Source organism: Oreochromis niloticus, linkage group LG5 (assembly GCF_001858045.2).
Source record: "Oreochromis niloticus isolate F11D_XX linkage group LG5, O_niloticus_UMD_NMBU, whole genome shotgun sequence".
NCBI classification, from domain to species: Eukaryota; Metazoa; Chordata; class Actinopteri; order Cichliformes; family Cichlidae; genus Oreochromis; species Oreochromis niloticus.
In genome coordinates this window covers 33907666-34051844 of record NC_031970.2, presented here as the reverse complement: position 1 = coordinate 34051844, position 144179 = coordinate 33907666, and the positions used below count along the sequence as shown (strand labels likewise).

Here is a 144179-nt window from a genome sequence, read left to right as displayed (position 1 = left end):
CGTCTGTCACCTGCCTGTCCTCCTGCTCGACTAGATCTCTCAGTACATCACCTGGCTCTTCCACTAGCTCCACAAGACTTCCTGCACACGGACTGCCACTCTACCCTCCCGAGCTCCCACGGTCCCGCTCTATCGTAAGCCCGCGACTCCCCGCTAAGTTCTGATGTGTTTTCCTGCTTCCCGGCTTCCCAGTAATCTTCTCCCCTTTTTCTTGCAGCCTCCCACGGTCCCAATTCCGGCTTCCTCGTGTCGTTTCCTCCCCGGGTTTTTCAGTTCCTCGTTTGCTCTCTAGGTTTCCCGGGTCGCCTTTCGTTATTGTAATAAAGTGCCTTTTCTGTTAGCGCTGAGTCTGCACTTGGATCCTTTTTGTGCACACGCGCCGTGGCGCATCACAACACCTTACATCAGCGGTCCCCAACGGACCGGTTTAATGTCAAACAATATTTTCACGAACCAGCCTTTAAGGTGTCGCGGATAAATACAACCAAATAAAATGATACGACCAAGACAAAAATTGTGGTATTTTGTAAATATAATAATAAACATGAATTCACTGTGTAATTGTGTAACTTTATTGGCAGTGTCATCCTTAAATGCGACAACAACATTGAGAGTAACATCCTCCTCTCTGCCCCTTAATGCTCTCTGGTCACTATGGTAACGCGTAATATTACTTTCAAAATAAGACACAACTACAACACGGGAATAGACCCAGGGAAACTGAGTTAAAGGTAATAACCCTGAAAACCATAAATATCACCCCCGGGCCTGGGGGCTGGGGACTGCTGTCTTACACAGTCTGATGGGGTGTTTGCCTCTTATTTTAAAGACACATATTAATAACAATGGTTTTATTTAGACACACTTTAACATCCGCGCTTCCAACAGTTACCTGCAGATCCTGTAAGAAAATTTGGGGCTTCTTGGAGAATTCTTTTTGCTAGAAGTCATTAACATTCACATTATTTGCGCATGATTTTTATCACTACAGAAGGATTTTTGTTTCAAATAATTAGGAGATCTTATTTCAAATTCCTCATCAGACATAAGATATACTCAGCATTTACTTTAAAATCCCTACAGAGCTTTTCAAATGTTTGCACATTTGCATAGCTCAGAAAAGACCAGACTCTAGATGTCACCATGGTTAGAATGATTATAATGGGTACATGAAGCTGTGTGTCACGGTTCAGGTGTGTGGAAGAAGAAAGAGAACCCAAATGCAGGACTGCTGAGGATTTATCATGAAAACAGGGTGAACAGACAATGACAGGCTGAACTGGACTGAAGCAAACAACTGGACTAAACTGAACTGAACTGAAAACACACGTGAGGTATTGACAATGATGAGACCAGGAACTGAGAGAAACTAAGGGCTTAAGTACATTAGATACTGACAACAAAAGGAAACGGGTGAGAACACGGCTGAACTGAATCTGACTAATGACACAAAGGAAGTAGAACTGAACATAGTGCACACAGACAGATGACTAACTCAATAAAACAGGAAACAGGCAATATACATGTGAACGCTAAACAGTGACCAAGTCCAGCTGAAAACACCGGGTCAACGGCCCAGGAACCCTGACACTGAGGATCAGGAGTATTTGTGTTTTTTCCCTGTCATATGATTGTATTTATCTCTGTCCACTGGGGACATTAACTGTTATTGAGGGGGAAAGGGTTCATGCTCATCCTCCATCTTTGCTCTGCTAATGTTTTTATCCTAACCATAGCTCTGTAGCTAGTCACCAGGTTGCACACCGTTATTTGCTAGCCCAACATCAATAGCCATGCAAAAATTGCTACTGTTTAGTTTTCTGTCTCCATTTATGTCCAAAGTGATAGCAGGGCTGTACATTTCAGAATTTTTTTTTAGAAATCCCTCAGTCAGAACATGATGTACCATCTTTACATGGAAAGTAGCGAGCTAACTTCCTGCAAACTTCAAAATTCTGTAAATCCTCTTTTTCATGGATACCCAGATATTAAATTTTATTGTAACACCAGGAGAGCAGCCACACCTAACATTTTATTGGAGATGAAAGAATTTAAGTGTCAGTGATACCACCATGTTAGTTTGACTTTCTGAACCACAGAAGAGTTTGGACCCAGAAATGGCTAATGATGTCAGTCTCAAGAATGAATGTCAACAAGCCCGTGAGTCAGCTGCTTTTAAAACATTGATCATGTACTGATTTTTATCTAAATCTTCCCTCTGACATGTGCCCTCCATACACTAATAATGAAAACGCCTGAAACTAACACTGAAACTTTTTGTTTTAAAAATGTAACTAAAACTAAACATTTTCAAACTAATAAAAACTAAACTGAACTTAGAGTGAAGCCAAAAGTCAAAATGAAATAAAAGAACTCATAGAGTCATCACCAATGATCACTTAGACCTTACAGGATTTAAAGACAATTAGACTACAGCCAAAGTACCCCCGGTGTACAGTGATACATCTCTGAGGTCCCTTTGCTATTGTTGCTTTAGTGTCTGATCAGAAATCTGAGGCCTTAATTAGCCTATCGCTGATTAAGCTAGTGAACCTGATAGCAGATGTACACAGCATCCAGATATGAATATGATGTAAGAAGCAGCATGTTGTAAAACATGATAATTAATGAGACTTGTCATCTGTGGACAACATGGTATTCAAAAGTATTAGTAGGTACTGATGAGCAAGGACACAACCTGATAATTAATGTGTCATCAATGAGTATTTACTGAATGCAATGTCAAGCTGGTCAAACTGTGCATCCCGATGATTAGTGGCAACTGACTTTCCCATTTACCGCACCTCCTAAATTTGCTTGAAGAAAATAAAACTGGACCCAGAATGAAATTACTTATCAAAATTCATGGCACATTTATTATCAAGATCCCAGAAAGCACCTGCTGCATGTATATTTACACTTTATTATGTTAGCAGTTATTGCATTATGGATGTGTTGTTTTGTGCTGGCTCCTCAGTGCACTTCTTGTCGCTGACTTATGATGAATGCAAAGTCCCTTGGTAGTACCAAGTGACAGTAAGACATGAGTTATTGGTCTCATTTCAGGAGTGGGTGAGTGGGTGTTTGTGTGTGCATCCTGAACCTGACTCACTAAGACAAATGACCTGACGTCATCTCAGAGGTCTGAGGAGTGTCAGTTTGTCTGGTTCACATTCATCTTTTACAAGGTGAAAATGGAAACTTGTTTTCTGAGAAACAGACACACTTGTTTAAATAATGATGTCTGAACACTCTGGTGTCAGCTGCAATGACTCTGTTCAGCAATTTAGAAAATGCTTCATCGGTTGTCTTCCTTAAACCCAGTGAAGTGGAATGAAAAAGAGCCTGCTGCACTTTTTAATATATTCTGACAAGGCTTGCTTAATATCTTTTGTTCTGGCACCCAAACCTTTTTTCCAGACCTCGTCCAATAAAGGCTTCATCTCAAAGAGCCACAACAAAATGCCCACAATGATTTGTACTTTGCTGTCACTGCTGACATTGTACTTCAGCAAAGCATGAGGTCTGCATTACGCTGCATCCTCTCTTGTAATTATCAAGAAGGACAAAAAACAAAACAAAGGCTCCTTTTGGGCTTTTTTCTGTTCCTTATAAGATTTATATAATCTATCAGACCAGGTCAAATATCAGATTATCTGTTATGACTTTAATTTTTAGTGCTTGGGCTACCCCAACTGCTCATTTTCAATACGGTATCATTACTAGTTCACACTAAATCAAGTGTTGAGTCCAAAAACACCTAAAACACCAATAGGCCACCGTTACATATAGACTGTATGATGATGTTGTCGATCATCTCATTTTTCTTTTGGTAAATTTGGACTTAACTAGAGCAGCATGAAACACAGTGTTTATTTGCTTTAGTCCCTCAGATCAACCACTGTTTAAAACAATCTTCTGAATTGGTCATCCCTCAGAAACAGAATGTTTCTTCTTTGCTAATTTCCATCAATAATGGTGGACATTTAAATGTTGATGCACATAAACCAGTGCATACAGATCAGTATTTAGGTTTCATTCTCATCATCCACTGGAACACAAACTAGGTGTCATCAGGATGCCACAACACAAAGCGAACACAGGCACAACGGCCAGGGAAGCATCATATCAGGATTAGGGTTGGTGTGATTTATACATCGGGGAAACAAAAGAACCTCTGGCTAAGCAGATTCATCAACACAGAGGTGATAGGTTGTCAGGAGAAGACTCTGCAGTCTATTTACACCTACAGGCCAGTGGATGCTCTTTCAGTGCATGGGGAGGAATCCTGGTTTGAGCGAGGAGTCAAGGAGGTCATTTAGAGAAGGAAATAGCATCTTTCAACTGAGAACGGGGAACTTGGCATGTCTTGGCATAAACTGGGCGAATGGAGCACAGAGGAAGAAATGGCAGGCAGATGAACAGGGAAAGGTTGCTGCCAAGAAGCTATTCTTAAGGAACGGAGTTAAAGGCTGAGATATGCCATATACACAAGACCTGGACTGGAAATCAGAAGAAAACTGAAAGGCAGCTCTAGTTTTGAGTTAGTTCAACTGTGAGTAACAATGTTCTAGACTGCGTGTGATACATTTTAATATGCTACTTACTGGCTTCATGGCTCACGGGTATTGCAGTATTCAAAGCTGTCTGCCAAGTCGAAATGTGCAACAAAATGTTTTCAGAAATAAAAGCAGTGATTAGAGCTAGTGGCCATAACTGAGGTGATCTATAAAGACAGTTTTTCCTTAGGAAAATACAAATAAGTAAGTTAAAAAAGAATGAATAGGTGCAGACTTAACAACAGTAAAAGCACATAAAACACAAAATTTCAGTTTCTACAATACTTTGACACAAACGTTACATCTGTTGAACATTTGCTTGATACCACTGTTCTTTTGAAGATATAAGCATGCTAAACTCACTAAATGTGTAGAAATGGCACATTGCATAATAATGAGTGATGTGTTTCTATGCTCTGTCAGGCACACACAAGAAGGATGTGAAAGTTGTTGCAACTTATCCCCTACTATGGCTAAAACAGAGTTCTGCTTTGTTTCTTTAAATTCAGATGAAATGCACTATAAATAAAATGGCCAAGTTTTTAAATTTAAACATGTCGCACAAGGAGTTCATGCAAGGAAACAAGATGTCACCAAAATAGAGCTGAAGGGATTCACTCTGAGGGGCTCAGTGGAACGTGTTGCTGAACATGATGTGGTGTGGAGGAATCTCATTTCCACTGTAAAGCATAAATACCTCAGCATACCACGGTTCACCAAGGCTGTTTGCTTGGCAGTGGGACAAGTGTTTATGTGTATGTGTGTGCAGAGGGTCAACACTACAAGCAGAGAAAATGGGGACTCTGTTATGACACTCGGTTCATGTTCGACTTCATTTCAAGAATGCCAAATTCACAGCAAACTAACACATGTGAAACCTAGTGCATAATTTCTTCCATATATTGAGCACATCCACACACACCAAACCAGACTGAGGGCAAAGCTGAGTGGTTCATTCATGAGGCTGTCCTGTGGGAGAGAGGTTGTGCCCTGTTACCTTATAAAGGAGGGTTTATAGAGTGGCCTGTAGCCTGTCTCACTCCCCTCTGACAGCACACGACCCGTCTTATATGTTTTGTCTATCTCTTTATCTCAACTCTAAATATCAGAGAGAATAACTATTACTTGAAATACTGTATTTTAGAGCAATGTGCCCAACAGAAAGCCCTAACTTTTTTTCTTTCTAAACAGACTTGGTTCAGCATCTATTATATATGTTGCACGTTTGATTTTTAATAACTCTGACTGCTGTTTGACAGCAAATTGCTTCAGTCCCCTTTAAAAGTTTCACTTATCAGCCATGCTTCCTTTAATAATATCGGTACATTTTGATTTCTTAAAGAGAAATTGGTCATTCAAATTTTTAATGGAGACATAGAAAAAAAATTAACATTTGGCAAATCTCTGTGGCAAAGCAGGAAACGATAAAGAGTCATTTAAGTAGCTCGACCATTTTAAGCAAGTACATCAAGCTGGGTACGCTGCACACAGGTACAATGAGCTCTTGTCTAGCCAGTAGGCAATGCTGATCAGGGCTGAAAGCTTTGCAGAGATGTGGCCAACTTCTTGTTTGTGTCTCTACTGCCAACTTCTTGACAGCCAAATGTTCTGCAGTAACTTTAATAAGTGTTTCAGGGAGAAGTGCAGGAATGTTAAAACTCCTCAGTCACCATGATGCTATCACTGATAAGCTTCTTCTTTTTTTTTTTTACTGTAGTTGCCTTATGCTTAGACTCAAGAACAGATAGATTAGTAACATTTTACCTCTGTTGAGCCTGTGTTCTAATAATAATAATAAAAATTTTCAAAGCCAGACCTGTAACCTCTTTGTAAGTTGCTAACCCCAAAACTAAGCTGAACCATCATCATCAACTTTTTAGTGACTCATGTTTTGCTGTTAGGATAGGTCCTGAGGCCTTTGCAAAGTTAGATTGGATCAATGTTGAAAATGTAGAAAAATAGGCTTCATTTACAGTAACTATAATTTAAGCTACATGCTACCTGTTAGTATACAAAATTTTATAAAAAACAAAAACAAAACCCTGATTTACAATTATGTTTTCAAATATGTTGGGATACTGTATCAACCATTAATAAAAACAGAGAGCATTGATTTTTTTAAGTAACACATTTTTACATAAAGGCCACCAGACTGCCGAACAGTGACACTTCATAGACACCTCACGCTCACCAACACTATGCACTCCATATTGTACATATATGCTATTCCTTTTGTACAATATTCAAACTGCTGACCTCTGTATATTGTACATGCACACATACACATATATGCATATATATACATATATTTGCCATATATATGAGTAATGTGCATACATTCTTATAATTGTAATTGTACATATATTTATTCTTATAATTCTCACATTCCTGCTCTTATATTGTGCTTGTTTCTTATGTTCTTGTATTTTTGCACATCGCTGTTGCTTGTGAAACTTGCACACAAGTATCTCACTCACATGTGCTGTACCAGTGGTATATGACATGACAATAAAAGTGATGTGGTTTGATTTGATGTAACCAGATTTTTTTAATGTTCATTTGAAATGAGATTCATGAAACATGTTTCAAAAGAACTAGGATAAGGCACACTGTTAAAATCACTTTTATTTTAATAGCCTTTGCAGTTAGCAGTTAGGAACTGAGTGGACATGCTTAGATGTCTTTGTAAATATTGTAAACAATGCACTTTGTTTTATAAGAGTTTGTGTGATCAGAGAATTTTGTAATCAATCAAACTGATTACAAAAATGTCAGTGGCCTGATCAAGGGAAGAGACAGTGACATATAAAATAGTGTCATCTGCAAAAAGAGGTACATCACAATTTTAAGTGGCAGAGATAACACTGTTTATGTACAGAGTGATTAAGAGAGGTTCAAATATAGAACCCGAGGAATATCCATACAAACAGATTTGACCTGCAAACTTTCAAAACTACTGACCATAAGAAAGGACATTCATCCAAACCAACTGAGATTTTTTTTTTTTAATTAAATGCCATTCTGCTGAATTAAATACTTTTAATAGATCTATGAAAACTGCAGCACAATGCTGATAATTATTAAGGGCTTATATATCATTACTGAATACAGATACTGCAGCTGTTGTTGTGATGTGACATTAACTATAATGTGACTGCGCTGCCTGTAAACTCAGGCAAGACAGTTTTGAAATAATCACCAGAATTGTTAGACAGTGTTGCCAGTTTTGGTCATCATGCGAATGTAAGGTTGGGGAAACCTGCAGTCTGCTGAGAATGAAGAAGTTACATTATAGGTGACAAACGTTTCTCATACTGGAAAAACAATAGAATAGAATAGAATGCCTTTATTGTCACTATACAGTTGTACAATGACATACAGGGCATCTCCTACTCAGTGCAAACATGCTGGGGGGGTGGGGGGGGGTACAGTTCTGCAGCGCTATATACATATGGACAGTATTAACAGAGGGGAAAAGATATATATATATAAAATGTACAAATATACAAGCTGGTTTTAAAAAAAAGTAATATGTAATAAATAGTGTTGTGTATATATGTTGTGTATTGCACAGTGGTGGTCCATAGAGGAAGTGGGAAGAAAAAAATTGAAGGGGGGGGGGGGGGCTGTGTTATCGGTGCATGTTTGAGTTCAGGGTGGTTATGGCTTTGGGGAAGAAACTGTTTTTGAGTCTGTGAGTTTTTGTGCTGATGCACCTGTAGCGCTTCCCTGAGGGAAGCAGGCTGAACATGTTGAAACCAGGGTGGGAACTGTCCAGGTTGTTTTCTGAACACCATGCTGCCAGCTTCAGGACTTCCTCTCTGTAGTCTGCCTCGTCTCCCTTTGAGATGAGTCCGACTACCGTGGTGTCATCAGCAAACTTGATGATGAGAGTGTTGTTGTGGGTCGAACTGCAGTCGTGGGTGGGTGTAATACAGGAGGGGGCTCAGCACACAGCCCTGTGGGGAGCCTGTACAATTGAGAATGTATCATGAGACTTGTAGGTGCAGTGATCAGATTAGCTCTGTGTTGAAGGAGTGATGGGTCTAAACTGTCCACACCCTTAGATTTCTTTGGGTTTAAGGTCATTTTAGTTTAAGGGTAACTATAGACCTCCCCACACGTCTATAGTTACCCTACAGACCTAATAAGTAATAAATGAGAGTTTGCTTTTACATATTTCATTGAAAATTTATAGAATTAGGGATACTATGTTGATCAGATAACAAATTTTCAAGTCCAAGTCAAAATGAAGTGATGATTGAAAGTCGCACAGACATCTGACTTACTAGTTGTTTTTCCATTTTCAAAGCAGATTTTTTAAGGAAGTGATGCATATTTGTAACTTTATCATATAAATATAATAGTTACCACTAAACCACTTTTTATTGTAAAGGAGAGACCCTCCAATAATACAGAGGAAACTCCAACACTCAGTTGGGCCTCTATGAGCAAGCACTTGGCAACAGTGGGAAGGAAAAACTCCCTTTTGCTATTTCTGCATTTAACAAAAGAAGCCCCAAAAAGGCATGTTATGCAAGAAGGTTGACAAGATAAAATTCAATAAAACATTGATTTTAATCAAAACTGAAAAAATATGCAAATAAAAATATTAAAAATAATAATTAATAATAATAAAATAAAACCATTAGCACCAGAGCATATAATAAGGGCGCTATTTTGTCTTTGGTGCCTGGGCACGTAATAAGAAAAGAGTTCTTTCTTTAACACCAGCCTACTGCAGCCTGCTGTCATTACGGCATACTTATCAAAATGACACAGATTCATTACAGTGAGCAGAGACATGATGACTGATCAGCATGTGTTTGGGTCTGCATCTGTGTGCCAGTGGTCAGGTGAAAGAGGTCGCTGTGACCAACGCACACTTATTATGGCACTACCTGAAAGTGTGTGTGTGTGTGTGTGTGTGTGTGTGTGTGTGTGTGTGTGTGTGTGTGTGTGTGTGTAGATGTAAGGTCACAAGCACAAGGTCATGGTCTGAGTCCTGTCCTAACAACATAGCGTCTGTGTCCTCCACCTTCAATAAATAGAGACAGTCATTCATACATACCACCCATCCATCAGAGCTCTCAACATATCACCACAGAAAAAGGGAGCACTTATTGAATGAGACTGAGACCCCTAAATGAAGAAAATGCATGTCCTATTAATAAAAACTGGTTTTAACCCCAAGTAATTCTTTTCAAAGCCAACAGAGGTTAACAGACATAAAGAATTTTAAAAAGTTATAAACCTTTGTAGATCACTGTGATCACACAAGAATGTGACATAGCGTCTGACTCAGACTTTTACAAGAGTCAAGACGTAAACCAAAAACTGTGTATACAGAGATAAAAACAATTTCAGATGAGGTCAGTGTAATCTGCCTGCCTGTAATGTGTCAGGATACCGCTGTTAACAAGACTGTAAGACAGATTGATTGTGATACCAATGTGCAGCCTATAAATCACTGCATGGGAGACGAGGGAGGAGTGGACTGAGTCAAAATGAAAGACAATTAAAAATGGGAGAAGGAGAGCAGAATCACATGTTTCTGTGAATGTGCTCGTGAACATGATGTTCACCTCACTTGGACATCTGGCCAGTGTTTTAACCCTCTGGGGTTTAACTTGTCATCAGCAAACACCTTGAGGAAACTATTGCTGTGAATTGGCACTATTTAAAGAAAACTGAATTGAACTGAAATAAATGGAACTGAACTGATGATCCCAACCCTAACCCTAATTAATGCAACTACTGTAATTGCAAACCTCAACTAATTCTGTCAACAAGACTGAGAAGTTACTCGATTAAGGATTCAAAGGCAAGTTAGAAGTTCAGAAGTACATACTATATTATTAAATGAAAAGTACAGAAGAGTAATATCAGTACATAAGCCTCAAACACTTGTATATATGAAGTCAAATTAAGTGTAGGTAACTGTGGGAGCTTAATTCGTATCCTTGCCACTAATGCTGCCAGCTGGTCAGTGGTAGTTGTCCATAGGACATTGCTCAAGAAGTCTTGTTGTTCCAATGCAACTTTCCAAAGCAAAGCTCTGCAGCAATTTTTTTCAAAGAAAAATCTTTCTCCTGACCATTCGCAAACTGCCAAATTGAATCTGCTTTTATAGCTGTGCTCACACTTGCTGCTAATCAGTTAAACAAGTGCATTTAATTACCGGCACCTGGCTGTTACTTACCCTCTTAATTCCTGTGGAAGCGGTAACAGTGTGCTCGTTTTTTCACAGAACTGTTAACTGTAGCTCCTAGCTAAACCCCTGCACGCACTGCCATTAACCATATTACCTTAAAAAATTTTGATATGAAACTGAAAACGTCTTGTGGTTATAAACTGTGCACTAGGCACTCTCTATTAAACTCTTGGAAACAGCCACACACCGTTGCATTCACACACATGCACTCGCACAGCAGATACACACTCGGCATCTAGCAGACGGGTCATAATTCAAAAGGCTAATGTTTTGTCATGGCTGCCTGCTTAGTTTAGATATATTGAGACCTGATCCCCCCTGGGATGCAACAGTAAAGATACACACAGGGACACTCACACACACACACACACACACACGTGCCCACACACATTTGTGACGTAGCAGTGATGGAATCGATTCTTCACGACTCGAGACAGATGAATTGAAATGATCCACATGAACACCTCTGTGCTTTCTGCCCTGCTCACACACAAGGTGAAGCTTATTGGAAGTGAAGGAGAATGAGAAAGGCTGAGAGAGAGCTGTTCCAAGATTGTGTGTGTGTGTAGGTGTGCATGTGTGTGCGTGAGTAACTCCTCCAGGAGTCCCACTTTAAATCAGGGCTTATTAAAGCCGCCTTATTTCAGCCACACTGAACCACTGCTGGACTCCCAGGTTATCACAATAACAATAAATCCCATTCACTCTGGCTCTACAGGCCGCTGTGTGTGTGGGCGTGTGTGTGTGTGTGCATGTGTGTAAGTGATATAGTGTTTCTGGCTTTGGAAACTCATTAGGAGTTTCCCAATGCTGTCCACTGGAGGGAGGAGACTGGGGTTGTCACGGAAACATGTCAGCCGGTTAACTCTCCCATCAACAGAGTTCCCCACCCCCCACTGTACGTGCATGTGTGTGTGTCTTTAAAACTGATCATCTGAGAAGAATTAGGCCTCATAACAGTGACAAGCTTCTGTGATCGGAACCGATCCTTTAGGGCTGAATGCAATAGAAAATCTTTAATAAGACGCACATTGTTAATATGTTCCCCATCGTGTAATAATTTCCACCTGAACTCCAACACAGGCACGCTAACAGGTTAATACACACTTATAAGAAAAAGCAGAGTACCTGTTTGTAAGAATATTGATTTGATTACATTCATCTTGAACCGGATGAAAGGATGACGGTATCTTTTGAAACCTGCATGCAAAACGTTAACACTGATGTTTGTTTGCCAGCACTCTTCTTCACTTTTCTTGGACTGATTGCTACAACTATCCCTCATTAGAAAAGCAAGAACTGAACTTATCTGGATACACTATATATTTAAAAAATAAAGTTGGTTAGATAACTTTAGTTTAGTTTTAGAAACATTTGGAATAAATGCCATCTATTCTTAGCTGTATTTTCAGGACAGGATGAAAAAGTCTGTCTAGACTTTCTCTTGCCACTGAGTCATGGCTGTGATTGCCATGCCTTAAAAGAAATGAGAGGAGCTGATTTGATTGGAAGTGATTGATAACCCTTGCACATTCCCTGATAATGTATTCTGCCTGATTTATCCCCTTTCAAAACACCAGTCCCAGTGTATCAGAACCGTGCCAACACCTCTTGTCGTTACTAACTTAAAGACTGTTGGACATTGTCCACTTTATTTTCTTCTGGCACCTGCAGCATGCTAACCAATTTTTCTTGTCCCAAATGATTAATGTAGACTCATGGCTCAGGCAGCATGGCTCAGTAGCCCTCGCCACATATGTCATATGTCAGCTGGTTGAAAGGTGATTTTGAGATAAAGATGAATTCATTATCTTAGCATCAAACATGCCAAAATGGCTTAACACATGCACGTGTGCCCTGTAAAATCTGGCAAGCCCAGAAGAGCCATATAATTCTTAGTTTTTATGAGTGCCTTGAGATTACAAATTCCTCATAGCTCTGCTTACATCACTCTGCCATATATTAGCTTGCTTTGATAACAGCAAGTCTGGTTGGCCACAAGACTTTTCATCGTGTACAGAACTTTCAGTTCAAAAAGCGAGGGAGCTCTTTTTTTAGTCTTTTTTTAACCTCTGTGCCCATTTGAAGCCTTTCATATAATGAACAGAAGTCTCTCAATGGAACTATTTTAAAGCGTGGACTAAAGCTTTACTGGAGAATAACAAACACAAAATCTTGAAAAAAAATCGCAAAAAAAAAGAAACAAGAAAGAGTGACAAATGACCATTGACACTGTAGCTATTAGATAGCGACAGTGCATTTTCATGTCCTATTCTCCTTTCTTAGGCAATAAGGTGGAGGAGTTTGGGGAGCTAAGAGGAAACACCCCGGCTGTAGCATGATGTGTCTCATGAAGACATTGCTACATCCACACTTCCTGGTCCACAGTGTTACCACCATGCTTGGCTTCGGGATTTTTTCTAGTTGGACAGACAAATATGCCAAGTGATTGCACTAGCTGTGATCGAAAACTAATGCAATCGCAGACATTACTGCAAAGAACAAATTTCGTGGCCTGAATGTTGAAAGTTGAGCTGTGGACCACATCAGTACCATCAGCTGAGGGATTCTCTTTAATTATTGATGTTTCTGATCAGTTTGAATTCAGTTTGAATCAATGCAATCAATGCTTGTATTCCTCTATCAGCTGACATAGAAGTGATTAGGGTGACCAACCATGCTCTTTTCCCCAGACATGTCTACTTTTCACATTCTGTCTGGGGCGTCTGGGAGGATTTTCGAGATAGATAAAAATGTCTGGGTTTTCCTGTAGTCCTACAGAGGACAGATACGTGTGACATAATGCCCAAATTGCTGCTTTGTGAGTGGTTGTTCTGCGCTCACAGACGGTGATGCCTGATGATGTTTAAAAGATGCCAAAGCGCAAGTGCGTCTTTTCAGACGAAAAGAAATTTCCCTCGGTACTGGTAATTTTTCTTATATAAATGAGTCATTATTTCTGTACCATTATTTAATTCCAGAGGCTTTTAAGTTTTTTTTTTGGACTTGTTGACTTGTAAAATCCTATTTGGCATTTTGTATTTCACAATTCATTAACTGCACAGAGAAGGCATCGTTTAAATATGTTAAATATGTTTATTTAAGCAAACAGTGTTATTAATGTTCTTCATGACTGGGCCAAGTGTCCTCTTTTTTGGAAATCAATATAGGGTATTCATGATGATCATAGCTATTCAATTTTATTTCATTTTATTTATATATTGCCAAATCACAATAACAGTTGCCTCAAGGCATTTTATATTATTAGGTAAGGATCCTTCGATAAAAGCGAGAAAACCCAAACAGTCAAACAACTCCTTATGAGCAAGGGCTTGGTGACACTGGGAAAGAAAAATTCACTTTGAACAGGAAGAAACCAGCAATCGGCACCTCGGGAGCAATCTGCCACAACCAGTTGGGGGGGTGAGGGGAGGGGGGAGACAGGACAAAGACACACCGTGGAAGAGAGCCAGAGGTTAATAGTAACTAATGATTAAATGCAGAGGGGTGTATAAACATGTGAAAATTAAACGCTCAGTTAAGCCATAGAAATTAAAGTTACTGCACTGCAGTGGTTTGATTCATATCTAAGACTCCAGTTAGTTCATGTAAATGGGGAGTCATTTTTACACTCCACGCTTTAATTCCACAGGGTTCTATGCTAGGACCAATTCTCTTTACATTATATATTTAAGCTGCGATGTATCGAGCTCTTCATATTTTCTATTTTATATTTTGCTGACCTGTTTTTGTGTAATATACCTTCTTGTGCTATTTTTTTTTTGTGACATTGTGTTCATTTTATTAAGCTAGGTTGTTTTCAAGTTTTAGCTACCGTGACACAATCCTTTCCCATCTTTGGGATAAACAAAGTATATCTTATGCCAAGAGCCTACTGAGCAGACTGTATCTATGGCAACATGCCACTCAGGCACCTTCACATAAACATTGTGTAGCCTATTAGAATTCTCTGTGGCCCCCCCATTCAGTTGTGTTTGGGCTGGTTTTGTGATATACACATAACGGCCCTGACTGTGTGAGGAGAAAAGTAAATGTAAGAGACTTTTAACTTTCTGAGTGATCATTTTGCATCCAAATCACAGCACAGCCATTATCTCAAATGTGTGTGTGATTGGATCAGACACAGCTTTAGATTATTCTTGAGATTGGATTATATTTACGGATTATTAGCTGCTATTTATGTTGGTGATGTTGTAGCTGTTCATTGGAGTTTTTGATCTACATATATAAACTTAATTAAATATTTTCGTACAAGTTTTTCCACCTTAGCATACTTTGTAAAGTATTAATTGCAATGTGAGCTCTTAGCTTGCTGCATGCAGACTTCTGCCTTTTTCTGTCATATTCACAACACTTGCAATTTTAGAGATGATTTGATAAATGATTTTTCCTAAACAGTTACAGAAAGTATTACAACATGTGTATGTTTATATGTATGTTTATGTGTATGACATGTAGTAGTTTACTTTTACAGTATGCATGTGATGAATATGCACGTTTACATGTTTTTCTTTATATGTGTGGGCGTCGATGTGTTTGATCAAGTGATTTTGCATACAATATTGTGTGTGCGCGTTGTGCCAGTTGAAACCATCAGATCTATTTTCAGAAGAGACATTCATTTTTTCCATCTGGAGCCAATTAGATAACCTGAAAGCAGCACAGACGCTGTGTTTTGATACAGTGATGCTCCATCTTTTTGGTTTCACTGACGAGATTGCTGAAGAATGTTCACACACACACAGACACACACACCCACACACAAAGGCAAATGATCGCAAATTCCTCATAACTTTGTCTCTATCATTCTGTCATGTGTTAGCCCTTTTTGTCCTGTTCCACCCATCCAACCATCTGCGCACACACAAACATAGAGTTATAAATGTGCTGTTGGCAATATCACTGGTGATGTTATTTGACAGAGTTCTGATCAGTGTGTGCCGCACACAAATGTCATGGTCCAAATCAAGTAATGTATCAAACATGTGTCCTTTACACAAATCACATCAGAGAACAAGCCACCTCTCTCTCTCTCACACACACACACACACACACACACCGGAGTCTTCAGCATAGATGATATCAATCACTTCATTGGCATTCATACTCAGTAACATGCTCTCCCACAGTAAAACTGTGTGTGCGGCTGACCACAGATTCTGTTGGCCAGCGACTCAGTGGAATGTGACAATATCCCAGAGAAATACATTCAGCACTGAAACTCTTAGTCAGCCAGCAACACCAGTTAACCCCTCTATTATGATAAGGGCCGTGTCTGCTGTTTTGCGCTGTCTGAATACTGCATCTCTTTTTCTTTCTCATTTTATTTTACATAATGCATGTTAATTTAAGTCTATTAAAATATCCTAAATCAGTGCAAAATGTGAACTTGTGCTGTGTCTGATATATAAAGATGGTGAAAGTACCACTCCATGTGTGAAAAAAAAGTGTATAAAAACCTTGCTAGGTTCTAAAGAACTGTGTGAAATCTGTTAGTACTTGGATCACTGTCATTTGGAGGAGGAGGTCTGAAAAAGTTGGAATCAAGTTAGCTTTGCACCACCTTAGGGCCAATTTATTGTTTCTGTAACCACAAGGGGCCACGTGGAAACTTTGATAAGCTCCTTTGTTTTTACCCAGAATTGTAGACGTCATAATGTTTCCTAGCATTCCTAGCATATAAAGTTGCTTGCTGAAACTATAATCTGATCTTTTCAAGGACCAATAACACAGAACCAGTTACATGTTTAGAAAATCTGAAGAGTTTCTAAGATTGGTAAATAGATGTTTCGATAAACACTCCAAGTCTTTATTTTTATACTGGGGTTCATTTTAGCTTCTTCAGTAAGTGTGTGGCATAATATATTCATCCATCAAAATTCAACTGTCAATTACAGAGAAAGGCCCAATTAAGTTATTACAATTGTTTAAGCCTGAAGCCTATCCGAATACATCCTGCTACTTTTTGAGCGTTACACAACAAAGCAATTTTTTTTACTTCTCTAAAGGGTTTGCGGGTGAGCAGGATTGATTTTGTGGGTATTTCTTCATTTTTTCTTTCTTTTAGTGTTTTCAGGATTTTTGCATAAACAGTCATGTGAAAATGAAACATAAACATATCTTTACTGCTTTCATAGCAATTAAAATGTTCAATAGCAGCCAGGTGCTACTAATTAAAAAGAAATTGATCAATTGATCATCAGCAAGTGTGAGCACTTCAATGAAAGCAGAAGTACGCTAACAATGAAAACTCAGCTTGATTCAACATGACTCAGGTAGATCGTTGCAGTTCTATATTGTACAGCTAGTGACACTACAAGTAGAAAAAGATCGCTTGTTCTCTTTACTGAAACATGTCAACAAAGCTTAGGTTTGTTAAATTTCATCTGAACAAACCTCAAGACTTCTGGAACAATGTCCTTCGAACAGGCGGGACCAAAGTAGAGATACGTGGCCATAATACACAGAGACACCATAGAGTCATCTGAAAAACTAATTACAGCTCATGCACATAGTTCATATAGTGACACATTTCAGGTCTGGTCACACACTTAAGGACACACAACTTACAGTTTTATATTTAAAAAATCCAGAGCTTGAATGCAGTTCCAAAGATCTTTCTTTTTTTTTTCTTAAATTTAAAATCAGTGTGATGTTTTTCGTTGTGCATGCAGATAACTATATATAGGATGTAGATAACTCTATATGATGTTACTTGTATAATCATAAAAGTAAACAGGAAAAGTAACCTTGCAGCAATGATGATGCTTTTATTTCATTATACATGTACAGATTTTTCGGCTTTCCAAAATCTTAAATAAACTGATATTATAATTTCTTAACAATAACTGATATGGATGATAATCATCTTACCTAAATCCTTATCTTATGTGAGGCCAACAAAATGGCTCGATCCGTCCCTGGGCATGTAGAAATAAAACTGAAGGGAATAAAAGCAACCATATGTCTGGCTCTGTTCCATCTTTTTTTTAATCTTTTTTAGTCCATCGTGGGTTACTTTTATAGGAGGGCAGTGCTGTATGGGTGGAGTGTTTTTAATAAAATTGCCATTGCAACCAAAACCATAATCTTTCCCTAATCATTTCCCAAGATTGTTTTTGTGTATAAAGTTACCTAACTTTAACCAGCATTAACTAAATCATTCACGTGTCAGTACTACATGTTTTAAAAACCATCTCTTATTCTTTTGAATGACTTTTTGAATCATTTTTTTAATCAAATGTCCTGTTACATGAGAATCAAATAACATTATGTTGAAAAGCTAAGTTATCAGTAATTATAATCATGTCTGTCATAAGTCTACAGAAGCTCGTAATCTGAAGTTAATATCCTGTGATTACTCCATTACCCTCCTCTCAAACCACTCGTATGCACATACATACACGTGTAATCCCACTCACACAGATACCAGCATTTACCTCGCAGGAAAACTGTAGCTGCTTATTACGTCAGAGGTGTTTATGCTGGCATGATGGGTGCCCACAGAGCCACAAGCCCTTACTGCTGTTTCTCCACCCAATAAAACACAAATCTGTTGACAAGGATCCGGGACTTAAGTACCTCAATGGAATGTATACAAATCCTCTCTATACGGATTACTCTTGGAAATCATAGAGGAGTTCCTGTTAATGTTGTTCCACATATGAACACACTGCAGAAACTGACAGAGAGGAAAAACAATGATAGGTCATATATTGATTGATATTAAAAATCTTGCTCAAAATGTGAAAAGCTTTTGTTAAGGTTTCTATGGGCACCTCACTCCATTGCTTCCAGCACTTTCTACTTGTGCTTCTGAAACTTCATTATGGACCTCAGTCAGCTTTAATTCTGATGACAAGAGGTGTGTCTTCAGCTGTGACTAAACAGTGCACTGTCCAAACCTCACACTGTAATATCAGGTCAGGTGTTATCAGCAATATGTTTGTTGCTTTTTCTTCCACATTTACAAGGTTTACACTGTGAAGTGGACTCACCAGTCAGGCTAAAATAGTCCATGCAAAGTGGTGCCAGTGGGGCCATGCAGTGATCTAGACAAAGGAGGAGCAGTGGAAGCAGTCCAGGGGTGCACAAGGGGATGACCTTGTTTAAGCTGAAATGGTTTTTGCTTTTTATGTTTGCTGTTACTGTAAATGTATCTGTTTTGTCTAAATAACCACATTAATTTGTTACTGTAATAAGACATCTCTGCATTTTGAGAAAGAAAACCTGTTTTTAAGTGCTCTTCATGTGAGCTTGCTTTCTTGAAATATTAAAGGCATTTAAATGTTTATTCCTAACTTGACTGCAACTGTGATCTTTGAGATAAATATGCATTTCAAAGATCATGTAATCAGGAAGGCATGTTTTTTGTTTGTTTTTTGGGAGGGGTGGCGGGAGGGTGGGATTTATTGGATAGTGGCGTAGGGGACTGCACATCAGTGCACAAAGCAAGGTCCTTAAAGACAGTCCTAACCTCAACCCGACAGAACACCTTTGAGATGAATTAGAGTGGAGATTGCAAACCAGACTTTTTGTTCAACATCACAAATGCATTGCTGGAAGAATGGTCAACATTTCCCTTTAATTTCCCTGTTTAATTACACTTAAACGCACTGTTAAACCTTGTGGAAAGGCTTCTCAGAAGACTTGAAGCTGTCATAGCAGCAAAGGGTGAGCTGACGTCATATTAAACCCTATGGATTAAGAATGGTATGTCAAGTTCACAAGCGTGTGAAGGCAGATGAGCGAATACTTTTGGCAAGTGTAAGTCAAATACACTGTGCATCAGCAGGGGCAAGAACTAAAGCTGTCTGCAGTCTTAACTGATGCAAGTTAATTGCTGTCTGTCTCCAGTTTCTTCAAATACAAGTTATGAGCTCCAACACTAAGGACAAGTAAGCTGAATACACTTTTAACCGGCCACTGAACCTGGAGATAAGCCTTCAGAAAGTGGCAAAGTGACTGGTTTTTCCTCTTAAAACCATGAGTTATGCTTAGAGCTTACATCTTGGTTGCTCCCATTCACCAGAGGATCAGTCGTTTAAACAAAGACTGTCACTGCTGCTGCCTCCATTGTCCTGCTGTGTTTATACACTTTGAGGTGTTCCAGAACTCTCTAATATCCTACTCTTAGGGAGGCACTGGGCTCCATGCCATACAGGCATTATCCTTATTCCTCACACACGCCCTAAGAGTTAGTTTTATTAGCACTGGGTGAAGAAGGTAAAGCCTTCCATTTCAAACTTGAAAGACTGAGGAAACAAGATGAAGACGATTTCAGAATTTTAGGTTGTATGCTAATAAAGACGTTAGGAAGCTGCAAACACTCAACTGTCACGATGGATTATGCAGGAATTTTGGGCTAATGTGGTTTTAAAAAAGCAAATAGAAGCTGCCCTTTTATGAATAATCAGCATGGAGACATCACATTTTCCCTCCAAACCACCTCTGCAATGTTTCTGTTCTGGACCTCATGACTTCACTTTGAGTTCAAGGCTAACTGCACGGCTCATTGCAGTGACTGATTCATCTGTTTGTAAAAATGAAAATGAACAAAACATACAAAAAAGAAAATATAATATTAGATTTAACATGCTCAAATGAATGTATGCTTGTTTTGTTTTGGTTGTTTTTTTAAAGGACCCTAGCCTTTGCACTACTAGTCAGTAAGAATCAAGATAACTCATTAGCTTGTTGGATTATTCCTATGAAGAAATGGGTTCAACTCCACTTGACGAACATCATTATCAACATTACTGATACAGCAAAGCATTCGATAATATGTTTCTTACTAACACTTAGCTTGTGCTGCAACTTGAGCATCAAACTTCATCCAAACCGTAGTTGAAGCAAACAGTTTGAAGGGATATTAAGAATACCTGTTACATCCTGCTTCATTTTGGAGATCAGTTCCTTACAGTTTTATGTTTCAACTTTCCTCCTTTGTTGTTGTTCTTTCCTCCATTATTATCTGATTGAGTTCCTTGTTAGCCGTCTGTACCTGCTGTTCCTACCTTAGTCTTACTCATTTTTGAGCTCACCTACTTTGTCTGCCTGTATTATTTTCTGTCTCCATGTAACCAGGTAATAGCAAACCCAATGATCACTTCTGTGGGAATGGGCAAATTCTAGAGGGTATCAGACATTGATGTAGCATTGGGGGCAGGGGGTGGGGGGGTGGTATCAGTGGAGAACTTTGTTCAGACTCTTTGAAAAAAAAACAATCCACTTTAGGATGAGTCAAAGTCAAAGCAAAAAGTGTGAAAACTTGAAGGCTCTGTAAACTTTATGAATTCACTATTTGTAAAGTATTACCTAAATGGCACAACCTTATCATTTGTACTGACTTATATTCATTATTCAAAACATCTGTTCTTGTTTCCCTTTTTTCTCTGTCAGAAGTTCAGCTTGAGTGCTCAAATCCATTACAAACATCAGTGGTTCTGCTGACTATTTACTTAAATTTGTGCAATGTAAATGGAAGCTAAAATGGTCTGAAAGAAATCATTTTGCCGTGTTGTTGTGTTTTCCAGGCACTGCAAAGCAGATGGGAAGTAAGGAAAGAATACGAGATACAAAAACAAGCGACGAGAGGATGGATGTTGAGAGATGCTGTGTGCGTGTCGCGGTCCCAAAGCGTGATGAATTTAACCCAGCAGGGAGACCAAATGCTGGCTTTGGAGTACTTTGAAGGAACAGAACCAGATGTTGCAAAAGAGACATGAAGAAATTAGATTTTTTTAAAAGAACCTACTGTACAGATCTGAGGGTTACAGAGGTAAATTTAAGAGTTTCAAAGACAAATATCTGCAAAGCTACATAACCTCTTCAAGGCCACAAACAGACAGCACCAAATACTGTGTGTTCTATATTTACATCTCAGTGTGTTACATCAGTGTGTTTTTGTATGTGTGTGACATTCACAGCCCATTAAGCCTGTCCCCCATCCCACCTCTATCGACATATAGACGTGCAAATCTTTCTCTCTGCAGCACGACCTGCTGTCACCATGGTTTGAGCAGCGTGATTGGACACAGACCAGGAAGTACTCAGAAAGGCCATTAGCATAACATCATTCATGGGAACACTTAAAAATGAGCATGGTGTCGTGAGATCGGCAAAACCTCACTGGAACCGGTTTCCTCCCGTCTGCACGAGTGTTCCCAGTTAGTATTCATAATTTGTTATTCATCCTAAATCTCTGTTGCCTTCAGTGATGACAAGAAAAGCCACAGTAAGAATAAATAATCCCAGGCGACTAGAAACACACACAAAGGCGACATGTACACACACGTGCATACATACTAAAACAGTATCTGATATTTTGGGAAAGAGAATGAGTCACTTTTTTGCCAAGAGTTTAGTCAGAAGATCCGTTCAGCTCTCATATCTGATAATTAAACAAAAGTACTACTTTAAAACATAGATTGGCTCCCTGAAGCTAACTTCCAACAAACTGATGGTTAGATTGCATGAAATAATTTCAGTTGAACAATTGTGCAACATGTTGGATTTACATTTTAAAGACTAATAACGTGTGTGTGTGTGTGTCTGGGGGGGCACAGCAGTTCAACACACCATTAAGAAAGATTATGTGCAAACATGGGTGATTCTGCTAGATAGAACTGTTATAACACAAATAACTGCTGAAGTGAAGCTATGAAGTCCGCTATGACAACTTACTGAAGGAGCAAATGAGCTGCAGGGTGGCGATCTATCACAGTACCCACAGCTGACTGCAAGCTGCAGAGAGCTCTTTATCACAGCCCAGCTGTGCAGTTGAGATGTTTTATAAACTAATAATCCTCTTATCTGGGTCATCTACTGTGCTGCTCTGCTCTCTCCACGCTACATCACACCTAGGATATACACACATCTCACCTGGGTATAACCGTGCACGGTCCAGCACCTTTGTTATCTGATGCTTCTGTGCTCTCTCTCTGCCAGCAGCAGGACCATCACAGGAGAAGCCCATATGGAGCACTCTGCCAAAATACCAAAATCTTCTGCTTTATGACTGTATTTAAAATGCAAAGCAAAGATCAAGCCTGATACCTACAAAGATTGTAGTGGAATTGTGATGGAAACTAACAGGAATAAAAGTCGTTTTTCCCCCTGTAGTCTGCACACATGTTGGGCAGGTGTATAGTGTTTGTTGCAATTTACCCAACAGTACCAAAACCACTGTAACCAGTACTTGGTGCAATATTGTACCAGTATCAGCTGATCATTCAAAGAAATATAATTTTGGAAACTAGCATTCAGAGCACCATCAAGGCTTCACTTTTGACTCATAGGGACTACCTCTGCCTCATTATTTAGCTGTTATGAACATTTGGTGTAATATTAAACGGTATATATGGCAGAAAAAAAAGTATAACTGAGCCAAAAAAAAAAGTTGTGGGGTGATGTGCATGAACACAGTCTGGTTAGTCATGTGACTAGTAAGCGAAACTTAAGACTCGAGATGGGGATATCAGATTTTCTGGGAACAATGAATTTCCAAAGCTGACTCACTCTTACGGAAAAGATTAAAAAACAATGAACATACAGTATTGGGTCATGACACTTTATGGTGGAAAGCTATGATAAAGAAATGTCTAGGACAACTTGGAGACACAGTGTTACTTCTGTGTTACAGATGGTCTTCTTCTGTAACAAACTAGTGGAGAGAGCTGCAATAACATTGATGCATTCCATGTCTTACCTCAGTGTGCTGCTCTTAACCTGACCTGGAAGAAAATGACTGGTGAAAGGAAAGGTGGAAAAGGCCTGAAGCTCTGTACATTATCACACTCATCAAGATTCTCTGTGATTTGTAGTGGACCTGCACATGAGGTACGTGGCCCTTATGCTGAATATCACCTTACTGTAAACTACATGATAAATGCACAGAAGTGCAGAGGAGGTTGTGTTATTCAGAACAGGTTGCCATGCGTGCTAAGGCCAAAATGACAAACAGCTGTGGTGCTGTGCTCGTGCCAGCGCCCACGTGCACTCCCACTGTTTCTCTGTACTTTTGAATTGATTAATGTGAGCCCTTTAAGCTATAACCAGTAAGGCTGACTAGTAGCAATTGGAGGACAAGTGGAAATGACATTTGAAGGTACTAGAAAAAATGTTGACATATTGAATAGCTAAAAAATTATCTTTAATTATCAGTAATTCTTTTTCACTAGTGAGGCTAACAATAACAGGTCTACCCAAAAGGATTTTCATGTGTTGCAAAATGATTGAGACTAATGAAAATGCAAAAAATCATTCACATTAATGCCATGACCCAGTGTTTATTGTAATGTATATTATTATGATCAATAACATTAATTTTTCTGATACTCGTTTTAAAGTTGTTGTTGATTTGTTTATGTGGAGTCAAAAAAAACGCCCATTGGGCTGCGCTAGGCACAGCCTGAAGAGTTGACCTGGACACACCCTCCTGTGGGTGCACGACCCACAAGAAGTCTCGTAGCGACTTCTTGAGTATTTTGTCCACATCATCCTCTTCATGCATGTTGTCTTACTCCAAGCTGTATAGGCTCGAAAGCCTACTACCAATTAAGCATATTAGGTGATGTGCATCTCTGTAATGAGAAGGGGTGTGGTCTAATGACATCAACACCCTATATCAGGTGTGCATAATTATTAGGCAACTTCCTTTCCTTTGGTAAAATGGGTCAAAAGAAGAACTTGACAGGCTCAGAAAAGTCAAAAATAGTGAGATATCTTGCAGAGGGATGCAGCAGTCTTAAAATTGCAAAGCTTCTGAAGCGTGATCATCGAACAATCAAGCGTTTCATTCAAAATAGTCAACAGGGTCGCAAGAAGCGTGTGGAAAAACCAAGGCGCAAAATAACTGCCCATGAACTGAGAAAAGTCAAGCGTGCAGCTGCCAAGATGCCACTTGCCACCAGTTTGGCCATATTTCAGAGCTGCAACATCACTGGAGTGCCCAAAAGCACAAGGTGTGCAATACTCAGAGACATGGCCAAGGTAAGAAAGGCTGAAAGACGACCACCACTGAACAAGACACACAAGCTGAAACATCAAGACTGGGCCAAGAAATATCTCAAGACTGATTTTTCTAAGGTTTTATGGACTGATGAAGTGAGAGTGAGTCTTGATGGGCCAGATGGATGGGCCCGTGGCTGGATTGGTAAAGGGCAGAGAGCTCCAGTCCGACTCAGACGCCAGCAAGGTGGAGGTGGAGTACTGGTTTGGGCTGGTATCATCAAAGATGAGCTTGTGGGGCCTTTTCGGGTTGAGGATGGAGTCAAGCTCAACTCCCAGTCCTACTGCCAGTTTCTGGAAGACACCTTCAAGCAGTGGTACAGGAAGAAGTCTGCATCCTTCAAGAAAAACATGATTTTCATGCAGGACAATGCTCCATCACACACGTCCAAGTACTCCACAGCGTGGCTGGCAAGAAAGGGTATAAAAGAAGAAAAACTAATGACATGGCCTCCTTGTTCACCTGATCTGAACCCCATTGAGAACCTGTGGTCCATCATCAAATGTGAGATTTACAAGGAGGGAAAACAGTACACCTCTCTGAACAGTGTCTGGGAGGCTGTGGTTGCTGCTGCACGCAATGTTGATGGTGAACAGATCAAAACACTGACAGAATCCATGGATGGCAGGCTTTTGAGTGTCCTTGCAAAGAAAGGTGGCTATATTGGTCGCTGATTTGTTTTTGTTTTGTTTTTGAATGTCAGAAATGTATATTTGTGAATGTGGAGATGTTATATTGGTTTCACTGGTAAAAATAAATGATTGAAATGGGTATATATTTGTTTTTTGTTAAGTTGCCTAATAATTATGCACAGTAATAGTCACCTGCACACACCGATATCCCCCTAAAATAGCTAAAACTAAAAACAAACTAAAAACTGCTTCCAAAAACATTCAGCTTTGATATTAATGAGTTTTTTGGGTTCATTGAGAACATGGTTGTTGTTCAATAATAAAATTATTCCTCAAAAATACAACTTGCCTAATAATTCTGCACTCCCTGTAGGGACATGGAACATCACCTCTTGGGTGGGATGGGGAGCAATGCCGTTTTAGTCCTGGTGTTGGAATGCTGGACAGGTCTTTGTCCTCTTAAGGATATTCAAGTGTGCATGGGAATTTGCCCAATCAGTCTGCATTTGCTTTATGGGCTCTGAGCAGGTATTTGACCTCATTCCTTGGGGAATCCTGTGGGAGGTGCTTCAGGAGCATGGGGAATTTAGCAAATTGTTATGTTCTTGTACATCTGCAACAAGAGCTTGGGTCACTTTACCAGCAATAAATCTGACTTGTTCCCAGTGGGTGGTGGACTTTACCGGGGAAAAGATACAGAGCTATTGAGTTAATAAGATGCTTATTGTAACATATCACACAAATCTCAATGATAGTTTAGAAAATGAAAATGTATACTAAAAGAACGTTGTTTTTATGGAGAGCTGGTGTCTTCTTCTAAAGTTTCTGTTAACCATATCCTTCTTTCTAAGTAAATAAACTATGAGTGCTCTGGCACCTTTCACTGGTGTTTATGTTTATCTTCTCTTTATCTTCCTGGTATGTATTTTATAAATCTATTAGGGAATGCTTGTATAATTTGTCTCTTAAGTGACTGACATCCCCTACTGTGAGCTAAGTAGTCATGTTGCAGTCACCTATGGTTTTTGGAGATCTGAGGGGTGTTATCTATAATGCAGCTAGAGCATGGCACTAGGGGCTAAGGGCACACATTGATGCCAAGTCGCTTTCTCTTGTGCCAAGTCTCTGAAGGTGTATGAGTGTTTATGATGTTCACACTGGATGAGAGGCATGCCCTCTTGCATGAAGGACCTCTGAGTGCCAGTTTCACGCTAAAGACTTTTCCAATGTCAGTTCACTTTGTCACTCAGTTTGCTTAATGGGCCTCCTAACCTTTCATGTTGAGCTTTTTATTTGGCTTTCATCCAATCAGCTCTATTGTTCTGTTTTTATCATTGTTCACAGAGCAGCAGGCTTTTTCGCCTTTATTTAGACAGGACAGAGGAGATGAGCAGGGGGAAACATGCAGCAAATGACCTCAAAAGCTTGTGCTGTACCTTTAGAGCATATAGATCACCTCTGCAAGCTAGCAAACTATGCCAACATCCCTTATTTGTATTTCAAATGAAGTTGTTATTGGTACTGAAACTGAAACAACAGGTACAAAAACTCAGCATCTGGAAGTAAACCATTCCATGGAGTGATTGAATATGTATGTAGTAAAGTAGAAACAAATAAGCCATCAGTTTTATGAATGCATGTCCAAAGACTTGATATCCGGCTGGCGTCCTAAGCATCCACTCAGGTCCCAGCTGAAGCTGGGCCAAGAGTAACTCTCTGAGGCTGCTCTGAAGGAGCCAAGCCGTGACTAACATGAACCACCGTCACCAATGCTGAGCTGCCAGCCAGGAAATAAATACAGCTGGAGAAGCCTTGGACCAACATGCCTTCCAGTCATGTTTGGTCCCAGGTGAGCCTCCACAGAACAGAGAGCTAGTAGATGGGCATAAAAAACTCATCACAGGCTTTTTGAGCAACACATTATGTCAATCAGTGACAATGTTAACATAACATTAAAAATTAGCATGCTGTGCTAAGATAAACTGGAGCAAATGTATATACAGGTTTTGACTGTATGACAGTTTGGAGCTGCCACATGTAATCAGTCAAAATCACAGGTTCCAATTATACTGTGATAGAGTATAATTGGAACCTGTCCATCCCAAAATACCCCACACGCTGTTTTATGAGAATTAGCAGAAACAGAAGGCCTAACAAAAAATGCAAGTCAACTGCAGTGCAGTATCATAAGCAAAGTTTTTACCCAGATTACAGTCATGGTAAAAAGAAAGCACAGCCTCTTTCGGTTCTAGAGTTTTATGTATTGGGGCATAATACAAATAATCTGTATGATTAAAAAAAGATAGAACAAGTATGACTTGTTTGTAAGGATTGCCAGGGGAAGAACAGTTTAGCATTGCAAAGTTGTATTTGAACCACCTACAAGATTTCCTTTGGACAGATGAGACCAAAGTGTAGATATTTGGCCAAAACCATGCATGGTGGTGGAGGGGTAATAATTTGGGCTTGTTTTGCAGCCACGGGATATGGGCACCTTGAAGTCACTGAATTGAACACAAACTCTTCTTTATCCCAAAGTATGGTAGAGTCAAACGTAAGGCCATCTGTCCAACAACTAAAGTTTTACTAAAAAGAGTCCTGCAATGGCTGAAAAAGAAAAGAATCAAGGTGTTGCAGTGGCTCCAGAGTCCAGATCTCAACCCGATTGAAATGCTGTGGTAGGACCTTAATGGAGCTTTTCAAAAATGAATGTCCACAACTTAAAGTGAGAGACTAAATGATGCAGAAAAGGATTACTTCACATTATTTCTGCTAAAGGTGGTTTTACACGCTGTGTTGTTGTTCATCTCAGGTTATATTTATAGAACTTTAAGGACGTGATCATTTTTTATTTTGTCCTAATATGTAAAACCACTGAAGTGACAGAGGGTTTGCTTTCTTTTTACCTTGACTCTATATTACAAAGTTTAGCACTTGATTGTGTTGAACATGCATCTGTTGTTCTTTCCTGCCATCAGTTTACCCATTAAGGGATAAATGAAGTAGTTTTAGCAAGCAGATTCATGGTCTGAATGCCTTGTTGTGCCAGACACATTTGCTTTGCCTGCAGGAGCACTATAGACTCTCTGTCTCCTCTTGTTAGTCTTTTTGTTTTGTTTTTTTTTTAGTATATTTTATTATTCACATTGTTATCAGAGTGGGTTTTATGCTGTAGCGGACATGGGGTGAAGGCCACAAACAAACATACAGTTTTGCTGTGATGTGTCTCAGTGTGTGTGTGTGTGTGTGTGTGTGTGTGTGTGTGTGTGTGTGTGTGTGTGTGTGAGTGAGAGAGAGAGAGAGAGAGAGAGAGAGAGGGAGAGAGAATTTGAGTGTCTATGTCTGAGCGTTTGTCATGAAACTTACTTGATAATGAGGGTGAGAGATTGAAACAACGCCCCCTGGGAGCCAGGGGCAGATCGGGAAAGACCCCAGGCTGTCCAAGGATGCTGAAGAACCAAAGCCACACATCTCCATCCCATCAGAGGGAACAGGAAGGCCCCGGACAAGGCACCAACAACCAAAGCCCCCACTACGCAATGAAGAGGTCCAAGCAACTCCGAACCACAGCTTCAAAGGAGCGCCCAAGCAACCACACCAAAATGCCCAGCCAGGCACCAACAAGTACCCATGTCCCAGGGATGGCAGCAACAACCAGTGGGGAGTGGCAGGGAGGGGAACCCCCCACCCACAAGCACAATGTCCCACAGAGGCCATGGCTTAGCGAGCCCCCGACCCAGGCCTAGCCATACACATACCCACACATACACTCACACAGAGAAATTGCATGAAAACAGACATCCATCCACATCCACCCCACACTCCGAAGTGCAGAAGAACAGATGCCCCCCAAAGCCAGCGACTTAGAAATAAGGTATCCAACCAGATATGAACTCTAGATGGCAGTACTGGCCTCCAGTAATATTGTGAGAAATCTCATTTTTGACCAGTTCATGCATTTATTACTTCTAGGCTAGACTACTGTAATTCATTATTATCAGGATGTCCTAAAAACTCCCTGAAAAGCTTTCAGTTAATCCAAAATGCTGCAGCAAGAGTACTGACAGGGACTAGAAAGAGAGAGCATATCTCTCCTGTATTGGCTTCCCTTCATTGGCTTCCTGTTAAATCCAGAATTGAATTCAAAATCCTGATCCTCACATACAAGGTCTTAAATAATCAGGCCCCATCTTATCTTAATGACTTTGTAGTACCATATCACCCTATTAGAGCACTTCGCTCTCGCACTGCAGGCTTACTTGTTGTTCCTAGAGTATTTAAAAGTAGAACGGGAGGCAGAGCCTTCAGTTTTCAGGCTCCTCTTCTGTGGAACCAGCTTCCAGTTTGGATTTGGGAGACAGACACTATCTCTACTTTTAAGATTAGGCTTAAAACTTTCCTTTTTGCTAAAGCATATAGTTAGGGCTGGACCAGGTGAGCCTGAATCCTCCCTTAGTTATGCTGCAATAGGTGTAGGCTGCTGGGGGATTCCCATGATGCATTGAGTATTTTTTCTTCAGTCACCTTTCTCACTCACTATGTGTTAATATCCTCTCTGCATTGAATCATTAGTTATTATTAATCTCCGTCTCTCTTCCACAGCATGTCTTTATCCTGTCTTCCTTCTCTCACCCCAACCGGTCGCGGCAAATGGCCCCGCCCCTCCCTGAGCCTGGATCAGCCGGAGGTTTCTTCCTGTCAGAAGGGAGTTTTTCCTTCCCACTGTTGGTAAAGCGCTCGATCATAGAGGGTCACATGATTATTGGCATTTTCTCTGTTGGATTATTGTAGGGTCTGCCTTACAATACAAAGTTCCCTGAGGCGACTGTTGTTGTGATTTGTATATATGTATCTGTATAAATGAAATTGAATTTAATTGAAAGTTTCTATTGCAACATTTTTTTATTCTAAGCAGAATTAGCCATTAACATGAAAAGCTTTGCCATTAAGTCTATTTCCAGTCCACTTTGTGTCTCTATATATGACTATATCCAAGTAATTTTTCGTTTTGCAATATAATATTGCAATATCCAATATTTCTACTTTTAATTATGTTCCCCTAAGCCTTTATTTCACAGACCTTTCAAGTGTACATACAAACAGATGGAGGAAACTGTTTACTTCAACTAATATTTCAGTGGGAAATTTTTGTTCCCCAAAGTACAAATTATTAATGCCCAAAAGCGACAGGCATCTAACAATAGCATTATTGAACATTCTTTCTTGGAGAACAGTCAGAGAATGAAATCAAAGAATGTTTATTTAGAAAACCTGCAAAAAACGTGTAAAAGTTAAGGACAGATGTAAACGTTCTGCAGGACATTTACAATATACAATCCATGGCAGCATCTGTAGTTGGGAAGGAGCCCCTCTGATCCACGGCCCATTAGACCTGCCTGGTGGAACTGTGCTGCCTGGGCCTGTGTAGTCATAGTGTTGGTGTGACCCATGTCCTGTTCTCTGTGGGCAGAGCGCTGGCATTCCAGCAGCTGTCACGCTCCCATCCCTAAGTAAACCCTGCTGGCGTAATCGTCCAAGGGAAGCAGCCAGAGGAGTTGCTAAAACACTGGAATCACGCACTAACTTAACAGTGCCCGTATTGAACATGGCTGGGAGAGCGAGGCAGCCCAGAGTAGAACTGCAACACCTGCAGCACCTGCCCCGTTTAATGCACCATTCGTGTCATGTGGGAGAGTCGGCAGGTATTGTAGAGTTCGGCTTGTAGGAGCTGTTCACATCAGATTATAGCCAAGAAAAATCTTTGAAGTCCATTTTCTGTTTGTGACTACTGCAAGTTGGATTTGGCAACGGGCCCAGACCACTTTGATTTTACTGAATGTGACAAGACTTAGTGAAAACATGTAAGGAAATATTCAGTTTAAAAAAGGAAATCGTATGCTTGTTTCAAATAAGAGCAACAAAAATGGAGATCTTTCACATATGTATTATTATAGCAAGATTTTATTGGGGTTCTCAAAGTAATGTTTAATTTGCTGTGGAATATATGAGCATGCAATGTGCACCCCACTTTTCAGTTATTTATTTGTAAAAAAAAATGTTTGGAATCATGTATGATTTTTGTTCCACTTCTCACATGTACACCACTTTATATTGGTCTTTCACATGGAATTCCAATAAAACTGATTCATGTTTGTGGCTGTAATGTGACAAAATGTGGAAAAGTTCAAGGGGGCCGAATACTTTTGCAAGCCACTGTAGAGTCTGATGACCCATCATAGCATAATGGAATTTCAAGCTAGGAGACGGAAAGGCAGAATTACAGAAGAGTACAGGGTTTCGAAGTACATAGGACGGCAAGCAAGAAGATGATTGGACTAGAGCAATGATGCCAGCATTGAGGTTGACAGCATGGGAAAGTGGATGCAACTATAAAAAAAGACTAGTAGCTGAACACCCATGAAACTATGCAGACGTGTGATCACAGATCTTGGTTTTTCAATGTTTACATGAGATTCTAAGTCTATAGTTGTTATAATTCATTGCAGAAAAATGTAGCTGCAATGATCCAGGTAGTTTGGTCACGTTTGTATCCTTCTTTTTTTATACTCTCAGTCTATGCAATAGAGTGGGTGTATACAACAATAAAGTTGTATAGACAAGGTTTACTGCAGTTAGCTAAACAGACCAGGAAAGCAAAATCAGTTTTACCTTGTTGGTGGTATACACATACAACTAGAATCATGAAGCAAAGGAAACATATGGGCAGATATTATAAATTATAAATCAAGTCGACTAGTCAGGCAGCAATACACCTTACTTACTTTGCTTATTTGTTGGAGAAGAATACTGAATCCAACTTTACTCCAACACAACAGGATGTTGGGTCAATCAATCTGTCTGCTTGACATGCAAGTCCACACAACACATTATAGAGTGTTGAGAGGCTTTTCTGTTCGTCTGTGTGCCTCTACAACAGATAGATGTAGCCAGATTGCTAGTGACCTATGTAAGAGTTAGAGGTATGGTTAGCTTGGCATCAACCCATTTATACAGAAAACTGCCTGAAGAATACCAGTTTAATCTCTAAGACCAAAATGGATGTAAGAGATTCGATTTGAAAGGTTTATAATTTTGGACAATATGCTATGCACGTGGTTCACCCTAATTCTTCTCTAAGTGGCTCGGGTGAATGTTATGATGTTAACATATATTTATGTCTTCATGAATCTCTGCAGAATCATGATTCTAGCTTAAACGGGGTCAGACAGCAAATGGGGATAGGTGAGAACAAACGAGTCATTTGCGCTTGGATTTTCATTCTAAACCTTTGGGAGAAATAAGAAAAGCTTGTTTCAGGCTCAGGACTTGGAGCTGAGATTTGACTGAAAGGTTTATATATAATAAGCAGACATCCAAGTTGAGAATGCTTTGCTGCATAAATGAAGACACACACACACATATTCATTTAAATGTCAGTAAATTTGTGATACAACGTCATCTGGAGGCTGTCATCAAGAACACTGGATACACACAGCTCATTTGGCTACTAGACATCAGCACATTGTCAACCAAAGGGCAGAAAGGGCCACTGACACATTTGCCCCTGCCTTATTTACCACAGCAAGACTCCTGTGTTCTTGTCATTCCATACTTTCTTGTCTAACTCTCCAACACACACACACAGAGGAGGGCCTGTAAGCGTCGTCCTCAATTAGGCGTGTTTAGTTTTAACAGTGTGCCGGCGTCGGCTAAGCCACTGCTCCCTCGGGACCCAGCCGCCAATCTCACTGAGTAAACACATGTATACATGGAGTACCCTGACTGCCCCACAAAATGAGTCAGACACAATCTTACACACAATTTGCAGGCCACTGCAGTAGGTTTACCTTGTAGTGGGTACCTTAACACACAGTGGCTCCTCTAGAGGCATTTCTCCATGCATAATACTGCTCTGACATACAGAACTGAAGTACAGTTCAGGTAATCAGTCTCCTCTGTGTGACCTGTGGTTATATGCTCAATTAGGGTGATAGAGTGAGATAGTGTTGTGCAGGTGGGAGACACTACACTTATTCATACTAAAACACCTGGTTGCTGTGTGTGTGCATGTGCATGTGTGTGTGTGTGTGTGTGTGTGTGTGTGTGTGCATACATGTTTAGACAGCTGTTATCCCCAAGAAACCTTAACCCTCTGACCCACCACCTTTGTTGTCACCATGCAGATACAGTCAAGTTCAGGTTCACAGTTTCCTGATTAAACATAATGTGATGATCATTTTATAAATGATAAACTAGCTGATATAGGAGGGCATGCTTGGCTACCTTGTGACTTACATGTAGTTACCATATAGTTATGGTAAGGTGTAATTCAAAGTCCAAGCTAATCAGGGTGCTGTTTTAAACAACGATGATAACCAAAGTGCTAAATACAAGGCTTTAAACTCTACAAACACAGTGATTTCATCCATCTTTTGTTCAGTGTGCGAGCTTACTTTTACAGTAGCATTATCTTATTTAAAGATTTGTGTGTTTCTTAATTATTTTTAATTTGAATCGAGTGTCTTGAGTTGGCTTTTCTAATTTTTCACTGTACCACTCTTAGCTTTTTATCAGAAGCAGACACTGTTGATTAAACTGAACAGGACTTAAATAACTGATGTTCCATTACACTTACACTTTAGGACCTCAATTATTCCAATAAAGAGAGATCACATGGAGAAACTGAACGTGATTTATTGAGATGGAGAAATTAATTAATGTATTTGGGCTCCAGTAACACATCCTAGCAGTTTTTATTGTGACATGATTCGTGATGATGTCAAGTTGTTACTATTCTTACTGTTCTTACTGTTCTCTTATGCGTGACTTGCATAAATGCTGCGTTTGCCCACAGTTTTGGTTTTTTTAACACAGTGTAAGATGGGGGGGGGGGGGGGGGTTCATAGAATGATTGTGAATACTGGCTCAAATCCAACATCATTTAGTAACATCTTGACCACGCGGCTGTAGTGCGTCTGGACCGTAGTGGGAACCACTGTGTGCTGGAGAAGCCTCACTGATTTGGGTGTGTGGTCATAGTTCAGCTGTGTGTGTGAGACAAAGAGAGAGACCATGACGTTTTTATGTCTGTTCAATAGTTTCGTAATACCAGACACATATGTCTGTGTGTGTGTAAGAGTGAGAGAGAGCGAGAACATATATGTGCCATACTGCATGGATGTCTGCCTGCACATGTGTGCGTGTGCCAGGTCCTAAGAATGCTTGTATTGTTTATCATATTCCTGCAGTGTGTAGGGAAAGCTTAACCTAACAGTGCTTGCTGCTCTCCACAGCCTGTCTACAGCCTGTCCCAGACAGAAAATTGGGAGGGTTGGGGTCCAAATTATACTTGGTGAGAGAAGAGAACGCTGCGTTTGTTTCCTGCACTATGTGTGCAGCGTGTGTACAGTGTGTTGTGGAGGGTAATAGCTGTGTATCATATGTTTTTCTCTGGTTTGGCCAGAGGGCATAAAGCAATAGCAGCCTCACTGTGACAGGCTCTTTAAGGGGTATTATCAGCTCTATCTAAATTAAACCAGTGTCAGTGTTCTACACAACATAAACACAAGAAACACTGGCACTGTGTGGATAAAACCCACAATTCTTTCCAATGTATATGCTATATGGGTTAAATATAACTAAAATCTCTGCTGTTTAATGCTCGATCATCACTGGAACAGAACTATGCCTTACAGTTTTAGCTCTCAGCCTTCATCTTGTTTTAGTACAGGGCTCAAAATAAACCTCTTAAGCAAAACTCAGTTGGCACAGGGGTGCAAAGTGCTTGAAATTTAATCGATCACCTCACCACATTTTAGACAGAAATGTTTAGACCTGTCCTGTGCAGCCACACTTCAGGTGAAAAGCATCTTTCTGGTCTCTTCACACTGCATTTTAAGGCTAAACCACACCACAGATATGACTTTAGACTCAAATTACAGTCTCCAGTGTGAGTCTCAAACAATTCTGTAAATAAAGTTTTGGATATGTATTTAGTCAAATGGGTTAAATAAAGACAATGCATGAAAAAAGTACAGTGATTTTCTGATAGACATATTAGTTGTTTCAAGGTCAGTATTATAGTATGTAAATAACTCAATGAAAGGACAGAATAAATGTTAAATAACTAAAACCTTAATTTCTGTAATACATTTGTACAACGGGGAGTGTGTGTGTGTGTGGGTCCATACTCTGCAAAAATAAACATGATGGTGTGTTCGGCTGATCACTGGTGTTTAGAGGCTCTACTAAGTGGCACCTGGCCACTGCCAAAACAAACAAAACTGCGCGTGCATGTGTTCATGAGGTGCACGTGTGTTTGTGCGCACACACGTGGGTGAGCGTGTTGCTGCTAAGTGCCACTATGTGTCAGCCAAAACAAACAGGCTTAATGAGAAGCAGCTCCTGGGAGAGAGAGCAAGAGAGTTGTAGAAAGAGTGAGAGAGAGAGAGAGAGAGAGAGAGAGAGAGAGGGCGATAGAGGAGACCCGGCCAGGCCAAACACACTGACCCCGCTGTCTTTCTCGCATGGACAAGGATCCACTGTTTCCCTCTGTCCTCCTATAGCACGACCATCACCTCCATCAGCCCCACCCCTCTCCCTACTCCACGCTCCTTCCTGCACCCGGCTCTCGTCACTACATTTACCAGTGAGGTGTAAGGGTGAAAGGAGTGGAGAGGGTGTATGAGGTGAGTGATGGCAATTAGAGGTACATTTGTAGCTGTGTGTGGGAAATGCAGGGTAGTTATGCCAAAAAGTTTGTCCACATAAATACACTGGCATAGCATCTGTGAGAAGGAAAAAATGCAGATCAGATTAAACCCTCACACACCCTTAAATAAACATTGATATTGTTATTGTTAATTTATTTCAAACATGTAAACAATATACAGGTAGATTTAGTAAAGAAAATAAGAGAGGAAAAAAATACTATACAAAAGTCAATACATTTCAATATTGTTACCATTCTGATTCATTTACATGTTTCACAATTAACTGTCAGCCTCTCTGATCTCTCATCTCATTAGACAGGCAGATTATTCCACACACGTTTTTTGAATCCTTCCAAATTTGAGGTTGTAATTCAATTCAATTCAATTCAATTCAATTCAGTTCAATTCAATTCAATTCAATTCAGTTCAATTCAGTTCAGTTCAATTACATTCAGTCCAGTTCAATTCAATTTAATTCAATTCAATTCAGTTCAGTTCATTTACATTCAATTACATTCAATTACATTCAGTCCAATTCAATTCAATTCAGTTCATTTCAGTTCAATTCAGTTCAATTCAGTTCAATTCAGTTCAATTCAATTCAGTTCAATTACATTCAGTACAGTTCAATTCAATTTAATTCAATTCAATTCAGTTCAGTTCATTTACATTCAATTACATTCAATTACATTCAGTCCAATTCAATTCAATTCAGTTCATTTCAGTTCAATTCAGTTCAATTCAGTCCAGTTCAATTCAATTTAATTCAGTTCAATTCAGTCCAGTTCAATTCAGTTCAATTCAATTCAATTCAATTCAATTCAGTTCAAATACACCTGGTGGAAGACTAAGAAGACCCATCTTGGATGAATTGTAAAGCTTCTGAAATGACAACAAAAACTTTTTAGCTTTTAACAAACTGGAAATGTCTAACAAATTACTGTTTGACCATGTGCTCATCGTCAACAGTGCCTCCAAACTCAGAGTACATGTACATGTACATAATGTCAAGCTAAGCTAAATATTATTTTCATTTAAAGACTTTTCCTTGTTATTTAGTAGTTTATATTGTACTAGTATTTTTTTTATTTTTTTTTACTTGAGTAAAGAAGTATTTTACCCACCATCCACTTACTCCAGTTTGAAATGGACTGATATCTACAGTCTTGGGGAGTAATGGAATACATGTACCGCCCTTACAAATTTAAAATACAAAATATGAGTAACTGTATTCCTTTACAGTTACCGTTTAAAAGGGTGGTATTCAGAATACAGTTACTTTGTTGAAATAAATGGATTACATGGCGGTCTTTTCCTGTTTCATATGTTAGGCTATGCCCTCTCTATTTTTGGTAATTCCACGCTGGTGGAAACCCAAACAAAACACGCATTAAGAGGCTCTAATGCCTGTGTCTCAATCTCGCGTCTCATAATGACATGAAGAAATATTTTTAAAAATTATTATTCAAAAAATGATTTAATATGAAGGCAATAGGCAGAGCCCAGTTGTAAGTAAAGCTAGTTTTCGACTACGAGCCCGACACGAACCCGACGTATTAGCCAGAGGTCCCTTTACTACGGTTCAGAGCCGCGGACCTGTTTTATATACGCATGGAATAGTTTTCTACACGAGATCACTGCAAAAAGTGCAGCCTTACCTCATGTCCACCCTACTGTTACTCATTTTAATAACCTTCAGTAATAGTAATAAATGACACAGCAATAGTACATTTATGTAGTATATATTATCATGTAAAAAACATGATAATATATTTTAAGTAATCCAAAGTATTCAGAATACATTACTCTCATTGAGTAGCATAATGGAATACATTACAAAATACATGTTGGGGCATGTATTCTGTAATCTGTAGTGGAATACATTTTAAAAGTAACCTTCCCAACACTGGATATCTACATAATACTTATCTACTCTTACTACTCTTACCTTCAACCATGCACGCACTTTCTTGTAGGATTTTCTGTTTTACGTTTAACCACTTTGTAAATAGTGCAGCCAAACTCCCTCTCCAGTGCTTCAGGTACAAGTAATACGGTGTTTACTTGTATTGCCCAAGGACAATTTGACACATGCAGGAATCGGGGATCCAGCCAGCCAGATAGAGGCTGAGAGGGATATTTGGAGATAAATATGCATTTGTACATTTGAAAGAGAAAAAAGAAGCCATTCGAATAAATATAATGCAGTTTTGCTTGCATGGGAACACATGCAGGACAAACACAAAACAGAGTCTGTTTTGATATTTGAGAGTCTAGGAGAGGAGACAGGAGATTAAGATTTAGTCTCTCAGTCTACAGGAGGATCGGGTCAGGTCGGGGGTCGGGGTCAGTTTTTCCCCACAGATGTTTTTTGGGCGGTTTAACATCAGTGTTTGCTAAGTGTTATCTTATTTATGTTATTCAATATACCAAAGCACCAATGACCTTTGTAAAGTCCTCAATCTGATCACTTTTGATCAGTTTTGTTTTAAAAAAATCTCATCCTATTTATAACGATGCATTGAGTAAGACTGTGGTTAAAATGTTTGCCAATCACAGCTTGGCAAACATCGCCATTGCATCCATATCACATGGATGCAATGGCAAGGTCTTACCATCAAGGACTTTAGAAATGCTTTGGGGTTTGCTCTGGCCAGTTTGAGACTTGATCTGAAAGGATTTTGATGTATGACTAGGACTGAGGTTCAAGGTCTTAAAACTTGACTTGGCTTTGACCTCAGACATGGTTAGTCCACTTGATGTCCTATTTACTCTGATATGCTGAAGAACTGACTGAACAAAAATTCACCTGAGATTTGATATGGATCAGATTTTGTGGATCTTACTGTGCAATGTGACAGGTTCTTGCAGTTAAGTTCAAGTAATGTTCAAGTCAAGTCTCCACCTACCCCTAACCTTGCAACACAACTCTGCAGACAACTTTTAAAGTGCTCATAAGCAAGTTACTCACCTTTCCGGCCTTTCTGCTGCACACAGAGCTAGACCTCTAGCTGTGAAAGTGATGCAGAGCGGCGTTAAGAAGCATGAAATCTGAAAACCTTTCCTGGCTTCAGAAAAGTAACCTCAAATACTAACGGACAGGAGTGTGCGCATATTGTCATGTTTGTGTGTCTGCCCAAGTGTGCGTGTGTGTGTGCTCCATCATTTAACTGACCCCTGCTTGTCAGGTCACATCCTGTTCATATCTTTTTTGCTGGTTACCACTTGCTGTTTGCTTTGGCGGCTTTAGGTCTGTTGGGGTTCAGGTGTAAAGAGAGCAACGGAGTATGTTCGCACATTTGTGTGTAGCATGGCGCGAAGGCCTTTGTGTATGTGTGTACAATAACTGTATGTATGTGTGTGCTCCCAGTTATTTTAGGCACAGTCACCATGGCCGTTTATTTTTAGGCCTGAAAGACTGTGTGTATGCATATGTGCATGTCGACAGGGATTTTTACACACTGTGCTAAGGTGTGTGTGTGTGTGTGTGTGTGTGTGTGTGTGTGTGTGTGTGTGTGTGTGTGTGTGTGTGTGTGTGTGTGTTTTGGCAGGGGACTGGTGAGCAGGGTTAGGAGGTTGTGGTGAGTTTGTGTGTTCAGGGCCGCTGGTGTGAAAGAGCAGTCAGAGCAGCGCTTCCCCCTGGAGAGAGGGTTTAATTTAGAAGAACAAGGCTCCTAACACACTCTTGTGCAGTTGCCGTCTCCTTGGCCTATCACTCCACACCTCATCCCTCCCCTTCCCCAGCTCTCTCTGCCACTCCATAAACCTTTAAGCATCTCTCCATCTTTTCTTCCCTTACTTGTTAACCTTTTTATAGATTTTGTTTCACATCTGTTTCTTTGATTGTATAATCACACATTACTGGGTAAAAGGTTGCCAATAGTAGGTCAGCAACCTCTCCATTACTTTATTGTTTGCTATGATTTTGATTAATGCTATAAAGTTTTCTCTGGGTTTTTTTTTTTTTTCAAGCATTTGCATGTCTGGTTTCTTAGTAATAAATCACAAGTCTGGATGCTCATCAGGCAGGACTGTCAGAAATCCTGAAGCAGAGCAGGAAGACTCAGACCAGGGTCATCACTCAAAAAAATAATCTAACACTAAAGGCCAGTACGGTGTTTACTTGTGCTCTGACTCAGTGCAAGAATAACTCTACAGACAGTATGGAACATAATAAGTAAGCAAGCAAAACTTTACAGATATAGCACAATTAGTTCCAGGTGAGAACACAATGCACTGCAGAAAGCATGAGCTACCACAGCCTGTTATGATCCTGGGTTTTCATCCAGGACTTTAAATTTCTGTCCGTTCCCTGTTTGTCATGGTTTGTGGTAGCTTTGCAGTTTAAAGTTTGGTCTAATATTGTGTTTTTGTCTAGGCTGTGTTCTTGTTCATATTAGGTATTTCTGGTTTTCCCTGGGAGTTTAATTCAATTCAGTTTTATTTATACAGCGCCAAATCACAATCACTATTGTAAGGTAGACCCTACAATAATACATAACAATCTCTATTCCTAATATCATGATTAGCTGGATTATGTTCTTAACTTTTGTTGCTTTCTATTAGCTCCCTTATTTTCAGTTATCTACCTTTTCCTGTGTTCCCTGTTGCTTGCTGCTTGCTATTTTATTTTATTAGTATTCGTCTTGTGTGGTGTGTGATTAGTTTTGATTCCCACGTCTTGTGTCCCTTGATTTTTGTCAGCTTTTTTCCCACCTGCTGCCCATCCCATCTTTATCCTGTGCATGCGTATGTTGTCTCTGTCTCCGACTGTGCTTTGTTGTGTCGTACTGTTTGTCTGCCAGTGTGATCCATCCATCTATTCCTGTTTGGTTTGTTTTATTGAGTTTATTAGATTTACCAGCTCAGTCAAATAAAGTTGTTTTTTGTTGTTTTTCATTTATTCTAATATGTTTCAGAGTCTGCATTTTAGGACTCCACACAGCATTGCACATTGATGTTTAAGCTATATATAGATATGTATATATATACATCAACAACTTGGTCAATAATATAGTTAATTACAGACATAACTAGTAGATACAAATAAAAAGGCAACAGTGGGATAGGAAACAATGATAAAACTGCTAAATCAATAAAATTGATTAAGAATGTTATGAAATAGTAATGAAGATCAGCAGCAGCCCAGTATAACTGTAAAAAAAAAAATAAAAAAAAAATGAAATGGATAAAACAAGCAGCTGTTTGATAAAACCAAGTGATTATTAACATCAGACTGAGATCACCGATCATGACTGCTGATATCTGGGTTTTTAGTTTGGTTTTAAATATGGATGATCTTGGAGAATGCCAGATAGAAATTGGCAGATTTTTCTAGTGTCTTCCAGGGAAGAAATCAGGCAGTCTGATCTGCTTGACCTGAAGGGCCAAGCCTGTTCATAGCTTCCTAGCATTTCTTGATGTCGTAGTCCATGAAGGGCCTTCAAAAATAAGCATTTAAATTTGAAAATTAATGCTAAAAATAAGAAAGTTTTCACTGATTTCATACAAAAGTTCATATTAAATATAGCCAAAGTGTCACATGAATGTAATAATATTTCATAATTCTTTACCATAAAGCAAAGATGGAGCAAATGAAGATAAAACAAGAGAAGATCATAATATCTGATTATGTTGTCCCTACCTAAAAGTCAAAGTGATGATAATGACTTGTTTTTGTTAGATCAAGAATTATCACCACTTGTTTACTCCCCTCTTGTTTATAAACTTATATAAATATAATATAGAATATATATATATATAATATATTATATTCTGTTAAAGCTCCTTCCAAGCAAACCTAGCAGCTGCACAATATGAAGGATTTCTCAGCACGTTATTTAGGGTACCATGCAGCTACTAACCAACCCTGCACCACCTTTTCCTTCTGATATTTTGCTAAGTCTGGTCCCGTCATCGCTGTGGGTGTTTGTGCTTGGCTCTTCCCTGAAATCACCTGTCCATCAAATAGCGTGGTCAGCTCTGTGACGTCTTTCCCCTTGCATTTTCTGTAGGCGGCAGACATGATGACTGTCCTAACTGCCCAGTTTGTCTGTGTTGTCAGTTAAATGACCATTGCTACACAAGACACATCCCATACCGAGGATTTTTCCCCCAGCTCTTCCAAACCAGCCCAGGTTCCTGCACACAGGAGCAAAGCAGGCAAAAAAGTTTAACATTTACACTTCAGCTGCTTTAAATGAACTCTTAGTTGTACTATATGACCAAAGTCCAGAAACTACTTTTTAACCCCTGCAGTTGATTGCCAAGCTTCATGTGAGTGTTTTTCATTTGCACTGCTGTGCATATGGAGCAGCCGGTCTGGCCGTCGTCTGCAGCTTTGAGCTGAAGTTGTTCTTGGCAGGATATTATTCTGAGGGAGAGCGCTCTCCCGTAGTTGGAGGATAAATCCAGGTAAACCATTGGTATGCCGTGCGATAAATCTCTGTGGCATATAGCACTGCCAGAGGGCACACATGCGCACAATCAGACATCAAGTTCACAACAGCAGAGACCTGCAGTGCTGTCAGGTATATTTGGTGTGAGGAGACGGTTTCCTTGCTTCATATGTGAGAGTGTTTAGTAATTCTGTCGCTTCGTAATGACTATTTTTGTTTCTGCTGTGATGAATGTGTTGTGGACCACCCTTTGGCCGGTGTCAGCCTCACTCCTCACCTAGCTGATTTATGCACTGAAGAGGTGCCCCGAGGGGAGTCTGCTCAGTATGTGTATGGTGTGTGCAGTGCTTATCAGTTACAGTGGAAAACACTTAAAAACTGTTTATCTAAAGATTCCTTTTTTGGCCACATATGCAGGTGTAAGATGATGAGGTTCCAACGGGGACAATTTGATGAAGTTTCTCTTGTGAGACGTCTATATTTCTAATGTCACACACTCCAATGATCTTTGCTAATGTAAGCTGACAGACATGTACAGCTGGACTGTGGCGACATCTGGTGGCCAGACCTGACTAGAGAACAGGCAGCGCTACACACCATGCACTTCCACTTTCTCCTGTTGCTGTCTTTATTAGAAACCTCTTAAAATTAGCCTCGACTTAGTTGATACACAGCACATATTAAAGCTACATGTGTAGCAAACCGGGCCTGGTGGTTTAGGAAAGTCCCCGGGAAGAGGTGGTTCTCATATAGTTTGATTCCATGTATGTCCTTACAGGGAACGGTTACTGCAAATAATAATAAGTTGTTCTGGTGATGAAATATTTTGATCCCGATGGGTTTGGTCTTTTCCAGGATTTCACACAACATTAGAGATCACTGATGGCAGTTAAATCCAGGGACCTTTGTTGTGACCAAATGTCGGTCTCTCTGAGGACCTATAAGAGATTTGTGACTAACTTCTTGCTCTTGTCCCAGTCATTTCTCAATGAGGTCATAAATTAAGCAATTCTTTTACTTTTATATTTTTCTTTTTTAACCATAAACAACACAGGTTTAAACAATTTCTGCATTGGCTACATGTATCTTTTTATGTAATCTATGAACTATTAAAGATCGTTACTGATTATTCACTGAAAGGACCAACAAGGTGTTACCCAAAGCGCTATTAGCTGAGAACTTGGTATACCTTGGCATGGTGTGCAGTGTGTGCTTAAAAAATTGGAGGGAACTGCTTGAGTGAAGGAAAAAGAACTGATAAGCCTAAAAAGAAAAATCCAGTAAAGACCTGACACAGGACCTGAGAGATGCATCTGGACCATCTACTGTTCACTGAAGCCTCGACAGAAATGGACTCAGAAGAAAGGTGGCTGTCAGGAAGTTATTCTTAAGGAAAGGGAACACGGAAAACACCTCGTGTAAGCCAAATTACAGAAATTAAATCTAAAAACTGATTAAAAATCAGTGTAAATAGATCTTATGGAGTTGTGAACCTAAATTTTTAATTGTTGCTCCAAATCAACATCAATATGTATAAAGGAGGTGAGTGGAGAGGTACAACAGTGTCTATAGCCATCTGTAAAACATGGTGGAGGCTCTGTCATGGTGTGGGGCTTCATTTCAGCCAGTTTTGTTGGCAACCTTGTCAGAATTGATGGAATTATGAACACAGAACAGTGCTGATGATTGGCAATGGTTTCATTTTTTAAGTTTGAGTTGGAAGCTTGTATTGTTGGAAGATGAGCCTTCACCCCATTCCATAGTGCTTCTGATGCAGGTTATCATGAAGGATGTTCTGTACATTGCTGCATTCATCTTTCCCTTGACACTGACTAATCTCCCAGTTCCTGCTGCTGAAAAACAGCCCCACAGCATGAAGCTGATAGCCCCATGCTTCACTGTAGGACTCATATTGGCCTTGTGATGAGTGGTGCCTGGTTTCCTCCAGATATAACTCTTGGTGGTTAGGACAAAGAGGTCAATCTTGTTTTATCAAAGACTGAACAAAAATACCATAAAATAAAAATTGATAGAAGCAGCGTTGTGTTAACGAATCTTGAGGCAAGTATCTGCAACAAGTCTGTACTGCTGTTCCACTCATTGCCAGCAGAGGGAGCACAATTGATTTGTGTCTGCAAACTTTTTCTCTGTGTAAAACTACAGGTTACAGATCACAGCTGATGGGAAACCTCTGTCCTTTGGACTTAGCATCAGACATGACCCCAGTCAAAGAAAAACTTTAAAACCTATTAGGTTAAATGCCACAGCATCATTTATGAGTATCTTCTTCTTCTTTCGTCACGCTTCCTTTTTGGATCACCACAGTGGATCATCTGGCTCCATCTCACACCGTCCCTATCATCCTCTATCATAACAACCATCTGCATGTCCTTATGAATCCCATGTTTGCATATGATTTTACACCAAATGCCCTTCCTACCACACCCTCACTCTCTCCATGGCTGGGTTCATTTATAAATATCTAACAGTTATAATTCATTCTCAAAGATAGAGTCACACTAATAAATGTAAAGTATTCATACACTGAAACAGCATTTTCTCAGTAAATATTTGCCTAAATTTGACAGTTTGGTGCAGGTCTGTAAAACAGAACAGAAAATTACTTGGGTTAAGTCATATTCATGAATCTGAACATGTATATATTTATACATCTATCAGTGAATATTTTCTTCTTTTTTTCATTAATACAGACACGTACTCTAATGATAAACATGTCACAGTACACATGCAAGCAAAAAAAGATCAGCATTTTATCAGGGGGTTTTTTTTATGATGCAGACATATTCTGAAACAATTTGCCAAATCTACCAGAATTCCTGGAGTTTGCTTTAATGTGTGATCCAGAATTATTGGTTTAGTATCTTTTTTTATTAGTTTTTATTTTATTTTATTTTAACTTTTTATTTTTAATTCAGTTTAGTTTCAGTTAGTTTCCAAAATGTGTTTTCTCATTTCAGTTTAGTTTTTGTTATTTGAATATGCTTGATTTTAGTTTAGCTTTCAGTAGTTTCAATGTTAGTTTTAGGTTTGTTTTTTTGTTTTTTTTAATTATTACACCAGAGAAAAGATTTAGGAAAATCAGTATATTTTATTATATTTCAACATAAACAGTTGAAAGCGATTGACTCAGTCTTGTAGACATACAAAGTATCAATAAACATGTCCATGAAAGCCTTATCAGGGAGTTTGTGACAAATACAAAACTAAGACTATTTTCTCCACATTTTTTTTTTTGTTGTTGTTGTTTGATTTTGGTGGGGGGGGGGGGGGGGGGGGGGGGGGGGGGGGGTAGTTTTCCCAAGTTCACAAAATACATAACACCTGTCGAGGGCACCAATGTCGTTTTGTTGCCTCTAGCTGACCGCAAATTTGAAAAAGAGGGGAAAATAGCCGGAACCTTCCACAAATGCCCGCAGACGAAACACGGACTTGTTTGTTGGTAGCACTAGTAGGTAGCTGCAGTCAGTTTACTAGCTGATTAAGGGTGGTCATAGCACGTTATATCGCCTTTTCTACTTGTTGTCTTTACTTTGTCAGCTGTAGGGTAAGTGTACCATTATCAGAATCTAAAATGCTGCTGGCGATTGAAATGTTACTCTATTAAAACCAAACTGTTAGCTCGCTAATATTAGCTACACGGACAGAGATGATCTTGGCGATAAAGGATTAGAGCTGCACATTTAGCACGTTTAGTTTTCTCATGTTTAGTTTTCTCTTTTTGTGGTGCACTTGACTTGTGTCGGCACAGTTGCTTTCGCTCTTATTGCTGTTGCAGCTTTACACGGACAGCCAAAGCTAACCTTCATTTATCATCCATTAACTCCATTAATGGTTTTTGTTAGAAAATAAGGGGGAAAGATCGTTAAAACTTCCCGCAGTCCAGGGAAAGAAAATGTAAGGTCCTAACTAAACTCATAAAACTGTATAAATGTGGAACGCATTCATCACAAAGCTGGTTATGGCACTGCCTAAAATACTTGTTTAATTTCCTGAACAGTCATACAGATGAGAGAGGGGGGGAAATCACAAGTTATAAAAGGCATACATATACAAACACACACTGGATAATTGGAGGGAAAGAGGGAGGGATGGGTGTGATGCATTTAAATATGTATTTAAATGTGTAAAATCCACAATTAGTTAAGTAAACTTGACATATTCCTCATTTTGTGGGTCATTTTTGTTAAAAGTTGCACTTTTTGTGTCTTAATCTTCTACATCAAAGGGTTTAGTTCCCTTGATTCCTTTTTTATTTAAATGTTCTGTTCTCAAATTTCTGTATTCTAAATAGTTGCCACCTTGATGTCAAGGCTGTATAATTGGGCAGATATGGTAGTGGATTGTAAACCTTGAAACTACAGCTTCTCTCACCCACTCATTTCTTTTTGTTGTTTTCCTCATTTGTTTGTTTCACTAGCTGTTCATTGGGTTTAGGTAGTTAAGTGTTACTGAACTCTTCTTGATCACATTAGACAATCCATCATGATTTGCTCTCATATTGACTCTATTTTTAGTTACAATATATGGTTTTCTTTATAATGTTTTGTCACCATGAGACCATTTGACGGTCATCTCTTGTTAAACTTCTAGTCGACCATCACCATGGAGCCTGCGTGTCGTAAAGACAAACCAAAGCTGAACTCAACCCCGACCAGAGGAGACAGAGCCAAGCAGAAGTCTGCACAGCAAGAGCTCAAACAGCGGCAGAGAGCAGAGGTGGCCATCATCCCTTTTTTTGGTTGTTGTTGTTATTAAACCTAGCACACATAACCCAACCTAAAATCATAAACAGACCATTAAGACAAGATTGCTTTCTTTCATTTGCAGATCTATGCTTTGAACAAGGTGATGACAGAGTTGGAGCAGCAGCAGTTTGAGGCCTTTTGTAAACAGATGCAGTCACAAGGAGAATGATGCTCTGTCCTCCCTGTTTTACACACCCTCCAAAAACACCATGGAGAGAGAGAGAGACACACACACACACACACACACAGAGACTGCTCTCTTATATTCAGCTGCATCTCTGTTGCTGCCACCTGCTGGAAACGATTTCAAAAGTATTTGTTTCTGGTGTTGAATCAGGCAACATGTGACATTTAACAGACTCCAGTTCCTGGCCCTGCAGCATGCTTGAAAATGCCACACATTAGTTGTTGTAAGCTGATGTTGAGGCGCATAAGGTTACTGATATTTCCTTTCCCTGAGGTGTGCATGTGAAAGGTGTCCAGGTCAAACATACATAGTGATATTTTTACAGCATTTCAGAGTTAAAATCGATTTTTCAGCGGAAAAGTTTGACAGTTCAACTAGCAGGTCGAGTGTGTGTATGTAGGGTCCCATACATAACCTGTATTTCAGGTCTCAGAACAAGGAACTACAAATACTGCAAATATTTTACCTGCTTTCTTAACCCAGGAAGTCTCTCAGCCAACTCAGTCTCTCAGGAAATGGGTTTAAGGCTGATATCCCTGAGAGGAGAGGTGTTTTTGGACCTCTCCTCTAACAACTCATTGTCACTTTGCAACAGTGAGTTGTTAAAGAGCCTGTTTTGACAGAGTGCTTTATTTTTAACTTCTTAATATTTAAAGCTTGCTGCAGGCATTAAAATACCATAATAATGAGGAAAAATCACAGCTTTGCTGAAGAAATCATCAGTTTTGGAACAGCTCCAGTCATAAACATTGCTAGTCTCTATATTATGCTCTCCTGACTTGTTGTCACCTGCCTACGTTTTTATTAGGAGTATTTTAATATCCTGACACCTGGGCCCTGTGCTTCTGTTTGGTTTTGCTGCATCATGTTGGGTTGAACTCTGCACTGTCTTTCTTTATTAATTAGTTTAAAATGCTATTGTGTAAACACGAATTCTGGTCCATCAAATGGGCGACATGAGGTTACAGCAGAGACTGATCCAGAATGCTATCACTCCTCCACTCCACTGTGTTTTTCAGCCAGTACCTTACAGTGATGTCTCATTCTGACCCAATCACAGACTGTGGAATGTCACATTTTTATGTCCGACTGCAAGTGAAGTCTGTTCTATCTGTCAGTGTGATTTCCAGTCTGTCCATTAGTTATCAGGATGAATGCTATGGATGAATTTGCCATTGTATGTGAATTTTGGCCCAGCTTTGAGATGAAGAACTGTTTCAGCTGATGTGGATTCACGTACCTTTGGAAGCCTTCTTTACCATTACTACATGTGTAGTGTCATACATTCTTAAATATATAGCCTGTTGTATAAGAACAGCTGTCCTGGTGTTCTGAAGAGAATATCACAAACTAATTCAGATGCACACATCCTTCTGGATTCAGGGACTTCTAGGTGGAGGTAGCGGAGGTGCAGACTGGTGGAAGTCTTGGAGAAACCAAGTTTTTCGGTCCATGTTAGCACTTCAGATTTTGTCTGAAAGTTTTCATTCTCTTACCAGCATAATGCAGCACTACACTCCGCTCTGGCCATGAGGCTGTTTTTCAGTGATTCATGAACACAAACTAATAGTAACTTTAAAATCCATTGTCCTTAATATCTGTGTGTTACCAGAGCTCATATAGACTCGTCTGAGTCTCACTGATCTGTACATGAGCTACTCCTGCATGTTTTTGCCACAGTCACTAATTTTGTAACCTGTAAATATTTGTATTGTTTGTTACCCTATGGCATCTACTCTGACCTGAGTATGATATATAAAAAATAAAAAAGTGAGTTTTTTTGATTATGTGCTTTCATTTGTTTGTGTTTTGACAAAACTTTATCTGTCAGATGAATTAACACCTCCACCCAGCACAAAAAGCCATCAACAGCAGCTACTTCCTGAGGTCCTCATCTCCAAAGACACCAACAGATCAGCAGCTCTTATATTTAACACCCCAGCTTTTTGGGGTGGTGGTAGGATTATCCCTCCTTTGTAGCAGAACAGAAGTATTAAAAGAAAAATATTTGAATAAATTACCCAACATTTGTATATGATGTATTGATTCATGGTCCATCAAGAAAGCCCTTTTGACCACATCTAATCGGCGGCAGCAGAGCAAGTACATCCATCTTGATATTCTCAACTCCCACAAGCAGTCTTCTTATAAATGAGGACAAGTCATAATCCATTAAATTCTTTATTAACTTTTTGGTTTATATCCTAATTATAATTCTAGGTTAACTGTTAAAATGTGATCACTTTCAGAACCCCACTCATCAAGTCAGTCCCTTAGTTTAACCCACAGTGTAGTTCCACAGAGGTAGTAGTTAACAGATTATGTAGTAGATAATAACGGGTGCAGGCAGCAGTTTAAGGATTTTCAGGTTAGTAAAGCCAAGATGACACCATGGTAGGGTTGTGTTGTGTCATTTTACAAATATGTAAGTGAAATCCTCAATGAAGCAGTGTTTTCACAGCATGAACAGCAAAATGCAGGATAAGGCAAAGCTGGCCATCAATCTAAAGCCCTGACAATAATATTCTAGTTCTTTATTCTCCACCTTTCACTATTATTTGGTTCCCTTTTTCCTGTTGTCAGTGCTGCTTAGACCTCGATAGTAACGGAGCTTCCAGTGACACGGACTCCAAACCAGCCATCCCAGAACTTAGTGTCTTGTCCTCCATGTTCAAAGGAAATGAAACGCATCCCAGGGCCATAGTCAGAAAACGTGTGGCTAACCTGCAGTACAGACAGAAAACCACTGTGAGCTGTAATGCAGGATACAGAGCACTGTGTTTGTCACACATTTATAAGAATCAGATTTTTTACTATTAAAGGGGCTTTTAAAAACCTGTTTCCATGAGCAGTCATCACAGTCGGGGTCCAGAGTCACCGAATCAGGTCTGAACTCCTGTATGACTTCGTGGTTCTCATCTAGCAGACACACGGTCATCTGATAGGTGCAGCCACAGTCAGTCCTCCCACAGTACCTGCAGGATGAGTTACCCTTTAATCACTGAGTCTGTTCTCTGACACAAAGGAAATAACATGTGTCTGTTTGGATGTGTCCTACCAGTCTTGTACAGTGACAGGAGGCTGAGCATCCAGCTGTTCAGATGAGAATCCCTCTGCCAGCAGGTCAATCACCTGCCTCTTCAGACACAGTCTGGGACACACAGGATACATTTGCAAACTGAACTAATTTTGGGAAGAAAACAAAAAAAGCATTCTGCCACATATATGATGTTTAAATTGAACTTAATATGTTTCATGTGAATAACAAAGTTGTAGTTTAGTAAAACCTTATGCATGTACATATGTTGTTGAGACAGACACAACAATGCGCTGTATTATAGAGTATCATAACTTTCTGTCCAAACATTTTAATGTCTTAAACCTTCTTCAGTGACCCTAAAAGAAGCCTGACAGAATGTAGAGGTGTGGGAAATACTTCAATGCAGTCATATGTTGTATGTGATAACCACTCACTCAAAGGAGGTTGCAAAGTATTTAGTCACTCCTTCACTGCAAAAGTCATGACCACAGTCTCCCGGCATGTCCTCCACCTTCCACTGGCTCCCACCATTCTCTACCAGCTCCCAGAATTTCAGCTCCTCTGGGAGGGAAATCCACAGTCTCAAGCTTCCAGTCACAGTATTTTGTTTTGTTTTGTTTTGTTTTGTTTTGTTTTGTTTTTTACATGAGCTTTATTGTGTCAAATACAAGAGCACAATTGGTTGCATTTGAGTGCTGGCCAGCACAAAACGGCCTCAAAAACAAGACCAGAACTGATAGTTTTTAAAAAGAAATCTAATTTAGTCTTGATCTGGTGAGTAACTTGTTAGCTATGCAACTTCTGTTATGAAATAGTTATGAGTAAGTTATGAGAAACAAAAGCTGGCAGCTGTTTTCAGTGTCATATTCTAAAATCTCACAGTAGGCAGAAATCATTAGCAAGTTAGAACAAACTCGACTGCAAAGCACTCAGATTCCCCCCCCCCCTTCAGGACTTGGTGAACAACAAAAAATGAAAGTGAACACTGGACTACCATTCACCAGGTGCCTAGAAACATGTTTCTAAATGAGTAACATTACTTCTAGTGTGTATGTCTTCTGTTCGTTATTGGAATCCTCATTGCTTGGATTCTGCCTTGCTTTGTAACTTTAGAGTAACTTTCCTGTATCCTACACACCTCTGTATCCAGAGGTTCATACAAGAGGTAAGCTATGCAAACAGTAAAGGTAATAAACAAAATGTCAAAACTACTCCTTTAAAAAGTATCTGATGAAATACTCATCATGCTCTCTAATCCACAGAGGGAAAAATAATATCTTACCTTCTCCACTGGGGTTCTTCAGCAGGTTTCTGGCCATGATTACAGCTCACTTAGAGAAACCACGACCTGCACAGGAAAAACAGGAAATTGCTACTTGAACCAGTATTACAATTTAAACCACATCCTTCATGTAGGTATTGGCTTAGCTGCAGGGGAGGTACCGAAAGAAAGAAGTGGTGAAAAGAAGCTGGCAGAATTATTGGAACGATTCTGCCAGAGATTAGCAACATCTTCCCCACTCGCTGTCTGAGGAGGGTGCACAGTATCCTGCGGGACCAACATCACCCTGCGCACCACCTTTTTCACCTGCTGCCCTCAGGGAGAAGGTACAGGTCCATACAGGCCAGAACGTCCAGATTGGCCAACAGCCTGTATCCACAGGCTGTGAGGCTCCTGAACTTGCCCCCCCCCCCCCCCCCCCCCCCCCCTGCCCCCCCCTCTCACGGACAATAACCATATCCAACTTATTAATAGCTGTGAACTGGTATGAAATATAGACATTTATCATATCTCACAGTACAATAATTGAACGGGTTGCACTGTTGCACTTTGTCATATTTCTCAGGTCTTTGTTTGAATGTCCCATGAACATTACCTGTCATATTCTCATGTTTTTGCTAAGGATCGTCTCATTGCACTGAAGTCACACTGGGTTAAATAGTCACACTTGGGTCTAAGGGGAATTTAGTATTTATTATTATTTGTTGTAGAAGCTCCAAACACAATTTCATTGTTCTTGACAATAACAATAAATACTTGAATTGAATTGAATTGAATTGATACAGGTCTCTTCTAAATTACACAGTAGTGTGCTGGAACAGTAGTGTGTGTGTGTGTGTGTGTGTCATACCAGCTGGAAGACTGCTGAACTACACTCAATGGGGAACGTCCAATAAGGCAAAGGCTTGTGCTCAGGAAGCACATGTAAATAAACATCCAAAGAGAATCATAGTGACTTTGGGACTCTTAGTGGTCACATGGTGCTAGAGTGACCTTTACAGAAAAAGGCTGTTTTAAATTGACTGAAATCTTTGTGACATTTAGTGCAATCAATGGTGAGCATATTATTGGGTTTAGGTGGGCTCAGGAGCATATGAGGTGAGACCTATAGTCTCAAAAACATCCCAACCCAAACACTAATACCCTGTCTGCTGACTCACAGCACAGCAGAGAGGGCGAAAGCCTCATGCTTTACATGCTGAATAGGAGGCATCACAGAGGATCAAGCAGTCAGCAGGCAGACATCAGTCAGCAGGAAAACAACCAGGGATAGCAACACTTTTAAACTCTAGCAGCTCGAATACAGTGTATGTCAGTACCTGGTCATTAGCTTTCTCTTTATGTTTGTGTGCTTCAGCACTGGTACCAACATTTTTTTTAAGATGAACTAATCATTTTTGCATTAAGGCCCAAAAAGATAACTTGTCATTTTAGTCTCACAGAGTTTTGTGCATCAAACACTGTGCAAGATACTGGATCTGCATTTTGCTGTTCACTGAGACTGAGAAAAACTACTGAGTCATTTCCCCCTGCAAAGCATAACAGCTACATGACACGCATGCTAATGACATCCTCTGCTTTAAATAAAACACTGAGCTAAATGCATAAAGCAGCATATTGAGTATGTTACTCACAGACAAGAAGGTGGCCAGGTGCAGTCTTCTGTTTCCTCTGACTGTTTCTCTGACCTGCACTTGAGTTCCTCTGCAGAGTAGCACCCCCACAATAGAGAGGCTTTTATAGACTGTGACACACACACACACACACACACACACACACTCAGACACACACACACACAAGAGGGAGTGAGAGCGAGGAGAGGAGGAGGAGAGACACAGAGCACTCTGGTTGGAGGCAGGGTGCATCCATCCAGCAGAACTCAGCAGAACACACATGGACTCAGCAGAAATGTCAGAGGAAACACTTCAACAGCAGCTGTGGGAGAAAAGCATTCAGTAAGTCATGTTGCATATACTAATAGGGTCACTTTAGTTCATCATGGGATTTTATGTAGCATTCAAATACAAGAAGAGCCAAACAATAACCAAGAAAGTTAAGAAATAATAAGAATTAAATACCAAGCTTTGGGAATTAGTTAAAATCAGAAAATGATCTATGACATATGAAAGGACACCATATTGTAGGAGGTAAATTATTCCAGAAGTGAATAGACCCAGTGAAAATAAACTCAGAACCAGGAAACACATCTTAAACTGATGGGAAAGGGGACCAAGTAGAATTTGCTATACAGTAACATGCATTACAATCAAACAGCTGACTTATAGACTGGTTGATAGAGCAGTACACCAGGACTCTAAGCTGTAACACCAGGCAGACTATCCTGAGTCAGACTGACAAGACTAATGGTGCACGAATAACATCCATTGGGAACTCACTGGGACTGTGGAGTCCAGCTGCAGTCACCATCACATGGACAATATAACAGGGTGATGCAGTACATGTCCCTGCTGCTGCTGCTCTGCATAGGCCTCACACATCACACATAAAATATCTGTCCAAAATATTATGGGACCTTCCCTCGTGCCTGGGCCTTAGTTTTGAGTAGATGTTAAATATTTTATCAATCTTGACTTCACAACTTCACACATCTTTTATGCTGTCAATGTGTAGCACAGTCCTCTGCAGCGGCAGCAAGGTTGTGGATGGCAGTAACATATATCACCTGCAGAGGGAGATGTGGTATCATATGATGGTTCTGCCAAAGACCAAAGGCCAGCTTAGCTCCTTAATGTAAAACACTTGTTCACATGTTAAACAAAGATTTGCTCTGTAGCTTATCTGATGAGCACTCCCAGGAAAAATGTGTGGAGAACACAACTTAGATGACTGGTAAGTTTTTAATTTAAACGAAGTAAACAAACCAAACAATATTAATGAAACCCGTGACCGGCATCGTCCCATTTTATGTCCCATTTTATTAAAGCTGTAGGGCTAAACAGATCATAAAAAAGTAATAGCGTATCAACTTCCTCTTATTTTATTTATTTACAAACTTAAATCAGTCATACACCCGAACTAAGGGATGGTCATACCCACAAGCCACTAAGGAATTAGGAGCAGAGTCGTTAAATTATTCTTATCTTGCAAGCTTATTCAGCGATTTAAAAATTATAATTTTAGAAATTATTTTTGCTTCTTAGCATTTTGACAGCACATTTTGATGTAGTTTACGCCTTTTGATGTAATGTAGGGTGACCAACCATCCTCTTTTCCCCGGACATGTCCACTTTTCACTTTCCGTCCGGGGGGATTTTCGAGATTGATAAAAATGTCAGGGTTTTCCGTCAGTTACAATAACTCGTACTGCGTACTAGCTAGCGTGACGGAGTTTCTATACAGCTGGGTGGGTGCTATGATGTTACTGATAGTGAACTTTATTTTATTCATAAGGTTAGTTATTAGAGTTGCCAACCGTCCCGTAAAAAAAGTTTTTATCTGATCTAAAATGTATAGAAATCATAGATATACCAACAAGACAGTGTACATCACTGTCACAACAGCGTTTGTTTTCATTCAAAGGCTTTATGGCTTTTCCTATAATACCTGGTGGGCCGGTCTCTAGTCAAAATACCCTTGCCGATTTTTGTCCCAGTCCAGCCCTCATACCGACCCAGTACTGGTAATTTTTCTTATGCAGATGAGGCATTATTTCTGTACCATTATTTAATTCCAGAGGCTTTTAAGTTGGGGGGTTTTTTTTGTTTTGTTTTGGGGTTTTTTGCATTTGTTGACTTGTAAAAGCCTATATGACATATTTCACAATTCATTAACCGCGCAGAGAAGGCATCATTTAAATATGTTAAATATGTTTCTTTAAGCAAGTTCTTCATGACGGAGCCAAGTGTCCTCTTTTTTGGAAATCAAAATATGGTCACCTTATGTAATGTAAAATGTAAAGCCTACCTTTGCCGTGTTTTTACTGGTGAGAGTTGCTCCTTTGGTTTACAAAGGGTGTTATCTTCCATAACATCAGATGGGAAATGTGTCCATACGTCTTCTGGTCCCCCCAAGTGTTGACATTTTGTCACATTTTCATTAGAAACCGGAAAATGTGAGGGTCTAAACTTACTGCACAAGGATATTACTCCTTATCAGAAGGATATTACTTGGAGATTGGATCACTTCCAAACTTTCATCTTGCTTTTATTGGTTGATAAAAGCATCAATACATTTCATCACAGTTTTTGTCCTCCATGTCCCAGGTGTAAATTATAAGAAAGTCTAAAATACTCTGCAAGTAAAAACAGCACTTCAGGGATTTATGATGCACTGCTGGATTCAATTATTTTTTTATTCTGACAGTACTAAAGAAATCATTATTTGATAATTTAATGGAAAATAAAGGGAGTAATTATAAATTAATGTTTCTAAATGAATTATTAATCCGTGTAAGCACATGAATTGGGGGGGTTGTTTGTTCTGTTTTGCTGCTCGTGCTTGTGTATGTATGTAAGTTGAGTCGGTGGCTTGGGTAAGTTGCTTATATTGTTTGCTTTTGATTGCTTTTCTGGTTAGTAGCTTTTTTCTTGTGTGTGGTGGTTTCAAAAATGGAGTTTAAGTTGGAGGACTTCACTTTCAGTCCAACTAAAGAAAAGGTGAATAGATGTAATGACCTTTTACTTATAGCATTTTTTTTTCATGTGCCAGTGCCCCTAAATGCAAAAACAAAGAAAGAAAGAAAAGAAAGAAAAATTGCTGAAGGAGCTTTTGAGGGTTAAGTTGGGTGAAAGGGGTTTATTTGGTGAGCAGGTTCCTGCAGAAGAAGTTGAGCCAGGTGCTGTTGCTGGTGTTCCTACTCCACTGCAAAATCTCCCTCCTCGAGCAGGCAGCTCTACAGAGGAGCTGCAGCTCCTACAACAGTGCTAACCAGCTCCCTACCAGGCAGCCCAAACTAAAAGGCTGATGGGGTATTGTCATCATAGCCTCTTGTGTGGGTATACAAAATTAGGCTTTATTCTGGGCCACAACATCAATATAACACAATGAATACATTACATCATACACAAAGTACCTCCCAATATGGGAGAGAAAAATTCAAGTTAAACACTGCAGATTTGTCATGTTGCTTTTTTTGATTTTTTTTTTTTCCTGCAGACAGTACAGTACAACATTCAACAATCAATAGGAAATCATTGTGCCATAAATAACAAGTGGTTTAGGCATCATTCATAAGCAGGAATTTTCAAAATCATCAACACCAAGCTTACAAACATGGCTTGAATCACACTTTTTTTTTTGCATTCATGTACTACTGACGTTTTAGTGCCTTTCGTTGGATGTCCATTTGTTTCTTTATTGTCAATGCAGGAGTACTATATGACAGGATGAGCTTCTAGAAAAGTCTCTGACTGCACAGAGGAATGTCCAACAAACAGCAGTGCATATCCAACTGCGTGACCCCTGTAATGTTTTAGTGCAGCACCAGACATTTTTATCTTCCAGTGATACAGCACCCATAACTGTCCCTTCATGAATGGGTGGCCTGCTTATCATTAGGAATTTCCATTATTTGTTTGGGAATGCGACAATACTTCCAGTTCTTTGGAACAGCTGCAGGTGGAGGCTCCGTTGCAGATCTAAGCTTCAGAGGACGCCTGGGGTTTGAGTTTGGCCTTTTCCATAGTCGTACCGTATGGGTCTGATCTTTTAAAGAAGCCCATCTAAAGCAAAGGATGAAGAGATTAGATGCAAAACAATAATAACATGTGAGCTTCAAAACTGATACGTGTAAAAAATACACTGTTCCCTGTTAACTTACCCAAAATGAAACTCACAACTCTTAAAGAATAGTCACTTTTACAATATCTGTTCAATCCACAAACACTATATAATGACAGCCATACTGATATTTCTACAACACATTGTTTTTCTTGCTTCTGTAACGGGTATGACAGTATGGGTTTTTGTTCCCGCAGTAACAGCTGAAAGACAATCTTACAATTTCCGTGTCCCACAAGCACAGCTTTAGTTCAGATCACAGATCTGCTTTCAGCAGTTATAAGTAAACAAACTGACTAAAGAAACAAAAATCAGTTTTTTGGGGTCAGGCTGTAACTCAGTAGAGCAGAAAAGCCCGAAGGTTAGTGCTGTCAATGTCATACTTATCAGGAATATTACAAAAACTGGAATGTGTAACCACCAGGTTATTCCAGAGCTGTTTTTCTGTGATCATGCTAAAAGTAGGGTATTTTAACACCTTGTTACCTTGTAAAGTAAGTATATGAGCAAGGCCAGTAACAGCAACCCAGCTAGAACAGCCAGGATGATGATCCACACAGGAACCGAGTACTGACTGTTGGGTTTATTCCACATCACAGCAGTCGCCACCTGAACAACAGGAAACCGCAGAACTGATCCACCATGCACTGATATTCATTTGTAAATGAAAAGTCTAAAAAGCTTATAAAATTGTAAAAATGCAGAAAAAAGCTGTTGATGTTACCTTTTTGGATCCTGATGGCTTTAATGTGGGAGAAACAGAATACGGCATCCTGTCTACACTGAAGTGAACGGAGCACTCCAGCATGTACTGCTTATAGGCTCGCTGTGGACAATAGATAAACAAAAGTTTAATGAGGAAACGTTTTTGTATCTAAGGAAAATCAAAAACCTCTGTAATTTCTGCGAAATCAGTTTTGTACTATTTCTTTAAATATTAGTTTATTGTTCCATACATCATCTGCTCTGTACTGTGGGTTATAGTAGGATCAAAATTTAATTATAAAATGTCACAATTAACAGTAGAAAGCCTATTAAGTTCATTAGGAAAACCGTTAGGTATGAATAATGATGTAATGTGGATGAGACACACTATCTGTTTTTGTCGGTCTCCGACAGAGGGCAGCAGGAGCACAGACTCCCGCAGGTTCTCGCCTTCATCCACTCTAGTCTGTTCCTCCTTAGTTGAGTTTCTTCTTTTCAAACTATAGAGACATGACCGACACTACAGAGCAGTAATGCAGAGCACAAAGACCTGTAGTCTCACCTCCATGAACGTTTCAGCCCAGACTCTTGAGCGTACAGTCAGGATGACACTTCGTCCTCTCTGCAGCAGCCCCACATTACACTGCAGCTGCCAGCACTCCACTGTACTGCACGTCTACAGAGGGACAGACCAGGCACAGCACATTCCAGTTAACCATTCACTGTCATTTCTTTCATTACTAATGACTAATTACAGCCCTCACAACAGCATTTTAAACAAAAAAAACATGCAAGGATTCTTCTACTACATAATGCATTTGCATACATGTGCAATTACGTGTCTTTCCATAGTTTTGATAAAAAGTTTTCAATTTGTCGATTTCACTGTTAAGCGTTAATTCTCACAGCCTCAGGGACTGAGAAGCCTGCAAAAGTCTTTTAAACGTTCCTGATTTGTAGGGTTGATTTGTTGGGTGTACTTCCGTACTTTGTGAACTTTGGCACTTCAATGCATCATCTGGCAGTGAATATTCGGTGTGGCAGTGACTCTAAACTCAAGGCAAATTTCCTTTAAGAACTATACAGAAACAGCTCCATCTCTGATATAGAAGAGAATACCTCACATGCTGTGATATAACTGCATAACCATAAACCCCAGCAGTCATTTTTGAAGCAATGTAAACACATGGATAAACAGAGATTATGTTTCTTTGTATTATGCTTAGCATTAGTATTGTCAGTTATTATGACTTTGAATTGAGCTAAAATGTTGAAACATGTTCTAAAAATAAAACAGGCCCTCTGGAAAGGCTCACACAGTTAAATGGTTTTGGCAGCACAGTGACAGAGTAAGAGTAGATTACAGTGCAGTGATGATATAAGATGTCAAAGTCACTGGTGCTCTATACAGAGTTGATATGAAACTGTTTGAGCTCCAAGAAAACTTCATTCAAAATCTCACTGACATTTACAAAGACGCTAAAAACTGAACTTCATTCTTTGGATATAATCAAAAGAAGATTGCTGGCAATTCACATGCCCCTGTTCTCAGATCCCCACAGTACACACTGAAACTCCTTTCATGTGTGTAAATGAGTAAAGTCGTGTATTGAACAAAGTAATGTTGTTGTTTATTCAATATTTTAGCTTTCAGTTTAACCCTGTGAGGTGTAAGTCATTATCAGTGAAACCCCAGCCCTAAACCCAAACCCTATATTTTTTTAAAAAGCCAAGAGTACGTTTTGGTAAAAATGTGGGTAGGGTCTAAAGTGTCCCTTTGAAACCAACAATTACCAACTGAGTAGGGTTCACATCATGAATACAGCCTACCCTAACCCTACCTACACCAACAAGATGTGCCTCCCATAAGCCCCAAAGCTCAACAAAAGAGAGAAATCCATCAATGATTCCAGGGGTCATGGACGGTTCATATGTGTAGAAATATGATATATAACCAAAGACAGTGTTGGTGTGTTTTATGATTATGGATGAGGCCAAATTTTGGTGACACAGCCACACTGTCTGGGTTTCTAGTTTCTTCATGGAAGCTAAAGTCTCCCTGTGCCTACAACAATCATGGCATTACATGGCAGACTGTGTGATATGATGGAAACAAGACTAGTGATTGTCACATACCACACCAAGTCACTGAAGCTACAAGTTATCAAAATTAAAGCTTGATTTTCTATCAAAATAACCCAACAATGCACATGTACAGTATTCTGCAGCCCTACCTTTCTTCTGGGAGTGTGTAACTGTTGTTCACACTGGCCTGTGAACTTCTACTAAGTTAGCACCAATTCATTAATACTAAAAATACTTTAGTTTTTAGAATTCCCATTGTGCAGCACGGTTTATTAGAAACATTTCTGTGTGGTAAGGTTGTTTGGTTTCATCCGAGTGCCATTAGAGATGAGCTGTCAAATGTCAGCCGCACAAAAATAACTCAGTAAATCACAAACATAATTAACTTCATCTCACAAACAATTACAGCAAGCAGCTGTCGATGTTGACCAGAGCTCATCATCTCTAGTTCCATTTCCTCTGTTGAAACAAACAGAACAAGAAAGGGCAGAGCTACTCCTTTCTGCAGTCTCATTTGCATCTTTTGGTTTCAGTGCATTTCATACATGTATAAATACCACTGAGCACTTCAGTAAACACAGTCCCGTAGAAACACAGAAGGACTCGACACCCAACAAAAGAGCTTTTGTTTTAAAGTGTTTGGGATCATCAAGCTAACCTCACCACTACTCCCCACCCACGTTTCAGACACTGAGGACAGAGACAAACATGACCTGTGTCTTTAAGGGACACATGACGTCCACCAATGAGGAGCAAATGTTGTCACAAGGTTGCAGAAGAAGGAATAAAGTTGGATATTCAGGCAGTTTAAACTTGAAATTAGCTAGGTTTGCCACTGGATGCTCTCTTGGAGCTACGAACTTACCCTGCTGTGTGTGTTTGTGCTAAGCTAGGCTATAATTGGGTCATAGTGCTAAAGTGAAGGTTTGGCATGTAGTGCACAGAGATGTCAGACTCTGCTTAGCTCCTGATGGCTTTAAGCTGAGTTAGATGCTGCTAGAATCTGTAATCAAGCATTTCCATTCGTTAATTAAAGAACAGTACATGTTCTCTGTAAAACTCCTTCACAGGTTGAATTTCTATATTCTGTAATGTCTCACCAGGTTTTCTTGTTCACCCAGAGGATCTCTGTGCACCTCCCTCTTCTGGATGCGGTGCTCATCATTGGACTTCAGTGATGCTGGACCCTCTACTGCTCCAGGCTGAAGCTGTAAACATAAACACATTAGCAGTCATTAGCAAACACAAGCCAGCGTTCACAGTCAAGAATAGACTAAGGGTAATAACGTCACCATGACAACGAAGCTGTAAGTGTGTGTTTAATTGGGTCTCCTCACCTTAAGTTTCAGTGCATTTAAGGTTGTTTTGGAGGAGCAGCTGAGTGGACCCTCAGTGACCACCTCCAGAGGGTAGAGCAACCAGTGACCATGAGCCTTCAGGGGACATTTCACCACTAAAGAAGTCTGGCTCACCACACTGGGACCGTTATTCACCAGCTGAGAAAGAATTTTACTTGTTATACTGTGTCTTCTTTTAGTACACTGTACATTGTGTATTGCACTTTACAAACAAACTCCCTTGCACTGTGATTTTAATAAAAGGAAACACAAGTTCTACGCGTGAAATGACATTAGCAATGTTTGACTGTATCAAGCGCGCCAGCACAGCCATCCACGTCATGACAGTCTTGAGAGCTTAATAAAAGAAGCCAACTGGACTGGTTTGTGAAGACGTTTTGCCTCTCTTCAGTTCTAAAACAGGTGGTCCAGTTGTTCAATAGATGTAGCCTGGATAAAAATGATCTGGCTTTGGATTTTTTTTTTCCTTTCCATGGATCATGTCATCCAGTTCACTTTTGTCCTGGTTGTTCAAAAGAAGAAATGAACAAGACAAACTGGAGGTTTGATCCAGATTTTTTTTAAAAACAAAAAACTATTGGATTACCTGATCTTATCCAATCAGGTAATCCTGTTTTCCCTTTGAACAGGTTTCAGGATCCTTTCTGACTGGATTAATCTTACCAGATTACTTGTGAACAAACACATCCAGGTTATTAGCCACTAGTGGAGGAGACCCACTTCGAAACTCCTTGTAGCCACACTTTTAAGGAAAAGAAGACTATCACACATCTTAGTTAAAACCAAAGCATTTCAATATTACCAGCTGACAAAGGGAGGTGCACTGCTGTTCTCAATTCATCTGATTATCACTACAAAATGACAACACCTTTCAACAATTTGAGGAGTGCGGTAATATTTTACAGCAACACTTATGCGTTCTTAAGGTAAGACACAAGCAGCTACTAGATGAAAGACATGAATTGCATACAACAGCTTAAATGGGAAAAAGCTACTGACCACCCTACATACTGATGCCTACACCGAGATGTTACATCCTGCATATGCATGACTTTCTTCTTGTATCTGCTTATGGGGGGTCTTATAAGTGTTAGTGTCACTGAGGAGTGTGGTAATTTTGGAGTGATAATCAGTTGACGATTGATGCTTTGGTCTTTACACAGGAATGTTACTCAGGACACCTTCTTTTTCTGGATGGTGATGTTAGAAGGAGGCTGTAGGTAGAATATCTACAAAGGGGGATTCCCTCACTAGGGTTTAATCACCTGCCAGTTTGTTTTAGAACTGAAGACTCCTCAGGTCTTCACAAATCTGAAAAAGTCCAGGATCTTTCAAACTCTCTAGTTTGAAGATTTGCAACTTTTTGTAACAACACATAATACAAAAAATGTAAAAAAAAAAAAAAAAATGAAGAATATGATCATTTAAAACAGCGGTCCCCAACCTTTTTTGCCTCACGGACCGGTTTATGCCCGACAATATTTTCACGGACCGGCCTTTAAGGTGTCGCGGATAAATACAACAAAATAAAACTAGTACCGGTACCGAAAAAAAGAAGATTTATTCATAACACACGTGAAAAGACCCAGGAAAACCGAGTTAACGATAAAAACGATAACAAAATAACGCTGAAAACTGATAAAAACCCTGAAAACCACACATTTCACACCTGAGCCTCAACTCTCGCGGCCCGGTACCAAACGACTCACGGACCGGTACCGGTCCGAGGCCCGGGGGTTGGGGACCGCTGATTTAAAACACATAAACATACAGAAAAAGTGTAAGAAAAACTAAGTACACCCATGATTATAGCTTATGAACAGCTCCCTATTTACCTTGTAGAACAACCTTTAGCAGCATTAACTTTTCTGTATGACTTTATCAGTCTCTCACATAGCTGTGGAGGAATTTTGACCCACTCTTCTTTATGTTGCTTGAGGTTTACAGGCTTTGGTTTATGCACAGCAGTTCAATCAGGTTGAGGTCTGGATTTTGTCTCAGCCATTGCAACACCTTGATTCTTTTTTCAACTACTCTATTGTAGATTTGCTGCTATGCTTGTTATCATTTTCCTGTTGTTGTTGATCTGTCTGTTAGGCAGATGGCCTGAGATTTGATCTACAATATTTATACAGAGGAGTTCTTGCCTCACTTGGTGACTCCAAAGTTCCCAGGTCCTTTGTCTGCAAAACAAGCCCAAATCATCACCCCTCCACCACCGTGTTTGACATCTGGTATGAGGTATTTTCCAAATATGCCACTGCGCATTATGGCAAAATGTCACCACCTTGTTTCAGAAGTCTTTTGGTTTGTTTAGATGCAACGTTACAAAACTGTAACCATTCTATTTTCTTGTTGGAGAGAAGAGGCAATTTTTCTAAAAAAGACGTTCAGTCTTTTCCTAATTGACCTGTCATGAATTTCAATATTTAACATGCTAACTGAGGCCTGTAGAGTCTGAGATGCAGCTCTTGGACAATCATTCCAGTGAACACTGGCACCTATGTGTACTTTTTCTTGTAACCACAGCTGAGGTTTTAAGCCTCAGAAGCTAATATTAGCTTCTTTTTCACAGTGCAAAATGTTTTTCACACTGAGTCAGCTAGCCGAGCTCTTATTTTACACGAATATTAAGTTAAGCTCACCAACAATACTTTAATCACATTAAAAGTTGGTGATATTTTGAATGTATTACTCTTCTATGTTTCAGTGCACAAACATGATAGGGTTAGCTTCTTGTGTATCGTATGTTATTTTTACCTCAAAGACCTGCTGAAGCTCAGGGCCGATCTCCTTCTCCTCCCCCAGACCCTGTCGCACAGTCCAGTTGGGAGGAGGAAAGATGACTTTGTCTGGCCGAGAAACACTGCAAACGGCACAGTCACAAGGTTATCTTGGCTGGAATGAAGGTTAAGAAAAATGATGTCATAGTTATGTGTCTAAAGTGAAGCCTCACCCCTGGAGAATGACATCAGCCATGGCAGAGACCTTCAGCTCATAAAACACCACTTCACTCTCAGAGTTATTTGCATTTTTACTAGAACAAACCACAAAAACTTAATGTTACTGAAACAGCCCTTATCACCTGATCATGAAGCATTAAACAGCTTTACAAACCTGAATTTTGTAGACTTTTAGTGAAGCTAGCTGAGAAGTTATTAAGAAATATATATATATATATATAAAGCTAGCTTTGCAAATGCTACCAAAAAACTGGGTTTAAGGACATTTTAAAACAAAACTACAATATAAAATGAATCAAAAATATTTGGATAACACAGTAGGAACATGTATTTTCACACGAGGTATTATTTAACCAGTGGAAGTTTAAGTTCTTTTGCACGCTAATATTCAAACATTCATCTCCCAGTTATACACAACATAAAGACCCCACATTAATAGATGCATTGCTGGTTTGGAGGAAGTAATTACTGAAGTTATTACAGAAAGATTAAGTAGCTGCTCATTATGAATCTTTTTTTTTTCTTTAATGGTTAAAATTTTACTTGTGAACAAAGTCATTTTAGTTCAGATTAAAAGAGTATTTTTGGCTCAACCAAGCTCTGACTATATAAACCTGGGGTTGTTCTTGTTTTCAGCACTGAATCAGTGACTAATCGTAAGATGTCCTAGCTTTACAGAAGGGGTTTTCTAGTTGCTGGAGAAAATCTTGTTCACTTTCCACAGAAATAGAGCAACAAACTCTTTTTCCAAGCTAAAAAAAGATCTTTTAAATTAGCGGGATACCATTTCCTCTCTAGCTTACAGGTTAACTGCTTTAACGTTGGTGCGCGTTGGTGAGTACTTCTGATATGGAGCCTTTATTTTTAGAGGAGCCAGAGTATCCAGGTCACTTTCCAGGTCCACAGTCACTTTTTTTTGGTAGGATGAGTAACATTTTTTTCTTGGTGTTCTTCCTCTTGTCTCAATGAAGCGTGTTTTGTCAGTTTCAGTTTGTTCTAATTGATAAAGGGATAGTATAAAATAATTGAACACAAACTTTTACTTGCAGAAAAGTTAAGAATTTCCAAACTTGGTACAACTTTCAATTTGGAAGACTAGATGTGGATCACCGTCACCTTCTCAACATCAAAATGTTTGCTGTTGTGATATCACTACAACACAGCCACATTAACCACGGTTCAGTCAGGATCACTAAAGCTAAAACAGGCTATTTCCATCTGCAGCAATCTAAATGCTATTCAAAATATGAAGGGATCACTTAACTCAGACATCAAGTCTTCATGAATGAAATATTCAAGTTGAAAGTCTTTGTTGACATATTGTGTAATTTGTTTTGGTTTCAATGGAAATCAAAATTTCAACCCTTCCAAAAAAATCATAGGAAGAACAGAGCAGGCATCGTGACAACAGCCTGTTAAAGGGGAGTTTTTCCTTCCCCCTGTCGCCACAGTGCTTGCTCATAGGGGGTCGTATGACTGTTGGGTTTTTCTCTGTATGTATTACTGTAGGGTCTACCTTACAATATAAAGTGCCTTGAGGTGACTGTTGTTGTGATTTGGTGCTTATAAATAAAATTGAATTGAATAGGTCAAGGAGCTGGGGTTGAGGTGTAGCAACGGTTAAAGCAGCTAAAGCAGCCTAAATAGCATGCTCTACATGGGACTTGCCATGTGTAGAAAGAAGTCAGCTGGTGTGGACTGGCAATGACATCAGCTAAGGTTGACTTCAGCATGAGCTAGCACTAGTAGTATGTATGTTTAACTGCTCTGTTATTTCCTGAGGGGTTTCAGATGGATGTGCATATTTGATTTGGCACAGATTTTGCACTGGATACCCTTCAAGCATAACCCTCCCATTTATCTGAGCTTCAGAGCAGTACTAAGAGTACACTAATCCCTGAAGTGCAGGGCTCTAGAGTGCGACCAATTTGGTCGCAAATGCGACCAAATTTTTCAGTGGTGCGACTAAAAAAAATATTTGGTCGCAAATATTTTCGGGTAACAAAAAAAAAAAAAAAAAAAAAATCTCTGCAACTCTCCGTGTGGTCAACAACAGACACACATTATGCCCTATCGTGGACTAAACCAATCAGAGATAGTCAGGGGCGGGACCTCTCTGATTGGCCGTGGTCCAGTTGAAAGTGCAGGTGGAAGAGAGAGGTGAGTAGCTTGAATAAAGCGATATCAATTCATTAACGGATTCCACACAAAGACGTAAACACAGAGCGGACCCGACGCATCAGAATCAGCTTTGTCTTTCTCGGCTTTCTCACCCCACGGCCCGAACACGGACACGCTGTCGGAGCTTAGCGATTCTGATGCGTCGGGTCCGGGCTGTGTTTACGTCTTTTTTGCGCTGATTCTGAGCTGCAGGTTTTGTCTCTCCAACCAAAATTCGCCGAGCCAGCAGCAAAAGAAGCAGCAAACTACGCTTCACATTTGATCAATGTCATCATGAATTCCCTCTGACTTTTGCTGTTTTGCTTCCACCACGATAAAAATCACACTTCATGCACAGCTCTCTCTCTCTGTACTTCAAGAACAGTTTCCCGTCTCAAATCTCTGTTTTCTGCATTTTTCATTCGCTTATTACCCACCAGTCTACCGTTGTTTACAGCGCTGTCGGCCGCTCTTTTTCTTTTCTTTTTCTTTTTTTCACTTAAATGACCTCGGACAAGAAAGCCTAATTTCTGCTGTTCAATACTGAAGAAATTTAAACTTCTTAAAATTATGCAAAATTGCAGAATATTGCAGAATATTTTTAAGGTTATCTGCTATAAAACACCAGACCAGGAAAATCTCCTTCATGTTTTTCTGTGTTTTATTCTCAGTTACTTTGACACAAAGGCATCTGCTGTGATGTTCACAATTCTGATGAAGTCTCACATGTATCAGTACTGATAAATGATCAGAATTATAATATTTCTGACTGTCTGAGGCTAAATTGAATCGAATCAGGACTTTGAGAACCGGAATCGAATGGATTATAGAAATCATTGATGATACCCAGCCCTAGTGAGCATCCTAGGCCTGACAGAAGTGGATGTAGCTGTGGATAATAAGAAACGATGAAAAGAACTATTGATAACTTTTTTGTTAAGTTAAGGCCTGATCCGTCTGAAATTCATAGCCAGCTCTGACACGGTGCCATCAATCTTTGAAAGCTGAAAAAACAGCAAAGTATCCAGAAAACACATTATATGCACTTGGGCAGTGTCCCCTCTCCCCACTTCCTTTCAGCAGCAGGCAGCAGCAAACAGGTCGTCAGAGAAGGCCAAGATGATGATTAAGTTTAACATTTTCTACAATATTGACAAAGCAATTTAAGCACAAGTTTGTTAGTTAATAATTTAGAAATGAATATTGTCTGTATAGACTCCCCCCCCCAAAGAAAGTGCACATGTAAAACTGCGGTGTTAAGCGATGCGGTTGAAAAATTTGAGTGCGCCTAACTTTTGTGCCGGTACGCCTAAATTTTTAAAGTTAGGCGTACCGGTGCGCCCATGGCAAAAAGTTAGTCTAGAGCCCTGCTGAAGTGGCTTTGTGACTCCTGTTCATCCTACCGGAATCAAACCGAGGATCATTATGCAAATGTGTTAACCACTACACCACAGAATCACGATAACAGTAGGTTTTTTATGATGACAGATTTACTTGGTTGCCCTAAAGAAATTATGTTAAAAAAGAGTGTATGTAGCTTATAATAAGAATTAAGAGAATACTTTGGATTAAAAGCTGCTCCACTGCTATGCAGTTACCAAAGATAGCCCATCCCACTTGAACTGGAATCCCTAAAAAGTGGCCTACCTTCGTATCTGGAGCTCAAACTGAACAGTATTGTGAGTATCGTTGAGTCTGGGGATGGTGAAGCGAAGACCAGCCCACAGCTACAAAATCAGCCACAGAAAATTCACTCAGTTATTTCAGGGAACATGAGAAAGGAAATAAATGTGTTAAATAGAGTCTGGGCTCTTTTTCTTAGAGACGCCCATTTGGGAAACAAGGAATGAAAACTCTTTCAACACAAAAGCAATGTTTATCAGGTTTTATCAGGTCGGTGAGAAAACATGTCGAGTTTGCTTATGTATGAATTATGCAAGTCAACTTGGCTTAATTGTACTGAGACACAAAAAGTGGGAAAGGCCAAAAATAACATGTGGGTCTTATTGGCCCTTACACTGGTACCAGACTTCATGGGGTTTCCCAGATCACACACGAGATAGCGGGTCTGGTTTTCTGCCTCGTAGCTGCAGGTCAGCTGAGTCAAGCTCTGGAAAGGACACAAAGAAATAAAACTCCATCATGTATTTAACTTTATTAAGTATACTGTTGTAAAAGCTAAAGAGTTGTTGTCTTGATGCATGTTCAGCTATCGAGGTGAGGAAAGAAGTTGATTGTGTTCATCTGGACGTAGCGTTTTCAGTGGGAGTAATGTTTCGTCACTCAGCCAAGTGACTTCTTCAGTCGAGTTGTTAGAATAATAAATCAAAACTCTGACTAGAGTTAAAGTGTGACTCTACCAACCAGCTGCATTTCACAGGTTTCAAGAAATGTATTCAAAATGTAGTAAGTGTATTCATGTTCTTTCACGGCTTTAACTCAACAAGGAGGGCGTCATGTTGTGAAAACTCTTTTAGCGGAACATTACAATGGCAAAGTGACCTTTGACCTTATGCAAAGTCAAAATAATTTCCACATTTTATTGGCATTAAAGCATTTTTATGCATAATTATCATTTGTATGAAAAAACATGGTGCTTCTGTCCGTGATACTTAAACCTCCTTTTAAAGGCCACCAACTCACCACGTTGTTGCGTGCTATCCCGCTGTAGTCAGCCTCTGGGGGAAGCGCCACATAGAGCTCAGCCTCGTACGCACCTCCCTCTCCCTCGTTCTTGGCATTGAAGGTCAGACTCACAGAATTTTCGTCTCCCAAGTAAACCTCTGTCTTGTCACTGGGCAAAGAGAAGCGCAACATCATCACTACGTTTTAACTGAGCCGTTACCTTTTTGAAAGTTGTTGAAAGCTGTTAAAAGAACAGTTTATACAGACTTCCTGTTGCACATAAAACCATAAGTTCCAGGTAACACTGAGAATTAAAGCAATTTATCAGAGAAAAACAGTTTTTGAGCCAGATTTTTATTAACCTAACGAGGTGATATACTATAACGAACTATAACCAAAGTACCCATAATCAACAATGACCCTAACTCTAAACCAGTGCTGTCAGGCTAACATTGAAAACTTTGACACTCTTCTCCAAAACACAGGGACTGGGTTGGGTCATTACTAGTGACGAGAAGTCAGAGGGTTAACATATGTGGGGGCGATCGTGGCTCAAGAGTTGGCAGTTAATCGGAAGGTTGCCGGTTAGAGCCCCGGCTCCGACAGTCTCGGTCGTTGTGTCCTTGGGCAAGACACTTCACCCGTTGCCTACTGGTGGTGGTCAGAGGGCCCGGTGGCGCCAGTGTCCGGCAGCCTCACCTCTCTCAGTGCGCCCCAGGGCAGCTGTGGCTACAATGTAGCTTGCCATCACCAGTGTGTGAATGGGTGGATGACTGAATGTAGTGTAAAGTGCTTTGGGGTCCTTAGGGACTGAGTAAAGCACTATACAAATACAGGCCATTTACCATATTACAATTCTAATGATTACATAATGCACATATGACTATTTTTAGATCAGAACAAAAAGTGTCTGATGAATCTAACCTGTTAAAATTGTTGTGCAAGAGTTACACAGTCAACAAACAATCATTTGCAGTCTGCTTTAAGCCACACGATTAAAATAAGCACTATAATCTCCCTCCTGTAGATCTGTTCTGTTCTCCAGCAGCCCCTGAGGAAAATACTCATCTGTGACTCTTTAGCTGCTTAATTCTCCACAGTGTTCCTCACTCATGTTTGGTTCTGCCAATCGGAGTTTTCAAAGGTTTTTTAAGAGCAGCAAGACTGAACAAAAACAACCAAAGCAAAACAAAGAGCTGAAAGCAGCAACACTAAGTAAAGTCGTGATTTAGCGTTACAGGCTAAGCTTTGAACCTCTATTGAACCTCTGACTTTTGACTGTACTTTCATAGGTTTTACAGCTTTTCCTACTGGTATAGACCAAGCCCCCACACATATTCATACTACACCAAAGTAATTAAATAATATATGAATAATTAAATTTATCAAGGCCGCCTGTTTTATTAACTATCTACTATAGAAATGTTTTTTTAAAATATATTCAAAGTGAAAAAAAAATCAGTGAATTCACAAGATCTTTCTGTTTTATAAATTCAGGACAGTCTCAGCAATGAGCTACCAAAACTTCTTCTATAATTTGACATATTTATTTTTTTAATAAAAGCCCAGCATGTCATACTAATAGATTACGGCAGCATTTCTTTATCATGCGGAGAAACTGAGATGTATTGTTGAAATTATCACAGGGATTTAAAATTAAGATCAAAGTGTGTGGTCCACAGTGAATTTGACATGCCTTTTTTTAAATACGCAGATATCATATATGATAGATGATTGTATAACAATGCCATCTTACCATAGTATAGTGAAGTCCTAAGTACATCCTTATACAGCCACTTGCATAGTGTCAGGCTCATTTTGTCTTTTGGTTCCCTTGACTGTCACACACTGAAAAAAGAAAATAGGTGAACCAACTTAATTGAATTATTTCAATTGGTAACACCTAATTTAATTAAGTTCTTTGAAATGAAGTTAATACATTAGAGTAACACAACTGATTTATCTAATGTATTAACTTTATTTCAAAGAACTTAATTAAATTAGGTGTTACCAATTGAAATAATTCAATTAAGTTGGTTCACCTGTTTTCTTTTTTCAGTGCAGGCAATTTATTATTCCGTCTTGAAAAGCTAGTTTATTTACTGCAATCAAAATGACTGAAAACAGCAGCTTTCATACACAGCTTCTACGCGGGCAGAGTTCACTTTGCCTTCATTTCCAGATCTATTTCAAGTGACTGGGTGCAGGGCATGACCAACGTGGCCCAAAAGAAGGTAAAACGTAATGAAAAGCAGGGACGTAAAGTCTTTCCACACAATGAATCTTTGTTTCAGTCTGTCCCCAAAGGCCATTTTCTCCTACATATCTGTCCATGAGCGACCTGGGAAATGACCCAAATCTGATCACTGTGATTTGTCTCAGGAAATCGACCCCCACCTTATTCTTCGACTTCATAGTGACACTCCTGTGTGCAAACACGTTTTCAGAGTAGTGATAAATCCACTCGACACCCTTCAACTCTGGCCCTCCCCCATCAGCTACACATGGCGGTAGTAAATTCACGTTTCTATTGAGCAGGAAAGGAAGAAAGGAGTGTGGCTGAAGGTTGGAACTGGGGTTCATCTTTCACTCCATTCCCCTCCGCCCCCAAAAAAGGGGTCTGGACACAGTGACCCCAAACTAGGTAAGACGACACCCAGATGATTTTAATTAACCTTGGGCAAATTTAGCAAATACAGAGGAAGCAACTCTGATCCCACAAACAGCAGACTCTCACCGATGCCAGGAATGGGCAGGAATCAGCAGCTCACAGCTGACATGTTATACTACACCGACTTTGCTGGGAAAAATATAACAGTGGCTCATGAAGCTCATAAAAGCATAATTAAAGCCAGAGGATACAACTGAAACACCAGCGACAGACCTTTAGGTTATGAATCTTAAACATCCCACTGTTTGCAAATTCTTGGCAAAGAAGGGGAAATCGCTGTGTCCTACAGTCAGTGAAGGGAAACTGTGTTTTAGTGGAAGTGCTGAATCATTCCAAGTTTGGTCCCGTGGCAGCTCCAAATGCAGATCTTTGACTTTTCATGGGAAACTTTTAGCACTGATTGTATTTCTACAGCTAAGAGAAATCACATGGCCATGTAATGCAAAACAGTCCACATATCAGAGCTGGCAGGCTGGGAGGAGAAAGTCTGGAGTGTGTGTTCGCTTTGTGAATGGGCTGAGGCACAGCCAACTATCTGGCTGGAGCCTATTCAGCAACAAGGATGCATGATTAATATACAATGATATGTTATTGTGCCAAGAGCTAGGAGTCATTAGTCTAGATCTTTACCCCAGTGCACGCATGTTCTGAGCTGTAAACAACCTCTTATTCTTCCTCAGTGAAGGAGAGGGGGATGTGATCATGTCTGACAGCGAGAAAAAACGGACAAGCTGGATTTCGTGAAACATGTAAGCTCATTCAGTTCTGCAGTGGATCCAGATCACATTCTTTAACCTTCCGAGGTTTGAGTCCTCAATGACACTAACCTGCCTAACCTGAACCCTGCAGGGTTTTATATGTAAATATATACTGATTGTGCCGGGTTAGGGTTGAGCTCAGGTTTAGGGTCATCGCCAAGATACCCAGACCTCAGATATTGGTGGAGGATTCACTCTGAGTGTATCAGGCTTATATCTTCATATGTTCTTCCTTAACTTCTTTAAAGAAATGACTATTTTATAAAGAACTATAGAATTAGAATTATAGAAATTCAACCCAGACCCTAATCTGCATCAAAATATGTTTGTTTTTTTTATTTTACTAAATTACTTTTTCCAAGTCTTGACAATCAGGAAACAGAGAAAACAAAGAAATCATTCTAAATGACACGCTTTCTGAAAAATTCAGTGTTGCCTTTCACAAAAACGTAGGGCTAGCAGAGGGTCGGGGTTAGGGTGATAGGGTTATCACCTGTGACGAGTAAGACCTCAGAGTTAATTGATGGCTAAAGCCTTTATTTTATGTTTTGCTAAGCATTTGTGATTTGATTAGATAAATAACTTTGAAATTTACATGAAGATTAATTCTGTTACCACTTTTTTTCCTTTGTGTCCAGTTATTTAGTACTTAGTAACATAAAACCAAAGTTAAACCACATCTACACCTGTCCCAAACCCTTCACCAATAACCTTGTGATGTTAACAGGGTTTTTTTTCTTTGCTCGTTTGCTTGCTGGGAATTGTCTGACTGTATAAATGAATATTGCTATAATAGTTTTGTTCATGTAAAACAGTTTAAAAAGAAACAAGCCTTTAAAACTGCAGTATTTATATGTATTTAGTTCATATGCGAACTAGTCATGATACTACAGAAAATGAGCAAATGATCATTTCCCCAGGTCCACTATTTCAGCATCTTTCAGCTCCTTGTTTTGGTTTTAAGGCCTGCAAATTGTGTTGAATTCTGTTATTCACTCTCACCACTCTTATCTACTTTGCATTACGTTACAACTGGAAGTGTTTTATTCTTTGCCTAATTCCCATCGCCACATGGATAGTGTTAATAAGTTAACATAACGGAGCTAAAAGACAAGTGAATACTGGACTTGCATTAGCTACGCAGCCAGGAGCACGATTACTAACAGCTTAGCAATATTGACTTCATCAAATGACAACATGTCAACTTCTGTTGGACTTCCTGGCTGCAAAAAGCCGAAGCTTTTCTTGGAATAATTAGAAATGTTGTTGTGTGAGGGACAAAACTATGGCAGTTTAGCTTCAGGTGGCTAGAGGTTTTAACTTGTGTTTATTGGATCAGGTGGTTTCCTCTCACCCATAAACAGCCAGCTTTAGATCCGGGACACAGATGTTGTCATCTCCACAATCGAGCTGAATCTGGGCCTGAAAAAAAGAGATAAATGGAATAAATAGGAGCAGTAACTTAGATTTGGTGCATGTGGAAATCAAAAGGTACAGGGAGAGAAAAGCTCTGGAGGAAGTTGGTGTTGACAGAAGCCAGAACTGCAGATTTGTGATTTAATGAAAGGATAAGAGAGGATACAGACTATACATATCCTCTATATACACACAAAAAACTGTAACAATATTTGCATCTACCAGATGCTGGGAAGTTGTGAGAAAACATGACCCTTTGATGTTTGTGGGGTAAAAGTAATACGTGCCTTACATGTATGTGGGAAGGAAGAAAAGGGAGAAGGGAGAAAATATGCTGGTGGAAGGTTTAAGAGAATCAAAGGAAAGTAATTCCATCTTAACAAGTATTACATTTTTGTGGAAAAGTCTTTTTCAAAAACAGAGAAAAGCTCATATTTTAAAGGCAGTAGGGATTAATCTGCCCTTTAGTCTTACGTGACAGATGACCACAGTACAAGATAAATGTTATTTGATTTAGAAGTATAGTTTTTTTTAACATGCCCTTGAGCATTTTGCTTTATTCCCTCCTTTCTCCCTTTTTTTCTGTCTTCTCTTCTCTGTTCTTCCGTGTAGCTTTACTGTCATCGTAGCTGTGGCATGTCTCTCCAACATATGGGAATCATTAGATTCCAGAAGAATGCAACAGAGAGCAAAGAATCAGCCTGGCAATGGTTAACAGTGTCTCAGTGGAGATTCCTGCTTCAAGTTCCTAGTTTTACATTTATTTAGGACCCAAGATGCTATCGGCTATTTAATAACAAACATGCTTGAGTCTAAATGCTATGCAGGTATACACTATACACTTCTAAGCGTGAAGTCTCTTCCTGTTAAAACTCCCCCACAGTCACCTGTGTTTCCTAATATGAGTTCATTACGACAGCCACTGGATTTATGTGCACAGACATTGAAATGGAGGATGGATGCAGAGCATAACAGAACTTCCCCTTTATCCGTTTTGGTTCCAACTGTAATAAAATTTAGCCAAGACGATGTAGTCAAAGTTCTTCCCATCTGCAGTATTTTATATTGGCAGCATGGGTCTGCTCTGGGACATTCCTGACTCAATGACAACAGATATGACACTGATAGAGGAGAAACTGAGGTGGAGGTGGGTGGTAAAGCAGCTTGCAGATGTGCAGATTATTACAATGGCAAAGTGATCCTTGACCTTATGCAACTCAGTTCTTATGTGGATAAGAACTGAGTTTAACTGAGCTGCTGTAATTATAGTTGCCTAAAATAACATTTTTCAGGAGTTGCCATCCACGTGCATTGATAAAATTCATTCATGTAGTCCATCCATCCATTTACTTTGGCTTATCCAGGTTGCAGCAGCCTAAGCAGACACCTCCCTCACATTCTGATAGTCTACACTCTTTGAGATCTTTGAGTTTGGCCACTTACAATTGGACACAGTTGCTTGACGGCCCAGTGCTATATTGCAATTCTTTATTCCTTTCTAAATAAGTACTCTGGGCCGGCCTTATATACTGGGAGTCATGAGAGGGAAGTTAGAAAGCAATCAACCTTAGGTAAGATGTAAGGTCAGAGAATTAGGTCATTATCAGCCAACGTGTGTGAATGTGGTTAAAAAAAGGACAGCTGAAAGAGTGGAATATTTGTCTGATTTGGCCTGTTCTGTACTGTTTGTGCTGGTGAGTGCAGTGCTGCTTATGGGGCGTCGCTGTGACTACACCACTGAGCATAACATGCTCTGTAATACACTTACTAAGATCAAGTGATGAGCCCTAACCTATAATCTCTTCCTTCCAAAAACTCTTCATCTGTCATTCACTTTCATCTCTTCGCAAATGTAAAGCATGTTTCCCTCCAGCTCTTAAAGGAGCAGGCTATTCTACTGCCATCAACTTCATGTTACAGTGAAAACTCCACAAACAGCATCACAATTAGATCTGGTGTAAGTTCCATTTCAAAACAATTTACTGGCAATTAATGACACATGCCATAACCATTGACCCAGCGACATTATACAAAAGAGAAGATCTTAACCTCCTGAAGTCCTCATCGCCAACAACCCTAACGTTAACGCTCATCCCAGACAAAAAATTTTTATGAAATTGATTTCCCAAGTCTTGGTAATCAAGAACAAAAAGAAATAATCATTTTCACAAACACTGTCCTTCTCCAAAATACAGGTTTAGGCTGAGCACCAGTGATGGCTTAGACCTCAGAGGGTTAAAACTATATGCCGTCAACCTTTCTTTAAATGTAAATACAACATACATATGCTCGATATCGATTTTTGAACTGCAAGACCTTTAAGAGCACATCAACAGACTGGAAATGTACTGAAGAGACACATTCATCTGGACCCAAACACAGAGTCTCGTAATGGTTTTGATAGAAGGTCTTTCTAGCAGATAAGAGACTAATTCTGTTCCAATGGAAGTCTGACCTTTTCCCCCAACACAAAAACAATGACGTTAAAATGAACTCATTAACTGTACTAGTCATTGACGGCTCAGCACACTGTGTCACTCTCACTAAAAATTATAACATAACAAGGCAATTACAGAACAAAAATTAATTAACTGGATATTAGTGAAAAGCCATTAATAGAGTGAATAATGGGCTCTGACATCATTTCAATTTTCTGCAGTATCACTGTAGTTGCTGGTGTGGTTGTTGTGGGCTATTGTACTGTCACCACACCCAGCAATGTTCTAACATGAAATGCATGGCAACATCACTGAAGCATTATCAAGTTTATCAACAGCCTTTACACTCTGATTAAGTTTCCTTTAGTCCTGCAGTTTACTATATATAAGCCTGTCTGGATGCAGTAAAAAGCAGTGAAATTGATTCTGTCTAGAAAGACGTAGCATCAAATCTGTCCACAGCATTAGTGTCTATGGGTACACAGCTCATGGCAATTACTGACAGCTGATTGAGGAAATTTTCACTGCTGCTAATTTGGCATTATGTGAACACAGAGAGTAAAAATAACAGGGCTCAAACTGTAGTCCACAATGTAAAGCATTATGGGACTTTTAGTTCTAAAACTTGTCTCACAAAAAGTATGGCAAAGAATAATTACAAGGGTTAAACCCCACAAACACTCAGCGGGGTCACTTTACTATGGAGGAAAGTTTGTGACTTGGTCTTCTGTCATCCGGTACTTTTTAAAGCTTTGACATATGTTGGGGCAAATTATCATGTTGGAGTACGCATCCTTCACAGCAAAGGAGCAAAGAAAATAAAAGAAATCAGGGGCATCTCTGTGCTGAATTTACTTGCACTGGGTAGAGTCAGTCTGATGCAGATAACCAAAGCCACCATAGGAAAAACACAGCCTCGAGCTTGCCTGAAGCCGGGCTGTTTGTAGCCAGCACAGGGATGGATCGTTTTGGGTCCACATCTCTCTACAGTCTCAGACTGCGGCCCTATGAAGCCATCGTAATCAAACTTTTGGAGGCACAAAGCTATTCATATAGTTTATGTGTTGGAAGCTAAAGGAAATATCACTCTTCCTTTAGCTTCCAACACAGCTTTAATGAGTAAGCAACCTAAACGAAGAGTGATATTTCTAATTGATTAAGAAGTCTGCAGCTTTATCCAATTATATCATAAGTCCAATAAACCTTACTCCGTGTCACAAATCTGCTTCAGTGGAAGCATACAACTCAACAAAACCTTAGCTTTTATGCAAAGGATGGCTAAAACGGGAGATCAACAGATGAACCTGGTAATATTTCCTTTAAGGATTCTGAACTTAAAAGAGTTTGGTGCACTCGATATTACAAAAATCCAATTACAAGCACATGTAGTGCACACTTACACCCACATCACACACTCACTTCAGCTTATATACCTCACATAAACATGTGCACATTTGCAGGCCCTGGCTCTTGCCTGGTGGAGGAGACCACTGGCAACATACATAAACAAACCACAACCAGATGTCTGTGAGCTGAGCACCACCCCACCCAAATGGAGCTGTCAGTCCCCCCCTCTGTGTTTTTGCAGAGCCATGACTCGCAAGTCCTCCATAAACTTTCCAACTCTTCATATATGAAACGCAAGCAAAGGAATTGCCAACAGAGACCAGAGAGCAGTACGCAGCTCTTAATTTATCAGTGCCGACCCGCAACCTCTAACCATATGGGCTTCACTACTATAGAAGGGCCACATATTTATGTGTTTTTGTAAATGTTAGCCTCTGTCCTTGCCAATCAAGTCATTTTCCTATATGAAAAGTAAGAGTGAGCCATGACTTCAACATGTATGGAACAAACATGACTTTAGGTTGTTAGAACATCCTCATTCCCCTTGCTCTCCCTTCATCTGGTAACAGTTGTGGTGACCATCTGGTTAAACCCTAAGAAGCACGGCGTGTGGCCATATAAGTGGTGTGGTCTAGGATTTTAGTGTGGTAATGTAATATACAGTACAGACAGACTCTACACTTTTACAGAAGGACACACTTCTTATCCTCAGAGATTTCTTCAAAGACAGTTTTCAAACATAGCAGGGTTACGTAAAAAACGCATCCAAGACACAGCAGAAAAGGGAAATGTTATGAGCCCCCGGGATGCATCACAAGGTTGAGTTTGTATCCATAGTTAATATACCTGAGTTTGGGTTTTTCTTTATTCTAGTATTTGAGGTTTCTTGTATTGCCTTTATTTTGGGTCCCAGCCAGTTTATTATTATTCTTGTAGTGCCTTTCAGTTTTGTGATGTACTTACAGTTTGCTTGTTCTCTTTAAGTTAGCCTTCATGTCTTCATACTGATAGTTTCCTTGTCTCTGTATTTAGCTAAGTTCTTTTTCCTAATTTACTTGATAACTAGTTGTCTCTTGTGTCTTGCTTTCAGTTTAACTTCCTCCCCTGTGATTGTCTTGATTACTTTTTGTCTTGTTTTCCAATTTCCAGTTAGTCCTCAGTGTGTATATATAGTTCTGTCCTTCCCCACGGACAGACACATAGTCCCTCTAAGCATCTGTCTATCTTCCCCCTTGTTCTTTCAGTTTTTCCTGGAACTCTTGGATTTCTGCTGTGTGCTAAATTTCGTGTTTTTGCTTTTAAGCCAGACTTCAAGGTTATTTTTTTCTTATCAGTCTGCTTTGCATCCTTTCTTTGAGTCGTTCACTCTACAAAGCTGACAGAAAAAGAGGAGAAAATAGGTGAGACAGATGCCATGTTCACAAAAACAAAGTGCAAAAAACAGACTTTGCAAGTAAATATGTGGCGCACATGAAGCATGCAATCTTCACTGAAGCTTTCATTGCAAGATTTAAATAAATGTGCACAGGCGAGGCTCGACCATCGTGTTTGGGAAGGTTAAATTAGGGAGGGTGCTGGTAGTGCATTTGTTTATCTATAAGTAAATGATATACTTTTTGTATCATGCTTTTAATGGCAGGAGCACATACAATCCTCTGCACAATGGCTGGTTAACTCAGGAAGTAGTCTTAGTAACCAGTACCACATGCTAGAAAGTCCGGGAAAGGTGTCCAGCAGACAGTCAGATAACTTCCAGACCACAACACGAGTTTCATTTTAGAAAGATGGTTGAATTGTAAGGCAATGTCTTCACTGAAGTGATCATTAAAAATTCAGTGTTTTCAAAGAAACTGCACTAAAAATATTGTCACCAATAATTTGGGGTAAGCTGAGTCTCCTCTCGCCTTTTTAATAGTGCAGGATATGGAGAAACTGTAATCCGCCTTAAAATTGTCCCACAGCTTGCTGTAGAAGCATCCAGCTGCAGCCTTGCAACCCAAGTTCATGACACCACCGCCCTCACCATTACACTAACTTTAACCCTATGCATGACACACCCACTTCCCTACAGCGTAGCTGCGATCAGATATATGTGGTTTGTGTTGCTTTCTTTGTTCTGAAGTGGTTTAATGAGACCTGAAGAAATACTTTATCTCAATGACCAATTCCTAATACTCGCATTAGCAACAGAGGGTTTAAACACGTTTTGATTTGTATTTGCTGTTTTGCTTAAAATGCCTGATGTTGTGCTTTACAGGTGTTACTGGCACAACCAAACTGTAGCATTTAATTGCGAGAATAACATCATTAATATTATTATTAATAGGCAACATCTTCAAACTACTTGTTTAACTCTACCATCCCTGCATCTGTTTCTACATGCACGCAACAGTGTATTTTCACAGCGTTTATGACCAATACCAAAAAATAAATAAACTGTATGCTTCACACTTCAAATGCATTATCCTATCATTAGATGATATACATACCTTCTGCTCTATGAGCTGTTCTGTCTCGTAATTGAGGATGGGTCTGAGGCCATGTTGGTCCAGGGGGGCCTGTGGATCCAAACTGAAATTAAGGCTGATGTAAATGGGGGACAGTTTATCCCGAAATTCTTCCTCGGGCTGAAAGAGAGAAAGAAGCAACTGCATTAGAAGCTGACAAATCTGTATATTTAAATAAAAGAAAGCTACTACCAAGTAAGTACCTAGTACCATGATAAAAAATAACGATTTCTGGAAATAAGAACAAATTTTACAGCAAAAATTGGCCTACATTACTTTTTCAGTGTAGTAACTAATGTCAGCTGGCTCGCTCTGACTCCTTAGCACACCCGTCTCCTTAGTGAACCAGTCCCATGGATCTGATGACTGAACCATACCTTAATTATACTGCTACAGGCTCAAGTTCTTTTGGTCTCAGTCTTGCTATTCTCTCCTTTTTTCCTTTGTTCTTGCTCATAAGGGATTGTCAGTCGGACTGTTGGTTATCTTAGCACTTTGAGGCAACTGTTGTTCTGAATTGGCACTATGTAAAAACATAAATTGTGTGAGTGAGATCAGTTTTAGTAGATGCAGATTAAAAGCAATAAAAAAACAATCAAAGTATTTATAGGATATATGTAAGCTAAGGATTTTTACCTTACATTTACAATAACCCCCTGCAAGCTAAGCTCCACAAAACTGGTGCTGAGACTCACTGAGAAGAAAAAAAAATACCAGTGCTACTGTAAGCTAGCTTTTAGGCTAGCTAACAAAATACCAGTGCAACTGTTAGCTAGCTTTTAGTTTGGCTAATGGGGGATTCAAACCTATATTCGTTTATTTCAGTGTGGGCATTCAACCACAGAGTGAAGGATTCTGGGTATGTAACATATGCAGTCATTCAAATGACCAACAGCTCGATGTGGTTGATGGTGTCTATAAGCGGATGATTTTAATTTTGATTTGGAAAAGTGGACGAAGCAAGAAACATGAAATAAAACACAAAGAATTAAAATTAAAAACAGCATGAAGGCACAGAAAAGTGGCTTTCAGTGCACTTGTTTTTAACACTTGGTTTCACTTCAGCTCTTTGTATGAAAACTCAGTCAGCAAAGCTGTGTGTAGGCTATGTGTAGGACAAAGGTACAACTGTGCTTGAGCCCCAAAACTGTTGATCAGAGAACAATAAATTGACTTGTTACTGGTTATGGGGTAAAGGAGAGGCTAGCAATATCAACTTGTTATGCACTGAGGTAAAGTCAATACAATCAGAGGTTATAATGCACGCAACTGAGGAACTGACCCAAATTCCTAAGCTAAATTGAACAGGGTTTTGACATTATAACTGCAGTGATATAACAAGTTAGTTTTAAAAGTAATATTACCTTTAAAATGGCCTGAGCATGTTTAAAGTTAATATCATGTTGCCTGAATTCCCTTTGCATAAACACAATGATGTGGCTCTTTTAAAGAAAGAGTACAGAGTACACAGACAGATAAGTGCTGACTGACATGAGTGGATGTTTGTCAGTTTCTACTCTGGTCTCTTATCCTGTCAGAGACCAAAGTGCTCTGCTCATTATACTTTACAGTGAACATCCACACGTATGACATAAGCGCCTTTGTCAGGCACAATCTTTGATCAGGTCAGCACTAAGTGATGAGAGGATTGGTACTGAAGTGGTTTCACCTCACATAGCACTTCAAACAGCAACTTCAAACCCTGTTATTAGGAAATGACTTCAACCTCGGTATTAGCTGAAAGTTAAGTGCATTCACCTGGTTCTGCAGGTGCAAACCAGCCTCTGATTAGACGGCTCCAATGAAAAGCAGCAGGGCTGGAGTCTTTTCCAAACATTAAGTAGTAGAAAATTTGCAAAAATTATTAAAAGCATACTTATGAAATGGTTGGTCTTAAGAATAAGGGCTGTTTGCACAATTACTTTCATGTTTGTAAATGATGTGTGCTTGTTCTCCTGCCCAGATGACAGCATGAAATATGAGCGACTATTTGCAGGCTTATTATCATAGTTCTGCCTGTAAGTGCATTTCTGTCCCCGTGTGTGTTTTCATCTGAAAATTGCTGGGTGTACTTATCATTATAGCCAATATCTCCTCACCAAAATGCAATTTACATATCTTTTAGCCTTTAAATTATTAAATGTTTTTCATTCCTTACAAAAGATTTTCAAAGCTCATGAATGATTCAGATTCACTGTTTATGTTAACTTTTGTTAGATATGTTGCGCTTTTTTTAACGTTTTTTATATGTTAACTATGCTGCCAACTTTCAATATGTACATGCATAAGAAATACTGATCAGTAATCTTAATAGTGGTTGTCATAAAACACATGTCATTTTTTTCTCTCCTTCTTTTTTTGCAGTATAAATTGACAGGAAATGTAGTGAAAGAGATCAGGGGAATGGCATGCACCAAAGGTCCAGATGGCCATCTGAACTAGTTGTATTTGATGAGAAGCTAGAATGAGACTCAAGAGAAAGATTCAGAAAGGTAAGAGAAAGACCTTAAGTCTGAGGTTGCTTTGTTTTATATTGTCGTCACAGAATAAAAATGAAGTTTTTGTTGCTGAATTATTCAGTTCATGGATGTATTTCACTGTATTTTTGTACTTTTCAGAGGCTCCAAATCGAGTTATGAATACTTTATTAGCAATCATGCTAATTATTTAGCTTCATTCATTTCTTATTCATTGAGGAGCATCTCATGTTACAGTCACACTAGGGAAAACAACCACAACCAAAATTATTGTGACAGAGTACAAAGAACTTGCAGTCTTGTTGCTGATGAACAGCAGCTCTGTGAACATTAGCAGTCAGTTGTGCTACGGTGATAAAACAGCTTTAAGAGTGAGTAAGTTGGTTATCAGTTTGCAACTGAAGTTGGCGTTTACCCACAAACTGTGATAATATGATGTGTTACGGTCATTTATATTCCCCAAATCGATCATGTTTCTCTTTCACAGCAGGGAAAAGGCTCGTTGCTACCACTTTTTTACCCCTCCTGGATAACGTGATATAATTTACATGATATCACGGGACACTAAGATTTCTAACTGGTTGTAAACCTTTACCACGTCACTGTACTTCTGTTCTCTGGCTGACTGCTTCCCACTGGCCTTACACAGTATACGGTATACACGGTATAATTTTATCTATAAATCTATTTGTGGTTTACTCCCCTCTTATTTATCAGATTCTTACAGAACTTGGAAAGAAGGCATTCTTGTTTTCTGCCAATCCTCATTGAATGCATTACAGAAGGACTCGCAGCTCTCTCAGTTAAATCATCACTATGTGAACTTGTTCCTGTTTTTGAAATGACTGTGTAAACATTAGGCTATTCTTTGTTGTCGCAATTTTATTATTGTTGTAATTTTAATGTTTGTCTGAAACAGGTCTCTCTTGTAAATGATACATTGAGTCTCAGTGGGAGAGAGACTCTGTATAAATAAAGGTCAAATAAAATAAAATAAATACAAATATGGTAAAAATCAGAAATATTTTTCCATCTGTTGTAAATCTGTTGTTCACATTAAGCAGAACTTCACATTAACTACTTACCATTCAGAGTGTAGACAGAACCTTGTAGATTTGAAAGAGAAATGAAGACATTTCTCCAGAAATAATGACGCTCAGAAACCTCTTTTTTATACAGGAATGTAACCAGAATACAACCAGTTGGCAACCAGTTAAGTGAAGTACCCTATTACAAAGAGATGTGTGCAGCGCAGACTGCAACTGCAACATGTTGCCAATCTGTCTGCATTTACAAATTACATGGCAATTATTTGCAAGCCTTTGACAATGGAGAACTTGAATGTGATTGCAGTCAGACCACAACAGTTTGGAGACAGGTTGCTTCCCACTACGTGACCTGTGCAATTCCTTTGTCATCAAAAGTGGCCACCCAGAAGCTGAGAGTATTGTATGTTCAACCTCTAGGTGACCAGTTGGTTGACAGCTATTTCCCCTCAAAAGCATTCAGTGCAATCATTGGGCAACCGCTGATTTTTCCTAGTCACAAGGAGGTTGCAGTCCTATATCTTCTCTAGTTTGACTAGATAAATAAATTCTACCTGACCAAAACAAAAAGTTTGCTAAAAAAATCAAATGGAAAACATTCGCTCAATCTGCTTGACCTCGAGGTGCAAACACAGTTGTGTGACTGACCCGCAGATAGATATTGCTGTTGTGACACAGGGGCTTTCTGTTGGTGAGGTTAAAGGTCTTCACTAGGCTGGGCTGCTGGCTGTCCAGGAACAGAGTCCTCCTGATAGACTCCTTCTGCTTCTGCTTCCCACTGTCCAACTGCACCTCTGCCACGAAGCCTTAAAAAATGTATGACACACACAAAAGTGAACACACACATCATCTGTACTTCCATGTTTCACACAAATATGCAAAGTACATACACGAATGCATATATGCTCAGCCGTCTTGTGTGTTTGCCTGCCCACATGCAAACACACACATATGCGGGAGTAAATATTGTCATGGCAAACAGCCTTTGTGTGCTATTTTGTTCTCTGTACAGAAACATAGAGAGTATTGCTGCAGACCACATGACAACAACTATGCAGAGAACAGAGACAATACACACCCACTCACTTCAAATAAACACACACGCACTTTTCTAAACTGCCGGAGCCCACCAAGTTACCCTGTGTTTACACGATTGTTCTTTTATCTTCATCTTAACTGCCAAATTGACCACAGTGAGGGCTAGCATACTTGTGGCTGCACAAAGAAAGCAAGGTAATGGGGACCATCTGTGTGTGTGTGTGTGCATGTGTGCGTGTGTGTGTGCGTGCCTCACCTAGATGAGAGGGGAGGTGCTTCCCATTAGCCAGCAGGCAGAAAGTGATGCTGACGCTGGAGGTTTAAGACAGACACAAATATTTTTTAAAAATTAGCATGCAGAGCTAGCAGGGATGTCTTGACTTTATTTGAGCCATAGCTCTGTCTTCTTCAGAAAGTATCCTCTGTTGATAGATTTATTCTTTTGGTGGGTTTTCCCTACACAAAGTCAGTGTGCATTAAGCATCTACAGTATGCCTCTATCAGGCAGCTGTTCAGTAACTGTTCACCCAGGCAAAAAATATGAAGTGAAAATAAAGTGAATAATTATGGTTCTTCTCTTAGGGAGACCAAATAAAAGGGTGCTTTGATGCTACCTGTGCTTATCCTAAGTCAAAATCAAACTGTATCCTGTTTTATTGTTAATAATTCATAATAAAAAAAATCTAGTATTGTGCCTCTTAAATGAGAAATAGCAGAAAAAGTGTGAGAACCAGTGTATCTAAATCGACGCTGCGCAATAAATTCAGATACAGATTAGAAGGGGCATACATAGTTCACCAAATTTAATCTAAGACTATTTGCAACCTTCTGAAGACCAAATTATGCAGAAAGTAATCTGATGACAGAAACTATTCCCTCTCAAGTTTAGGATTGTATGTATTAAGCAATAATTTAAAAAAACATATCTGATTCTTAGCAGGTCTTAAAATTAGGAAAATTCAACCTCAGATGAACCATCAAAAAGATGTTTGGTCATAATGCACAGCACCACATTTATAGAAAACATCTCTTAGTAACTGCAGCACCACCAAGCACATTGTTGAGTTGAGCATGAACTGGTCTGTACACCAAAGTATTCTAGAGTCAAATGTGAGGCTGTCTGTCTGACAACCAAAGTGTGGCCAAAATCGGGTCATGAAACAGGTCAACGATCACAAGCACAGCAGCAAATCTACAACAGAACGGCTGAAAAAGAAGAGAGTCAAGGTGTTACAGTGGTCCACTCAAAGGTCAGACCTCAACCTGGCCAGAATGGTGTGGTGGGACTTTAAGAGAGCTGCGCATAAACACATGCCCGCAAACCTCAATGAACTGAAGCAACGCTGTAAAGTAGAGTGGGCACAGATCCCACCGCAATGATGTGAGAGACTGATTGGGTCATACGGAAAACGATTACCTAAAGTTATTGCTGCTACAGGTGGCTCTAGACACAGAATCATCAGGTGGATTTAAGTTTTTACACACTGCATTTGAGCTTTTTTTTAAAAAAATTAATAAAATAGTTTAGTGTTGTTGTTTTGCTTTTATATTTGCCTAACTTTAGAGTACCAGATGTTTGTTATTATTACCTCATTTATATAACCTTAGAACTAAAATACGGTAGATTTTCTGTGTACCGTGACTGTAACATTATACTGGACAAAGCAGAAGGTGTGATGGGAAACGATGCTCACAGAGGGAAATGGATGGTTGGATTAACCAGTTAAAACAAGAAGATGCACTGCTCAGCTCCTGCAGTTAGCGGGTGTGGCAGACTGGTAGAGATCAGAATAAAACACTGGAATGCTCCAGTCTTTAATGTGCAACATCCCCAGACAGCTTTCAATTAGATATGAAAATGTTGTCAGTTTGATCAGATTCTAAATTAATTCCAGCCATCCTTGGCCATTTACTTACATTTAAACCAAAGTAAACACTGACTCTAAATGTGCTGGAATAATAACACAAAGTCAGCACTTAACAATTAGACTATGTGCTTGAATGGTGCACATAAAAGCACAGGAAACAAGCTGCTTGCTGTGGAAATCTGTTTGTCGACACCTGGGAGCTGCTTGGCATCTCGCTGGATCACGTTCTTCATATGTTTTCAGGAGTTTAGTCGTTTCGTTAGTTCTACTTCTCCTCAGATTGTACACAGATTTATTTATCCTCTCTAGGCAAACTTGTGATTTGTAAGTTTGGGTTATGTTTGACTTCACCCTCACAGACATGGTTAGGCACAATTCATCTCAGCTGGACACATGACCAGCTGATATGCAACATCACCACGTTCTACAATCCTACTCCCGTTGCTTACTCTAAAGTCTTTATTTCACTGCACCCCAAACCAGTCGCAGCAGATGGCCGCCCCACCCTGAGCCTGGTTCTGCTGGAGGTTTCTTCCTATTAAAAAAAGAGTTTTTCCTTCCCACTGTCACCAGGTGTTTGCTCATAGGGGATTGTCTGATTGTTGGGGTTGTCTCTGTATTATCGTAGGGTCCTTACCTTAAAAAATAAAGCGCCTTGTGATTTGCAGCAGAACCAAGAGCAAAAAAAGCTACAGTCTGACATCTCAGACACCCGAGCTTTATTCCTCAGAATTATAGCACATAAATGTGAGGCAATTTAAGTGAAAAGTAAAAATTCTTGTCATGTTTAATATTAGCTGTTGTAACTATGGAAACGCATGAAAGGTCCCTTTTAGGAGCTCTAGCTTTGAAATGCACACAAGTACATGAATGTAGTGTCAAACAACATCTTGTTCATTCATTCCATAAAACTTACAAGCCTTTTCCAACCTTTTCAAAGCCTCCGTCCCCTTCCCAACTCTCTTTTCATTCTTCCATGTAGCTCCTCCACCTTTCTCCCACCTCCCCATCTTCTCCTCTCTCCCTCTGTTTCAGTGTTGTTTCCACGGCAGCAAAAAATACAGCAATAAGCATGAAAACAAGACTCGCTTGTATCAACATTACGGTCAGATACAAAGACACCAGGCAGCTTGGCAAACACCCCACAACAGCATTTAGAGGTTCCACACTGAATCCGATGGTTAAAGTGAACTTGTGGAAAGAGCTTTATTGGGACTGAAGCTGGGTGAATTTTACTTCTTGTTTTTCCACTGATTCTAAGAATACTCTGTGTTCAGAGGAGGAAACTGGCAAACATGAAGTCATTTGACATTCTTTTGAGGTAAAGCACTGACTAAGACGTGTGTTACATAATTTAGGAGATGCTCCATACCCTCAGAGAACTCTTGAGCTGCTCTTAAACGTTTTTGGTAAACCATTAAAGAAACTTCCACTACAGCGGTGAGTGCCAGAGACTCGATCAAACTGTGTATAATCCGCCTATTAATAAGCATATGTTTCTGAACTTTGAACAGGAAAATACCTTACCAAGACACAGAAAGACTTTTATTCCCTGTGGTCAGCATGCAGTGCTTCTCCTCCTGGTTGAACATGGTCGGCTGTACTGTGAGAGACGCGCTGGCGTTCACTATTGGCCGAGCTCTGATTGCAGACATGGGACAAGAATGAGTAGAATGGTCTGCATGATTGTGATTACGTTACTAAAAGTTTAAACATACCTGTAGAGCACAGCTTTATCTACCCCAAAAGCACCGACAATCAGGTCTGCGAGAAGAGGAAAGTGACTTAAATCAATAAATGAAACGAAACAAAGAAGAAGCGTTGATAGAGATGTTTTAGAGCCTTTTCTGCAATACCTGGGTACCCGTTTTGATCTAGATCTTTGTTGCCTCGCACAGTAAAGCCAAAACTGGCCGGGAAAGAGCTGAAAGCCCACTGGCCCGAGAGCGTCTGAGTGGGGGTGTCCTTCAGTCCTCCAACATGACCGTTGTAGATGAAAACCGACCCCTGCTGGTCGTCTCCTCCGTACGGACAGCCGATAGCCATGTCTGATTGTAAACAGCAACAACACTTTGTTAACTACATGTATATTATTATGTAAGGCAGCACAATGCGTTTATATTCCTTCAACAACAAAATAATGAAGAACAATTGTTCTAGGACTGACAGTTGTTTTTCAAGGAGCAGACTTCAGTCATTTGCTGTGTTTATTGGTTATTTACTTTGTTAGACTTTGGCTGAATCATGAATGAATGAAGTGCAGACTCTGTCAGTGTGTCTGTTAGCTGGGCCAAGTTATCCTTCACATTTGGAAAAGCATCTGAGGTAGTTTAAACGAATGCTGAAACATGAAATCAATCACTACACCCTTTCCCTTATCCTGACTCAGTCATGTAGGAAATAAACAAGCAAAACATTTGGCTCTTTATGCTGCGCAAATGTAAGGATTTGCTTTTCCCTGTTTATATGATTGGCACTTTTCACCCTTTTCTCTATCTTTTTTATAGCATGAAACAGCCAAAGAGGAAACTCATTAGAAAAATGGACACTTGAATGCAGATCCGTATGAAAGAAACTACTTAATGGAACAGAAACCAAATCTAAAAAAAACAAACTGAGTGCAGTATTATTTCTGGTAGGCAACAAAGTTCACCTCAGCCAGCACTCCCAACAGATCTGCTAATCTGTCAGCCCACAGACAGTTGAGCTGGTACACTTCTTATTTGCACACAAGAGGGCCACTTTTGGCTAAAGGCTTCACCACAGCAAGTAGCTCTGCAGATTTTGTTTCAGAAACATTTTCATTTATATTTGACAACGCCAAAGGCATTTGTGTCTCCAGTTAGAATTGAACCAGGAACCTTCTGCTTGCCAAGAAAACCACTAAACTACACTCTCATGTCATATTGCCAAAATCTCATATAGTGGCTCCTTTAAGGGTGCTTTAGCATTGATCATGTTTCCTTTGCAACCCACCTTCACCCCAGATTATTAATTTCATGCTATTTCTGACTTAATCAAGGTTATGTCTTTTGTCAGTTAGGCCTTTTCTGTTTCTGCAGCTCTCCCGTCACATATGCCTGGAATTTCAGGGAGGAACAAGAACAGAGCCATGCATCTGAAAATAAATGACTCCAGATGGAAAAATAATCTTACTTTAACTAACGTGGTCTCAAAAGAAAAGGTGGCATGGTAGTGACTGATGCCTCAAATTTTAAAAAAAAAGCCTTCCTTTTTCTCCAGATGCACTAGTTTCCTCCCACAGTCCAAAGACATGCATGTTAGGTTCAACAGTGCGCCTGTGAGGCTGTCTGTATCTACCATATATGTTAATGGTATGATGAATTGGCAACTTGTCCAGGGTTTAACCATACTCTCCCTCTACACCAGGCTCCAGTTTCCCTGCACCCCTAAGCTGTGTAAGTGGTTGAGACCATGGGTGGATTTTCCAATAGAATTACATAAGTTATAGTAAAGTATGTTCAGAAATGGGGTTAAACCTACAGTGTAACAACTGAATTATTTTGGCTCATTCTGGTCTATATTCAACACATTCTCAATGATGCACATTTACCATTGAAACCATCTTGGTTGAGATCACCCAACGGGGCCAGAGAGGTGCCAAACCGGCTGAAGGCCTGAAGACCCAGGAGGTGAGACTGACTTGGTTCGAGCTCCAGAGGACCCCTCTGTAGATACACATACACTTTTCCCAACTCCTCCAGACGCCCGTTAGACCCCCGATGCATGAACAGCGGCGCTCCCACCACCAGGTCATCCAGACTGGAGTTATGGGCAAAAAGCAAATTATGAAGCTTTATTCTTTCCCCATGAAGACAACAGGAAGACCCTGTACCCTCAATGGCATCTCCATATATATCAATAAAGAGTTGTTTTGATGACCAGTAGACTGTATAGGCAGAGATCACCCTGATTAACGTCTGATGCACCCCAATAATTTCGTTCTGGAGGAGCAGGTCTGACAGAAACCACTCAGTTTAGAAAAGAGTAAATTCATTGTTTTTTAAATTTAAAGAAAGAAATTTGATGTAATGTATAAGTTTTAATTTGTATCATATTTGCTACATCCAGTATTTTTTGCACACAATGAAATGAAAAAATGCACCTTCCAAAATGTAATCCTCCTTTTCCCTTTTATGTAAATTTAGGAGTTTGCAGCATTGTGACTCAACTTGAGATTAACGTAATCAAATGTTATTTGCGGTGACTAGCTAAAAGGGCAACTCATATAAAACTGCACTGACTGTTAGCTAGCGCCGATAGCTGATTTTTGCGTGCGTGGATTTCATCTGGAAATAATAAAGTCTGCCACTACATTTACATTTGAGCTTTCTCGCTAAGCCACGGCTACTTTTCTCACAGTCCAATCATGGATTTGATTTAAATGCCTGTTGCATTCACTTTCATTTAGCATTACGTCACACTACAGTTGCTAAATATGGCCAAACTGCCCTCTCACTTTGACTTGCAGTAACATTAACATTCTGGAAAAGCCTCTTATTCTACACAGATACTGTACAGTGTGTTGAGTCTTTTGAGTGAGGTTAACACTGTATGTGACATCATGACTGAAAGTGTAGAGAGGAACAAAGAAGGGTGTGAGCTTTAGAACGTTCTCAGGTTTAACTTGCTACACTGTGACTCTTCTACTAGTAAATTTTGAAATTCTAAAAGAAGAAGGGAATGCGGAAGTGAGAATGGCAAAAGAACCCATTGCACAGAACAAGAATGCTCTCGGAGGGAAATTTTAATGACACATTAGAAAGCATGAGTAATTGAACCACTGTGGGAAATGTCCAAAGGTCACACTGTTGACCTCTGTTTCGATTGCTTTTAGTTTCTTGTTTTAGCTGATCGTATCTCACCCGTTTCATCACTTACTGCTGAAATTTTGTGCCACCATGACAGTCACTTACCCGTCGTTGTTGATGTCAGTGGTTGCCACTGCGTAGCCAAAGTAGGACCCCATCTGGAATGCATTACAAACAAGACCCAGTTAGCCTGTAATCATACCACAGCGCACAGATCCCTTTCTTTTCTTTCATTTTCTCTCTCTACGTTTCCTTTTGATCTTTGGTACGCTCCACCACCACCCCCAGAAGCTTTCTTTTTTCAATCTCTCAATCCCACAATCCCCTGGGGTCTCCTCTTCTCCCTTTTCATGGGGTTCAGTGTTGATGCTCCTATAAGTTTGAGTTGAGGTAGGGGTCTGCGGATTGACGACTACAACTCCTTTAAAGCACACCCCAAGAAAATGCTTGTGGGACTTGGGAAATTTCCGGTTTAATTTCATGCCATGTATGAGCATGTATGATAAATAAGGGTCACGTTACATCCTCGTTTGACTCTGATTTCAAAGTGATTTGTAGTATAGTGTCACTGAAGGGTTTCCAACACTGGAAACCTTTGTGAAAAACAACACTGAATACTAGGATTGCTTTCCCGTCGTGCAAATGCAAAGCAGCTTGTAACATAAATCACTGAGGCTCAGGATAAAGTTCAAATGCAGCAAAGTAAAACTCTGGCATCACTGTTTTGCCCTAAACTCAAAGTCCTAGAAAACACAATCAAGTGCTCTGGTAATGTCCTTCTGAGGTCTGGTGAGCTGTGGTGAGAACAGCAAGCTAGGAAAAGTCAACCACTGATGGCTTTTCAGTCATCAGCCACAACGTCTGGGGTTCCTTTAATAGCTCTACAAACTGCGTCAGGTTTGTAGAGATGAGGACCAGGCCACAAAGTTCTGTAACAACTTGTTGGGTATTTTGGTTGTTGTATTTCACAAAGTGGCAAAGATCAAACCAATACAGCGGTGCCAAACATGTTAAAATATTCACACGTTTGAGCTGCTCGTGCCTTTTGCAGTATTTTTTAAATTGAAATCAGGTAAAAAAAAAACAGTGAAACAGTCCAAAATGTTTGACCTCCAGTCTTGGTGAGAAAAATTCTACACGTCAGTGTCTGTGTGCATTGCAACCCTACATCCAAAAAGGTTGATTCTGTTCATCTGGATGTAGCTACGTCCAGATGAACAGAATCAACCTTTTGGGATTTGCCTACCTGGATGCATGCATCAAGACATTGCAACCCTACAGTTTATGGGCACAGCTTGCTAACCAGCTTGGTAGGGTTTGCCTTAAAGCTGAACAAAGGCTTTTAAATGTAAAGTCCACAAACAAATGATGGTGATGTAAATGTAGCATTGTCTGTCTTTAATTAAGAACCTTTTTTTTTACCCATTCATTAAAGCTGCCCTAACCTGAATGCTAATGGTAGTTTATAATTGCCCTTCCCCAAAGAAGCTGTCGCTGATGAACAAAGTGGAACACCAAAAGCAGAAAAAGTTAGTGACCAAAGGTTAGTGAGCAACGGAGTCAAACTGCTAACTCTAAAGTTTAATTTAAACTTCTTCATTGAATCTACGAATGTAGAGCCTACAATTTAACCTACACCCAATTTGCATTTGTACACGTGCGACTGTACCGCTCTGCAACTTTGCTGCCAAGCGACCGACACTCGTTTTCAACAGCAAAGCAACACGACCTCCTGGAGAAAGGCTTTCTGGTGTGTTTTCACAGCTGATCTCTACATCATAGTCTGAGCACCCATAGAGAGACCAGCAACAGAGAGAGGAGCCTCATTAGCCGGGAGTTTACACCAGATCACTCTCACTATGACCTGACAGTTTACCCAGCGCCCTCCACCCTCAGACGGACACCTCTGAGCACTTACTGATGACCTCCCAGGCTGCGCCGCACACACATAAACGCACGATCGCCCATATGCTTTACTATGAGTCCACGTGTCACATGCTCTCACATCAGCAAAGCCTAATGACGTAACTGGTATGTCACAACTCAAGCAATACGGTTAGCTTTGTGTCACATGACAGTTTGTACAGGGAAAGAGTTTTTAGTTTCTGTATCTGTTCCCCTTCTACAGCTTGTCTGTGACCCCACCCTAAAGTCAATTCAGTGTCAGAGTTGAGGGACAAAATCCAAATTCAGCTAAATTAATAAAAACAAAATGTGTGACAAAAATTGTCCTTTTCATTTACTAGTTTTAACCTACATTTTTAAGCAAATATAATAAACACACAAGGAAAATTTATTCTGGATGTAAAGCATGTACTCATATTTCCATTCCCTAATTTAGGTCAAAGGAAGGGGCTTCTGAAGGCCCTCTACAAATTACTCATCACCACCCTTCACCTTTTCCACCACTAGAGAATTGATAAATAATATTTTAATGATACTAAAGGTTAACTTTGTAATCTAGCACTTACGTTTTCACGGGAAATTAAGTAGGTGGTTAACACAAGACATTTCACACCTTCAGCTGCGCAGCATTGAAAGTTAACATGTCAAAAATAAAGCTCGATGACTAACTGAGCTAAATATACCAACGTGATTAATCTGTGGGCTTTATTTAAAGAAAACCTGTTCAGCACTGGTGCTCTTCAGCTCTGACTGTCTTTAAAAATGCACATCCTGAATCAATATGCTGACCACTGTCTTGGTGTCTGCTAACTCTGGGTTTCATTAACAGCTTTTAGAAACCACAAGCTGTGCGCACTGTGACCTGCAGCTCTGACCCTGGCGTAAGCCTCTTCTCCACAGGGCAAATTCCTTCATCTCCAACCCTCCATTGCACATGCCACTTTAAATATAGGACCATACATGAAAACAGCAGTCAGACAAAAAAACATCCAGTCACACTTGTACATACCTGCTCCCCTGTCAGGTTTAGCAGAGATTTCAGATCACTTCCATTTAATATGGACACCTACATCAGAACAGAAGAGAGTTAGCCATTAAAAACCGTGCGTTGAGAACCTTCACGTTGCCTCACGTTTCCTATTTGTACTGCAAAAATCAAGAAGAACGTAGGAACTCCTTACTAAACCATACAGCATGAGTCCTTTTGGAACTCCTGTGACAAAATCTGTGAAAAGAAAAGCAACATAATTATCAGATTTCTTTTGGGTTTTGAATGTTTTTGCTTCCTGAAAGGCTAATAACACCTTTCTGTTACTACACAAACACGTGTATCGAGACAAAGCAGCAATCCCCGCACTCAGCCATGCATTTTGGTTCTCACTACTGTAAATATGACCCTCACCTTCCTCACCATCCCCACTGAACTCGCCACTAGCCACAGAGTAACCTGCAGGAGAGAGGGAGAGAGGACAGAAACAGCTTGAAGTGGTGGATACAATAAAAGTTAGCTGACTGTTGCCTACGTGCCTTAACCCTGTGAGGTGGAAATCATCATGACACTAACGCTGCGCCATCAGAATATGTCGTTTTTGTTTTTTCAATTCATAATTCTTACTGTCGCTCATCAAAAGCTTATTTCCATTTTTCTATAAAAATTAATCCAAAAGAAAAATTTAACCCTTTTTATTAAACTTTGAGGTCTAAGTCGGTGGTGACCTCAACTGTAACCCTAACTCTAACGATCAGACTAAGTCATTTTTTTTAAATACATTTTTTCACAAGTCCTGGCAGTCAGGAAACAAAGAGAATAATCCTTCTTACTTTCATACTATTTTATCCATGCAAGCAGAACCACAGGCCTATCTGCTGGCCAATGATACTTTGCTTATACCACACTACACCTATAATTAGGCAATGCTATGAATACTATGAGGTATTATACACAGAATGACAGCAAATAATCCAGAAATAAACAATAAAAATAAATGTATTCTTGGAAAAAAACTACAAATAGTTTGTGATGCACTGGCAAGACTTAAGAACAGCATACATGCAACGTAAGGGCCCTCAAAAATGTATATGTCTTTAAAAAAGATTGATTTTAAATCCCAGTTGTTTGGATTTTTGTATATATCATGTTGAGTTGACCCCCCCCCCCGAATGTGATCTTCCGTTTGCATGTGTTTGTTTCACATTACGTTCAACGTACGGCGCCCTTAGGAAGCTTCAGACAACAGAAACTTGTTCGCATCACCACTAATTACAGAGTGAAGGTCTTAAACATCACAGGCATTCAACTTAACTGACGACAATTCATTCCAGTAAAGCTGAAAATGTCTTTTTATTTTGTCAAACTATATTATACATTGTCAGTGTTTTTTGGGCATTGTTGATCATTCTTCTGTTACTCAAAGAATAGATATAATTATATATAGATAACAGAATAGAATAGAACTGTTACATGTGTATATCATTCTGTTGTTAAGTCTTTATAAACAACCAACCTATTGTCATCTGGCTATGACAACAAAGACCTAAGAAAACAGACATAAAACAAAAACTGCCCATAGGACGGGTTAAGGCTGGGAATGGTAAAGGTGCTTCCTTACCCAGGTAACTATCATCATAGCTTCCCTGCACCTGTCGGGTTTGAATCTGCCCAGCGACCGACAGCAGAAAGTAGGCAGGATAGTAGGCCTTAACAATCTCCTCTGTTGTGGCAGAGATCAGCTGACCTTCAGAACAGACCAATAACAAAGGGTCGTGAGGCATGTGTATCTTGAACTTTGATTCCCAATTATTTATCCATTCTCAATGAAGAAGAAAAAACACTGGAGGATATGTTCTAAAACATCCATATGGCATCACATTCCTCTCAGCTCACCTTGCCAGTAAAAGCTGCCTGGTCCTCCAAGCACAACCCTCCCATCCTGGAAAACACACACACATACACACACACACACCACACACACACACACAACAGTAGCTTGAGCTGAGGAATCTGTGTGTCACCAGTTTCATCGTGACTTTCAAATAAACTGTGCATGTTTGGTGTACACAGTGTAATCTCCACTGCTTTGATCAGCCAAAAGAGAGAAACACTGACTATGTTCCTGCATAAAACTATCAAACACTCTAACAAATATTTCTCTTACCTTGGTGAAGTCAGCACTGAATCCCCCCTGACAATAGCCCTGTCCAGCAGGTCCATGTCTTTCTGCAGTGAGCAGCAAACAAACATATTAAATATCAATACATTTATTGAAAAACAACTTCACGTTGTTCATAACATCTCTCCCAATAATGGAGTTACAACCTTTGACATCTATAGTTAGGGGCAGGGTGTCAATTAGAATAACTCTCTAAGGTTTAAGTTGTCATAAGAGAACCCTAACCCTGGGTAATCAAAATATATAGTTTTGTTACCAAATTGTTATCTTGAAGCTTTTGGGAAATAATCACACTGACATGCATCAAACACCATTCATATTTCTTCCACGAAGTCCATTTATTTAAAATATAGAGTCTGAGTAGGGTTACGGTTATGGTTAGCACCTATGATGGCTTAGATCTCAACCCACATGGCAAAGCTACAATGCTAAAGTGAGTGTGTAAGACTTCATTTGAAAGGTTCACAGTTTTAGTACAAATCCAATGCTAACCCTAATTGTGGGTGAGCTGCTGGTCACCTGGTGGATTAAGATGTGAAATCCCCTGAAAGTTAGCTATTGCTGCACTAGCTTACCTGTTCGGCATGGTGCAAACTCCACAAATCTTTTGAGGTTGTCTACAGCGAGGTAGCAGGTTCCTGTAACATCAGAGAAAGGTATGTCGTGTTCAGTCCTCCAGTAGTATCTGGGAGCGCAAGCCTGGAGACCAGAGAAAGAAGACTCAATAAAAAAATGTTAACTTTATTCTAAAACTTCCTTACAGTTGTTAAGCTACTAGTGCATCGAGTGTGTAACGAGACAAAAAATCTGTTAAGACTCTGGACTTGCTGCCTACAGTAAGAAACTTCAATGGCCAAGTCATAGTATAGCATAAGCTGATTAGTCACCTAGCCAAACCAAATCACCACACAAACCAAGACGACTGTGAAGAAGTAGAAAAAAAGAGACTTGTCCTAAGGTTTTGCTCCTGGTCTCTTAAGCTATTGAGTTAGTTGTTGTGTTAAAATGCAATGATAAAGTGTGCTGACCAAGCTTCACTGTTGGGGGTGATAATGTGTTTTCGAAACCCTATATTAAAGAATTACTGACACAAAGTCTGCACTATAAGTTAACAGCTGTTCAATTAAACAAATATCCCACAGGTCACTTCAGCGAAATTATGCAAGCTAGCCAACTGTCAATGAACTATTCTTACCAGGACGCTGCTACCATGGGCACGCACAGTAGCTCCGAACCACTGATGAGACTTGAACTCAACCTGAGTGTTCACGTCATTTATATAAAAATACCGGTCACCTGTGAAAACACAGAAGAAAAACCCACGAAAGATTTATAGTTACCACACAGTTTGGTTCTCAGAAAGCAGGACTAGAAGGAAACTTCAGTGATGTCAGGAGTTGCTATTTTAACTCTGATCACTGTTTCGTGTTTGATTTTTGTGCTGTCTAGGCTTCATTTGAGAGAGTTCCCCACATGTTCTTGGCTTTTTACATGGATATTTTATGGCCTTCTTCCCAGGGTCTGCAGTCTTAATCCATCCTCCATGCTATGGCAGACATCAAACAGCTCAAGAGGACTTGGACCTTGTTGTTACTGTAACCCAAACAGCCGTATTTGATTGTCAAGATATGTTTTAAGAAGAGGCCCTGGCAATACTAAGGCAACGATGAGGAAAGGTTTGGTGGAGTGTGAGGAGAATGTGCCAGAGAGTTTTAATCTTGCAACTTCAGCAACGTTACACCTCCAGATTTTTGCTTTTTCAGGGACATTCTGTTAAAATAATTAATTTGGGAAACTAAGACATATTTTCCAAGTTCAACTGCTTTTCCTGGTCCACAAAACTTGAATCAGCTGAGCCAAGTTGCCTTTATGTCCTTTGGAGTACGGTTAAAACAAGAACCACTTCACTAAGTGGCAAATAAAAGTTGTAGAGATTTGCTATTGGACAGTAATTTCTTGCACACGCATGCTTTTTGTCTCACACGCATAAAAAGGAACATTCAGGATCCCTGAAAGGTCGCTTAACAAAACCTAACGCCTTCTGCATGCCTGAATGAGAACACTTGTCTTCAGTCCCTGTTTAAGCACTCAAATAATGTAAATTATACTTATAATGTGGCTTTAACTGTAAGCTTAACCGTGGTGATTTTCTTGATATATGTTCCTGCTGTCTCTACTAGAGTGGTGACATTAAACTCTCCTGGCTGCAGTTCAGTGTGCCTGTTTGGTTAATGGAGTCTGGCCTACGTCCTCCAACACACCATTAATCCTGAGGCCTGAAATGGGAAAAGCGAGACTACTGAATGTAAATGTATGTGGTGTGCGACTGTAAGCGTGGTTTTAAGTATTTTCTAATATACTATATCAAGTTTCCGAGACCATTTTTGTTTTTCATAAACATCTTGCGAGTGTATATTTATGTGCGCAGAGTTTGCACAGCCACATTTCTCGGTCTGTGCAAACCACAATTTGATATCAGCACGCAGTCGGTCGTGATAAGTTACACCCTCTGATCCTCAAACGGTGGTCCTTATCGCTTCCTGCATTTCTGATGGAGGTGATTGTTTTCCTGGCAGGGCCGGGGGAAGGCCGGGTCCTCTGGGGTCCTTGTCCCCGTAATGACTCTGCGCTAATTAAAGAGCACTCACAACACTGGGCCCCAAGTCGAGGAGAAAAATCAAAGCTCTGTGAAAGCACTGCAAACGCAGCTCATGGCCCAAAATGGAAACCTTAGAGAGGGGTGGGGCTGAGGAAAGACTCAGCCACCATTAAAACTCAGGAAAGACATCAAAGGCTAGTTTCAATCAAAACACACGGCCCCTAGATCGGGCGATGGAAGATGGCAGGGAGCCTCACTCCTGACCTCAAGGTCAAGCACAGCGGTGCTTAACTGGGGAAGCTACCCATAGCTTCTCTCAGCCACTTTAATGGCGAGGTAAAGACAGCTGTGCGTTTACTACACATTCTGTTTCAACTATTTCACGGTACCTTTGGGGAAAGTGACATTTTAATACTGTGGAACAATATGACCTACGAGCCACTGCTGTGATTATGATGTAGGGAGAATCGTCTCCCTTGGATTTTGAATATTGAGCATGATTTTTATCTGTGCTGGTGCAAAGAAGCCAACCGTTAATTTAGATTTAACGAGACACCCTACCTTGCTTGTCAAAGCTGATAATGGTGCAGTTATTTTGGCTCCACGGGCACATGTACACAGCTCCTCCTTCAGTGACGTTGGGCTGGCTGGTGTTGGCCTTCGGGGCACCGATCAAAATGTTGATGCTAGAGCAGCAGGAAAGAAAATATTACCAATTTCTGTACAGAAGCGAAATTCACCTGTTACATACCGTACATTTTTTGGTGATCTCAAGACAGTAAGAAAGTCATGAACCCTTCCTGGCTGTAGCTTCTAGACATGAACATAGAAATGATAACATCCTTTCACTCGAGCAAGAAATCAAATATGTCCATTTCCCGAAATTGCTGCACAGTTCCTTTAATCAGAACTCAAATGATGACAAACAGGAAACTAGACTCTGACAGTCTGTACTGCCGGCTATGAAAGCACAGCCATAAAGATTTGAGAAGTCAGATCACATTGTTTTGTTTATGGAAGTTTGTAAAGTTCAGCACAACTGTTTCATAGAGGAATGTTAAGAACATTTAAAGAGCAATTTGTAGCTATTACCTCAGCATTCCCACAGATCCCTGCTATTACCAGTTACTTTTACACCAGATGTTAGATACAGTTACAGGACGTTGTCTGGCACTGCTAAACATAAATCTACAGACAACACCAAGACTTATAGTCATTTATCCTGCCTTCCATTTTAATGCGCTGACCCCAATCCGAATCCTAACCTTAACTCCAGGCCTAGGAAATAAAAATATGCAATTTTTGTTCTCCCAAGTCTTTGCAACCAGGGGTGAAATTAACTGATATACATAAAAAAATGTACATTTTTTCCCAAATAAGTCTAGTTTGCCTTTCTCCAAAATTAGTAGTTTCACCTTCTGCACATTAGTCCACATCACTGAAGGTTCACTTACCCTCTGTGGTTTCTATTGGCAAACTTAAAAGGCAGTTTTTTCTGCACCTGCAATCTGCTAGTTCACACTGCAGGTCTTAATGCTCAATTCCGATTTTTTGATCAAATCCGATTATTTTGTCTGCTTGTTCACACTACAAATAAAATGCGACAGCAAACACGCTCTAGTGTGAATGCTCAAAGCGGCCCGCATGCGCAAAAGAAGACGTCACACACAACGCGCTGTTTAGACCCAGACTGATGTTGTTTGACTGATGGCCCTTAATATAAAGACTTCGGACTTTACGTTTCCCAATTTTTGCTTTAAGTTATTTTGTTATTTACATAATAATGTAGATAACCTAATAATTATCCGTATTGCTGTTTTAGAGGAGCGGTGCTTCAAAGGATAGTTGCAGATTTCGGTCAATCTGCAGATTATACAGTACAAATAAAATGTTCACGTTGTCTTCCCAACAGTTTCACTCACATCTACACTGGATGGCCAGGAAGCGTTCGCGATGTCTTCTCGGACGCTTCTCCGGCGTTGATAATTGGCGTCTGCCTTGTGTCAGTGACGTAAAAGACGGATTTAATGCGACATGACCGTTCAAACAGCAGTCGCTTTCTAAAACATCGGATATGTATCGGATTCAGTACCACATACGAAAGTGACCCAGATCGGATTTGAAAATATCGGATTTGTGCTGTTCACACTGTCATACCATGATCGGATATGGGTCGCATAGGCTCAAAAAAATCGGCTGCAGTGTGAACGTAGCTTTAATGTCATGTATGTTGTCTGCTAAAAGCTGAGAATGCTGCATAAGTCCCTGTCCAGCTTTGTCTATTCTGTCCTACAGTCTTGTTTTGCTCTGCCCCACCTCCAGCTTTCCATGTTCTCACTTGAAAGGTAGAAAAAGTCCCAGAACAGAGCCTTTTTCTCCAAATATAAATTGAACCTTGGACCTATCCTGGTTATGGTTAAATTTCTGTTCTTATATTTTGGCCTACATAGGTGACTGTGACCTGTTTGGAAATTATAGACTCAAAGTGTTGCGATGACAACACGTTGGTCCCAGAGTATTGTAGCTCTTTTTCACTTTAATGGATGGCAATCATCTTTCTCAGCCTTGTTTAGGTATGGTTTTAATCTTTGATTTGTTTACAAAGACAAAAACATGGTCATTTGCTTTTTTGTCTTACAATGACAAGAGGCTATTTATGCAAATATAGTAACTCAGTGTTTTCACTTAGCGCACAACCATGTGGCAGCTCCTTTAGGTTAAAGAGATAGATAGATAGATTTCTATCTCTCAGTTATTACTTTCATGCTGACAGTACTTTTGCTTTGTAGCTAGAAAATTAAACAAAGATTGGTGAAAAAAATGGGAGAGTAGACAAGAAGTATCCTGAGATGGTTGTGCATATTTTCATTATATACTTAAAGACAGTCTGGAAATCAACAAAGCAAGAACACACATTAATGTGACCTATCAAAAGCTGTTCTAAACATTTGCTTGCATGGATATAGATAAATATCATGCAAATATACACCTACACCTGTTATTAATGCAGCCCTGCTGAAAAACCCCAGAGCAAATGGCACATCTTAACCCTTGTATGGTGTTCGGGTCTGTGAGACCCATGCCATTTAGAGGCCGTTGCCCCTTTAGGCAGTATATACCATCAAAACCTGCAAAATATGGTATAAGGATATGTACACTTGATTAGAACTGATTTTATTTTTTTTATAACATTTTATTGACAAAAAACGAGAAGCACATTAATTCATAAATGTGATCGAACAAAGGTAAAAGTAAAAAATTAACCATGTTTGCTGTTCACATGGCTCGTAATTGGGATAAAGTAAACATCTGTTGAGTAATTTAACATAAAATTGTTTGATAGTGTTAATTGGAAAGCCAAAACTCTAGCGGGTCCACCAGACCCATGAACACTGGCTGAGTAACAAAAATACGAACACCATACAAGGGTTAAGACAGTGGTGACTGATGACATTAGCAGATATCAGACAGACTCTGTACTCTCCCCATCCCCCAAAATGTCTTCGGAATATTTACACGGCTGGATGAGCTTTCCTTATAAACCATTCACTCCACAGGCACTAAGGAGTGCAGGGTACAGGCTTCAGTGGCTCACTTTTTCAAATCAGTATATAACGTTTATTCACTCTCTGAGGCGACTAAAAATACTAGAGCTACAAATCCTGAACAATAGGATGTTAATCAGTAGAATGACACTATTGAGACCCGAAATTACAGGATTCCTTTCCTTCAACTCATGTTCAACAGGAACAGCTGCAAACAGGAAAGAAGCTCAGGAGCAGTACAACATATAATTTTTAATGAAAGATTTATGACCTCCATTGAATTTACTCACAGTCACAATATTCCAAAATAGGTTGTGTCCTAATGGTGGCATATTTATACACAAAATTATATTTATTTGTGTAGTTTCACCACATCGGGCCTGTAAAATGATCCAAACAAAGAACTGGTAGAACTGCTCATGACCTACAGGCCTATTGATCCTGTGATAGGCATCAGTACTGTCTGTAGACACAACCTGATTAGCATGGTTAGAAACTGCTGACGTGCATCGCAGTGCTGTCACTGTTCAGATTTCTGAAGATTTTATCTGGGTTCTTATAATAAACAGGATATGGTGTTTACATAAACTGGACCCCCATACCAAAAATCTGCTGTATTTGGTTAACATGTAAATATACTAATTGAACTCACACATCTGTGTGTGGCCCAGAATGCCCTGAAATGCTGCTCCCTTAGTGACTTTACACTTATGACCATGGGATCATTACTAAACCTCTATGAGTAATTAGAGCAACAGGCAAGTGTAATAACTGAATCTCCAAAATTGAACCAAAGTAGTGGAAAAGAAGAATATTTTGGTGGCGGTAATAGACTACAGGAAGTTTCAAAAAATCATCTTGGTATTCTAAACGTCTGTAAGAAATTTCGTTTCAACACTGCAGACTATAGCCTGGATGTAGCCACATTACACTGGCCATTAGTTTTCCTTATAAAGCCTCAATATAGCATTTTGTTCACCAACACGTACGTTTTTCTGGAGCCAGTTTTCATCTGCAATGCACAGATATAGATGTCTGCTAATCAATGTTAAGTAACAAACCAATACAGTGTTAGAAATTCCCTCATGACCTCTGAAGCACAAACTACTTGGAAAATTTGGATTAAACTGCGTACTATAACACTGGAAGGATCATTAGAAATAAAAAAAAAAAAGAATCAATTTATTATGCAGTACTTATGAACAGGGAAACTATCCAGAGAGCAAAACTGTTCTTTTTTTCCAAACAAAATGTAAACTGGCTTTATAATAACGTTGAGTTGTGTGTTTTAACAAGCAAGACAAAAGCAAAACAGTCCACTACAGCATCTCACTAAGATGAACATATATAATTAGTATGTAATATAGAATTTTTTAAACATCCTTCAGTCCATTAATAGCCATAAAGTCAGTGACACATTAAAGGCAATCGCACATAAGGCATCTTAGGTGTTAGGCAACTTTATTGTTCTCTAGATCCTTCTGGAGTCGAAAACTTTACAGTCATGGCAAAAAGAAAGTACATGCTGTGTCTATTCTAAGATTTTATATATCAAGACATAATCAGAAATTATCAGTGTCATAAAATTAGGCAAATACTACCTGAGATGACACAAGCCATATTACACTGTGTCAGTATTTGCAAAATAGCTGTATGTAAAAAACTAAGGACAGCCCATGTTTCAGTAGCTTGGAGACCCACTTTTGGCAGCAATAACTTGAAGTAATAAATAATCGTTTTCTGTATGATTTCATCGTCCTCATATTGTGGACCTGCTCTTCTTTACAACACAGTTTCAGTTCACTGAGGTTTGCATCACAGCATTTCAGGGTCACTGCAAAAATACTGATTTGCTTCTTCAGCATTTCAGTTAAAAACTTGCTGCTTTGTTTAGGAGCATTGTTACATTGCATGATCAAAATTGGGTCAAGCTTTAGCTGTTAGACCGACAGCCACATATTTCACTCGTGAATGCTTTGGTAAACGAGTGGTTCATGGTTGAGTCCAGCTGCTGTAGCTGCAAAACAAGCCAAGATCATCACGCCTCCACCACCGTGCTTGTAGTTGGTATGATGTGCATGTTTGTGCTGATATGTTGTGTTGGGTTTCTCCAAATATACACTCCACTCTGTGGCTAAACTTTTCCACTTTGGTTTCAACAGTTCAAAGGACACTGTTTAAGAAGCCTTGTGGTTTTCAAACCTAAGCTGTGTTGCCATGTTCTTTTTGGGGAAAAGGGGCCTTTCTCCTGGCAACCCTTCCCAACAACCCATACTTGTTCATTCTTTTTCTAATTTTACTGTCATTAACTTTAACATTTAACATGCTAATTGACACCTGTAGTGCGTGAGCTCAACTCTGTGAATAATCTTCCTCACTGTAGAATAACGGACTACAAATGGTTTGGAAAATACCTGATAACCCTTCCCATTTATCTCTAAGATTAGTGCTGATGTCTTTTTTCCTTACCAATATGTTAACACCTGAATGCTCCAGCACAGCAAACTGCCAAAACTTCTGCTGCATAATTCCTGTTAAATAAATAATGACCTGATATGTGACATGTCATGTTTTGTACTTCTGTCACATTCCAGATAGGACAGAAGTTTTTCAGCACATGAGAAGGATTTAACTGTTTGTCTACAGCTCTGAAAACTGTAGTAAACATAAGATGACTTTGTTCTCCAAACCAAGTCACTCATCTGCATCTTTCTAGCCTAATTAAGAAATGCTTCAAACCTCTCTAATTTTTGCATAGTTTTGATTTCCTCAAAAAAGTACCCAGAAATGAGTTTGGAAAACCTGTCATTAGCATCCAGATTTTCATAGGACAGTGCTGAGCCACAAGACTGTCATCCCAAAATGCTTCTCATTACTAAGTGAATACATGCACTGTCCTAACAGAAAACCTAAGCTAACCTAAGCTTTCCAACTCTCCCAACAGACAGACAGCCCAGTAACTGCCAGAATGCATGACAACCTGCAGAAACTATCCCATCAGCAGAATGAAACTTCAGGAGTTGCATCCCTTTCCTGTGTTGTTTACTCATCACAACAAGCACTGGATTCACAGGAAGACATTCAGCTGCATTTGTCTGCTGTCAGTACGCTTGAATTTGGTGGAAGACAAAATGTGGTATTGTTCAGTATAGGCAGAAAAAAAGATGTGTGTAAATCAACATCTCAGGAATCACTCCACAATATTCACTCTAACTGCCACAAGCTTAGTTGAGAAAACTCACGTAATCATAACCGACGTCCTTAAAGGAAAATATCTACATTTATTAAACCAACATTGACTTTAGTCTGTGAGCCCCCAGGGATGACAATGGTGTAAGTGAACTCCAGAAAACACTGAAAGTAGCTTTACATTTGACTACCAAGGGCTTCCAGCTACCAGCTGCTCTCCAGTGTGGTAACATAAAGCAGATTAAAAAAAAAAAGCAGCAAAACTGAGCTACAACCCTGTCATCATCGAGGCTTGCAAACATAAAGTGCTTTTAGGTGATGTAACATATCTTCCAGAGGCTGTCAGCAGCTGTGAACAGCTGGCTAAGACAGGGCGTTTTGACTGGACAAACCAACATGGATTTGTTTGTCTATAGGGAAAAATAGAAAAATGTGGTTGAGAACTTTCAGGCTATTTGTTTCTGTCAGCTTGTTAGCAGTTCAGTTGTAACTGGTAAGCTACCAGCACTAGGAAGACTGTGTAGGGGGGTAATGCAGTACAATTTACTGTTAGTTGTAGATAATCAAGGTCGCTCCATCCGCCCTCTATAACACTAACTGCTGATTCTGTTGTGGCACCGACTGAACAGCTTTATCGCTGTCTTGATGCACCCTAGTCAATCTGAAAACTGACTGTGAATGGTCACAAGGGCAACAAGATTGCAGGTTCATTGAACAAAGTTCCATTCATTTTGGTCATGCTCTGTCTCAGACTCTTGCTTTTTCTAGTGTGACTCTAGCATTCATCTGATGTACTGACCATAGACAGTACAATATAAAAGATGGATATAATCGCTATGACGTCACCCACCGTTTGTGATGTTGCATTTTGAAGGCTGGATATGAGTTTATTTGTTTGTTTTACCATTCTTGTTATTTAGTAATCAGATGTGACACATAAGGGGCGGGCCTGGCTTGGAAACCACATGTTCATTCGCTTGTCAATCACAATATGTTAGCCAATGAGCATCTGCTAAAATATTTTCCTTTCTAAAATTTAGAATGACCAAAATTTTCTAAATGATTGGCTGAGACCATAAACTGAGCAGGGAAGTGTTATACAGAGGACCAAAGTTTGTTTGTTTGCTTGTTTGTTTACCAGCACAGCTGTCATTCCATAATGGCCTTAAGAAAGGCTGCAGCTTTAAGGCACTTCCATACTGACTACACGCTGCACACCTGGAAGCTACCTCTTATACTGTCTATGATAACGACACAAGAGTGGAGCTTCTCAGTTACTGCTTAAGTGTACACTGTGAGAAGGCTGACCATTAGCTAGCTTACTGTTATCGAACATTTTGTTTACATGAAAAAAATATAACATGATATTTAGTCGCACATATTAGAATATTTAGTATAAACCTGTGAGATGAACAATTAAACTAGCACATGTTGAAAAGATGAGGGGGTTTGTTTAGACCCATTGACAGCACATTGTACAAAAGACTAATTATTGGTGAAAGGCTATATTTATACATCTGGCTACACTGACCTCCACAAACAGTACAGTTCATGACTCAAGTAGGTTATACTAGTACATTAATGTAAAATAAATAATTTTCTGAAACAAAAAAACCTTTAAACAAATCCATAAATTACTGCTGCTCACTTAAAAATATATATGAAGGAGGCGGGGAGAGGGAGGAGGTAGCTCAGTAGGTAGAGCATTCGCCCCATGATTGGAAGGTCAGGGGTTCAAATCTACCAAAGACCTACCCTGAGGTACCCCTGAACAAGGCACCATCCCTACACATTGGATTGGTGGCTGCCCACTGCCTCACTGAGTGAATGGGTTAAATGCAGAGACTAATTTCTCTACAGGGGAGTAATAAAGTATACCAAAAAAAAGAACAAGGTTTTTTTTATGTGATATTTCCATTCCAGCTATAAAACACAGAGCTGTTTAGCCAAATCTGATCACAGTTTGTTTTAAACTGTATGTATGACAATTTAAAACACACTTGTACACGACATCGCTATAACAGCAGATCGTAATATTTTCTGTTTGGCTTATGTTGTTTAAAGAAAGTTGTTTTTTTCTTCTCTATTTACAGCTACGGTGGATTCAAACTGGGAAAACCAAGTTTTTCTTTTCTAGCACTACACTGAATGTGTTTTCACTGACTGAGTCCTTGAAGTATTGCAGTATACTATACATGTTTTTCATGGCACTGGCCTCTCAAACAAATCTGATGCATAACTGTAACTCAGGCTGGTTTGGCTTGATAAACTTCACACATTCTTCACAATCACTGTGTGTGTGCTTTTCCACTAGTGCCCAGAAGAGAGGAGATATAGATGATGCTAAAGGCTGTCTGTAGGGGAAGGTTTGATCTTTAACTTCATCTCACCTGGCAGTTCCTCATCTGTCAGTAAAGAACATCGGGAAACCCTTACTGCCCCTTCAGTCTTCATTCAGAATAAGACTTGCATTTTTCTTACTTTGCTGTAGGTTAACCCCCTGCTCCCTCAATCACACACAGACACACACTTGTGTGTCTGTTTCCAATCAGAGTTGGGCCTATATCCAGTGTGTGTGTGTGTGTGTGTGTGTGATGGAGGGGGAGAGAGAGAGATGTATGTGTATATGCATGTGAGCGGCATTTCATACATTTCCCCCCAGCCCATGCTGTTTAAACCTTTAAAGAGCTGGGACAATGGCCAATAACACAAGTAAACACACATTTAGGCTGTAATCCAAACACAGAGATGCGTTTTTAAAATCTAAAATCTGTTTCTCATGTCAGGATTGGTGGCTCTACCAGAAAATACTGCTCTGTGTCTCAGGATGATAGGGGCGCCAAAAGAGAAATGGGTTACTGCGTAAAGTAACCACAAGGACAAGATTTTAATGTTACACCAGAAATAAAGAGAAACTTTACAAACTGTAAGAAGAGCCGAAAAACTTCCCCTCGTTGACCTGGAGGAAGAATCCAGCTCTGTGGCCGTTCCTGACACTTTACCTGGATGAGTTCTTGAAAAATTCCACAGAATAGCCGAAGTAACTCCCCGGGGGTCCAGTGAAGACGACGCGGTTCTCCGTGTCCAAGTTAAAAGCGGCCCCAAGCTGAATCCAAAGCACCACTACAGGTAGAGCCAGCACGGCGCACTCACAGCATTTTCCCCAAGACCGGGTAGGTGAAAGTCCAGGAACGGTACCCATCTCTTCTGCTGCGCGTCTCTTCTTTCATTGAACAGCCGCAGCGCCGCAAACGCATCATGCGTGCTGTTCCTTCTGCGGGACGCCTTTGGAGTCGTAATCATAAACCGGTGTCCTGAATATCCTCTCCTTCAGATGCAACAGGTCCGGTGTAGAGTCCCACAGTGAACGGTGAACTGTAAAGAAAGAGGGTCAGAGTGAGAGGGAGGGGAAGAGTGCGGCCAGATATGGGGGTGGAGTTTTTAAATATTACCAGACAGTCTGGTTCCCAAAGGAAAAAATGCTGTAAAAAGCTACAAGGCACAAAATATGAAATATCACGGCAGAACCTGAAGTGTGGGCTAAAGAGGCGCTGAAGAGAGAAGTGGTTATTTCAGCACTGCACATTGTAAATAAACAGGCTACTACTGTAAGTTACTGTGACTCAAAACTGTATTTCACTTCTACAGCAAGAGAAAGTGTATTTTTGCAGTACAATAATCATACTATAAAAACTTTGCAGTTTACAATACTGTAATTCAATAAATGTGTTTTTTATTTGATGCGCATAAATATATATTAACATTTCCAATGTATTATTATAGAGACATACAAAATATCTTAAAACTGCAACTGATGCTAACACATTTTAGCCAAATGCACAGAAATCCTAAATGCAGTCATTTTATTAACGGTTGGATTAATGTTAGCTGAACTTTTTATTTATTCAAATGTAGTCCTGTTAAATCAATTAAACTCTATTGTTGCCTCATTTCGATTTACATGTCAAATGCTTATCTTAAAATCAGAGGATTGCACAGGGTTAGAATTAGGGCTATGGTCCTTACCAAAGATGGTTTAGACCTCGTAATTAGCTGCAGAAAGATGTCGTAGATTCAAAAATGACAGTAAAGTGCTGTATTTAGAGTGTGACTTTAGAAGGAATGTGTGCAGTACAGAGCAAAGTACAGTTAATATCTGTAATATATACAGTACATGAATGTAAGGTTCCAGCATTTAGTGTATCCCATTCATCCATTCTCTTCTGCTTATCCATTCAGCATTACGGGAGGCTGGAGCCTATCCCAGCTGTCATAGCAGGAGAAGCAGGGTACAACCTGGGCAGGTCACCAGGCTAACACAGGGCTAACAGCGAGTGACAGTTGGCAACCACTTGCTGTAACTTTTATAGCTCCCCAACTGTTAAATATTTTACAGTTAGCATAATAAGACTATTCTCTAAATGTTATTCCAATCATGTAACAGGATTTGTGACTTGGCAACTAGTTTGGAAGTCTAGCTTCTGCGAAGAGTTCATGATTGAACGATTAGGGAAAAGTGAATCCCATTACTTAACAGAAAGGAGGAAATTTAAAATGGAAACATAGACATCAGGTAGTGAAGAGCAGGTTTTTAAAGCTTTTTTTATTGTTGCTGCAGTGGAAAATAAGACTATGTGACTGCTAAGAGTAAGCCAACAACTGACATTTACTTGTCAGACATCTAAAGTTCTTATGAAAGTTCCAGATTTACCTTCATGTTTTTGCAAGATTCTACTCCTTTATGCAGTGCTACCAAATCACAGCTGTCCTCTAATGCACAGCAAGATGCACTTCCAAATTTTACATTAGGTTTCAGCAAAAATAAATTTCCAACTACACTACACTAATAAATGAAAGAACTGAACCTCAGTATAAAGCTCTGTATTGCTGAAAGGAACTGCAGGTTGACGTGACAGTTCACTGGCACAATGTTACTTTGTTTTCATATTGTCATTTAACACCTCATCATTGTACCAGTACTGATTATAACTGCTCTTAGCATTTACAAAGATCTTCCTGGAAAACATACATAGAAGAAATGAACTCTTTTATCTTTGTTCTTGCTGTTTTGGAGGTTCACTCATCCATGTGTAGAAAATAGCCTGTATGTTTTCAAAGTCAGACTTACTGTCAGAGTTGTGCTTTTCCTCTACCATGCAGACATGTCAAGGCAATTCAGCATGACTAAACTGGGAAAGCCCACAGAGTTCCACCTTCGGCTCAGTCTCTCGTCACTCTGCTGGGAATAAACTTTCTGCTATCATTGCAGACATACAAGCAAGTATACACTGTGTGATTATTAGTCTCCTCTGGTCATGGTTATGTGTATGTAAGTGTGTAGCCTATAGTGAAAGAGGGCCCCAGATTTGAAAAACAGTGAGTCACAATGCGTTACCTGCCAAAGGCAACAGCGCTTGGACAAAGACTGTTTTCACTCGGTAAAAACACATTTTCACATGGCACAGAGGCAATGAACTGTGCCTCGTAGCAACTCATAATACAACGGTTAGTTCCCCTTATAAAGTCACAAATGCCAGCTGATGCGGTAATGTGCTGGGTTTTACGTATTTCCTTGTCCAAGAATGTATTTCAGTAACAGATTTAAATAGCATATCCATGGGACTGAAGGTCTATTCATTAACTTTAATGAGTTTAAAACATTTGTGTTTCCTCACAAGTGCCTGTCTCCACCACTCAAAACCTATTATTTAGCAATATACTATAAGTGGAGACGGTTAAAATTAAAAAGGCGTTGCGGCTGTGAGGTGAAGACCTGGCTTAAATCAAGTATATACATTACCATGTGTTGTACAAACTGCCTGGATAACTCAAGCAACCTGTGACCTTTGTTGACCTCTGTTGGCCTGAGGTATGAACTGCAAACTAGCACCAAATACAATGATAAGGGTTTAATGGCACTGATAAACACACACTGCTATGTATTTGGCTTGAGAGCCATCTGGTGCTGAAACTACAATGTAATATGCTATGGCGCAATAAATTATTGCAGCACCTCCCTAAGTTTCTCTCTACTGATGACAAATCACATGCCCTTAGTGTTGTTGCAAACAGTTCCACTGACCCATGAAGGTATTTGTCTTTTTAGCTGACTTTTTATTTCATTATATTTTTTTGTTCATTTAGACATATTTTTGTAGCTATAGAAATAAATTATTCAACTTGTTTTGTAGCAGTTGTACAATTTGATGCAGGCCAATTTGTGAAGACCAAAAGCAACATTTTCTGTTGGTGCATTCAGGTGCCCACTGACACTCTGGATATCTGTAACATGTAAGTTACTCATATTTATATTCAGTTCAATTCATTTCAATTGAATTCGATTCAGTTTTATTTATAGAGCACCTAATTACAACAACAGTTGCCTTTGTAAGGTAAAGACCCTACAACAGTAATAATACAGAGAAAACCCCAACAATCAGATGACCCCCCTATGAACAAGCACTTTGGCGACAACGGGGAGGAAAAACTCCCTTTCAACAGGAAGAAAATCTGACAGAACCAGGCTCAGGGAGGCCCGATTTTATTTAATTAATTAAAATGTTAAATTTGGTTGTGACAGTTTTTAAGACTGCAGCATAGCTGTAACTCTGCTTCTGGAAAACAGTTATTCTAAAGGATTTCTCTATTCACAGTGGTAAGTTAATTACAGGAGCTGAATTCCAAGCAAGTGCTTCAAAATGCCAGCTGTGCGTTTAGTTTGTATTAGCAGTATCCAGTGCTTGAGATCAGAAGTGGAGACCCCCTATAGCAGGGGTGAGGAAACTCCAGGCCTCGAGGGCCGGTGTCCTGCAGGTTTTAGATGTTTCCTTCATCCAACACAGCTGATTTAAATGGTTAAATTACCTCCTCGACATGTCTTGAAGTTCTCCAGAGGCCTGGTAATGAACTAATCATTTGATTCAGGTATGTTGACCCAGGGTGAGATCTAAAACCTGCAGGACACCGGCCAGGTTGTTTTGATAGAAGCCTCAAGCTCATCTGTGACTCTATGGGGTCATGCTAGGTGAGTTGGCTGGCCAATCAAATACATTAAACCCATTTTGACACTGTGGGCGCTTGCCAAGTGCAGCTGGAAAAGGAAGCCAAAACTGATATAAAGCCTGTCAGCAGATGGAAGCATGACGACTGTGTTGTGTTTGGACTTGATCAAACACAGTGGACCGACCACCACCAACACCAGCAGAGGACATAATACCACAATCATCAGATTTTACTTCACACTGGACTCCAAACACCTTGGATTGACTGACTCTAGGACCTTAATTTTCCAAATAAAATACAACATTTACTTTCATGTGAAAACAAGGCCATTGAGCAACAGTGCAGTTCTTTGTCTCCTCAGGACAGGTAAGGTGCTTCTGATGTTGTCTCTGGTTCTGAAGTGGTTCGATATGAGGAACCTGACAGCTGCGACCCCTTTGCTGAACACGTCTGTGTGTGATGGAACTGAATCCCAGCCTCAGTCAACTCCTTATGAAATTTGCCAAAGTTCTTGAAACAACATTTATTGACAATCCTCCCGAGTATGGGTTCATCCCTGTTGCACTTTTCCTACTAAAAGTGACTCAAAATTAATTCTAATAATTTGAGAGGATTGACAGAATTTCTGATTTTCACGAGCTGGTCACCACAAACATCAAAAATAAAGTAACATTTATCAGGTAATGAATGTACAATATATGAGAGTTTGCCTTTTTTAATTCAATTACAAAATTAAATAAATACATACATACATAGATGCATTCATAAAGTTAGTCCTGCTGGTGACTGGTGACCTGTCCAGGGCCTACTCCACCACTCACCCTATGGCAGCTGGGATAGGTTCCAGCACCCTCACGATCCTGAGTTTGATAAGGTGAAGAAAATGGACAGAATAATATTTCATGATATTCCTATCATTTTAGATACACTATTACTTTACTGAAAACTGGCTTATTAAACAAAGCAATCGTCACATCAATCACACTCTCTGCGTCTGTGCTTACCATGTGTTTCTAACCTTAGTTTCAAAGCAGAAATAAGCAGAGGAAAGTGTACAGAGGTGACCTTTACTGATTTGGCTCATTGCTGTGGAAAAAAAGACGACGCTCTGAGCTACAAGGAGCATGCTGAAACTGCGAAAGCTCAAATGCCTGCTGTGCCGGCTCTATCTGCAGTCGCTAATTGGAAAGGCCTGAGAACAGAAGCACACACTGAAACAACCTTTTCAGCATTTCTGCAATCATTTGCAATCGTAGGTGCTTGCAGAGTTTAAAGGGTCTCATTTTCCACTGGCCCACTCACCAGCCGTGTGTGGGGACATTATTTATGCCTTTTCACAGCCAAAATTACCACAGCCCTTCAGCTTCACCCCCACACAGGACTGTCTGCATCATGTCAGGTGATAAGAGACATAACACACACACCTCCTAGGAGTGTCTGCATGTTGTCTCGAGCACTGAAAAATGAAGGTAAGGGCACTCTCACCTTTACACACAGAGCAACAGAATTACCGCAATTAAAACAACAACATGTCTGCTAATGTAGGAGTTTGGAAATGTTTTTCTAAGGTTATTAGTTAGGTATTTGCAAAGCCTGAAATAAGCTGCCTCAGGACAATCATACTTTTTGCAACTGTCATTAGGTACCAGTCGATGTGTGCTTATTCTAATTCTGCACACTAGACCAGACAGCCTACTTTAAAAAGATCAAGAACTGAAAAGAGTTTCAACTTATTTTGTAATTAAATCTCTCTATTTTTAGGTCTTACCACTGATGTCTTACTACTGTTCATAGGTCTCTTTTTGCAAGTGGTTCTTTTCTGTTTCCCAGTTTGTTGGACATTGCATGCACAAGCACTTGGAACCAAGTGGATCAGCAAAAGCTGCAACCATCAATATTATTGTATCTCTGTGCTTGTCTTTTCTGTTTCTTTCCTCTCCCCTCATTATGTCAGGTGGCTGACCCTTCCTGAGCATAGTTCTGCAGAAGAGCTCATCCTGTTAAATGGGAGTTCTTCAACGCTTTGATGCTTATTTATTAATAAAGTGTCCTGGTATCAGCAAGTCTATAACAGCACAACATTTGCTTTTATAGAGGCGCTCACAGTGGGTTATTAATCAGGTGCATTTGATTACTTATCCTCTTATGTCCTGTGGAAGCAGTAAGGGCGTACTTTTTTTCACAGCTTCCTGTTTCAATCAAAGCTAACATTCACTGCTGTCACGTGTCTGTTTGATGCATTTTTATTGTAAAATATTTCTTTATAAAGAACATACAGTATGAACAGTGGTGGTCTAATGTTTTTTCCACTGTGCTGTATCACAGAGCAGAAATCTCACCGATTCCTTGAATGGTTGAGCCTGACCTTTGACCTTTCTCTGCTTCCTGACTAAGCGGTAGAGGAAAAAGAATATTCTTACAGGAAGAAATAGAGATTAGAGATTTCCACACTTCGTTTCCACAGAGACTAACTTCTTCAGTCATGGCCTGCTATGTAAAGCCACCACTTCCGTTTAAGTGTTTGATTAGCGTTGATTGGCATTAGTTCTCCATTTATACAGTAATGAATGAGGTACGTGTATGTTGGGGCAGGAGGGAAACATACTTATGAATCAGATCCAGAGGTGTGTGAGCTAGTTTTCCCACCGTTACCCCACATCTCATTTCCATCACTTTAATTCACAATGAACTGATGAAGCTGTGCACGGCACTCCACAGTCTTCCAGAGAACTCTATCCAAGCGGATCTATCATCTGCCTTGTCAACACAAAACTGCTTCTTAATGAACCTGAGCTAATGCAGCTCTTACCCAAGTTGAACCTACTTGCCAACTTTTCAAGGGGAGCCGCAAGGAAAACTCGCACCGCAAACAAGCAGAGCAGCACGAGGCCAGCGGAGAAGAAACAGGCCTCTGATACGGTCTTACCCGGATGAAGGCCCCTCATTGAGAAAAAGACAAGTAACAATAAATTATATTCATACTGGAGCAAATCCCAGAATCTTCCGCTGTGAATATCACCTTTCAATATTAACCTCTTGGTGACGAAGCTGCTCTATTAATAACAGAAATCCATCAGTGACCAAGATTCAATCTATGAGGGACACTTGGGAGCGTGGTTGCCTGCGGCCTGTTAGCGTGTATTCCCACAGGTAGCTTGAAAAATATTCTGATCTAAGGCAGCCAGGTTTCTCTGTCAGTCCTTAAATCAGTGGAAACATTTCACTGCAACACAAAGACAGGAAGAAAACTAAAACTTAGAGCAGCTTTTTTTGTTGTTTTTTAAGGAAGTAAAGAATGGAGCATGCTCAAAAAGGAAATGAAGCATTCATTATATTGTGTTTTTGTTTTGAAGTACAGAGGAACTGTAATAACCCTAACCAGGCCTTCTCCCACCTCCAAAAGGCTTCAGGCAGGTTAACTACACTAACGCTGAGCCAGCGCAACATACTTTTGGATTTCTGCCTCCTTACTTTGAACTGCATCTTTGCAAGGCCACATTACAGAAGCTATTTTTGCTAAACACCTGAAGTAAATGTACATTAATTTTCTGTAGCATTCAGTTTGTTGACCTTGGATAGCGTCTACGACAGCATAACAAAAGATTTGTTCATCTTTATGGCACTTCTACAAAACTCATAGCCATCAACAGTAGGGAAAATGTGAGCAGGCCATTGTGCTTCTCCTGTGCTGGTTGAAAAGTTGTAAATCTGATGTCAGTGACAGATATTTAGCTATGCTAGCCAGATGTTGGGTCCTGAGTCAGCACTGAAATATCCACAGATATTCTTGCTGGCAGGAGGATGAACTGATATAACTCTCTGTAATTCCCTGACCCTTGGGTCCAGTGCCACAAGGTCGTTTGCCTTGAACAGCTGCATTTCCAGTGATTTTAAATGTGGTTTCACAGGGGAAACCAAGGACCAGTGTGCCCATGAGAAAGTGACAGAAACACCAAATCAAACCACTTGGAAACCAAAAATTCAGCAACTTAATATTTTAGGTTAGGGCAGAGGCCGGCAACCTATGGCTTGCGAACCACGGATTAGATTTATGGGTAACTGTAACACTATTAATACATGTACTATATGTATTAATTTATCATCTCCCAACTACATCGGTCATCTACCTATCTGTCCCCGTCACCCCCTGCCACCTGCGTGTGCTGCTCGTTTTTTTCCGTTGTTTGGTAGGAGGAGCTAAAATGGCTCTTTTGATGTTGAAGGTTGCCGACGCCTGGACTAGGGAATGATAGGCAGTGGATAAAACCACTTTGAGACGCAATGCTTTGGTGCTTTTGTCATCGCATGGCAGCTCCGGTCCCCATTACACTGTGTTCAAATAGTAGTGTTCATGTTGCCATTTGTTTTCCTCTTTTGTGGAATTTGAGCGTGCTAGTGAGTCAGCCAATGCAGAACTGAGACAATTGCATAAAAGGCTAAAGGGAAATATTGTGCACTATTATAAGTGGCAGTGGTAGGAAGCTAACATTAGCACGTTTTGCACCATAGTACAGTGATGCACACTGCTAACAATGCACTGTCAAAACTGTGAATCTCAAGTTTTTTTTCATTTTGTTTTCTTTGTTCTGTTTAAAATGTACGTTAAGAGGTTAATAGTGCATTAAAACAGGCTTTTGTTATTCGGCCTGTTGAAACCCATTTTAATACATGCGACACTCTTTTGAGTATAATTATTATTTATGTGGATATAAGACATCAGAAGCATTCATTTCTTTGATTAAGTTTTTTTTGTGATAATTATTACTAAAAATGTAAACAGTTTTTGATCACAAGACTTCTTCAGTCTCAGCCGACTGCAGGTTTCCCCAACCTTATAAACAGTACATGTGCATAATGACCAAAACTAGCACCACTGAAAAGTGCTAGTTTATAAGGTTAGGGAAGATGACTGGGACTGATGAAGGTCGCTTCAGGGACTGAAAAGTGAAGCAAATACAGAAGACTGCTCAGGTTGCAAGAAGCCACAGCCTCTCACATGTTCTTGGTGAGTTATCGGTCTTAGTGGCTAGTTTCAAGTTTTACTGGCTAGAACGTGGGGCTCATTTTGTAGACAGTGGTCCCTATTAGATTAAAAATGGAGGGTAAAGCAGAGTATGCTTTGGTACAGACCTACCTCGTCACTGATCAGCGATGTTCCATCACTACAGAACACTGGCCAGGGTGGGAGTTTGGGAAAAGTGCAGTAGCCCCATCACATATGTTCACACTTAGAGTTACAATATGGAGAAACAAATATGTAATGACACCAACACCCTACACATAATTCAAAATGAGCAATAATCCAGGGGTGGATTTGTCTCTTTATTGCTTTGTTTTTCAAAATAAAAGTGTGATAGGAACTCATGTTTGTTTTGGAAACTGGGAGTTCCAACTTGCAATGTTGCTGGAGTGTTGCACAGGGGAAGCCTCAGCAAATTACATTTCTACTTTAATGTCTTAAAATCTTATGTGACCAACAAATCACATCAGTCTGTGTCGTCACACTGAGCTGCCTCGTCTGGTGATAGAACCTCACTTTCTCATTCAAACGACAGAGCTGCCAGGCTAAGGGTAGTCTACCCCAGCTTTTTGTTTGTTTTTATATTTGACAGATCCCACTTCCAAAAAGCTCTCACAGTCGATCAGTCAATGTGTCTCGAGTTTCAGGTCCTGACAATATTTTCACATTCCTTTCGAGTGAATCACTGCAGCTCTTTCCTTGAGCTCAGGCTGTTTATCAACGGCCCTGCAGCGACATTATGCTTTATTTACAACATACAGCAAACAAAACCTACTTTGTCAAAATCTTACATCAGAACAACAATTTTTTTTTTTCTTACAACTTTATTAGGAAACATTACACAGGATAATAACATTTTTTTCACAGAAAATGCCTTAAGATTTCCAAATGTCTTTTACAAAATGTTCTTCAGCTCATTCGCTTTTGTTCCACAAGTTGCAACATCATAGCATGAGGGAAACCACGTGGGAATTGTGCTCATTTGTTTGGACAACTTCTGCACCCATAACATATGGGTTCACTCCCTCTCAGTGTGTGTGTGTGTGTGTGTGTGTGTGTGTGTGTGTGTGTGAGGCTGTGTGTGTGCATGTGAGTCACCAGAAGTGCCTGATGGAAGAAGAAACCGATTACAGACCGAGCAGTGACTATTGCCTCACTCTTCTTTAATGGGTCGGATAAGTTTTTCCGAGAAGATCCCGGAGTGATTTTCTAGATCCTGGTGCTCGTTCCAGCTCTGCTCCCTGACCCCCCTCACCACACCTTCCTCCTGCAAGACACAGTAAACACATGTGAGGACTCAGGGAAACAAATCCACCCTCTGATTAGATACTCGGTACATGACAGTAAGATTTACTAACAGGGTGAAATGGTGCTTCTGAATTCATTTCCACACTGTATACACAGTGACTGAGAGACCAGTCCGTGAAAGTAAACTCAAACTCACCCGTGACCAGAAAAGGAGTGTGAAAAATCGCTAGATAAGCTCGAAATGGAAATTGAAAAATGATTTAAAATTATGAACAACTTAGAAGGTTAACAGTTGTCATCTATGGGAAGCCAAATGTGCATTTCCATCTGTTTTTCTGGACTCGTTGAATGCCATTGTTATTTAAATATCCCGATCAGAGCAGCGCTTAATATGAATTAATTCTGTGTTTTCTGGAAAATAGCCCTGTGCTTCTCCTGTGTACATTGTTTTGTTTTGTTGTTGTTTTTTTAATCATTGTAAGTAATCTTTTTCCTCACAGGCCACACATCTGATTACAGAGTCCATTCATGCATTTTGTACCATCCGGGTCTGGGTCATGGGGCAGCATAAGCAGACATTCCTAGACCTTCCTTGATCCCAAGGCAATCTTTCCGGTATGTCCTGGGTGGACATATCTGAAACGCCTCATCTAGGAGGTGGACAGGATGCATCGCTGTCAGATGACCCAACCACCTCGACTAGCTCCTTTAATGCCTGGAATCAGTGACACTAGTCTGAGCCGCTCCTTAATAACAGAGGTCTGGGTGAGCCCAGACATCATTCAGACACGGCTCATTTCTGCCACGTGTCTTACTTGTTTTCTTTCAGTTACTACTCGCAGCTCGCAGCCATAGGTGAAAGCAGGAATGTAAACGGAACGTACAAAAATGTACAAGCACCGAACTGGAAGAACACAAGTATCCCCACCCCTGTACTGTACATTGCCTCTCACTCAGAGCAGCTCCAGAGGGGAAGCAGAGCCTCTCACACTAGTTTGTGAAGTTTCATGTCTCTTTGACCAGATTTGGCAACCAGGGATCAGACCATTAAGGTCTCTTCATCTTACAGCTGCTCAATCCAATTTTTGTTACGGCTGTAACAAAAAGCTAAAGCTCTCTCAAATCCCATGCTTCCAACACCTTGTCATTTTAGTGCACAAGTACATTCACAGTATTGTTTATCCCACCATTTAGTGCAGAAGAGTTAAATGTGGAACACTGTGCATGCCTTGCCCTCAATAGTGGCAACAACTGGCTTTGTAATAGAAACAAATAAGATTTAGCATCCATGATGATGCTAACTCTAATTGGCTAAAAGCAGATTTTTTGTTGTGGGCTTGTTTATTGTAGTGAATGTTAAAATATCACCTTGTCATTTTAGTGCACATTCACAGTATTGTTTATGCTACCATTTAGCGCAAAAAAGTTAAGTTAGGGTTAGGGTCATCCTCACTACTGAAGAATTTGGTACTTTGTGTTATCAGAGGAGCAAAATGATGCAAAAGTTCATAAACATGCAATAGGTAGAACAACAGCAGTGAAATTTTGCCGTGTTGTCATTTGATGTACATCCATAATGCGTAATGTGCCATTTCAGACACTCTGCTGTAGATATTCAGAATACTGAACATTGTCTACTACATTAAACTACAGTGTAGTGTAAACTGCAGTGCATTTTGGTTTGATTATAGATTCTGACGACTATTCCAAGTTGATCAGCACAGCAAACTTAGTTGTACAAACTATCACCTCCACTGCAAACAACTGGACTGTTTTGATTTGCTGGTGGGTTGAAATATGCAGGCATGTGATAAAATGCACATTAGCAAGTGCCTCCACAGAAAGGCCAGAAACAAACACAGTGGCCTAAATGACATGTCCAGGTCCAGAATGTACAGGATGTGTGCAATCTCTAGAGTGCAATGGGAAGTAAGATATGATTTACAAGTACACACTACACAAACACACCTGTTGAGTGTCAGCAAGAACCATGATGACGTCTCCCTCTTCAAACTGGAGCAGGCCTTCTTCAGATGCTGCGTGGCTCTCTAGTGCCACCCCCTGGTGTAAAACAAAGCTGTTTTATTCCACATTACCACACGGCTGTGACATTTAAAGGCTTAGTTCACACAAATTATTAAGACTTTCCAGGTTATTTTAGGGGGACTATACGGTTATAGAAATGTCAGCTGTAGCTGCTTTAAGATAAAGGGTGTACCTTATAGAGGAAGCCTGGTGGACTGGAGGAACCCGATTCATCTCCTGACTCTAACCCTTCGTCCAAATCCTCCTGCTCCTTAGCAGGTAAGAGGGGGCTTTCATTGGAGCGGAAGGATACACGAGGGGCTGGAACTGGTGCTGGTTTGGTACTGGCTTCCTCTGATGTTGGATCGCTCTCAGCCTCATGTGGGGCATCGCCACCAGCAGAATCCAAGGGATCAGTGACCTCCTGGCTTGCTGCTGCCTCTGACTTTGGTTCTCCCTCCTTGCTGTCTTCCGCCTGGCTTTCAGCGGGCTCCCACGCAGCTGCTGCCTCTGGATTTTGACTGCTCGTGTCGCTCCTGTCACTGTTGTCATTGTCACATAGCGACTGCCTCTTGGGTGAGCCGGTGCCACTTGAGCTTAGATCGGAATCTGATGAGCTAACACTTTTCGAAGGGACACTGCTCTCTTCTGCTGGGATGCTTTCTTCAGCAATGCTTTGAGTCTTTGGGACAGGGGAAGAGGGTGCAGCATCTTTGCCGTTTTGGGAATGCACGGAGACGTGGTCAGCTGGGAAAGCGGTGTTGCAGGGTATGGGATTGGATATAACCAGGGATTTTCTCTTCTTTGACTTGCTGCTTGTGCTATTTAAAGAACAAAAGCACATTATTTGTGGCCGAGTTATCATTAATACCCCAGCATACAGGAAAGAAAAAAATAAGTGTCTAAAAGTAGCAGAACCTTTCTATTTAAAGATCTAGAATTTTCAGTGAGATGAGTTGAACTTTGTTGCAAGTATCAGTTTGCTATTCTTGATGCTGAAGCAAACTCCCCGACATTTGCCAAGTGTGGGTTCCTCCCATCTACAAGTTACATTTGTATCCAATGTTGCACTGAATTCGGTGAGGAATGCAGGCAAAAATCAACAGACAACAGTCCTACATAGTGTTTTCAGCCAACCTCAGTACTTGTAGAGTTCCGTTTTAGGTTATTTTCCTGTTAAAGGAGCAATGACCTGCAATTGCAACAGAGCTCTCGAACACTCTTGACAAATTTTTTTTGCCTCAAAACGCCTTTATAATTTGATCTAATTCAACTAATACTGCACAGAATCAAGCAGACACATCTGGGCCTATAGTATACCTGACATTTAGCCCTAATGAGAATGAGCTGTGGCTAAGATGAGGAAGCCACACTTATCCTGTGTCAGCAGCACCGTGAGAGAGAGCCAAAAGTACATCAAAGAAAAGTGAAAAGCATGGGCCAAATATTATTGCATAACATATCTTAGACTCCTCTGTGTTTCATAGTGAAAGATTTTTACTCGTAATACCTAACATGACTCACTAAAAAGCTTTAAATGGTTTAATCGAAGGTGCAAATCTGTTGTTTTCCCCCCATACAAAAATAATTAATAAACCAAAGCAGTACTATACATTCTGAAGCCTGTGGTTGACACACTGTAGAAATACTTTAGGATACTTTTGGGATTTTTGAGATTCTCAAAATGCTTTGAATTAATTTTTTTTTGTCTTTAATTTAAATGATGGTAGTTTTCACGCTGAAAAAGCAAGGTCTTCTGGCTTAATGAAGAGCTAAAATGGATCCCGATCATCCTCTACAAAGTTTCATTGTCTACAACAGGGGTAGTGAACTCCAGGCCTCAAGGGCCGGTGTCCCGCAGGTTTTAGATCTCACCCTGGGTCAACACATCTGAATCAAATGATTAGTTCATTACCACGCCTCTGGAGAACTTCAGGACACGTCGAGGAGGTAATTTAGCCATTTAAATCAGCTGTGCTGGATCAAGGACACATCTAAAACCTGCAGGACTCCGGCCCTTGAGGCCTGGAGTTCCCCCACCCTCGGTTCCTACAAGATAGGAAGCACTGAAAATGAATGCTAGTTTAAGATTTTGTTGTTTATTGAGTTACAGCCCATTTAAAGATCCAGTACGGAGGCAAACTGCAACCTGGTTTACGAAAAACACGAAGAACAAACTCCCACAAGCATCAGTACAGGATGCAAGTTAGAAAAAATTGTGGTCAGAGAAAAAAATGTGGTTAGAGTATTTCATTTAATTTGGTTTCATGAAGAACTGAGCAGTCTTATACGAATACAAACACTTTTGTGCCACACCCTTGCATGTCTGTGTGTAATTTATTTCAAAGATAAGACTTTTGCAAGGCTATGTATGCAACGCCTTCCACTCAGAAGGCTATGTGGCCATCTTATTGCTTCCGACACTGAAACAAACAACTCTAAAAAACAAGTGTCCACATTTGAGCAACACAGTGACAGCAATGGAAGTCTCTACTATGCACGCAAACCCACATTATTTCCCATTGTTTTCATCTCCTCTCAGCTGTAAGAACCAATTTAGCATCTTTCAGTTATTATTTTGGTTTCACAGGAGGCTATTTTAAGCCTGAGACCGGTGAGAGACAGTTTGTATGCATTTCAAGACAAGACATTTCTTAATGCGCACGCAGCTGCCTCAAATGATGCAACACGTGCAGAAGAACACCCTACCTGTTCAGGCCCTTGATGATGAAAGCTTTGCCCGAGTGTTGAGTCTCCAGTTTCTTCATCACATTGTATAGCTCACGGTTCAACTGTAAACACAAGCACACCGTCCACCTTCAATTCACATTACGGGTGAGAGAGTGAGGAAGTTGAAGGCGATGTGTGACGTCTTACCCCGCTCATTTCTTTATAGAAAACATCCCTCAGGTTGGAAATGTTTTCGAAGACCGTCACATAGCAACCTATCCGACTGCACAGACAAAAAGACAAAGTTGATCTTTAAGTTTGTCCACGTGACACTCTTCTTAGCTTCAGTTATATTAGCCGATGTACCTTTAAACATACAAGCCAACAAAGTACGCTATGTAAAAATATTGGTCCACGTCTCTCTTTGAATTCAGCTGTTTTCAGTCTCTTTGCCACATGTGTATAAAATCAAGCACCTAGCTATGCAGTCTACCCTTTATAAACATTTGTGAAATAATGGGTTGTTCTAAAAAGTTCACTGAATGCCAGTGTGGTACCGTAACAGGATGCTACCATTGCAAAAAGTCCATTTGTGAAATGTCTTCCCTCCTAGATATTCCACAATCAAGTAGTATTATTGCAAAGTGGAAGCCTTTAGGAATCACCGCAACTCAGCCACCAAGTGGTAAACCACATGAAGTATTAACATCAGCACAAAAACTCCACACTGGGAGTTTCATGGCATGGGTTTCCACGGCCGAGCAGCTCCTGTAGGTGTAACGTGAAGGTGACCCGGGACTTGTCAATATAGTGTATATCCTGTCATCTCAACTTTGTATCTAATACAAACATAAAAGCTCCCAAAATAATAAAAATCTGTATAAATTTAATCTGAAAGGTGATTTCATATAAGAATGGTCTAAATATTTAAGTCTTAAAAACCTACATCCATATTCTACTTTTATTTATCCACTCATGATCCAGATTCCACTGAGCTAGTTCTGTCTACTTGCTGCTGACGGTGAAACATACCTCTGATAGAGAACAGGCAGCTCCTCGCGCAGCTCGTTATTTATTTCTTCAAAGACATTCTGAGCTTTGTTGAATTCCTCTTCTGCCTGTTAAGGAGGATTTAAAAGAAGAAAATAGAGTCAAGATCAGACGTCTTTATCAGCCGGCACTCTGTGCCACGCAGGCTTTAGTTATGCTACCTTGGCTATTTTAGCTTCATCCTTTTTCTTTGCACCCTGCAGCGCTTCCAGGTGGTGTCGTGCTGAGTCATAGTCCACCAGTTTCCGTCCCCGCTTGGCAACTCGTTCCTGAAAAACAGTTTTTTCAAAGTGAACATTGAAATTCAAACAGCTCTTAGCATTTGAGAGACCACAGTAGCTGTTTAGCAGGACTCATTTGAGCGTCGGCTTACCTTGACTTCAGGAAACTGGCTTGTATAGTTCTCCATGGTGCGGACAAGCTGGTCATTTATCTTCTCTTCATAGTCGTTCCACAGCAAGTCTTCACTCTAAGAAACACAGATGGTGCCACATTAGTGCAATGGGAACAGGAGTTTAACTGTAAGCCACAAATAGGCAAGAATACAAACAGTGTTGCACATTATGGAAAGCTTCAGTCACAGTATGTCCAATGTGACAGCTGACTTGCTAATGGAAACCGTCCCATCCACAAAAGGCCATCGCTTTATAGTTGACAGTTAGTCAACAGTAGACATTCCAGGCTTTGGTGGGTAATTTAACCCAGTACTCGGCCAATGCTCTCCATCCATTGTCATTTCATCCTTACAAAGATATTTTCATTGACGTTTCATGGTCTGTGTTTAACATATTGCTGCTAGCCTAGCATTAGTCTAATTTTAAATGTCTCATATAAATATTTAAGACAACTAGAAAAATTTGCATTTCCTCCAAAAATGCTGTGTGAATGCTGTACGGCTGAAGCTGTCTGCTGAAAATAGCTGAAAAAGCTGAAAAGTTGCAAAAATTGTACTAACTTTGCAGAAGCATAACAACTTAGCAAAAATGTAATTACTTCGCAGAACTGCAATAACTCAGAAGAAACATAATACTTGGCAGAAATACTATAACATAGCAGAACTTGGCAGAAATATTGTAACTTAGCACAAACATGACAACTTCTCAGGAATACAAGAATTTAGGAGAATTACTATATTTAGCCAAAATACTATAACATAAAAGAAATACTATGATTTAGGAGAAATAATATAATATAATATAATATCTGTATTAAATGGGTATAACTTGACTATTTGACTCTGGATGAAGGTACTTTTAGCTGCTCCTTTATTTTCCATGAGGTCACCACAGCAAATAGAACCACATGTTTGATTTGGCACAAATTTTACACTGGATACCCGTCCTTACTCACACTCCCATTTATCTGGGCTTGGGATCAGCACTAACAGTACTCTAGCTTGTGACCCGTTCCCTTCTCCTCCCAGAACCAGGGATATTTCGTTTGTAAGGTGAATTTCTTCACAACTACATCACAGCATAGTTAAGTTCAGCTGTGCAGTGGCAGATATACCTGCTCACTGTAGCAACAATGTAGGTAAGCATAATTATTGAATTTCAGACTAACTGTTTGTTTTAGCCAGAGACTCTGTGTCAACTCTCTGCATTGAGCAGCTGGCGAGAATTGCTTCTAGAAGGACTTTGGAATTAAGCAGCTCAAGACAGAAAGATAATATCCAAACTCTCCTCAACTCGTGAGTTGCTGGACATCACACCAGAGAGTGAACTTGCATTTAAATGTGGGCATTTGTTAGTACATGCATGAAGGTTGCATGAAGGTCACTAATATTTTAAAGAAGTGTGTGATTCCAGCCAGTGAAACATATTGATGACATAATCCACAGTAGTCCTAAGTAAAAAAATGTATCAGTAGGATTCAGTTTAATTCTATTGTATTTTTAAATCGCCAAATCACAGTCAACATCACCTAAATCAACAATCACCTCAAGGTGCTTTAAACTGTAAGCTAAAGACCCCACAATAATGCACAGCAAACTTCAACTATCAGATGACCCCCAGTCAGCAAGCTCTTAGCGCCAGTGGGAAGGAAAAACTCCCTTTTAACAGGAAGAAACCTCTGCCAGGCCATCTGCCATGACTGGTTGAGGGGGAGGATCTAACTACAGGAAAGACATCAGCCGGTGTAAGTGTCCTAAACTAGCATTCTTTAATAATGGCCAGCAGGGGGCAAATCCTTTATAGTCTGGTTGTATAGAAATCTATGGAAAAATGAGCCTTCTTCTCAATTAATCCATGCCCTCAGTAAACAATTTTTGGACCAGTTTATTGCCCCATTTGCTCGTTTGTAGTCATGGTGAAGACAAATAATGCCCAAATTGTAAATTAGAGTTACTAGATTGACGATAAAGAAGGGCTGGCCTAACTTGTGACTGATAAGTCCTCAAACAGTCAGATCCCAACCTGTGCTTGTGGCATTTAGTTACCAAAAAACAGGGGGGGGGGGGGGGGGGGGGGGCAACCAAAATAGGACTTCCCAAACAAAACGGTGGCTGCATCCAACTTTATATCCAGTTTGTGGCTAAAGCACATTCACAAAAAACACATCAGAATCCTACTTCTGTTATAACAGCGAGATCTTTCACTCCATCCCAGTCTGATTCATAGATGTCTCTCAGTGTCTGGGATAGCCGCTTAGATGTTTCATGGATGCCTGTAAAAAGGAAGAAAAAAAAGAAATCTTAAAATGTAGTCATGACTCCATGGAAATAAACCCATCTACCTTCTTGCAGCACAAACGGCTCCATGGTGGTATTGTTTTTAAGGTTTCTGGTGCTGCTGCTGCACCCACATTACAAAGGCCAAAACAACACTAGTTTCCTGACTGGAACTCACAATGCAGGCGCAAAAGCTGACAACATGAAAAACAACGGTTTCTCATACATGACTCACAAACGCAATGCTGCGTCTGCTATTTTTTTTAAGGCGGGATCAGGGATCCTTACAACTTGGTAACGCAGACAGGATTGCAAAAGTCTCACACAAAAAAAATAGAAGAACTTCACTTCCCTAGTTTTCAACTTCTCCCCTCAGTAAGACTGGGGATTCAATCCATGCTTTCCAAACCCACCTTTCACTGCTGCATAGTAGGCTTTGACATCTTTAAACAACCTGCTTCCGTCAATCTGCGTGCAGGAAGAAAGGAGAAAAGTTCAATTCAGTGACGCCCAGTAACAGTTGGACAATATAAGAAAATAGTGCTGCATCATTTCCTTGACATCAGTGTGCTTCAGCTGGACTGCAGGCTGTTAGAGTTTGCTGTGGAACTCTCTCTGCATCAGTTTGCTTGAGATCGCAGCTCCTTGCAGTCTCACCACAACTTGGAGTTTAAATTAAATAACAATCACAATATCTTATGTGGTTTTTGTGAAGTGAAAGCAGCATGGAGTGTCAGTGGGTAGACTTCCTTCCTGTTGCTCTTCGGCAACTTCCCTGCAGTATGTAGTGTAGTTGTTTGCCACTCGGTGAACTTAAAAACTGAGCAACAGAAGCCTAACGGCGGCAGCGATTACAGCATTAATACAGTAACATGGAATACAGATCATACCAGTGCGCAACAATAAATGAAGGCATTTTGTTGCTTTTAAAATGAAAGTAGTTTTACTTCCTCTTTTCTAAATGTTAAATAGTCTACATTTAGAGCCGTTCAGAAAGGCCAGACTGAGGCAGGCTTTCAGTTCGTCAGCCTGTAAAAACCCTTCTTTAATGTCAGCGTACCCTATGACAGCTCTTTTACAGTTTAGGATAATGCTGCACACAGATCTCTAGGGGAGACATAGTAAGTCGTATTTACACAGAACAGATAAGAAAATAGGCAGGAGCTCCGTCTTGCATTTCCTGTTTTCAAGGCCAGGATGATTGTCTGAACTTGTGAGTTGGCACGTCAGTGCGGGTAAAAAAGACACAAAACACTTTTTGGCCCTGTTGCAATTATGTGAAGAATTTTGGTAAAAAGGGAAACAAATGAGCTTCGAGATTAAAGATGTTAAAGGGTTTTATTAAGGTTTCAGAGCAGAAAGCAGAGGACTACCATTTAGAAACCGTGGTTACGCTGCTAGAGTACCTGCTGTTTGTTGAGGTTCTGGGAACAGAGCTCAAACTGCTCATCTTTGGTTTCCATAGTTTTGCCCAGTTTCTGAAGGACCTGAAAGCATAAAAAAAAAAAAAAAAAAAAAAAAAATCAGATTGAGTAAATTTTAACAATACGCCACGAGAGGTTTCTACCACTAATGATGTGTGCTCATACAGATTAAAGTTAAACTATATCAAAGCCTGCCTACAGGTCTTGTGGAGTACATGCAAGTGCAACTAAATAATATCGCCTAAAGTTGGAATTTGAAGAAAGCAAATAGAAAAATTAGGAACTGCAAGTAGTAAGTTCACCAGCCCTCACCTAATTTTACCAATATTTAGCAGGTGTAACACACTTGAATCTCCCACAGAACTGTTGAGTTACTTTATGGGTGACCGTTTGTGTAATTCAGCTCCACCATTTGTAACACTTTTTTTTTTTTACTAAATAAATGCAATAACATTAAGCCCTAATTCATGGTGTTCTCCTTCACGTGATGTTTTTGCTGATGCTGTATATTAGATCCACAATGATGCGTAGGCAGTCCAACATGTAGTATAACAGGAATGTAGTAAAAAACATTTCAGCTTGCTCCTCTAGTTATTTAGTAGCCCTGCTTCAAGGGCCCCCACAACAAGAGAGCACCGACATTTCCTCACATTCAAATGGTCTGTTTAGTGCATAGACTGTAAACAAAAAATGGCTCCCATCACATCACCAGTGGTTTACAGACTTTGATTCTGAAAGTTCAAGATTGGCATTTTGGCTGCCGCCAACTTGATGTTTTGAAACGAGACGAGATGAGCTAAGAAACCAAAGGATCCTGAATGCTCATACTGCAGCACCTTGCTAATCACATGGTAGGCCCACCCTAAATCACATCCTGCATTGTCATCTGTTCTGAACCTAAGAAAGACCGTAATTTACGAGATTAACATCATGCTTTTTTCACCAAGACTTGAAACCAGCATCTGAGTCCAGACGTTTACTGAGGTCACAGACATGTAGGACATGTTCAACATGTCTGATCTGCAACCAGCCATGTTGCCCCCTGACGGCCATTAGAAAGTTTACACCACTTTGTCACCACCTTTAAAATACAATCTATGACCAAATTACATATTTTTTTAACTATATATTAAACTGTGCCTCCAGCATCTGGCTGCGTAGTACAATCACTGAATGATGAATTTTTGAGGCTCACATTGAAAAAACTTAAAAATAGGTTTTGCAGACACAGAAAATACAGGCGACTGTTGTTTCTTTAAAGGTTTGTGACCACGACATGCACTGATACACACACTTTCAACATAACAAAATAAACCTGTGTAATGTAAAGTGCATCTATCTGACAGTGGGGATATACTGACCTAACCAGGCTAACACTCTACATCAGGGGTGCCCAATCCTAGTCCTCGAGAGCTACTGTCCTGCAGCTTTTAGATTCATCCTTGTTCCAACACACCTGAATCAAATGAATGTCTTGTTATCAGGCCTTTGCCAAACTTGATGGCATGCTGAAGAGGTCATCAAACCATTTGATTCAGCTGTGTTGGAGTAGGGATGCATCTAAAAGCTGCAGGACAGTAGCTCTCGAGGACTAGGATTGGGCACCCCTGCTCTACATAGAGCACCATTTACACCCATCCCAAAACTTAACCAGACACACGTGGCTAACTTTTTCTGAGCCCTTCACAGCCCAACGAGTGCAGCTGTATGAAACCTTTGACTTGAAATCTGCATATAAAAGCTCTCATCATCATGCCCATTCTTTAATTTACCACCACAGAAATCAGAGTCGCCCCAAAACAGCCCTTTAGTGTTCACTGTACCGAAAAAGCAAGCCTTTGTAGCTGCTGTTTTTAGGTGGAGTGGTGAATTCAAGTTTGTTGACCACAAACCGAGAAAGACACAGCTAGTGAGAGGAAGTGCACAGTCAGGAAGTGGCAGCATTTCTGTGTCCGCACACAGCTGCATAGCAGTGAACAACAGCATGCTGCTCAGACAGGGGAAATCTAAGCTACCGTTTTATTAGTGGTAAAGGGGCCAGTTTAGTGAGGTTAACAGTGAACACACGCATGAACTGGAGTACGTGGCTCAGTCTGGTACAGCACAGTGTGCAGACTGCTTTGAGTCCTGTCTTGTGGTCAGGATCACAGTGCGCAAACGCGTCCAGATTGATTGATGCCCTTATAAACCATGTAACGGTACACAGCTGAAAAGGCAGCAGTGATGAAGTCGAGCAGTTCTCACACACACAAAGAAAAAACACTGATTTCAAAAGTGAAATCAGTGGGGGGTTAACCAACCACCCTCCTTAGAAGCGAAATCTGTGGAAGCTACACGCCCTTCAGAAAGCCTGTCATCGTGGGGACACGATGGCAAGGTCTCTCTCTCTCTCACTCTCTCTCTCTCATGCTGGCTTTTCCAGCCCTCAACACTGAGCAGCTTAATAAAACAAGCCCGAGTATGTCCGTCTCGTAGTTTAACAGACCCGTGGCAGTGACTCTCGGGTACTGCCAAGACGTTGCGTGGGGTCAGTGAAACTTTTTTAAAAACTGGATCTCCTCTGGCTCACCTTCTCCTGGGCTCGATTCAAGGACTTCTGGACCCGTTTCGCAAAGATTCCGGCTCCAGCCTGGAGGTTCGGGCCCATCTTATTCTCCGCCATCGTCAGCTGTCGCTCTGTCTCTCTCTCCTCACGGACTGCTGTGCGCTTCCTCAGTGCGATTCAGCTGCGACTTCAGCTGTTGTAGGCGGAGGTGGAGCAACACGAATGTCAAAACACGCGCGCGCAGATACGCAGCCAGAGATCAGTCTGCTCGTCCTGTTGCGACTTGTCCAAGAAATTAGGCCATTTGGAAACGTTCCTGCGTGTTTTCATCTGCTGAACACACGTCACGTAAGAGTTGAGAAATCCACTCCTGCACCTGCGGCCAGGTAAACTCTTCCAGCAAAAACTCACCTGAAAATTATGTGCGTAAATTACGCTTCTGTGGTGCAGCGCAGCTGATTCAGCGACGTGACGTAGGCTGGCAGGGTGAGGGTTAGCGGCAGCAGAGGATGCTGCAAAAAACTTTTTTATTTTTTCAAAGAGAATTACACAAGACCTCACGTATCAACCTTTCATATTATATATATGCCTGACCGGAGATTTCTTTACGGTCGAATATTGTTATTCATAAATAAGGGAATACTCGGATCTGTATGCTTACTGGCCACTTCATTAGGTACTTTTTATAATGTTCAAATAATTCTAAAAAGTTAATGGTGAACTGAACATTTGAGGTTGGTGGTTCGATTCCACCGGAATATGAATGTGTGTGAATGTTAGTAAGCACTATAAAGCATAGAAGACAGTGCTTGTGTGAATGAGTGAATGTGGGATGTTGTATAAACTGCTTTGATACTCCGGGAGAGTAGGAAAAACGCTATATAAGAAACAGTCCATTACCATTTAGCTGTTCAATCACATGTTCAATCACTTAAATAGCCTTTCTTGCCCATCAAGAAAGGGCAAGAAAGGCTATTTAAGTGACTTTGAATATGCCGTGGTTGTTGGTGACCAGACGGGCTTGTTTGAGTATTTCAGAAACTGCTGATCTACTCAGATTTTCCAACACCACCATCTCCACGGTTTGAAGAAGATATTTAGTGAGCAGCAGTTATCTGGGCAAAATGCTCAGAAAGCTGATGTTGATGTCACAGGAGAATGACTAGACAGCTTGGAGCTGATAGGAAGACAACAGTGACTCATACAACCACTCGTTACAACCAAGGTATGCAGAAGAGCATCTCTGGTCAAACCTTGAAGCAGATGGTCTACAGCAGCAGAAGACTACACCGCATGTCACTCCTGTCAGCTAAGAAGTTCATACAGGCTCACTGAAACTGGATAATAGAAGATTGGAAATACAATCTCGAGTCTCGGTACATACATTCGGAACATGGTAGGGTCAGAATTTGGCGTAAACAACATAAATGCATGATTTCATCCTGCTTTCTATCAACAGTTCAGTACACTGGTGATCTAATGGTGTGGAGGATGTTTTCTTGGCACACTTTGGGCCCCTTAGTACCAACTAAACATCATTTAAATGCTGAGTATTGTTGCTGACCACATATGTCCCTTTATGGTCCCTTTATATCACAGTGTACCCATCTTCTGACATGGCACAAAGCTCAGATCATCTGACACTGGTTTCTTATACATAACAATGAGTACGCTGTACTCAAATAGCCTCCACTGTCACCAGATTTTAATCCAATAGTGCACCCCTGAGATGTGGGGAAATAAGAGAGTTGCATCATGGATGTGCAGCAACTGTGTGATGCTATCATTATGGTTCAAAATCTCCGGGGAGTGTTTCCAGCACTTTGTTGAATTTATTAAATGGCAGTATGTAGTTTGAAAGAGTCATCTGTGATCTTTAAACCACAAGGCAAACTACGTATCTAGCCACATATATAAAGTGTGATTAGGTGGAACTGCAATGTCTATCTTGGCCACTGTATTCAAGATGGTGAGTCAACATGGCAGCTTACACAAACTGGCGCCTGCTCCTATGTATTTTTAAGATGTAATTACACACTAATCAGTGTGTCAAAATTGTACAACATAATCAATGTACAATGTTTTTAAATAACCTAATAAAAAATGTATTGCTTCCTTAAGAGCACAGCAGTTACTTAAAAGTTATTTAAAACAACAAGGTTATATCCATTTAAAAGAAAACGTCACTAACACCAGCTAACAGCAGCGCTCCCCAGCAGCAAGCTTCATGGACCATCTCCAGTCAGACTCTCTCACAAAGTTTTACAGCCTCCTCCAGAGTAAATAAACACTGACACATATTGACACATGAGGTAAGCTTCCCGACAGCCTACACTCCCTACAGATGAATGGTTGCCAGAGCTTTTTGTCCTACAGTGGCTACTGTAGCTAGGACTAAGGTATACTTGCCATATTGGTTGCTTTGCTCAACACCCAGGACAGGGGGCACACAGCTAGCATAAAAACACCATGGTGCGCTTGAATTGGGAGTGATAAAACAGAATTCAGCTGCAATCTGCTGACATCTAGTGGTGATATTTTAGACATTGTAACTTTAAATCTTTTTAAAATGACAATACTTTGAATAATTTCCATAATTACATGTTTCACCAGCTGGTGTTTTCAAATTTCTACTTAAATGCAAATAAGTTGTTCAGTTTTCACAAACCTCTTTGTTATTGACTTACACATAATGCAGTGAAAAAATATTCACCTCCTTCCTTTTTTGCATATTTGTCACACTTACATGCTTCAGATTATCAAAAAAATTTTAAGATTAGACAAAGATAAAACAAGTTAAAATACAGTTCTTAAATGATTTTATTTATTAAGGGGGAAAAGTTATCCAAACTTACCTGATCCTATGGGAAAAAGTAAATCCTCCTAAATGTAATGACTGGCTTGAAGTCCAGTAAAGTTTTTGCATTAACTGGCAATTAGCTGTTCACATCACTCTTTTTTGCAGAATTGGTTTCAGCCACATTTGAGATTTTGCAAGGATGAACGGTGTGTTTAAGTTCATGGCAAAGCATCTCAGTCAGATTTATATTTAACTGCTTATTATTTTGCACCTTTTAAAATATAAATCCTCTATATCTACATTATCACAGAATACATAAGTAATCAATAAACCAAATCCAGTACTATGTATTTTTATTTCAGCAAAGAACTTCAATGCCTATTTAAACACTTTGCACAACAGTTATTCCAGGCAATCAACTCTCCCTATTTAAAAAAAAGAGGATTCCTGGAAACTGCTCTGACTTCCTAATACGTTTGCTGATAGGAAGCTATTGACACATATCCTTCTTGACACTATGACTAATATGTTATGATACATCCTACAGCATACCATAATCACAGAACAAGGTCAGACAATCACGACTGATTGTTAAATTCAGGTAATATTCACAAAAGGCTGTTTAATTAGACCTTTAGGGAATTTTAAAGTTATTTGGGAACTATTGTTAACCCTGCTCTCCTGATTTATTTCTTATTCTGTCTGTGATGAAGATTATGAAGAAAGTACAAGTTAAGTTCTGGGAAACTCTGTGAAGACATGAAGTGTGGGCACTCGGCCCAGTAGATCAAGTTTTACTGGCTCCATATTTTGCTATCTTGATGGGGGTGGAGGCTCATTTTAGTTACTTCTTTATAATGTTTTAGCTTTATCTAGCTGTAACTTAACATATCTAATTATTAATTAATATTATAAGAATATCTTACATATACAAAAATAAATGTAATAGTGTATGAATAAATGTCACCAAAACTTGTTATATATTCGTTCTAATATCCAGTATCTGGATGTTACATGTTTATGGTTTATTGCCATGCTTTATCAAAGGTGTGGTCGTACTGGGGAAATGCAGTCGTAACCACATACCAGTGCAACAACTTATAGGTGTGTGTGTGTGTGTGTGTGTGTGTGTGTGTGTGTGTGTGTGTGTGTGTGTGTACTTGTATTACTCATTCATTTTGTTGGGACAGAACTCAGTGAAAAACATGTCCCAATCATGTGAAGTTAGTTTTAGGTTAAGATGAGGACAAGTAGCTATAGTGTGCATTAGAGTAAGGAGGTGATTTATTTCACTGTTAAGTGATTATAAGTGCCTTCTAACTTCATGTGGACAGAAGGTTTGTTTAGAATTATTGTAGGGTGGATGTTTCTGCCTTTTGGGGACATCTGTTGGAGGGTTAGTGACTCACAGAGACTGAAAAAGAAAAGACACTTGGGATACACACCTTAGGCCTTAAAATATTTCTTAAAAATCCATCACTTGATCCAACTATCCAAGCTAATTATAGGCCAATCTCCAACCTTCCTTTTATCTCAAAAATTCTTGAAAGAGTAGTTGTAAAACTACTCTGGACTATTACGGCCACATTAAGATAAATAAATATATTATTGATCATTTTGAGAAAAAAGTCAAAATGTGGAGATTACACTTGTTTCAAAGCAAACTGGTGGGGTTGCAATACCCTCTAAAAAGTGCCTTCTATAGATGAATTAGTGAGATCGTACTTCAGAATAGTTCTAGTTACAAGGAAATGATTTCTCTTTTAGCATATAAACATAGTGTGGTACTCTGTATGGGGACTGAAAAGATGGTGGAGAAAGCTGCATCTGATCAGATGTGGAAGAGTTGATTTGTACAAAATGAAATGTCTGACAGTGGAGAGATGCAAGGATATCGATGGTTACACCCTCATGCACTAAAGAGGATGTATGTTGTGTCACAAGACAACTGATCAATTTGTTTCAGTAACCCATCTACAGAAGGCATTTTGTAGATTGTATAGCAGACAGTTTTGGCAGTTTGTCTTGAAGCAACTGCAGCCTCCACACTTTTTTGACTTTTTTCTCAAAATGATCAATAATATGTATATTTTTTCTTAATATGGCCCTGATTTGTATAAAACAGCTAACTGATCATCTGCAGATGAATGGTTTATTTAAAAAGTTTCAGCTCTTCACAGCACAGAAACAGCATTAGTGAAGGTTATAAGTGATCTTCTTATGGCCTCTGACAGTGGACTCATCTATGTGCTTCTCTTTTTAGACCTCAGTGCAGCTTTCCACACTATTGAGGTACTGCACTGTAGTGGATGGACTCATATCAATCGAAAAGATTCTGATTTGTTCGTGTAAATGAAGAGTCTTCTTCACACAGAAAGGTTAATTATCTTGTGCTAGGACCAGTTCTGTTTACATAATACATACCTCCCTTAGACCACAGGTGTCAAATTCCAGTCCTCGAGGGCCGGTGTCCTGAAACTTTTACACGTGTCCCTGCTGCAACACACCTGAATAAAATTAGTAGGTCATTAGCAAGACTCTATAGAACTTGACTGCATGCTGAGGTGGGAACCCCTAATTGCAATCCCAATCCCTGTCATGAGTGGGGTTCAACGGGTTACCCACGCCTCTCGGCGAAGGGTAGACATGCGCTGATCCACTCTGTGGCTGTATCCCAATTCAGGGTCTGCAGCCTTAAAGTACGCAGCCTCAACGGTCCTCAAGGGCCGCGTACTCAAAGACCGCTAAGGCCGGAAGTGCGAGGCTTGTGAAATGGGACGGTCTAGCCTCCGTCGCGCTGCCCAGGTTGCCTAGCAACCATGATAGCTGGAAACGTGTGGTTGACAGAAATGAAGGAGAACATATTTTGTTCATTTGTTTGTTTGTTTCTACACGAGCTTTGTGTGATTTAATAAGTATCTGAGGCTGAGACCACAGGACTGTAAAACATGATTGTTGGCCTTCATATCTGTACTGAACAGTCATATAAGATTAGCTAGTAAATAACAATTAGTTAATGTTGTTCATGAGACTAAAGTCAGTGTAAATATGATATGGTCAATATTATAGTTATTATATTAATCATTATTAGTTATTACAGCAGTGAGTTTGAAGTCTCAAATCAAATCACTTTTATTGTCACATCACATGTGCCGGTACACTGGTACCGGCACATGTGAGTGAAATTCATGTGAGTGAACTCTGTGTCAAATACTGAGCTTCAGTAAAGATTCAAGTTGCAGTTATTTATATTTCCTATCACCTTAAATCTTCACTCAAACACAAGTATCTCTGACAGTGTATATATAGGTGTATTATATATAAGAGACAAACATTGTTCTTTCAGTATGACTGACTTTAATTATCCACAAAATCATCACATCTCTGTAATATTAAGGTCAACTATACATATATATATTTTAAAGTAAAGGTTTTAAAACCAAGTAAACGCTGAAAGTACAAACATCGCTAATGTCACATAACTTTGCCGATATGTGGCCAACAGTAATGTTTTAATGTTCTTTATTATTAAACATTTGAACATAAATAAGTGGCATATTATTCAGTACTTACTTTAAACAGTTTACTCTTCGGCCGCTCCGCGTCTGCGGCAAAATTATCCACACCGACTGCCGCGCTATGAATTGTGGGATATGTTGGGCCACGAAGTCTACACTGCCACAGCCTTAAAATTCAGGGAAATGAAGGACGCATTTGAGGGCCGCATTTCGAGCAGCCTTTGAATTGGGACAGCCTTCGCCGCGTCGCGGTGACGTAATCGCCTTTAAAATGCGGCCTTTAAGGCTGCAGACCCTGAACTGGGATACAGCCAGTGTGGTGCACGTGCAGCCCCGGACATCTAAGGGCATCACACACCTGTTATTGCTCAATCTCGTGTGGCTGAACGCCACTTGTCCCTCTAAGACAGGGCTCTAGACTAACTTTTTGACATGGGCGCACCGGTACGCCTAACTTTAAAAATTTAGTCGTACCAGCACAAAAGTTAGGCGCACTCAAATTTTTCAACCGCATCGCTTAACACCGCAGTTTTACATGTGCACTTTCTTTGGGGGGAAGTCCATACAGACAATATTCATTTCTAAATTATTAACTAACAAACTTGTGCTTAAATTGCTTTGTCAATATTGTAGAAAATGTTACACTTAATCATCATTTTGGCCTCCTCTGACGACCTGTTTGCTGCTGAAAGGCAGTGGGGAGAGGGGACATTTGGGCAGTGCATTTATCAATCAATCAATCAATCTTTATTTATAAAGCACTTTTCATACAAACTGTAGCACAAAGTGCTTTACATGGTTAAAAGCAGCCCACCCCACCCTCCCACTCATTCCCCACACTGTCATTAACAGAAGCGGTCATGATACACACATCCCCCCCCACCCCACACACACACACACACATACACACACACACACACACACACACACACACACACACCTAAAGAGTAAAATTGGGCTGGGTACGCATTAGCCAAGTGAGGAAACACTATCGCAGGGAGCTGTCTGCACCGGGAGCCGATCACAGACCGCAGCCTCCAGGCTGGGCACACAGCAGGAGGGAGGCAAAGAAGCCCCCCAGCCAGGATGAGAGGACCCACAGAGCCCCAGCAGCCACGGTCGATCACAGCCCCGGTGCAGAGAGCCCCCTCCGAGGAAACACTGGAGATATGACCTAATAAGAATATAAACAGGATAAAAAGATAAAATAAATAAGAGTGGGATATAATATAAATATAAGTATAAACAGAGTAAGAAGATAAAAAATGAATAAGAATACAATCAATAGGTATTAGGTAAAACTAAATGAATAATATAAATAGAATAGCAGGATAGAATAAATAAGCATTAAATAAATAAACGTTAGGTAAAAGCTAAATTAAAAAGGTGGGTCTTGAGCCTGTTTTTAAAAACATGAACGTTCTCTGCGGCCCTGAGCTCCTCCGGCAGGCTGTTCCACAGTCGAGGACCATACCACTGAAAAGCTGCCTCTCCGTGAGTATGTGTCCTGACTTTAGGGACAATCAAAAGGCCAGTACCAGAGGACCTCAGGGTCCGCGAGGGTTCGTATGGTAAAAGCAGATCTGAAAGATAAGAAGGCCCAAGACCATTAAGACATTTAAAAACCAATAAAAGAACTTTAAAATCGATCCTGAAGCACACGGGGAGCCAATGCAGCGATTGTAAAACCCGGTGTAATGTGGGCCCGCCCTCTGGTCTTCGTCAGCACACGAGCTGCAGAGTTTTGCAAAAGTTGCAAAGGTGAAATATTCTTTTTGGGGAGACCAGAGAGCAGGGCATTACAATAATCAATGCGACTGGTAATAAAAGCATGCATCAGCATCTCCGTGTTGGCCCGAGAGAGAATAGGGCGGACTCTGGCTATATTTTTTAGATGATAATATCCAATTTTGGTTACATGTTTAATATGTTGGATAAAACCAAGCTCAGAGTCAAGAATAACACCCAGGTTTTTCACTTGTAGTGAAGGGCATAGTGAAAATGCCTGTAATTTAGACAAGAGTTTCTCTCTCTGAGCCTCAGGACCGATGATTAAAACTTCAGTTTTGTCGTGGTTAAGCTGTAAAAAGTTTTCTGCCATCCAAGATTTTATATCTAAAATACAGTTAAAAAGGGCATCCATTGGTCTGGTGTCATCAGGAGACACGGAGATATACAGCTGAGTATCATCAGCGTAACTGTGGAAGTTCACTCCATGCCTCCTGATGACGCCGCCAAGAGGGAGCATATACAAATTAAAAAGTACAGGGCCTAAAACCGACCCTTGAGGCACACCACATGTCATTTTATGGATCTTAGAGGAGCATGTATCTGTACTCACCATAAAAGTTCTGTCTGAGAGATAGGAAGTGAACCAGTTGTGTACAGCACCAGAGAGGCCCACCATGTGTTTCAGTCTGTTTAAAAGAATAGCGTGGTCTACTGTATCAAAGGCTGAGCTTAGATCCAGTAGCACCAGGACTGAGAGCTTTTGGGAGTCCCAGTTACATCTAATATCATTTAAAACCTTTAGGAGAGCGGTCTCTGTGCTGTGGTTCACCCGAAATCCAGACTGAAATATTTCTAGGATCTGTCTATCATTCAAAAAATCATTAATCTGAGTAAAAACAAGTTTTTCTAAAATTTTACTTAAAAATGGTAAGTTGGATACAGGTCTGTAGTTATTAAAATTATTGCAATCCAAATTGCTCTTCTTCAGAAGGGGCCTCACCACCGCCGTTTTAAAGGCAGCAGGGAAGACACCCGACTGAAGAGAGCAATTCATCATGTATAAAAGCTCAGCTTCAAAAAATCCATAAAGTGTTTTAAAAAGTGGAGAGGGGATTGGATCTAAAAGACATGTGGTGGGTCTCACTGTGGAGAAAACTTTCTTAAGGTTCTCAGCATTAACCAGGACAAAGCTGTCCAGTGTCTCCTCAGGTACAGTCGAGCCCTCAGATGTGTTTAAAATCATATCACGAGAAGATAAAATATCACATCTGATGGTGTTGATTTTTCCCCTGAAGTGGTCTGCAAACTGCTCACAGAGTGAGTCTGTGGGGGTTCTTTGGGAGCTGTTAAAATCAGGGTTAAATAAGTGATCTATGGTGGAGAAGAGGACCTTGGGATTATTTTTCTTATTACTGATTATTTTTGCGAAGTATGAATTTCTTGAATTCCTTAGTGTACTATTGTAAATTTTAAGTTGCTCGCAAAGTATTTGATAGTTGATTTCATTTTTATTTTTCCTCCATCTCCTTTCTGCTGCCCTGCAATTTCTTTTGAGTTTTTTGACTTCTTCGTTTCTCCAGGGTGATACACGTTTTACGTTAATCTTTTTGGTGGTGAGTGGAGCAACGGAGTCAAGGCTTTTCTTCAGTTTGCTGTTAAAATGATTAAAAATAAAATCACAGGGTGCAGGTAGAATCACAGGGGGCATTCGTCTAAAACCCTGGTAAAATTTGCAGCCACTTCAGAGGTTAGATAGCGCCTCCTCACAGTTCGCACCGAGGTCTCCCGCTGAATAAAACCGGTGATGTTAAAAAACACACAGTAGTGGTCAGAGACAGCTAAGTCAACAACAGAGGACACACTGGTGGACAGCCCATGGGTGATGACCAGGTCCAGAGTGTGTCCTCTGTTGTGAGTCGGCTGCGTGACATGCTGGGTAAAATCCATACAGTGAAGAATGTTTAAGAATTCTTTTGATGTAGGGTCAGAAGGATTATCTATGTGCAGGTTAAAATCACCGGTTAGAATTATCATGTTATATTTTGAATGTATGTTTGTTAAAAATTCTGAGAATTCCTTGATAAAAGCAGCACTGTCTTTAGGTGGTCTATAAATTGTGACAGATAAAACTGGAGGGCTGCTAAAAACAATAGCGTGGAATTCGAAAGTGGTAAAATGATCAAATAAAATGTGTTTGGTGGTGAGTGTGTTATTGGTTAAAGATGCAGTCCCACCACCTCTCTTACCACTTCTAAAGGAAAAAGAGAAATTAAAATTTGGTGGGGAGGCCTCAGTGAGAACAACTGGTGCATCCGAACCCAGCCATGTTTCAGTTAAAAATAAACAATCAAGTTTATTATCTAAAATTAAATCATTAATAATAAAAGACTTATTCAACAGAGAGCGGACATTTAAAAGTGCCATACTAATTGAGACTGGTGGATTTTTGACAGTAGAGTTCAATGAAGTCTGAGATTTTTGAAGAGGCCGGAGGTTATTAATGTTTTTGGAGTTACTGGATTTATGATAATTGTGTTGCTCTCTGTTTGTGATTATGACGGGTATTGTGTTGACTGTGGGAGAGAGAGGTCCGAGTCCAGAGTTTTGTGTATTACTGTTAAAAGTGGAACAAATGTAGGAGCTGGGACCACGGGGACATCAGTCAGTGGAGGACAGATCAGCGGGTAGTGTCGGTTTGGGGTAATGACAGGGCCGTGTGCGGGAGTGCTGTACGCCAAATACCAAATTGGCGGACAGCAAACGGCGTCCCCAGGCGTTGAGGTGGAGTCAGTCTGCCCCAAAAAGATGTCTCCTCTCCCAGAAGGCATCAAAATTGTTAATAAAACCCACGCCGTGGGAGACACAGGTGGAGGAAAGCCAAGTGTTAAGGCTGAGCAGCCGGCTGAAACGGCCTATCCCTCTGCCGCAGGTGGGGGTGGGCCCGGAGATAAAAGCACTCACCTTGCAGCATATAATGTGTTTTCTGGATACACTGCTGTTTTTTCAGCATTCAAAGATTGATGGCACCGTGTCAGAGCTGGCTATGAATTTCAGACAGATCAGTCCTTAACTTAACACAAAAGTTATCAATAGTTCTTTTCATCTTTTCTTATTACCCACAGCTACATCCACTTCTGTCAGGCCTAGGATGCTCACTAGGGCTGGGTATCATCAATGATTTCTATAAGCCATTCGATTCCGGTTCTCAAAGTCCTGATTCGATTCAATTTAGCCTCAGACAGTCAGAAATATTATAATTCTGATCATTTATCAGTACTGATACACATGAGACGTGAACATCACAGCAGATGCCTTTGTGTCAAAGTAACTGAGAATAAAACAGAAAAACATGAAGGAGATTTTCCTGGCCTGCCTTTTTATAGCAGATAACCTTAAAAATATTCTGCAATATTCTGCAATTTTGCATAATTTTAAGAAGTTTAAATTTCTTCAGTATTGAACAGCAGAAATTAGGCTTTCTTGTCCGAGGTCATTTAAGTGAAAAAAAGGAAAAGAAAAGAAAAAGACAGCTGCCGACAGCGCTGTAAACAACGGTAGACTGGTGGGTAATAAGCGAATAAATAATGCAGAAAACAGAGATTTGAGACGGGAAACTGTTCTTGAAGTACAGAGAGAGAGAGCTGTGCATGAAGTGTGATTTTTATCGTGGTGGAAGCAAAACAGCAAAAGTCAGAGGGAATTCATGACGAAATTGATCAAATGTGAAGCGTAGTTTGCTGCTTCTTTTGCTGCTGGCTCGGCGAATTTTGGTTGGAGAGACAAAACCTGCAGCTCAGAATCTAGCGCAAAAAAGACGGAAACACAGCGCGGACCCGACGCATCTGAATCGCTAAGCTCGGACAGCGTGTCCGTGTTCGGGCCGTGGGGTGAGAAAGCCGAGAAAGACAAAGCTGTTTCTGATGCGTGGGGTCCGCTCTGTGTTTACGTCTTTGTGTGGAATCCGTTAATGAATTGATATCGCTTTATTCAAGCTACTCACCTCTCTCTATCCACCTGCACTTTCAACTGGACCACGGCCAATCAGAGAGGTCCCGCCCCTGACTATCTCTGATTGGTTTAGTCCACGATAGGGGCATAATATGTGTCTGTTGTTGACCACACTGAGAGTTGCCGAGATTTTTTTTATTTATTTTTTTTGTTACCCGAAAATATTTGGTCGCACCGGTGCGACCAAATATTTTTTTTTAGTCG

General features: G+C 40.0%; 4 protein-coding genes and 3 long non-coding RNA genes across 12 annotated transcripts; 3 read left to right on the top strand and 4 right to left on the bottom strand.

Annotated features, from left to right (window-relative positions):
* Nucleotides 1-45957: 45957 nt before the first annotated feature.
* Nucleotides 45958-49169, top strand: svbp (small vasohibin binding protein). The gene is made up of 3 exons (XM_003442625.5): nucleotides 45958-46112; nucleotides 47159-47284; nucleotides 47396-49169. The coding sequence occupies exons 2-3, from the start codon at nucleotides 47171-47173 to the stop codon at nucleotides 47480-47482; spliced, it is 201 nt and encodes a 66-aa protein (XP_003442673.1). The 5' UTR covers nucleotides 45958-46112; nucleotides 47159-47170; the 3' UTR covers nucleotides 47483-49169.
* A 498-nt stretch (nucleotides 49170-49667) lies between these two features.
* Nucleotides 49668-53612, bottom strand: fbxo2 (F-box protein 2). Its single transcript, XM_003442643.4, has 6 exons — nucleotides 53457-53612; nucleotides 51823-51888; nucleotides 50975-51101; nucleotides 50559-50651; nucleotides 50337-50475; nucleotides 49668-50224 (listed from the first exon to the last, which is right to left on the bottom strand). The coding sequence occupies exons 2-6, from the start codon at nucleotides 51857-51859 to the stop codon at nucleotides 50090-50092; spliced, it is 531 nt and encodes a 176-aa protein (XP_003442691.1). The 5' UTR covers nucleotides 51860-51888; nucleotides 53457-53612; the 3' UTR covers nucleotides 49668-50089.
* Nucleotides 53613-56772: 3160 nt separating this feature from the next.
* Nucleotides 56773-109659, bottom strand: LOC100696606 (integrin alpha-5). Of its 2 annotated transcripts, none has more exons than XM_003442636.5 (30): nucleotides 109266-109659; nucleotides 100091-100215; nucleotides 98126-98226; nucleotides 97506-97629; nucleotides 96916-96977; nucleotides 96645-96690; nucleotides 96370-96495; nucleotides 95163-95207; nucleotides 94942-94985; nucleotides 94770-94826; nucleotides 91961-92013; nucleotides 90598-90806; nucleotides 88880-89071; nucleotides 88742-88787; nucleotides 88551-88664; nucleotides 85412-85467; nucleotides 84766-84923; nucleotides 80577-80714; nucleotides 74241-74308; nucleotides 69476-69626; nucleotides 68850-68942; nucleotides 68480-68559; nucleotides 64666-64746; nucleotides 64470-64575; nucleotides 61689-61847; nucleotides 61452-61559; nucleotides 58829-58942; nucleotides 58286-58387; nucleotides 58048-58170; nucleotides 56773-57503 (listed from the first exon to the last, which is right to left on the bottom strand). In XM_003442636.5, the coding sequence occupies exons 1-30, from the start codon at nucleotides 109463-109465 to the stop codon at nucleotides 57420-57422; spliced, it is 3165 nt and encodes a 1054-aa protein (XP_003442684.1). In that variant the 5' UTR covers nucleotides 109466-109659; the 3' UTR covers nucleotides 56773-57419. The 2 variants fall into 2 exon arrangements, with proteins under 2 accessions (XP_003442684.1, XP_025763292.1); XM_025907507.1 differs by lacking the exon at nucleotides 109266-109659 and adding an exon at nucleotides 100286-100354.
* LOC102078053 (uncharacterized) lies at nucleotides 62523-84060 on the top strand. 4 transcript variants are annotated; one of them, XR_001224141.3, is made up of 5 exons: nucleotides 62523-62635; nucleotides 63807-63943; nucleotides 64518-64597; nucleotides 82959-83086; nucleotides 83789-84060. It is a non-coding gene; the product is annotated as an uncharacterized LOC102078053 (long non-coding RNA). The 4 variants fall into 4 exon arrangements; XR_003220230.1 differs by having other exon boundaries at nucleotides 64518-64618; XR_003220231.1 differs by having other exon boundaries at nucleotides 64518-64618; nucleotides 83559-84060.
* LOC112846980 (uncharacterized) lies at nucleotides 71511-76595 on the top strand. The gene is made up of 3 exons (XR_003220234.1): nucleotides 71511-72101; nucleotides 72809-72877; nucleotides 74915-76595. It is a non-coding gene; the product is annotated as an uncharacterized LOC112846980 (long non-coding RNA).
* A 9704-nt stretch (nucleotides 109660-119363) lies between the features above and the next one.
* On the bottom strand, nucleotides 119364-132265 carry bin2b (bridging integrator 2b). Of its 2 annotated transcripts, none has more exons than XM_013269989.3 (12): nucleotides 131943-132265; nucleotides 129356-129436; nucleotides 128363-128417; nucleotides 127851-127945; nucleotides 125652-125747; nucleotides 125440-125547; nucleotides 125261-125346; nucleotides 124436-124511; nucleotides 124268-124350; nucleotides 121752-122379; nucleotides 121502-121594; nucleotides 119364-119552 (listed from the first exon to the last, which is right to left on the bottom strand). In XM_013269989.3, the coding sequence occupies exons 1-12, from the start codon at nucleotides 132033-132035 to the stop codon at nucleotides 119439-119441; spliced, it is 1608 nt and encodes a 535-aa protein (XP_013125443.1). In that variant the 5' UTR covers nucleotides 132036-132265; the 3' UTR covers nucleotides 119364-119438. The 2 variants fall into 2 exon arrangements, with proteins under 2 accessions (XP_013125443.1, XP_005450161.1); XM_005450104.3 differs by lacking the exon at nucleotides 131943-132265 and adding an exon at nucleotides 130735-130839.
* A 3739-nt stretch (nucleotides 132266-136004) lies between these two features.
* Nucleotides 136005-143993, bottom strand: LOC112846979 (uncharacterized). Its single transcript, XR_003220233.1, has 3 exons — nucleotides 143968-143993; nucleotides 137143-137225; nucleotides 136005-136132 (listed from the first exon to the last, which is right to left on the bottom strand). It is a non-coding gene; the product is annotated as an uncharacterized LOC112846979 (long non-coding RNA).
* Between the last annotated feature and the right edge of the window lie 186 nt (nucleotides 143994-144179).

What these genes read in the sequence shown, in the direction of transcription:
- svbp (XM_003442625.5), top strand. Translation starts at nt 47,171, where the DNA reads ATGGAGCCTGCGTGTCGTAAAGACAAACCAAAGCTGAACTCAACCCCG. An exon ending in AACAGCGGCAGAGAGCAGAG is followed by an intron (nt 47,285 to 47,395) that starts GTGGCCATCATC and finishes TTTCATTTGCAG; the next exon opens with ATCTATGCTTTGAACAAGGT.
- fbxo2 (XM_003442643.4), bottom strand. Translation starts at nt 51,859, where the DNA reads ATGGCCAGAAACCTGCTGAAGAACCCCAGTGGAGAAG. An exon ending in TACTTTGCAACCTCCTTTGA is followed by an intron (nt 50,652 to 50,974) that starts GTGAGTGGTTAT and finishes TGTGTGTCCCAG; the next exon opens with ACTGTGTCTGAAGAGGCAGG. An exon ending in CCTGTCACTGTACAAGACTG is followed by an intron (nt 50,476 to 50,558) that starts GTAGGACACATC and finishes CTCATCCTGCAG; the next exon opens with GTACTGTGGGAGGACTGACT.
- bin2b (XM_013269989.3), bottom strand. Translation starts at nt 132,035, where the DNA reads ATGGCGGAGAATAAGATGGGCCCGAACCTCCAGGCTGGAGCCGGAATC. An exon ending in ATCTCGCTGTTATAACAGAA is followed by an intron (nt 125,748 to 127,850) that starts GTAGGATTCTGA and finishes TGTGTTTCTTAG; the next exon opens with AGTGAAGACTTGCTGTGGAA. An exon ending in CTGCCTGTTCTCTATCAGAG is followed by an intron (nt 124,512 to 125,260) that starts GTATGTTTCACC and finishes TTGTCTGTGCAG; the next exon opens with TCGGATAGGTTGCTATGTGA.
- LOC100696606 (XM_003442636.5), bottom strand. Translation starts at nt 109,465, where the DNA reads ATGGGTACCGTTCCTGGACTTTCACCTACCCGGTCTTGGGGAAAATGC. An exon ending in TAAATGCACTGAAACTTAAG is followed by an intron (nt 61,560 to 61,688) that starts GTGAGGAGACCC and finishes TTATGTTTACAG; the next exon opens with CTTCAGCCTGGAGCAGTAGA. An exon ending in GGGCTGAAACGTTCATGGAG is followed by an intron (nt 58,388 to 58,828) that starts GTGAGACTACAG and finishes TATTGTCCACAG; the next exon opens with CGAGCCTATAAGCAGTACAT.